Source organism: Sphaeramia orbicularis, chromosome 11 (genome assembly GCF_902148855.1).
Source record: "Sphaeramia orbicularis chromosome 11, fSphaOr1.1, whole genome shotgun sequence".
NCBI lineage: Eukaryota > Metazoa > Chordata > Actinopteri > Kurtiformes > Apogonidae > Sphaeramia > Sphaeramia orbicularis.
The window spans coordinates 44288117-44419484 of NC_043967.1; the positions used below are offsets into that span (position 1 = coordinate 44288117).

Below are 131368 nucleotides of genomic sequence, written 5' to 3' on the forward strand. Positions count from 1 at the left end.
GCAAATATGACTAAAAAGTACTTAATATTTACTTGAATTTCCTGCTCTTCTGCATTACTTGTAATCGTTAAATGATCTAAACTGCGCTGGTTCACAAGCAGAACGCATCTGGAATAAAGACGAGGAGCTTCAACACTCAAAAAGGAAAAAAAAAAAAAGTACAAAGTGCTAGTTGGTGATGACTTCAGATAAAGTATCGAGTCAACATTTGAAATGCTATGAATTAATCAGAGAATGGGTGTTAAACAAAACGAATATTTATCTGAATTAAACGTTCTACTTCAGGACAGTCTGCACATGAGGGTCACTTTTCCCTTCTAGTGGAAGATTATACATGTGTTACTTCATGTTTATGTCGAAGCACTTTCATCTGGATAACTTTAGTCCACCAGCACCTCCACACAGTTTTATAATATAAGTTTTAGCAGATTTTTTATCAGATGAAGGTTATTTCCATTAAATGCAGACCGGTGCTGTAGGCAAGACAATATCAAACATTTAGACAATTATTAACTCTAATATTTTTACCTTTTTCGTGAACAAAATAACTAATAATCAGTAGTGAAGCCAAACAGATTTGTTGTATATTCCACACAGTGACTGGACTACAAACTAGAGTTATAATTGTAGTTTGTTTTTTTTATATAATTAGGACACAGCTCTAGTCTCTCAGATGGTCATTTGTCTGTTCTTACAGATCTTCTCCTGACCTCAGATACATTTCAGTTTCAGTGCCTGTGAACTAACTCCCCTTCGTCAGGTGAATATTTCCACATTCCCATGCCTCAGTCTGGTCAAAGCACCCAACCCGCTGTGTTCAAATTGATGAGCCTTTAAAAAAAACAAAACAAAAAAAAAAACAAAAAAGGAAAAAAACAACTAACAAGGTAGACAGTCACACATTACCGAGGTGATGAAGACCAGAAATGAGGCACTAGGCTTACTCGCTGAACCAGAGAGCTCCCTCTGCAGGAAGGGAGGCCTAATTTAATAGAACTACTTCTTAAACACGACGTCTCGCTTCCGTCTTTAAAACCCTAGCAGCAAAATGTACAATCTATGCAATTTATGAAAAGGGGGACGGGGGACATTGTAAAAATTCACATTCATTCTTTCAACAAAATCTCAAGCCCCCTCTGTACAAGAATTATTGCATTCACTGTTCTATTTGCTGTCATACAAAACAAAAAAACAAACAAAAAAAATTAACAAAAAACAGAGAAACAATCACGTAATGAAACCCAGAGAAATTGAAAAAAAACAAACAAAAAAAAACTGCATATTTAAAAATCACCACAATAATCCAATATATTATTATCCTTTTAGACATTTTCTTTACATAACATATTTACATATCAGGCCAATTTTTTTTCCTAAAGAATTTGTCGAAAAGAAATAAAGACTGGGAGCCAGGCGGACGTAAAAGGAGATGATGATAAAAGGTTCATTTTACAGACAGTGGCGTTCCTCCATATCGTATACTGTTCTCTGTACACGGGTCAGGAACAAATCCTCAGCTTCTACTCCAGCGTTTCCCCTCCCTCTCATAATGAGTTCACATGTGCCGTGGAGCAAGGTCGATGGGTCTTTGGTGCAAATGTTCCTAGTCTTCTCCCCTTTTCCCTTCACCTCGTCGCGAACCAATCCCCGTACCGTTAAGTAGTTAATTAACAAAAATTAATCGATGCCAAACTGAGTAGAGCAGCCCTACGCCACACATTCAAGTACAAAAAAAAAAAAAAAACCCAAAAAAACAGGAGACAATTAAGCAAGACAAAGGTCCTCGGGATAAAACAGATAGCACTTCTGGAACTAGCCAGATATGACACTTCAACTTCCTCAACACATGGGGGCGCGCTAAAGAGAAGCGCTTCAGATCAAGTGCTGGGTAGCAGCCCCTGTGTTCTTCTTCATTGGTTGTTAGAGGTTTCTTCGCATGTGTTCGTTTGTTTTCCTAGAAGAGTTCATCATCATCGTCGTCATTATTTTTTTTGTAGCTTCTTGCCTTTCCTCAGGACGAGCTTGTTCTTGATGTGTCCTCGCTTCCTCTTGGCGGTCTGGGCATAAAAAACACAAAATAAACATGTTACTAAATGTCCTAACACCTGGAGACGCGAACATCAATAAGATCCATCGAGCAGAACAGTTTTTTTATAAAGTGCTGAGTTACATACAGGGTGGGGAAGCAAAATTTACAATGAACATTTAGTTGTTTTTTCTCAGCAGGCACGACGTCAATTGTTTTGAAACCAAACATATATTGATGTCATAATCATACCTAACACTATTATCCATACCTTTACAGAAACTTTTGCCCATATGAGTAATCAGGAAAGCAAACGTCAAAGAGTGTGTGATTTGCTGAATGCACTCGTCACACCAAAGGAGATTTCAAAAATAGTTGGAGTGTCCATAAAAACTGTTTATAATGTAAAGAAGAGAATGACTATGAGCAAAACTATTACGAGAAAGTCTGGAAGTGGAGGAAGCAACAAAAAACGTACCAAAGCTTTTATTAAAGCTCTCAAATCCAAAATCCTAAAGGATCCAACCAAATCCATGAGAAAAATGGCAATTGAACTTAAGGTAGACAACAAGACTGTTAGAAATGCAGTAAAATATGATTTGAAGTTAAAATCTTACACATGAACACCAAAACACTTGTTGACAACAGCAACAAATCCAACTTTAGCAATTTTTGGGAATCATGTTTATGGCCGCCTTCTAGCCCAGATCTAAACCCTCTGGATTCTGCCATTTGGGGCATTTTAGAACATGCTACCAATAGAACACCACACAACAATGTCGACTTTCTTAAAGATACTATTAAAGAAGAATGGGAGAAGTTGTCACCCGAATATTTGAGGAACACTTGCACAAGTTTCAGGAAGCGTGTGAAGGCAGTTATTGAGAAAGGAGGAGGACACATAGAATAAAAACATTTTCTATTATGTCAATTTTCTTGTGGCAAATAAATTCTCATGACTTTCAATAAACTAATTGGTCATACACTGTCTTTCAATCCCTGCCTCAAAATATTGTAAATTTTGCTTCCCCACCCTGTACATACAACATACAACTTTGAACTACAACTACATTATTTTCTCCATTAATTTTATTTGCTTAGGTTTTTTTTTTTTTTTTAATTATTTGGTCTTTAAAGTAGTAAAATATGTGGACCAGTGTTTCCAAATCATCACCAGCATGTCCTGAGACGTCACATTTGGTTCAGAAACCAAAGATATTCAGATTACTGCCTCAGAGGAGAGAAGACGGGGTGTCAAACATACACCCACGGACCAAAACCAACCCACCAAAAGGTCCAATCCCAACAAAAATTACACTGAGATATGAACCGTCATGATGTCACAGTTGTTTTAGTTCAGCGGTCACATACAGACCAATCTGAACTCAAGTGGGTCAGACCAGTAAAAAAATAATATAATAATAACAACTCCACACTTTTCTCTTTGTTTTAGTGTAAAAAAAAAAAAAAAAAATTAAATGAAAATGTTTATATTTAGAAACAAAAAAGTTGGAATAACCTGAACAATCATGAGCAAACTAAAATGTCTTAACGGAAGTAAGTGTAATTTTAACAATATTCTACCTGTGTTTTTATGTTGATCTGTAAGATGAGATGAACATATGTAAATGAGAAGCTGAGGCATAATATTACTAAATTTGCACTTATTTCAGGTTGTTCCTGTTATTTGCATGTTTTTAAAGGATAGTTTGTAAACGTGAACATTTCCACAATGTATGTTTTACTTTCTTTACTCTAAAACATAGATACCTGTTTGGCGTTGACATGAATGTCTATGAACCTTATGTAGTTTTACTATAACGGTTTCTCTAACTACCCGTCAAATCAAATCACTTTAAATCACTTGAAATGTGTAAATACTGTACATTGACTTTTAAAACATTTAAAATTTGACAGATTTTTAAATTAAAAGTGTTTTGTTTATAGTATTGTACAGCAAGTGTTTTTTTAAGAGTATATACTAACCTTAATGTTAATGTGGTTCCTAACCTGCCTGTTTTGTCTTATTGTTGTATGTAAACTGCTGAATATTTGAATTTTAATATTTTGAATTAATAAAGTATCTATCTATCTATCTATCTATCTATCTATCTATCTATCTATCTATCTATCTATCTATCTATCTATCTATCTATCTATCTATCTATCTATCTATCTATCTATCTATCTATCTATCTATCTATCTATCTATTTTTTTATTTATAAAGTTTATTTGATAGGGACAATGCAAATTACAGAGTATAACTTCTACCCGTTACAAACAAACTGTAGTAACTGATGATTCACATAAAAAGATTATAACTATTACTAGTTTCCATCTCCAGTCCCTGTCAGGCTTTTAGTAGTATAGGTGATAATGTTATTATGTGACTAGTCTGACCCACTAATTGGTCTGTCTGTGACCCCTGAACTAAAATGAGTTCCACACCCTGGTCTGAAGTGCGTCTTTACCCCCTGTACTGACGTAAACACCATCCACTGTATGAGTCTGAAACTGCAGCAGGAGCTGATCAGTGTGTGAATGTCCACTGTGGATGGAGGACAGCTCAGGGATAGAGAATCCCTTAGAGGGCACTTATGCAGAACCACATGAGGCTCTGAAGGGGATAGTTTGAGTTTTCCTGCTGTTTTACTACCTGAAAAAGGCTCAACTAAAAATCAATATCCATTTAAGTTTGGGTTATATTTAGAATATTTCTGCCGTCATATATTCCCATGGGAGACCGAAGCCCTGAAGCCTGTTAAGCTAACAGATTTTACAGACACAAAGAACAATTCAGCAGCCTGTGTTTTTATGTCAATGTGGTTTAAATACATGCTTTTCCAACACATAAGAGTGTGGCAGCTCAGAACAGAGGGACGCTTCAACCTGTTGGAGAAACAATGAGGTCTGACAGAATCTGACTGAAGGACAGAGGACATGAACACCTCTGATTACAGGCTTGGACGGCCATTTTTTCCCCCTTAAATACAAATTTCATGACGTAGAGCTGCCCCACATGTTCGACTCAGAGGTGGGAACACTGAAGAAGATTAGAACACTAGTGGAGGTGGACTGAGCTGTCCTCAACTGTGGGTTTTTACATGTTTGTTCATTTTTACATGTATTATCCAATTGTCTTCACAGCTCAAAGACACGTTTTAGTTTTAAATGTATTAATTTAATAGTTGACAACTCGTTGATGAAACTACTAATTATTGTGATTTACATTATTTATCTACGGTCAGATATTTGGTATCATATATAAACCTCATCACAGTACATGAGCTTATATTTGCATTTCCCACATTAGAGCTTCTGTCTACAGCAGGGGTTCCCAAAGTGGGGTAGGCATACCCCCAGTGGTACTTGGAAGAAGTCCAGGGGGTACTTGAAACTTTTGGGGCAAAATACATTAAATAAGTCATCATGTACTGAATACAAAATAAATGATGAGAATCAATGCTGAAATATAAAAACACAGTAGTTTTATTGTCAATCATCTTGTTCATTTCTATTTTATTATTTAAAATGAGTTTGAGTTGCTAAGTAATTATTTTTTGTTGATGAAAGGTTCATTTATCAGTTACTGACCAATATATTTATTTTTCTATCAATGAAATAGGGCACTTTACAGTTTATATTTTACACACAAAATTGACAAAAAAAGTGTTATTTTTTGTATATTAAAGTTAAATATATGTTGTTTGTTTACAATGTTTTAAAAATATAAACAGCCACCTTTGGCACTGGAACAAGTTTTGCCTAATTTTTTTTCCAATCAAAAATGTTGAACCAAGAGTTGTGGGTACTTGGATAAAAAAGTAAATTTCAGGGGGTACTCCACTGTAAAAAGTTTGAGAACCACTGGTCTATAGCATAAAACACCATGTACAAATTAAGTACAATACTGTTTGATTAGAAAAGTAGTAGCAGTAAAAATAGTAATAAATAACAGCAGTAGTAATAATAATAGTAGTAATAACAACAACATGAACACTAATACACAATTGTCAGTTTTATTAAAGGGCAGAGAAGAAGCAGACAGATTTTAAGCATTTATTCTACAAGAGGATGCTAAATGGCCTATTCTTGAGGAATTTATGTACTTTACCTTGAAATCTCAAAGAAATAATGAATGTGCCTGAAACCTGAAATGAAAATAAATCAGCTGAACTGTCTAGGTTCTGACTAGCCCCGTTCTGACAGTCCCTCAAGGTTCCCATTGAAAAGCCGAGTGCTGTGAGCTGCTCTTTAAAAGGATGTGACACAAAGCTGTCAGTCATCAGCTTTAAAGTCCTCTCATTCTCTCTGAAAACACGGGAGATTTCACGCATTAATCTCGTCTTTCGGCAGCTTATCCAACTTTGTTTTGCTAATGCACAAGTTGCTGTTAGAAGAGGAAAACATGTGGTCGCAAGCCAGAAAAGATTCGAAAGGATCATGTTTACACACACTTTAACAAGAGAAGAGACAGAGGTTAGTTTGGGAAATCTACTTTTCAGCCTCCGGACCATAACTAAGGTAAAACTAAGAGTGAAAAAAATTATATGAAAGTAAATATTTAAAAATCACCATGAACTAAATCAAACTGCAGGTAAATCATGTTTGATGACACTGATTTTTTTCTTCTTGTTTTCATCATAAAACCAGAATAATTCAAACTAACTTAAAGGAGCTGCGTAGCATTTCTAAAAGTGTCATTTGTTTCAAGTTTGAGTGTTTACAATTAAGGGTTTTGATGCTACATCAAAGACTGTGTTGTATTATAAAGACATGACCTGAATTTATTCATGTTCCTGTCTAAAATTGGAGCTAAGCTAACAGAGTTATAATGTAAACTATCAGCTGACAGCATGAGAAGATTAAGACACTTTTTTTGTCAAAATTACAGGTTGTGAGTTGTTTATTTTTATCATTTGAAAGGGAAAACTTCATAACACCATGGTACAAATCCGGGTTATTTAAAATAATGAGCTTCACACTTTACTCAGTGACTTTTACAGTCTGTGACGACTGGAGGGTTGGTTTGTTGTTGTTTAGGCCGACATGTCTGTGCATCTCATGTTCGCTTGCTTAAGTACCCTTTTCATTACAACAAAAGTAAGGCCATGTCCACATGAGACCGCATCTTTTCCTGTCCGATCTTTTTCTTTATTTTCAAAAAAGTGCTCCGTAAACACAGAGTAGTTTCAGGAAATATCTGCGTCCACACAAAACCACTGAAAATGCCTGAAAACGATGTAGTACTGACGCCAGGCCTGTATGTGTTGTTATGCTCTCGCAAAAAACAGAGAAGACGTGGAGCATGTGCCTAAAGCTTACTTGGTTCTACCAGGTCTGATCCAATATTCCCTCCTAGTTGCTCCTCTTCGCGGTAGATCCAAGAGCATGTCATGAATATTGTTAGCTATGGTTGTTTGTTGTTCATGATAATGAAAGAGCAGCCAAAAATTTGGATTCAATATTTGTAATAAGCATGAGCACTACTCTGTCGTCCCCCTTTGTTGTTGTTGTGAAGTGGCATCTTAGTTCTGGGGTGAAAGGTTAGAGAGGTGGGGCTATGACATCATCCTTTTAGAAACGTTGTAGTTTGGTCATACAGACGAAGACGCAAAACCAGCGTTGTCAAATCTGTCCACTCAGGGACCTGTATTCAAAAAGTTGTGGTTTCAGTGACTGAAAACGCTGGTTTGTGTGGACGAAAGGCCTATCTAATACAAAACTTTTGAGCATACGACCAAAACAGTCTTCGTACAGACAGGGCCTAAGATTGCATCTTTATCTTGATCTTTAGTGCATCTATTGACAACACAAACCGTGGAGGAAACAGAGTTAATTTGTGGTTTCACTGTGGCTGTTTTGCCGTCTAAAGAGATAAGCTAACAGAGGTAAGCTAACCTAAGAGTAAGAGTTATACCAGACTGAGTTTTTGTTTGTGGAAGATAAAAAAAGACAATACATAGCTTTACAAATTATTTATACGGTCTGTGGAGAAGTAGAGTTGATTTGTTGGCTTTGGTCGCCGTGGGTGCATTAAGGTCATGACTTATTCCTGCTGGTGATGGTTTGAAATATCAATACTACACAGAACCCTTTCAATGGAAAAAAAAAACTCAAACTACATATAAAACGATTTGAGCACACATACAACTACTTAACTGAAATCAAACACTAGACAGAATAGATCAAACCTAAAGGATGAAAGTGAATGAAAACTACTGGACCTTTTTGGACGTGTACTTCTGCTTGGACACTACGCTGCGCAGCTTGTGGTCCAGAGGCTCCCGGTTGTCCAGGTTCTTCACCTTATAAATCCTGACCAGCCAGTGTTCGGAAGTGAAGGCCTCCTCCAGGTGCTTGAACTTTATATCCTTGTTCCCGATCTCGGCGTTACGTGTCCTGTCGAAGCCGGGTGGCGTCCGGAAGTCCAGCTAAGACACCGAAGGACAAAACAAAGCCTTACACCCAAAGAAGCCCCTTGACATTTGACTAATTAGCTCACAGTTAGCTCTGCCCTTTAGGGAGAATACCGCCTACATGTCCTTTTTATTGATGAAAACTGAAAAACAAAGGGAGGAAACCTGTACACAGAGGACAAAAAAAAAGCCAAGATGCAACTTTATATCTAATTAAACTTAGCCCGCAGCAAATCAAATACACAATTATGATTAAAAAAAAAAAAAAAGTATATTAACATGCAAAGTGTGACTATTCTCAGATGGCACTTGGCTTATAGCATCTGCCCTTTGGCGAAAAGCATTCCACCCGCTACGAGCCTCCTCTGTACCTCTTATTCTGCTGTTCTGAGGCTTCTACTGTTACCGTGTCCTTCTCGCATGTGATTTGCCCTTGCCTCCTCCACTGTGCTGTACATTTACACTATACCTTCCCGCTAATGGAAGGTATCTATTCTCTTTCCATTCTGCACTTTTCATCTGGTTTATTTGCCATCTCCTCTATGCCCTCGCCTCTTCTCTTTATTATGCATGTTCAATATTATCCTTTTATCTCCTCTCTGTTCACAACCAACTGCCTTCTCAACCACGTCGCTGCGGCTCATCCAACTCTACTCGTCGTCTTTTTCCTAACGTCCTCTAAACCTCGGTTTCCCCTTGTCACATCCTGTTTCCGTAAACTTAATCTACTTCCCCTTCACTCTTTCTTTCTTCCTTCCTTTTCTTCCAGGGCTTACTACTCCTCCCGTCCTGTCTCCTTCTGTGTCTCTATTGCTTTTTACCAAAAACAGCTCAGTGAGATCCAGAGCTTTGGTTGTCTGTCCGTCCATCCGTTCGTCTGTGAACGGCAGCTTCACTGATGTGATTGATGGTTTCATTTTAACCGCGGTTGTCAGTCAATAACAAAAACATTTTCAAACTAATTAATTTGCTGTGATTTATTGCCCTCATTCCTTCTGCAGACCGACGCTCGTGAAATTTCCCAACAATTAGCATCTTTTCACCTTTAAACACAGATTCTCTCCTGTGAACAGATTTACAACAGAACCACCAGGACTGGCTGTGAGATTGAAGGGCACGCAAAGAAACGAAACAAGAAGCCTATATGATCCAATGCCATCTGAACTGAACTGCAAAGCATCAAAAGATATCAGATAGTAGCTTATAAAGCACAGACTGATGAGTATTTTAATCGAATAATTCACTGTATCCCTCCTATACATTTAGTTATTGAAAGCATCCTGTTTACATGTAATGAGCTGCATATGAGTTCACAACAACCTGATGTTAAATGTTTAGTGCTAGTTCAACTTAAAAGTGACTTGGAAAAAAAATGCAGAAATTACTTTTATAGTTTCTTTTTTGAAGACCTTAATTAAAATTCCTGGTTTTGATCAATTTGAGAGAAAATCTGGGGAATGACAACAAACATGCCAGTGTGGTGTGACTGTAAAAACCAAAACCCAAATATTTAAACCTGCACAAAAATGAAATTTTTCAATAAATACATACCATACACTATTACAATGCGTAACCATAGGTTGGGTAATATTGTTTTGCGTTAAGCTTTGAGCTGAGTTTTAAAAAAAAAAAAAAAAAAGTGCAAATACTAGACTTGCACCGATTAATAGGCCATGGTCGGAAATTGGCCAATGTACATGCACACCACCATCCGACCGTAGAGAGTGAAACTTAAGACACTTTACTAATTCCTCTAAGTCTCCCACTGTTGTGCACCTCATTTTCCTTTTCCATAACTTTGTAAACTTTCATTTGATGGGGCAGGACATTTGTTTAAGGGGGCATTACCCACTCTTTCCCCTGCGGGTAGCCTGTGGATCCACGCATTACTACAAAGCATGTAGAAGTTGTGAGTGTATAAATGGTGTTAATCTGGTCCATTCAGCGCATGGGTTCATCATCCTGTGTTCCACATATGTAGAGACACTTGCTTTTTTCCAAAGTTCTGTTATATTATTTAAAAGTAAAACTGGGTTGCAGTGTATAATCTGTACGGTGTATGATAATGTGTTACTAAAGCAGATGGTCTGAGCCACGTCAGAATAAAAATTGGGTGTGTATGATAATTTTCCTTCAAATATGATAATTTTCAGCTGCTGGTACAATACGGGACTCACTTAAACCAGGCGTTTCAATCAACGCACCTGTTTTCATACAAAAACCTGGCACCTGTTTGAACAGTTTTCATCTATTTCTAAAATAAATGTTCTAAAGGGAAAGTTACATTGCAATGACTTGTGTGTTGTACTTGGAAAAAATTACATCGGTATCGGCCATTCAAGCACCCTACAAATCAAAAATCGGGATCAGCCCAAAAAATTGTTATCGGTGCAAGTCTAGCAAATAGTTTTTCAATTGACATGAAACAAACAAACAGAAAATGTACATTTGAAGAAACTTGACCCATTATTTAAAAACTTTTTTTTTTTTTTAACTACTTCTGAACTGCTCATCTTGTATGTTCAGGTTTTGAGCCTCAGAAATATTCAAGAAAATATAGCTCACGTGGATGCTACTTGATTAATAAAAAGAGTTTTACTAATGAAAGGTTATTTGATTTGGAAACAGTGAGCCCATTTCCATACACATCAATACACCGATCACAATCCGATTTCTGGAGTTATATAGTATGATCTGATATGCTTTATTAGATAACAGTAGTAATCTGATTATGAGAAATCAGATTAGCACACATGCTTTTCTCCCCAATACTATGATGTCTTTGTGCATGGATACCTGTTAATCTGAATAATTTTGCTGTTACAGCGCATGTGTAAAAAATTTTTTAAAAGTAACTAAAGAAAACAGAAGTGATGTAGTCAAACATGAGCGGAAGATAATAATAGCGTCACTAACATACTAGAATAGAATCTTTATTTTGTCAGTAGTAGTTTTACACACGTAAACATGCACCACACACCGAAATTTGTTTTCTGCCTTTAACCCATCATTAGATCATGCATCACACATACATTGCATGCTAGGAGCAGTGGGGGGGTTAAGTGCCTTGCTCAAGGGCACATTAACTAATGTCACTACATACAGGTATGCACTCCAAAAGAAACCAGAATGCCATCCCATATCTGAAGTGCATGTAAACACATCAGATCTGACTATTCCAATTATCTGATTACTCCCAGTTATTGGATTTTCATAGTCAATGGGCTTATTGATGGTACCGAGAAACTTGTATCAACTACTTAAGACTACATCGTTCCAAACATCAACCACTTGTTAATTTTTGTGTGACATTTAAAATCAACCACATAAATAATGTGCTGACTTTAATTTAACCCTCACTGTTAATTCTGAAAGTGCCTTTTATAGTTATTAGCTGATATTTTACTAGAAAGCTGCAGAATGAAGGTGTATATTTTCAAATTTCTCCACAATTTTGGCTCGTGCAGCTTTAATTGTGTTTACTTTTGTCTGGTACTTTATCTTTCCAGCATCTACACAGGTTTGAGGCTCTAACTTGTGTAGTATAGCTCACTCTGTGCAGCGCATCGTGCCTCCACCTGGAATAAAATGTGCTATATAAATAAAGATTTGGTTGGTTGCTCCCTTGATTCTCCCATCTCCACCGAGCTGTTGGCCGAGCTGCATCGACAGCAGGGATGTAAGCACCTGGCAAGAAGGATCCCTCTCATCCCTCCTCTGCCTCGTCTCCTCCTCTACCTGCCAGAAGTAGCCATGGCACATTTCAAAGCCTCCGCCAATCCGTCATATTCCTCCTCCATCCTTGCATTCCCTCTGCGCCCCCCGTGTACCTCGGGAGATCCCCAAGGCATCTCCTTAAATCCTCTTCTGTCTGTCTGTCAACCAGCTTTGCTTTTAAGATACAGTAGCTGGAAGTTTTACACCTTTGGTGGCGGCAGCTGCTTGTTATTCTCAGGTAAAGCAGCATGCTGCATAAAATACAGTGGGAGTCTTCATCCCTTTGATGACAGCAGCTGCTTGTTACTTTCTGATCTCGACTTGACACGTAGCAGCACCTCATTATTTGTACCTTTAAATTGGATCATAACCCAGTGAAAAACATCTCTCTAAATACAGTGGAAACTTTTGTTCTCGCCCTGGGCTGACCAAGACATGGAAAGTGATCAAAGACATGCAAAGCTGGAGAGATATTTGTCATGTTTCACAGCCGGAGAGTGAAAACTTTCCTTCTTACCTGCATTTCTCCGAATCGATAATAGGACATCTTGTACATGAGGCAGTTGAGCAGAGTAGGTGAACCGGCCTTGTCCACCCTGAACTCTCCCTGAGGGGTGAAGTAGTCACTCTCCTAAAGGATGATAAGAGGGGAAATATGGGGAGAATGAGAAGATAATAATTGAAATGATAGCAGCAGGAGGTGATGGTACAGGTCGATGAGTCTTGGAAAACACGAGGCTCCTGAAGGCAACTGCCTGATTAAAAGTGAATGTGTACTTTGCTCACATAGGTCATGACATATAAAATTAATTTGGGAGTTAGTAGAGGTACTTATCCATACTCAGTGTCTTAACTACGGTGGAGGGAAGTCTGTATGCCTCCGGTTAGGTAAAGCAAAACTGCAGCTAGGGGTGTGCGATATGACAAAATTAGATTGTGAAGGATTAGAACGTATCATCGATCCGACAAAGCAGAGAGATCGTGGAATTGTCTATAATATGATGTAGTCAGAGCCATAGAGTATTCAACGGCTCTGGATGTAGTTATGCTGACACACAGGTGCATCACGTCGGTTCACGTTCACGTCACGTGGATTTCACATTGTGCAGCTGGAGTCATGGCTGACAGTGAAACGGATGAGTTGCTTCCTAAAAAGAACTCCACTTCCATTGTATGGAATTGGTTTGGCTTTTCCCCAAAGGACAAAGCGGAAACAACAGTTATTTGCCAAATTTGCACAGACATGGTTCACACGCTGGATGGCAACACTACGAACCTGTTCAACCACCTGAAGAGACTGTATCCAGAACAGTATAAGAGCCAAACTGCTAGAAGACCAGCCCCCACCGCAGCCAGAGGCAACAGATAGCATTAAATGAAAGCAAACGACTGTAACACAAGCATTTAGTAAAGGCACTCTATGAGAAGAGTAGCAAACAGTGGAAAGAGGTAACGGAAGCAGTGACTTTTTACCTGCAAAAGATATAATTCCCTTCAAAACAGTCGAAAACAAGACGTTCAAAAGACTGCTTAAAGTAGTTGACCTGCGGTACGAGCTGCCCAGCCCTAAATACTCCTCCAGCTCTCCTTTGTACCACTGACAGGGAAATTGTTTGGTTACACTGTTCAGAAACTGGCAAATTAGTCTCAAAGATCAATGTAAAAAATCCTGATAAAATCGAGATTGTGATTTTATCTTTAAAAAAATCGTGATATGATATTTTGGCCACATCGCCCAGCTCTAACTCCAACCAAACATGGGAGTTTCTGGTCTGACATTACCTCAATCAATTAGTTTGGACCCTACCTAACATGTTAAAACGCTTATGTTCTGTGAGGTAAAACGAGGTGGAGAAGATGGCGACATAACCACAGCTCCCACTGGAAACATCAGTTTAATTGCAATCTAACAAGGTAAACCAGCAAAATACTGTAAATATAGCACACACACACACACACACACACACACACACACACACACACACACACACACACACACACACTCCTGTTGGTTTTCGCTGTGTAGGACATTTTTGTGGCTAAAATATATTTTGCAGCTGCCCCTGTCCACACTGTTTTCCTCCAAACATGGAATGTGTCGACTGCCTTCAACTGCAGCAGCACATTGACTAAGACTAAGCACCTCATACACCTACACTTTAAGAAATTCACATTGTGCTTGTAGACTGTATGTGGAAAAGTTAGCATTCTAATAAAAAAAATAGTGAACAACATTTTTATTAATACTTCAGGTTGAACTGCTGAGCTGAAATATGTGAAATATCACTATGAAGCTTCAATGTAATTAAAAATGTACTATTAAAGAGCAAAAAATAGAGTGAAAAGGAACCACTGATTTCGCTCTATACACCAGGATTATATAGATATTAGCTGTCATGCTCACCCTGATGTCCTTGGGGTGCTCTCCTTCTGCTATCCTCACCATCCACAGGAACTTATTTATGTCATCTCCTGAATAGCCTATTACACCTCCGAAGATGATCAGGACGTAGTCAACATCCAGAGACCTCATGATTTTATAGGCTGCACTTTCATTGGAAGACATGGCTTTCCCCACCTGACAAGAAAACAAAACAATAACAAAAATCAAACAGAATTTATCTGTAAATCAGGTTTCTTGTTTCACAACATTTTTCAGTACAGAAAAAAAAAACAGAAAACAGGAATAGTCAAACAGAGATCCATCATGGATTCTCTGTAATTACATCTCTTGTGGACAGATGCTTATGAGAAAACAGGCATCAGGTAGGAAGTAAAATAAAGAAGAAAGCTGGAGGGCTTTAAGTGAAAGACAAAAACATTCCTCTCCATTTGGCAGCAGGAATAGAAAAAAAATAAATCAAACCCAAAGAGTCTGACAGCAATTAACTGAGATCCCTCCACAGCGGAAATTCAATGGGAAAAGTTTAAGTAAACAAGATTATCTGGCTTATTTGAGGTAGCAGCATTGAACAATGTAACAAGAACATGCTGTTATTCACTGAAGAGCATGCATCTAATGGCTGCAAAGGAAATTATCTGTTTGTATGTGTAGCCTTTCAAAGCATAAAACAGAACAAAAGAGACAAAAGGCTCACCAGCGCTATATGACTGTTGTTCCATGTGTTGTTATCTACCAGCGTGGTCCTATTAGCCATTCCTGCTATCTGGTAGCCGTAGTCCCACCAGGACATAACTCGCGCATGCTCGTCTGTATTCTGCCTTAGCCAGTAGTAGGCCTCCCTGAAGTCATCCAGGATGTTTCGTGTCCTAACAAGGAAAATAAGGTTGACAGGTAACAGCGTTGACAGGCATATGGCTGCTGAGGTTATTAATATTTCAGTTAAGACTTTGAATAAGAAGGGCAACAACAGCTGAAAATAGAGCATCCATGCATAAGAAACTGAGGGTTAAAAAAACACCTAATACTTGAGTGGATGAGTCCTAAATTTACCTCGAGGAGCAGAAACAGACGTAAAGCTGAGCAACCAATTACTTATAGGTATGCTAATCATATTATGACTGTGAGAATGCATTTGTGTGTGGGAGTATATGTGTGAAAAAACAGCAAGTGACAGCTATGCTGCTCCCAGTAGCATGGCTAAAGCATTGTCTGCGAGCTGCGGTAGAATTATTAAAATATGCATGAGAACTTGCATCTACCATTTAGTCTGGCCTTCAATATTTCCCGCTAATACTTAAAGAGAATAATTATGCCTGTAAAAAGTCTCAGAGAGAATAATATATCAGCTTTATGTGAATTCACAGACAGTCCAGAGATGCTTTCTGTGACCTAGAAACAGTTAGTAAAGAAATCACATTAAAGCTTTTAGGTGCACATATCAATATTTCCATAAACCTCTTATGAAATATACATGTGGTCTCCGTGCATTCCTGCATGCATGTGTGCACGTAAATACACCCACACTCCTTCTAATTTGCATACAAGGTGGAACAATCCCCCTCTGTTATAAACTGCTACACGCTTGAGTCTTTGCAGGTATTTACATCCATTAACACATTATAGCCAAGTGTGTGTGCAGAATTCATACCCGTCGTGGTTGTATGAGGCGAGCACCACGCTGGGGCTGGAGTAGGCGTTACTGGTGACCCAGGTGCAGTGGACGGCGAACATCATGAGCAGCATCAACATGAGCATGGTGACTATGGACTTGATGTTTGGGCCTAACCCCTCTTCTGCCTTCTCCTGCTCGGACACATGTTTACGCACCTTACCGGCCTGCAGGGGGAGACAAACTTTACTATGAAGGAACAACTAAGTCTGCTTTTCTACAGAGATGAATTATTTAAAAGGAATAAATTATTGAATGAACTAATTGAGCAGAGTATCTAAGAGCATCCTCGTGTTTCCTGTGCTGTCTGAAGACACATCAGCGAGGATTATGAAATGAACCCTGTAATGAGTTAATATTATTTTATACTGGCAGCAGAGAATTATTAAGGCAATGAAATCCCTAAAGAGGAGGAAATCTGCACATTAACATGACTCACCAGCCGCACCTGCAGTTACTTATTCTGACAACTAAACAGCTGGCTGAAAGTGAGCGGAGACAGATGAAGAGGAGATGGCATAACAGAAGAGAAACCTATGTCACTGTTCAGACTCGAAAACGCAACCATTAACTCACTTGATACACAAAAGATGTTGAACAGGCACTTAACCCTAAGCATCTTCATTAAGAAAAAACATAAACGAATAAAAGACAGCCAAGGTGAGTTTCTTTGAGTCACTAAAACATAATGATTGCATTAACCATGAAACAGAAAGTATAAAACACGCCTCATATGTGAGGTACCGTAAATGCAATGAATTCCAATTGTAATATGTAGATTTTTATTTGGAGCTGCTCTCATATAGTGTACTTCAATATTAACCTACAAGTTTGACTGTAACAACGCGACTACGAAACTGATATCTGGGTCTCACGATAAAGGATGTGAATACAATGTACAGTATGGGCCCAAAATGGCCAAATTACTCTGTATAAATTGAGCACGAGGCAGCTAAAAAATATGGCACTAGCATCAAACAGTTGCTGCTGATTCATAGATGAATCACAGTTTAGTTACACTGAAGGGCAGCGAGAAGAGAAGCTGACAGTTGTGTGAATGATTCATCAAAACATCACTGTGAAAGGACGGTAAAGGTGTAAAAAGTCAGAGAGGATTTTGGCAAAACATCTCAGGGACTATTTGCTCACTGACCTTTTGAGGCTTATTTACTGATATCATTATCTTAAACCAAGTCATCTTCAAAGCTAAATCCTGCAGCGGTAGTGTCATGGCCTATCACAGTGACTGGAAATTGATCAATGCAGTCAAACCCAGCTCTAACCAAAGATTCATGACAAGGTGAAAAGTTGCAGTGGTGTGAAATGACCCGTCGTGGCTCGACATGAAGCTGGCTGATAGTGGCGCTTTTGCAGATCAGCTTTTCAAATTACCAACGGTTGGTTGCGTGATATATTTCATATTTTTCAGTATTAACAGGATGCAGCTCACCTGTCAGTAAGAAGCACAGTGTCATCATCAGATGGTTCCCCTGCAGTCTCAGTGGTTTCCTTTTATTTGCTTGTTAGTGCTAAATCAGACACTATACTCTATATGACTGTTTTTTTCACCAGTTCATTGACACTAGAAATGAAACTGCAGCCAGTAACTCACCATCAGTATTCTTATTTATATGTCATGATTTTACGACATATATCCAGTTACAAAACCCCTGAAAAAGTGGTAGTGTGCAGGTCATTCCACCCAACAGCCATCTATATTATAAAAGCCAAGTGGCCTCTGTGTGTGTGTATGTGTCCGGGGATTCACACAAAATCTGGAAAGAGCTGACTGCTGCAGTTTAGCATATTTATGTATTTTTGGTCAAGGAAGACAGTAGCAAAAACAGCAAGTTGATAGGACCAGTGTTTTGAGAGATATTAGTAATTTTGGAATACAATAGCTTTACAATCACATTGCTATGGCCAGAACGCTTTGGCAGTGACTGCTGGACAAATGTGGTACAACATGCACAAATATACAACAGCAACATGGGACAGCTGTGGCTCAGTTGGCAGAGCGGGTCGTCTAATGAGCAAAGGGTCATCGGTTTGAATCCTGCCTCTGACTGTCCACATGTCGAAGTGTCCTTGGGCAAGACACTGAACCCTAAACTGCTCCCAGTCAGACCTGGCAGCTCCTTGCATGGTGTGAGCAGCCTACTGGTGTATGAGTGTGTGTGTGTGTATGTGAATGGGTGAATGTGAGGCTTTATAAAGCGCTATGGGCACCATAAAAGTGTGGAAAAGTGCTATATAAGCACCAACCATTTACCATAAAAACTACCAGATCTAGAACCTTTGGATCCCTTCGGGTCAACATCAGACCATATAACAGTTCACAGTAACAGTCATATTACATAACAGTACTATTATACATATTTATATAAATTCCAAATTTCTTATTATTATTCTTATTTCTCTTTATATTTCATTTTTTTGTTTTTTTCTACCTGTCTTTTTTCTTTGCACTTGCCTGTTGTACATAGCTGCTGTAAAACTGAAATTTCCCCACGGTGAGATAAATAAACTCTTATCGTATCTTATTTTATTTTAAAAGCTCAGAGTGCCCATGCTACGAAAATGATGCTTCTTATTTTCAGAACTTTGCCCCATTGTGAATCTTCGGTCTGAACGGGGCTTAAGGTGCATTACATAAACTGGGGTAATCGTCTTGACCTTGTCGTAAAGATTGCCCGAGTTCCTCTTGTCATCCTCGTCGCTGCTGTCTTCAGCGGGAGGCTTCTCCCTCTTTGTGTCGTCTCCCATGTAGTGCTCGAAGACACTTGAGAACGCCACCGCTGACAGCATGCACACCACCGGAGTCAGTGTCAGCATCAAGCGCACCATCACACCGGCGAAGTAGACTGCGCTGATGGCGTACAAAGCCACTGGAAGGGAGAAGAAAAGAAGACGAGGGTGGTGAGAGGTGTGAAGCAGAGAGAGGAGTAGAGTTAGAGGAGGAAATGAAGATGTGAACAAGAGAAATTGAGCTGCTAAAGTAATACAACATAATCAGTCGACAAGGTAAAAAAAAAAAAAAAGCAGCTGGCTGCTTTTTGCCCTTGAAAAGTGCCGACCTGGCTCAACAGGTGCACGGCTAATCAATAGCTGTAATTGGCTGATTAAGTCTGAGAGAGAAACAGACTGCTTCACTAATGCTTAAAGGTTCCGTGCCCTTGATCTGAGCTGTCTTACTTTGTAAACACAAAAGTTTGGTTGGAGTTGTTTTTTCGGCTCAGTCTTCATTAATGCCTTCCTTTCAGACAGTTAAGGGTACTCCAGCTCCAAGTGCATCACACTCCCACAGACAGACAGTACAACAGAGGATATTTACACACATCCACACACTAAAGTGAAGTTATTGAGCTTCCGTTGGATGATATTCCACATTAAGTTTGTACCTAAAAGACTACCTATATTTAACCTACATATAATGTCTTAGTGTTTCTAAAATAAGGAAATAATTGGTGGTTTGAAGAGGGAAAAAAATCATTAAAACTTAAATGTGAAAAGCTGACAATGAGTCTCTAAGCACATTTTAGTAAAGGGTATACGCAACAACAAAGATTAAAACTGTGGCCAATCAGATGTAGTTTAGTTAATGACATAATTATCAGATTGCATAGAGAAGATCTGGAAAAATTCCAACTCTACAGAATATATACTAAATATTTCACAAACTTCATTTTACCAAGACACAAAATGAAAGGCATCGCACAAATACAACACATTTTTTAATGTACTGACTGTAATACCAAAATAAAACTTACCTACAGTTTTATTACCTACAGTATGTGGCTTTATTATATCACTAAACTTAGTGACAAACTCCTCCATAAAGATATATTTGGTCAGGATTTCGATGCTAAGAAAGCAGATTTTATATTCTGTGGGATTATTGAATCTTAAAGTCAATATTTGATACTGTAAATCTGTAGCGTGTCCATTATTGTAATGAAAAACTGGGATTTTCTGCATCTCTGCTACAGTTTCTAGGTATAATACTCTTAGGTATATAGAAAAAACAAAACGGAGCTCTATTAACAAGACACTGCTCAAATTAAAGGGCATTAAACTATTACTAATCTTTGAGACTATTGAAGGGAATATTAAATTTTCAGCGGGAACTAATGAGTTTTGACTTTGTTCCACATCTCATACCAAACACCCGTTCGTCATTGATGTTCTTGATGCAGAACCAGAGGCCTGCTGGAAAGGTGCAGACCAGGATGTGAAGGTCGAAGAAGAAAGACACCCACGTCGTCGGCTGGTGCTCCGACACCGACGCTATGATGGGGATGTGGATCTTAGCGTAGCTGGAGGGAGGGGGGAGGTGGGGTGGGCGACAGAGGGGGAAGAGACAGGCAGGATGTAATTCATGTTGGACTAAACGTGTTGGGAGTGTTGAGACAAATTATACAATAGATCCTCCTGATTAACTCTAGAATAATGAAGCAAAAAGATAATTTAGCTCCCGAGCATCTTCATGGGAAAATCTGAACAAATCAAGCTACAAATGAATTATAATTTCTCCTTTTGCTGCAGTTTCTGATCTGTGTGTTCCCTCTGTGCTCAGGATGAGCTTTTACAGCAGTTTCTATGCAGTTTTAAATATTTCCCTCTAAAGTGTTTTGTGATTACAGCTGGGAAAGAGAAAACACACAGCGCATTAAGGAATTAGTATCAGCCTCGAAAGGAAAAGCAAAAAAAAGGCATCCCATTCTGCTTCAGTCAGCAAACGGGGGGAGAGAGAATTGATTGGGTGTGCTGAAATATCAAACACGTTGCAGTGCATTTGGAGAACACAGGGTGCCTGGTACAATTTAGAAGTAAGACAATAGTTCAACACAGAGCCAATGCTCTACGGTTTCCCCCTTTGGGACCGTTCGAGGGGTTTTATAGCTGTCTTGGAAAACACACACACACTCAATTGAACAAGTGTTTCATCGATGGTGGGAGTGTGAAGGTCAGCAGAGCTTACCCGGTGTCCCAGAGCGAGTAGAAACGACCACTCCACGGAGCGATGTAACCTAAAAAAAGAAAATGCAATCAATAGCGATAGCATGCCTCTCAATGATCTGCATTCAAACCTTTGGATGCAATGAATCTGCAGCGGTTCACGAGCCTGGTGCGACTGTCTTAAAGAAAACAGACATAGTGACAGTGCATAAAAACTCTGCAATTGAGGATTATTTTTAACATTCAGCTGATTATTGTACAGTCTAATTGTTTAGCAAATAATGTCTGTTCCCAAACGGTTATGGAGGAAATAGCTTTTTTACAGCAATCCAAAACCCAATTCACCATCAAATACGAGGGGGGAAAAAAACATTTGCAAAATTACTGAAACAAAAATTGATGGATAAAATAGTTTGGAATGATGTTTCCCCTGGCAACGAATGGATTAGACTCTACAGCTAAATAATAAGACTATAATGTAAGTGTAAGCACATTTAAGTGTTTACTAATGTATTTGTTGACAGCTGTAACTCCCTCCTTTATGCACTTGGACTAGTATATAACCCATACAATAAATGATTCATCAAACACTTATATACTGATATACTGTTTTAAACAACAACTAGTGAAATAAAGTAAAAGAGGGAAAAATGCAGATATCGGCAGTTTTCTTGTTTCATAGCTTTTCATAGCACTTTAAGGTGATTAGACTTCCAGAAGGTATCTGCAGGTGTGAGGAAGACAAATGTATGCATTTTTAAGACATTTTTCAAGGCAACTTTCACCAAATTTAACACCATTTAACCTTTCTTCCATCCAGCTGACATTTTATTTCCATGTCTCCATGACTAATGTTACTGCTACTGACGTCAAAGCTGCTAAAGCTCATACCTAACCCCCCCGCCCCCATGAATGATGGTTGGTGGCTCCACTCATTCACATCTCCATTATGATAAAATTCCACAGTAATTGTAGTAATATCATTTATTGTGTCCTTGAGTTCAAGATTTACAGATTAACGACCAATTTAAAGGATAACCAAGGCTATAATTAAGACTTTTTAAAGGATCCACATGCATCCTGTTAGATAAACCAAAAAAACATAACATTACATATTGTATTTAGTCCATTTATTGTATTTTCTGGACTATAAGCCGCTACTTTTTTCTCACACTTTGAATCCTGCGGCTTATACAACGATGCAGCTCAAGTATAGATTTTTATGGGCTAATGGCCTCCAGGGGGCACTCTAGCAGGAAGCGCAAAAGCGAGACAGACAGGTAGAAGAGGTGATGCGAAGAGAAGTTTTAAGCTTAACTTTTAACAATCATTTTCCACAAACCCTCAATATGGAAAACACATGAAGAAATGCATATGATGCAGCTTTTAAGTTAAAAGCAATCGATCTGTCTGTCCAAGAAGGAAATAAAGCTGCTGCACGTAAGTGCCATTGAGAGCGACAACAGAAGAGAGACTGAGAAGGTGTGTGACGGAACCTTTCTGAGGCTGTTCAACTCCAACACTGAAGAAGACGACTTCAGGGGTTTCAGTGCATAGAAGGAAGATGAAGCTAGCGATCAGTGACTTTTCTGGGTTTTTTAACCAGTTACTGCCGTGTTACAGGCACTGTTTGGAAAAAAGCAGTTAAGGTATATAAATAAATATTTAAATAATCTTTCTGTTTACCATCTTTCTGTGTCAATATCTCATGTTACAATGTGGACACCTGCGGCTTATAGTCAGGTGCACTCTATAGTCCAGAAAATACGGTAGTTAATTATGCCAGTTTATTTTATAGCCCAGAATCAAAAATCTGAATGTAGACCCAACCATCACACATTGAAGATTCAGCAGACATAGTCTGATGTCTTAAAAACAAAACAAAACATAACATGTCTGTACTTAAAAACCCTCGGCCTTCAGTCCACACCAAAGTTTTTGCACTTAAGGACAGACAATGGACTGATGACAATCCCCTTCAGCGAGGACCGAGGGTAAAAACTAATATCTATGCCAAGGCAAAGCTAATGTAAAGAAGATCATTTTGACAACCAAGCCTCACCCCAAGAAAAAAAATAAAAATAAAAAAACTCATGTGTCATGGCTAAAACTGTCTCCTATTGACTGTTTTTAATTACTGGAATTGACTTGTTTATAAATGTAACTGAAACCATTTAAGCTGCAAATGAGACTGCACAGGGCATTTTATGTGTGCATACAAATGTCTTATTTTGGTTTAGCTTTGATGTGGAATACATTTCAGCTTTGAAATGTTGCCTGGGGGTTTGCGCAGACACAAACAGACACACACACACTCACCCACAGACACACACGTATGTTCTGACAACACAAACAAAAGCCTAGGCTTCACATTTTACATTTGGTATGTGTTTGCATCAGCCTGTGTAACGATCATTTGCCTTGTTGCTCTTTTAAACGGAATGCAACTAATTAGTTTAATAACATATGAAAAAAAAACAAAAAAAAAAAACACAACACTTAATAGAAAAAAAGCTCTGAAGCCGGCAACAAAAAAAAAACATGAAAAAGCGGCAGAAATACAACGAGGCAGCTGTTCCGTGAGGTGATCTAAAGGATGACACTGATTTAACCAATCAATACTTGGCTCACTGTTAAAAACCCACCCAGCCACTACGCTGTAGCAGCTTTATGAAATGAAAACATCTAACAGACCAAAGCAGGACACGCAAAGCTTCACTCCAAAACTGGCAGATTACCAAACAGCCACTGACTCCCACAGCTCAATTCAGATGGCTGACAGATCACAGCGTTTACCAGACGCCCAGTTGAAGCCAGCAGGCTCGCTGAACTTGATGTCAGCATCCACATGACTGACCAATCAGCTCCAAAAGCCACGCAACCAATACTGGGACACCAGTATGAGATGTAAGGTGTCAATGTTCTGCTGATGTACATAATCTGCACTGACAGTATGTCACATTGTTCTAAGTAAATAATTTCTTGGCTTAAGGGTCAGACCAAATAAACCACAGCCACATTACCGAGGCTGACACATTTATTAAAGCCCATTATCCACAGCAGGCAAGTTGTGCATAATTCTAGCTAAGTGAGCTCTTTGCCTACAAGTAAATATAATCCGCCTCCTTCAAAACAAAAGCAGCCAGTAAGCAAGTGAAATGCTGTTGACAGGTTTGTTAAATTATTAAACAATTGGTAGGCTAAGGGTGCAAGTTAAACCGGTTCATGATTCTGAAAATCTGAAGTACCATACTTAAGCAGAAGGCAAATAAAAATCAATAAAGCCCACGGAGGTAACATTTAAAAGGCTGAAACCTCCAGCCTTCCACTGTGGCCCTAAACTAAGGCTGTGCTAAGTAATTGGAAAAACATTAACAAGGGCAAAGTTCAAGCAGCTGGCTGTGTGCATCTGGGATCAACCAGGCCAGTCGAAATAAGAAACTCAAGTCAAACTTTTATGAATAAGAAAATTCAGCAGCTAACTGTCCTCCACTGCTGAGAGCTCAGTGACTTTTAAAGTTGTAGCTCTCATAATTCTTGCCTGCAAAAAGGTTGTCACAAGTAACTGGTTAAAAACCCTCTTCGACCACAGCAATGGCTGGATATTATAGAGGAAATATATACCATGTAAAAATTAATCTTAACATCTGAGGATTAAGGTGGGAACTTTAAATCAAAGATGGGAGAAATGGACCACATTTAAGGACACTAGTTCTTGTTACCAGATCTGATGTGGAAAAGCAGATGAACACATATGGACTGCCCCCCCCAACCTTGTTGTTTGTGCTCTGTTTATGTTGTCACTGTGCTGTAAAAGGGTTTTAAAAAGGTTAGAATAAAAGTAAAAAAAACAAAAAAACAGCTGTAGCTCTCATACATTTCATATTCAGATACAAAATGCCTACTAGGTTTCATTTTTGGACAAAATGGCGTGCTAACCAAATGCTGCTTAGTGCCCACTGGGATGGCCTGGAGGGCAGACTGTCGGGAATACTGTCTGAGTGCACTGGTACTTTAGATAAATCAAATTCTCCAATGGCTGAAATCCCAGATCTGGATCACCACCAGAATCTAGTCTACTGATCCTTTCACAAAAGGCCTATGTACCCACGAAATTTCTGCCAAATTCAATATTTGTTATTTTCTAGCACATTATGCTACTGAAGGGCCAAACAGATGGGGACTGAAAACATAAACATATTCTGTATAGTTTAAAGGTCATTGTGTGTAACAGTAAGTGAATTTGACATCAATACTCACAGGGCAGCAGAAGGAGAAATATGGCTGAAAATAGATGTTGTTTAAATAGTTTGCCTTTGCAGTAGCCCTGTTTAAATTCCATTACTAGAGGATGATCCCACACAGTGGTACTGGGCTCTTAACCTCACCATCTTGTGTACCTTAGAAATTAGCTATGTTGCTGCATCTGATTTGTATGAGCACCTGCATAAAACCCAGAAAGCTTTCTCAATATTGCCCTACATAAAATATTATGGCTGAAACTGGGCTGATAATGCTATAAATTATTTAGTTTTTGAAGCAGAACAGTCCTAACACAGAAAGGTAGTCCCCCTCAATCATCACTTCTGACCCATTAGAGCCGTATGTTATGTGTTTACCTGCAGAGACCTTGCCCTCTGCTTGTATTTTCCCATTTTGCTGTGTTCAGCATGTTTGTAGGCTACAACCTTTGATCAATGGGTGTGTAGCCCCCACCCAATAACAGCACAGAGGGTGTGAGGGCAGCAGTTTGGGTTCCAGACCATAAACAGCTATGAAAATGGTGGACACAGAACCCCAGAATGCAAATAGAGTGAGGCAAAATGCCAAGCAGACAAAGCTCATTCCAACCCAAGAGTGAATGTGGTGTTGGCTTTCACCCGTGGGCGAGCACTGAAGTGGGTGAACAGTGGTGCCAAGTTGGCCTGTTTTCTGCTGGAGAGGTAAGTGGTTCACTTCAGGGATGCACCAGTTGAGATTCTGGGTTAAAACCGATACCTATGTTTAAAGTAATTTATCTGACAGCTGAGGCAAATACGATGCTATTTTTTGTGTGCGTTTGTTGCCATTCCTTCCTCTTTTAGTGCCAGGGAGTAAAACCATGGAGCCTTTGACATGAATGTCAGAGGGTGATGAGAACCAATAAGAAACACCTTGAAGAGGCAAAGAAAATGAAAGTGATAAAACCTAGAAGCACTGTTGTTGTTTTCAACACTGGACATAGAAAAGAATGGACTTAGATGCTGAAATTTCAGTGTTTCTTCTACATGGGTGAATTTGATTATGAGGCTTATGAGGGTATATAGTTATTATGTGATGTTATCATCTTTGCTAAATTGCCATTTGTTGACCAACAATTCAGACTAGCAGATCTTTAGTGCAGCGATTGACAACACACATTGTACAGACAGTGGTGATCTGTGTTCTAAAACCAGAGCTAAGCTAACAGAACTATAATGTAAACTATCAGCTAATAATCCATGTGGAGATTACATGTTATTTTAATCGACTGTCAAAATTACTGGTTATGAGTTTATTATTTGAAAGAGAAAAATTCATAATACCATGGTATGGATCTATGTAGTGTAAAACAACGAGGTACACAGTCTGTGGAAATATAGTGTTGTTTCAATGTTCAGGTCTGTGTATCTCACATTAGCTTGTTTAAGTACTCTTCATTATAATAAAAGTAGCGTTGCGAAAATACCGTACAATGCAGATATGTGAAGTCGTACAACCAATGTATGCCAATAACTGCTAGTGTTGAAAAAGCACCCCTGGGGGGGGGGGCAAGTTTGACAACATATTTACAGACAGTAATGTGACAAGTCATGCTGATCAAACCTTCAATACAGCTGTAAACTCTGAGCATTTGTACTACGTGCACAACTGTGAAATCATGCATGTGCTGATACACACCTGTATATGTGAGATAGATCACTGTGAGGAAGACCACGCCTGCAGCAAGAGACACTCCAAGGAAGAAAAGTGTCTGAAACTCCTGTTTGGTCAGCCTGTCCTTCAAGTACTGCAGGAAGGCATAGGCTTGGAGAAGTGCAAACACACCTGAGAGAAGCCAGACAGAAACAAAACAATGAGTAATCATACGACAAAAACTTGCGTAGAATTTTGAAGAGGCCATGTTCTTGCAGCCTCCTGCAGGGTGCAAAGGAAGATTCATGGTTACGAAGCACCGCTGTCGATTTGGCAGAATTTTTGATAAGCAGTTCATGATTGTGCCTTTGGCTGTTCATGCAGATGCAAAGACAAATTACTGAGGGACGGCATATTTCAAATGCATGAGGCATGTTTGTGTAAATAAGCCCGTCTCTTTCCCTCGCCTTGTCTTTCATTTTCAGCTGCTTTGGTCACACTCCTCTTTCCTCTGCTCTTTTGCTCTGTCACTTCCTCTGCGCAGTTTTCTCTAGTGTCTGTGTTTGGCTGGTGAAATCGAATAAAAAATTGAAAAGAGGCCAGGTTTCATTCCCTTTCGTCACCTCCCATGCTTTGACAAACCTTGCATGAAATCACCCTGCTCCTCTGCTTGCCCACCACCACCCGCAGCAGGTTTCACCCATTTCCAAGGTTATGGCCCTGCCTGTCTTGGGGAAAGCCGGTATGGCGCTAACATGCTTGTCACTCTGTGCCACAGTTCGTGCCTGCCTTGGGGGCTAACATCTCAACGGTACCGACAGGTTCGTGGCTCTCTCACTCTCTTCCAAACTCCCACTGTGCTCCCTGAATGCTACCACCAGATGTTCAGAGCAGCTGCTACCCTGGCGACATAAAACCACACTCGTGCTTTGAGAGACAGAGGGAGTAGAAAACCGCCAACGGAGACAGGCAGAGATGATTTTAGTGGCACTATCGTTCAGAACCTTATGCAATGTTTGTGTTGTAGACATCCAGAAAACAGGGAAATTCTTTGCTCACCTGCTACGGTGCTAAGAGAAATCTCATAAAGGTGTGGCTAAGCCTTCTTAAATATGCCAACGACTCTAGTTCCAATCTGGATGTAAATGAACACGAGGATCAGACACATGAATGCGCACCCATCCGTGCTGTCAGGCAGCAGATGGGCCCAGTCTTGAGAGGCGAAACTGAACAAGGTTTGATAAACACAAGCCAAAAATGAAAAGTACTTAAAGTGCTAAAACCCATATAGCTGCTTACTTATTTCTATTTTGTAAATATTCTTAAAGGGCTTGTGTTCTTGTACAGACAGAGCATGACTAACACTGCCAGAGCAAGGGGATTCAAGCCCCGCTGCAGTCGACCAGTCTTTAAGTGTGTGTATCCAAACTGCTGTAAGGTGATTTAGATAACAAGCTAGTAGCTTATGTAAAGTCATACCTTTAATCCATAAACTGCAAAGGAGAGCCTGAACCTTCCCCCTGTGTTTTGAGGCATAAATTTGCTGGCTGTGCTTAAGTGATCTGAGCAGGTTGAGAACTGAAATAAAAGTCCTGACCTACAATCTCCACTTTCTATTTAAATGCATTTGTATACATGAAGAGACAGCCAGTTTATTTATGTTCCTTGAAGAAATTGTTGTATTTAATAGAGATAAATATCACTGCGATGCAATTTTGTCAGAATTCAAGATACACAACAAAAGTCTGTAATACTGGACTTCTTTTATTCTTGTTAGTAGCAAACGGGCAGTAAATGTAGCATTGGCCTCACATTGTCAGAACTCTCCATACTTTGATGCAGGAGAAAGGTCTGACTGAACCCTTCTTATTATGGGAAAAGAAAAACACTGATTGGTTCAAATAAATACAAACAACAAATCCTTTTCATGCTTCACTACAACTACTACTACAAGCCTTAGGTATTGTTTGGTGCCAATAAGGTAAAATATGGGAAGGCTGCAAGAATCTGGCTGAAAACATATTCCGTCTGCAGAAGAAGTTTGTCGGGCCAAAAATCACAGCAATCGGGAATAGACGCTAAAGCACTCAAGAAATCTGCAGCTGTATTTTTTGTGTAGCAGCAGGATTGACCTCTTTTTACATTACACAGACACAATCCTCACTAATGCTGGCTCTCTTCCAGCTCAAACTAACTTTAAGCTCCCAGCATTCAACGAGCTGTTTGGTTCACTTTTTGTTTACATTTAACATATGTTTTAGATGCAGACAAAATAAAATTGTATATTGGGTACAAACACACAATCAAAGACACTGAATCTGCCAACAGAGTTTTTATCCAAACATCACAGCTTTTTAAATGATGACAGGCTGCCCTTTACGACTCACTCAACAACTGTTTTTATTTATTTATTTTTTTTGAGGGGGGGGGGGGGTGAATTCAATATTACTGCCACATTTCTATGTAGACTATGGTAGACAAGTGTATATGCACTGGACACTTTAAAAGTTGTTTTATGTGTATGTTAGATGTCCTGCCTTGTTCAGTCATTGGCTAAACTGTCAAATGCTTAAAAAAGGGGATTTCAGTTTCTTGGTCCCACTGCTTGGACTCAATCACAAAATGTCCTAAATTACCACTTCCCTTGTCAGTGGTCAGAATGTTAAGGCTGATTGGTGTGTTAGCCACTGCCATCAGTGAAATTACATTTATATGCTCATATTGAATATTGACTGATGTGCAGATATTGCCTTGGGTGGAATATTGGTCCATCCCTAATTCAAAGTAATTTCATGAGACTTGGGAGACAGGTACATCTGACTGTAGATGTTTGGCATGATTTAATTCCATACTGATGACTCATGGCAAAACTTCTTGATTATATTTGATTTCTTATGGCTATGATCTAGTTTTAATGTTATGAAACTTGTATAATATTGCACATATGTACAGTATCCATGTATGCCTAACTATACAGGGTGGGGAAGCAAAATTTACAATGAACATTTAGTTGTTTTTTCTCAGCAGGCACTACGTCAATTGTTTTGAAACCAAACATATATTGATGTCATAATCATACCTAACACTATTATCCATACCTTTTCAGAAACTTTTGCCCATATGAGTAATCAGGAAAGCAAACGTCAAAGAGTGTGTGATTTGCTGAATGCACTTGTCACACCAAAGGAGATTTAAAAAATAGTTGGAGTGTCCATAAAGACTGTTTATAATGGAAAGAAGAGAATGACTATGAGCAAAACTATTACGAGAAAGTCTGGAAGATACTATTAAAGAAGAATGGGAGAAGTTGTCACCCCAATATTTCAGGAACACTTGCGCAAGTTTCAGGAAGCGTGTGAAGGCAGTTATTGAGAAAGGAGGACACATAGAATAAAAACATTTTCTGTTATGTAAATTTTCTTGTGTCAAATAAATTCTCATGACTTTCAATAAACTAATTGGTCATACACTGTCTTTCAATCCCTGCCTCAAAATATTGTAAATTTTGCTTCCCCACCCTGTAGCTCAGGGCTCCACAATTTTGGCCAAACATAAAATCCAGATTTCTTCCTCTAAAAACTCGATTTTGTGTGTGTGATGAAGTTTGAGGGGCTGAAATAAGTTGGTTGTGCTGCTGTCTGTGACTGATACTGCCTTCAGGCTGAGTTTGCAGCGAGAAATGTTTGGTCTTCATTGGAAACTTCGAAGCCGTACCAATTCCACACAACCGACTTGCTCTAGCTATTTTTAGCCACAAACTTCTCACTCTCCTTAGCAAACAGCATTTTTGTACTGGTGTGTGGAGACCAAAAACTGTGGAGACCACTCTCACAGTTAGGAGGAGGGGCCTACCGTAGCCTGGAGGAGGAGCCTACGGTAGCCCAGAGGTGCGCAGACCAGTGACACAAGAGATGAAATTCGATTTGACGATAACTCTTTTTTACACGTCGTCCTAATTAAATAATCCCATTTTGATTTAAAACTGATTAATCGTGCAGCCCTACTATACCTCTACTTGAAACCAAGTTGCTCTTCATCCGTCATTGATGAAGAGCAACAACAGGCTCAGATGAAGGCCTCAGGTACAGCAAATACAACTGTGTAACATCAAATTTCATATAAGACAAGGTTTGACTATGTTCCAACTTGGAAACGAGTGAGTCATAGAAATGGTCAATTCAATAACTAACTGAATTTCTTGAGGACATTTTAGAACAGTTTTTTTTTTTCTCCCAAGAAGAATGCAATGGGAAGGCAGAGCTAGTCTCTTACCGGCTGCAGCCATGTGCTCGCTGGTCCTGATTGGCTGGAAGCCGACGAAGGGGATCTGCATCGATAATACCAGGCCCACGATGTAGAAAGTACTGTAAGCTGTGAAGAGACAAGAGAACGAAGCAGAGAGAGATTAGACCAGATAAGAAATCAAACAATCCAGGTAAATTATTTTACGTCTATTGTGCAGCACCATGCCAGTTTGAGTCCCACTCAGGGAAATCAAGTTCAATAGAGGTATTTAAAGTCTATTGATTTTCACTGCTGCACCTCAGAGGAAGTAAATACAAAATACCTAATCTAATGTCATTTACTGAGAAAATGGGAGCTGGCTCGGCTCTGTGTGGTGGGGAGGCCTAGAGTGAGACGATGGTGCTGAGAACAGTACAACTCCCACCTTTGTAGCTGGGGGGGGAGCGATTCGCAGACGCACCAGCTTAATTAAGATTTCATACTCTTCCTGAAGAGTGTGCCTCATTTTTGAAGTAGTTGCGACTGCCCTCAGCAATCTCTTTCACACACATCTGCTATTGACTCAAGACAGAGGGAGATGAATTGCAAGGGAACACAGACTGCAAGGTATTTTATTAAACTACTTTCTTTTCCTTTGCATTTGTTCCCTCACAGTGACTGAGAGACACTGGGTTCAGGAAAGAAAAGCTGCAGGATTTTCAAAGTCGAATGAGTAGCTAATTTTTCCGGACTTCTATTTTTATTGGACTCGGAGGTGGGAGGTTATCCTTGCCAGTTTGTGGTTTTTATTTTCTATATGTAACTCCTCTATGTTGGATCTTCTCATATTTTCCCCTCTCTTCCATGCAGTACTACAAGAATGACAAAAAACGACACTTATCACTCCAGTGAGACCTGAACCCAGCACTTCTATGTAACCTTTGATGTTATAGCTCAGCACCAAAGTTGGAACACATCAGGGCTTCCCGAAGTTGAAGAAAAAAAATGTTTTATAGTAACTAGTCCACCGCTGAGCACAGTCAGTAGAGAAGTCAGCTACATTAGACAGGGCAAGGATGTCATTTAGAACAGAGGATGTGCAACAGGAGGATCCACTGAACAGCCATAACATTCCAATCACTGACAGGAGAATTGGTAATGATATTGACTCTTTAATTTCAATGGTATGTTTCACTAGGGTGGATATATTAGACAGCAAATGAACATTTAGTTCTCGAAGCTGATGTGTGGGAAGCAGCAGCACAAGCAAAGTAAGAAACTGACTTTGACCAGGTCCATATTGTAATGGTGGTGACTGGGTCCAAGCATCTAGACAACTGTAGGTCTTGCTGGGTGTTCCTGGTCTGCAGTGGTTATTACCAACCAAAAGTGGGCTAAGGAAGGACATTCCAATCTAAGACCAGCTGAGCATCTGTGGGAGGTGTTGGACTTATAAATCCAATCTATGGAGGTCCACCTCTCTACTTCCAAGAATTCAGGGATCTGCTACTAATGGTGCATTCCAAAGGGCTGGGAGGTGGGAAGTTTCTGACATCCAACTAGGGAAAATGCATTGCAATGCCCGTCAAAGCTGGAGGTCCAAGTTGCAAAGTGGGGTCAGATCAAACTATCCCGACCTCACCGTGAACTATGTGACGTCAACACAACAATGAAAAAAAAACTTCACAATGTATAATTAGCTTATCTGTTGTTTCACCTCGTCCATCTCATTTGTGTATATGAGAACACTGTACTGTTGACAGTCAAAATGCTTCTTCAGTAAGAAAGCAAATAGGAGCTTAGATCTGCGGTCCTCCATATTTGTTGCTTATGTTCAACATGGATTGTCTGGAACGCTTTGAGATGGGATGTAGTTAACTTCAGGTGGGATACATTCCACCTCCCAGCACTTTGGAGCGCACCATAATATCTTGGTCCAGATACCACAGCACACCTTCAGAGGTCTGATGGAGTCTAGGCCTCGGGTCAGAACTATTTTGTGGGAAAAGAGGAACCTACATAATACTGGACTCACATGGTAAAACGTTCTCCCACCTTCGCCCATAGGTAGCTGGGAAAGGCTCCAGCACCACCGCAACACTCTCAAGGACAAAGAGGATTAGAAGATGGATGAATAATAACGTTCTGCTTCCATAAATGCTCTAATGGTTGAGATCTTTAATTAGATTGGTTGTTGTTCTTTAGCTACTTTTGGTAGGTATGAACAACAAGATCTGGAGATGCTCTGACCCAGTGATTTCAAAATTTCTCTCCTGTCAAAGTTGCTCAGATCCCTACTCTTGCCAATGTTGCTGTTTCTGACACCTCAGCTTTGAGGTCTAAATGTTCACTTGCTGCCTAATACGGTATCTCCCACCCCCTGACAGGTCCCATTGTAACGACATAATCAAAATTAATACCACTTTGCCTGTCAGTGGTCATAATGTTATGGCTGATGGGTATATATGTATCATGTGGTTCATATCATGCTCTGTTGTACATCACTCTTTATGGCTATAGTGTTCATAATTTAGATCATGTTTTGTGTTCTTCCGTGCAGCACGTACTGTGTGAGGACAACGCACATAAGCATGAAAGAGAGAAAGTGACAGAATGAGGAAATTACAGATTCAGATTAGGATTCACCTGTCAGAAATTCAATGGCTCATATCCTCAGTTTTCTACATTACTGCTCACAGCAAAAATCTAAGCTAGTGGTTAAATGAGCTATTTATTATTCAGAAAATGTACAGAAAATGCAGTGTACCCTGGTATGTATAGTATGTGGATATGAAATCCTTTGCATTACGCTGCACTACATCTTGTCATCCTAGTCAATTTTTGTATTTTTCACCAATGATGTTAACCCTTAAGGCTGTTTTTGAGTACTTTTGATTTTGCCTTTATATACTACATAAAGAAAAGCTTATTATACCCATGTTTGGTATGTTTTTTTTCAGCACAGCTTCATCTATCTCATCTGCCTATTATTTTTTCACTTTAACCTACTATATCAACACAAAAGTCCAAAAAACACGCAAAAAATAGAAAATCAGATTTGAAAAATTTATATAATTCATTGCATAAATAACACAAAGATGCTTAACGAACCTTTTCAAAGACTTTAAAAGTGAATATTGGTTCCAAATATTAGGTATATAAAATCAAAATTGTAATAAATTAAAACTATACTCAAATATTTGACATAAAAGTATATCTTTACATTGGCGTTTTCTCACCTCCACCACCCCACCCCTGGTCCTCCCAGTTTTCACACCCAGTTAAAGTCGGGGTCACTCTCACCCTTACCTGCTATGCTAATGCAGACTGTGGATTAGAATCCGCACATTCGGCCAGTTTTTTCCAGACAAAAAATGACGAAGATATGGTCAGAAATATAACACTTGCTGTATATCACTATAATAACGCTATATCGCTTGTTTGCTCTGGTTTTAAAACTTTCATATCTCCGGTTGTATTTGCTCTATCAACATCAAATAAAAAGTGGGAGAGTGTTTCAAGTCCGCACTTTCGAATGCAAGTATCCCCAGTGGTCGATGTGACCGACTTCCGACGCTCCAATGTGTTGAAAATGTCATGTGATTCAGTCACGGAGCCGTGACCGTGGAACCCTAAGGGTTAATTAAAGACAAGAATCAGGTTACAGATGTGCAAGGTTCCTCATGTGGTGTTTCTCTAAGTATCATGACAGTGTTTTATAAAAACTTTAAAAATGTGATGTCGTTGTCAAAACCAGAGTTGACTCAGGCATGTCATGATTTCAACGATGATTCATATTACTGATGTTTACTGACAGTCCTACAAAAACACATATCTCTATCTTTCTATTAGAACCCCCAAGGTACATGAAGTTGCTGTGTGATGCACTGTTTGGAGACATCCTTGAGGGACAAAAAAACTTTCACTTCATCTAACAGCTGTTCCCTGTCAAGTAGAATTTCCCTGCTGAAGAACGGTTTGAGAGTGCTTTGACCTACCTCTGCTATCTCCACTGTGAAGAGGCCGTCATTTATTTTCAAAGCTCTCAAAAGACTGTGCTTTACAGTTACAGTGAGTGCAACATATAATCATGTGCAAATGATACTTGACATGGTATCATTTATCTTGACCACAACATGAGTGCCTGCTGCAAAGCCCATGACTAAGCTGACAGTAGGTGTGTATGGTGGAGGGTCTGAAGGATTGGGTTCTGACAGATAATGTGCTGAAGCTGCCATGTTTTCATGTGAAACTGGGATGTTATGTGAAATAATAAGACTATTCTCCTCACTAGCCCTCTGCCTCTGCTGTTCACAAAAAAAAAAAATTATAATAATAAAAAATAAATAAAAATAAATAAAGAAAGAAAGAAAGAAAGAAAGAAAGAGGATCAGGTAGCAGGTGGCTGCATTTACTGTTAAGTGGTGCGTGGGTGTGTGGTGGATGTCTGTACCACCGATGATGAAATGCATACGGTTGTGAGAGATGAGAACAGGCATTATTGGGCATTTGAGCTTGTTTAAGGTCAAACGCTAGGGCGACGATGTGGGGAGATACCTGGGAAGTAGAAGAGTTTTGTCTGTTGTTGCTGCTTTCGGCTAATGTTATTATTCTAATGAGAGGGAATTTGTGGAGGGAAAAAAAAAATTGTCAGTTTCCATTTCAGTTCTGTGGGGGTGTTTAAAAGTTACACTAAAAGTTGCTTGTGCTTTTGTGTGTGTGTGCGGCTTACCGATGTAGACTCTCCTGCTGTAGCGTTGCATCAGCAGCAGCACAAACACATGCAGCGGAATCAGGTTGATAATGAAAACATAGCCTCCCCATGCTGACACCTGGGAACACAGATAACACATAGACATGTCAGTCAAGCCTTATGGGGACAAACCTTCTTCTTCTTTTCCAAACAACTGAAACTGTTCAGCAGATTAGTCATCACTTAGTTTATCTGATTCCAAAAAAAAAAAAAAAAAAAAAAAAGCTGCGCTGCTGAGTTGAGGTTTTCCTGTTTAAGTGCTACAAATGAGCTGAGCAGGGAGGATGTCAGATTGGCATCTAATCTAGTTGTGATGCCGCTGTTTCATGGAAAATGCAACTGAACCTGCAGGATTTAAAGTCTGGCACAATGGTGCTTTCCTCTGCAAACATAACTTGGCTTGTGAATTAAGTGCCATAAATCCCCACTCCCACAGCGGTCAACCGCTGTGTTCCATTCTTCTGCACGGGCCACAGTGAATGTATTTTCTTAAATAAAGCTACAGTCCTTCTCATTTTGCCCATTTGACTTCAAAATTGAACCGCTTGTATTAAAAAATGGACTTATAAAAGATAATACAGATAAAGTAAAAACAAAAACACTTGCGCTATGGGTTTAACGATCGTAAAATCCATTGTCATTCATAGTTTGGACTGAACTGTGTGTGAACTGATCCACACATGAGCAGCTCTTTTCACATGCCTGCACTCTGCACTTAAATCCCCTTTCACACCTTGAACAAAATCCTGTTAGACTGATGTAAAACCATTTTAATGAATTAAATATAAGCTGCCATAAAAAAACTGTATATTAGAATCTATAAAAACTAGGCAATCATACTTTACGTGTTAGATGTAAAATAGGAGACGCACCAATAACTTTAAAGGCGCCACTAAAATTATACCTCAACCATTTAGAGGTCCTCTTTAGTACTGCAGTGGTACATGTAGGGGCTATTAAGTGACTCCACAAAAACATCACTGACACGTTTTCAATTGTGTGTACTTGACTACTGCAAAGGGCAAATGGAAACCATGAGAGCACTAGACCGAGAGGCAGCATGAGCAAAAGAATACAGGAAAAGCCCAAGTGTTCAGAGAGAGGCTGGAGAGGAAGAGAGAAAAGAGTTGTAAAACGTTCCAGAAATAGGCAGAGACAACACAGTGAATCAAACAGGAAAAGGGAATGCATAGCAGCAATCCTTTATTCACAACAGCTTGTCAGAGACACCTGCTAAGTACGTTGAAAAGAGCAGTCATTTCATTTGTGTAATCACAGGAAAGGGGGCACATCATGTATAACAGATAAAAACATGAATATGCTGCATTAAAGAGTGAAAGGAAAAACTAGCAATACAGAGAGCGCTGCGCTGAATAGTTAGGTGCAATTATCTTCTGGCAGTTTGCATCTGTTCTCTCACATGGTGACAGCCAATTAGTGGCATGTGAACCATGACTTGAATGACAACCAGAAACTTCAACTTCAAGTTTTTTTCAGTGTTGACACAAGGGCAGCTGATGAGCTCTGTGTTGCTGACGGTCTGGAAACAACAGGCAGTGACAAATTAAAGGAAAATCCAATATTAAGTGGCTAAGGTGCTGTCAGAGCAGCTTCAATGTGCCTTGGCATTGATTCAATAATTCTCTAGAGCTCTACAGGATGGATGGGACCAGGGCTCGGTACCAAAAACCAGTGCCAATTTTACATGAACGATATCTACAACACAGATTCTAGTGCCTCACTTTGTGCCACTTAAATAGGATGTACAACAAATGTCTAATTGAAAAGGACTGTGTGTATAGGGGAAACAACACATAGTACACTTCATAGCAGAAAGTCTGGGTTAAGGAACGACTTTGTGGTGCATTCAGGTGCACCTTTTTGACATAAAATTTGTTTGACCCCCTGACTCAGAATGAACCCACCAGACCCCTCAGGTCATCTGGATCCGGTCTGTTGTCAGATCCCAGAGTCAGAACCAGACATGGAGAAACTGCGTTCAGCTTCTATGCTCCACATGTCTGGAACAAACTTCCAGAAAGCCTCAGATCAGCTGAAACACTCACCTGTTCTCAGCTGCATTTGAATAGAATTTTTATTCTTTGAAGCTTTAAGTTTTTATTTGTTTTATCTGTTTATCTGTTTTATCTATTTATCTGATTTTGTTTTGTTTTTTTTGTTTGTTTTTCTCATGCTTATACGTTTTATTGCTTCTGCTGTAATGCTTTTAATTTTTTATATAAAGCACTTTGAATTGTCTTGTACATGAAATGTGCTATATAAATAAACCTGCCTTGCCTTGTAACAGGAAAGCTTATATTTTTTTCTTATTTTCCTAAAATCAAATACATAGGCTTCCACCAGTTATTTCTTTTTCCAATCACCAAGTTGTTTTTAATACTTAGATAATAACATCATAGCAGAATATCCTATTATCAGCAAACTCCATAATAGTGTATTCTTGCATATCTTGATCATTTTCAAGTTATTTTACTGCTATACTTTTTTTAACATCTCTTAATAGTTCCCTGGTTTGGTGGGTCAAAAGTGTTGGTTTAGGCGACATACTGGCACATGTACCATTTGAACAGAATAATTTCAGGAGCATTCGTACACAGAGAGAAAAAAAACCCACAATACCAACCCTTTAATGTAAAACCATTCTTACACACGATACGTCTTCATTTGGTGCTTTGATGATGGTGGTGATGGAGGGTTCTGACACGCGAGTCTACAGTCACCCAAAGGTGTTCAACTGGATTTAATTCAGGTGAGTGTAAAAGCCATATGTCTGTTTTTTTAATGATAACATCAGCCTGCCCAGAAACTACAGGTGGAAATTAGCACTAGTGCTATGACCTGGCACACTACATCTCTCCTTTTTAAGGTTAATATATATTGTGCAGTGTCCCTGTCTAAATAAAAAAATAAAATGAAAAAATAATTTTAAACTTAAACCATTCATTTTCTCATCATCATCCTGGAAGATCTCACCCGTCCAGGTTTGTCCATAAATTTGTCACTCATTTATATGTGACTCAACACAAAAAACAAGAAGAGAGCTTGATCAGATAAATTCAGCTTTTTTTGAGCCAGACTAACTTCTGACATTTTCACAAAAACAAATAATGTGTAAAATAACAGGAAGTCAAGGAAACGAGCACAGAGAGGGCATTTAATCTAAATTCCCTCAACTGCATTTGGCTAAAAGCTACTGCAATCTACGTAATAACACTTAAATGTACTAAATACACTGAATTTTCAACAAAGAAGAACTCAAACCAGCTCTTTAACACAGACACTGAGGAGGGAGCAGTGCAACAGCCTACAAAAAACATGTCAGGAAAGGTGGCAAAACCCATGTCAGTGCCAACAAGATGAGAAACCAAGCTATGTGTTAATTTACAGAATCCATGCCTGCCACAGCAGAGCTTCTTCAGGTAAACCTCATTTAAAAAGCCGTTCTAAATTATTGATCTCACCGAGATATCACTGAGGTGCATTATTGACTCAAAGTAAAAGTCAACATTCTCTTTAAGGTTTGTTTTTCGTTTCTAGTGAACAGCTAATGTGTGGGAGGTGAAATGCACAGCATGTTGGAAAAAAGATGGCGTTTGTGGCATTCAGTAATGCAAAATGCTTATTAGATCAAACACTGAATGAAATTATGTTTAATAACTGTAATGTCTGTAAAATAGGCTAAGTTTTCTATGGGGGAATAACGATTTAGTCTGAATGATCGTGTCATGTTTCTTTGCTTTTGCTACAAAACAAGGATCACACCTGTATTTTCCAGTTTGACAGGGCAAGACTGGATGCATGTGTGAGGAAATATCACATACGGTGACTTCTCTATGATGGGTTGAAAGGTGTTATCAAGGTATTTCTACCGTCCAACACATATTTACCTCCTGAGTCTTAGTATAGATGACCAGCAGAGACATCAAACAACGGGAGGAAAAAGGAGGGAGTGTGTGGGACAAACCAGAGTGTTGTGTGTTCAGATTTGTGTGTGGGTGTGTGTATGTGGACACAAACAAGCTCCATTTGAAATTATGGTTCTAACAGCTAACCTTATGACCGAGCCACAGGCTAACAGCTAAGGGCAGGAGGAAAATGTTTGGACCAAAGTCTTTTAGCCGTTATCACTTTCTGCATTTCATACTGAGCTTATCTGATGACCATGGGGCACTCTGAAGAGGATATAGAGAACACAGCATGGAACAGGGAGAACAGAATGTGGATGTGTGTACACATGTGTTCAACATTTATAGACTATGTTATATACAGCACAATTCCTCTATTTTTTTCCGTGTGCTTTGAAATTCTGCCCTAACACCAGTCAGTCATGAGATTCCAGTTCATTTAAACAGCATGCACTCAGTTTAAGCAGGTCCGTATGTTGGTTAATGTGAATACATGCTACTGACTATATTAAATAAACAAAAACAAACAATTTTTTAAGGACCAGAAGGGACCACAGTTGGAGGCCAAGATGAAAAAGGGGAAGAGCAAAGGGTTGAAACAAGCCAGCACTAATTTACTGAAAACCCTGACCACACTGCACCCAAGCAATTTCAGCTCCATACAAACACATAGTTATGTACAGAACAGTACATAACACAAATAACAACTACATCAGCTTTATATAATGTATATAAAAGGTGAATGCTGCAACGTTATGTCATGCTGTTGTGTAAAGATTAAGCCAAAATGTCAAGATTGTTGCTTGTATGATGTAATACGGACTCACAGTGACTCATTATTACAGCTGTCATTGCATATTTTCATATGATCAAATCACTTAATGAAAACAAATTGATTGTAAAAATCATAATTCGTTCATGCCCATTAACCAACATCAGAATGAAGGACATTGGTACAGTTCATTAGCCCTGGAATCTTATTAAGATAGAAATAAGTTACAAAAATGCCACCAGTGCACTTTTTAGAGGACTGAAAGAAAACGAGTGAGACATGGTGACTCCTTTTGTTTTTTTCTTTCTGAATGGGAGTCAACTGCAGGCGAGACTGCGCTTGTGTGACTGCCGGTTGCAGTTTCACACTGTTCACAATAAACCTGCCAAGTGACGCGTTCACCTGCAGTGCAGTGTTGAGCTTATAGCATTTAATCAATACTTCATTAGGGAAAAGGAGCTTCTTTTGACATGGCCCTATCATACAGGCTTTCCCACAGCGGGGTTAGGAGAGGCTTTAGGGAGAAGAGTGAGCCAGAGATTTGGGAATGAGTACGGAGGCGGTGCAGCTGATCCATGCATCTGCTTTGGCTGTCCTCCCCTCGCTCCACCCTCCCGGCTCTACCCTCGCCCCTGGGGTGATGAAAGGAGGACGTTGCACAGCTACTAGGCCCCTGTGGCTTATGTCCATCAGTGGGTCCTGCAGAGCTGATTCTGCTCCTAATCTTGCCCTTCTGTGTCCTCCCTCTCCTCTGATTATGCTGATATCCAGCCAGGGATCTCTCGCTTTTCTACTCCATATCTGCCTTACTAGTGTCACATTCGATTGAGCCTCATGGGGGGGGGGGTGGCTTTGGCTGTATCCTGATTAAAATGACAGCTAAACGTGATGAGGTGAAAAAAAAAAGTAAGGTGCTGGGTCAGCGCGTACAGCAGTGAGGAACAATACGAGTAGACCGTGGGGATGCTTGGCTTGTTGGTAGTGCTGATGGAGACGTACAAGGCTAGTTTGTTGCTCGCTGCTAGAAAACTCATCTGCAACAGTGGGTGGGCTGCAGATACAGTACAGAGGAAAATCACATCACTGAGGAGACAGAGTGTGAAAGAGAGAAGGAGGTAATAAGGACAAAGAAGGAAAGCAACTCAGTGTTCCCATTGCTCCTGCTGAAAACAGGAGTGTGGCAAGAGAGACCGACAGGAAGTTACACATCACAATATATTTTCTCACCTGTCGTATCATTCTCTATTTCTCCGTCTCCTTTTCTCTTTCTTATCTTACCCTCTCTCCACCCCTCTCTCCCTATTCCATTGTCTCTCCCCATCTTCTATTCTATTCATCCTTCCATCACTCCCCACTCTCCAATCCGCTCTGGCCCTGTGTGATCGATGAAGCAGGATTTCAGTAATCTGTTTCATTTGACATCTGTCTCCGTGCCGGCCACAGAGATTTAGCCTGGAATGAGCAAGAAGCTGGAGATTTTCAGAGTTGCTCATGCTCTCACACACATGCGAACAATCTGTCGCCGAGGCAGCTCGCCTGGATCATCTTTTTATCTTGTTTTTCTCATCAACCCCCTGATGAGTCATGTCCAAATACACAAATAATGCAGAAAATGCAGGCCACGCTGCCCCGCCCCTTTTTCCATGTCAGCGGTGAACAAATGACAGTGGCTCAATCAGTAACATCTCTGAAGAACAGCTGATCATTGAGAATCGATCCTGTTCTGGAATAGCTCCAAATACAAGTGCGCTTTTCAATTGCTGAAAACAAATCAGTCTAAGTCAGACTATGGTGAGTATGCACTGAGAGTGTTTGTGTAAATGTGATTTTTGCTTACCATGTAGAAATAGGAGAGACAACAGCCGATGGTCCAGAACACTGAACCCGTCTTCACTGACTTCACCTAAGAGAAAGGAGGAGAAACAAAAGAGCGCAGAATGATGCAAGAGTCACAGTGGTATTCTGGTGATACATACAAATGCGCTTACATTAAATAAGACATGCAGACCCCCAGGCAAGTTTCAGGTATGGCACAAACTACAGGACAAGCTGCAAAGGTTGTGTCTATGGTGCTCTAAAGCAATAACAGTAGAAGAGACCACCACCATCTTGAAAAAGCAAGTGTGCCCATTTTTAGACAGATTTCACCATTTTGTGACATTATTCACAGATCAGTGGTAAAAGATGGGGAAATAAGGGCAGAGTCCAAAAAAGGTCACCATGGACTGGACTTAAGCCAGTGACCGTCAGCACTCACAGGACCTTCCAAGTACACACATTTAACTCACACACACACACACACACACACACACAACTTTAAAACACACACAGATAATGCTGTTTGTAAATCCAACAGCTGAAAGACCTTGTTCATGCTAGCATTTAGACTAAGGCTGTCAAACTTATTATATAATCCCCTGATCCCAATTATTTGAGCAAATTGCAATTATTTTTGCATAATCATGATAATTGCTTCCATTCAGCTGTATTAAAAAAGAAATCTAACAAATGTCATATTTCCATCTCTATTCGCACATGATTCCACAGTTTGAGCTTTGACTGGGGCTCTTTTAATAACATCCCATGTGCCCCCTTCATCTGATACGGTTTAATGGCACCTGAGTGGTTTATCTCAAGGCTCATCTCGAGGCATTTAACCTCTAATATCCAACTGACCTTGTTTTGAGGAGCATCTACCGGCACCAGCATCGGCGGTGTCATGTAATAGGCAAAAAATGCTGTTTTTCTTCATAAATATTAAACGCTGATGGCTACTTGTTTAATAATTGTGTATGTGTGATGTTCTTTTTTCAATTATTGTACTTAATCTTCAATATTTGCAAAAAAAAAAAAAACAAGACAAATCATTCATCTCAATTACTTGCAAGACAATATGTGGTCATGACAGTCCAAGCAATAACAATTAGTCAATCACCTTACAGTCCATTAAGAGACAATTAATCTGCAACTATTCAGTTCATTACTTCGGTAAATTCCATGCAAAAAATGATTGGCAGCTTCTTAAACATCCATCTTTGATGCTATGGCTTGTCATATCTGATAGATGTCAGACTGATAGTTGATTTTAATATATAGCCAACTTTTATGTAACATTTGCAAAAGACAAAACAATTAATGAACTGAAATTAATTACAATTAGACAGAATAACAGACTAGGAAAATAATCATTTTTTAATTACTTCAATAATACAGCTCTTATAAATGATGAACTCCAATAACAATGCTTGGAGGTAGCCTCCACGGTCTTTTAATTTGGGATTTTATGGTTTCTAGTTAAAACTGACTGGACCGACCTGAATCAATAATTAGATTGAATTAGTGATCAAAGTGGTGATGCCTCATCCAGCACACACAATGACAAACACACACATACGCACACATCAAACACTAATCATTTAATCAGCTGAACATCAACATGTATTCATATACATATGCAAAACTATGTAAACCTTATTTGTCCTGTATGTGTTGAACCTAATCTCAATGTACTTTATTGGAAGATACATTTTTGGGCTTTATGAATCTGTTCAGACTAACCAGAATCAGTTGGACTGAAATATCTCACAATCTCAACTGATTTTAATTCATACACAAGGTCTATTTGTCAGGGGGATTGTCCAGTTCATGTCCTTAAAAATAATAAATTAAAGTGCTGTCAAAACTTTAAATGGCCTGTTGACCAGGGTAATTTTCACAGACAATATTGCACATATCCAGTGCATTCATCTAATACTTTAGGTGTAGTCTGCATTAACTTGCAGAGTTTGTGCAACGTGTTGTTTTGCTGCTGCTGAAGAATAATGATGAAGAATTACCATAAGTCCATCAGTTGCTAGTCTGGCTTCTGAACTCTGATGTGCAGTGAGTCTGATTTACACAAATACTTACAAGTTATGCTAGTGTGAAAATGTTTTTGAATTATTATAAAAAAAGACTGGCATGACAAATTAGGCTGCCACAATCTAAGCAATTAAAAGAAACTCAAGGATAAGGATCAGTATGGATATTTACAGGTAAAACATTTTTTTGACAGAGAGATTAAAAGTAACTTATCAGAGGGCAGTGAACTGATCAAGGTCTTTACAGGAGCTTACAAACACACACCCACTAAGACTGTGTCTAAATTATATCAGGGTCTACAAAAATGTAATGGTGTGAATTCATATTATGTTAAATCGAAATGGGAATCTGAACTGAATATTACCCTGTCTGAAAGTGAGTGGCATTCTATGTGCAAAACACAGCTAACATCCACCAGCTCTAAAGGTTGGCGAGAATTTGGCTGGAAAAACCTCATTCGCTTCTTTATTACACCAAATATTAAAAGCAAACAACTGGGAAAACAGCAGCAATGTTGGAGAGGATGTGGACACATGAATGCCAATCACTCGCATATCTTCTGGACATGTGTAAAAATGCAAATGTTTTGGAACCATGTTTTTCAGACAATAGAGAATATTTTAAATTATAAAATTCCAATGGACCCTCAGACTATCTACCTTGGTCTAATACCTGATGACATAATTAAAAGAGAAGACATTTACTTATATAAAATTTTAATTCTTGCCTGTAAAAAGGTAATCACAAGGAACTGGTTAAAAAGTGACCCTCTACGACTACAACAATGGCTGGACATTATAGAGGAAATATACTCCATGGAAAAATTAACATTTCAACTGAGGATTAAGATGGGAACTTTCAAGCGAAGATGGGAGAAATGGATCATATTCAAGGACAGAAATTCTTGATATCAGATTGAGTATGGAAAAACTGTCGAATGTATAAGGAACAACATCCCCCTTGTTTTATTGTGTGGGTCGTCCCCCCCCCCCCCTTTTTTTTTTTTTTTCTTTTTTTTTTTTTTTTTGTTATTAAGTGTTGTTATGCACTGTAAAAGTGTTTCAAAACATTAAAATAAAGAGTATTAAAAAAAAAAAAAAAAAGAAACTCTGCAGCTGTATGTGAAAAATTGTGAACTTTTGTCTACTTCAGCTATATATTGTCAAGACTGTAAATTAAGTTAGCGCAAAATGATGCAAATATGCAGTTTCTGGTCACATAATAACAAAAACATATTACCAGGATATCTGCAAGTTTGAGTAAGCCAAATATAGGACTTTAAAACAGTTTTTCAAGGAGTCTTTGGTCAAATTTAAGCCCTTACATTAACATAAATAACAGTGCAATAGGCCTCATAGTTATTGTCTAGAACCAGTCAAAACCAAGTTGCAATCCAGCTAACATTACTAACATTACTGCCATTTCTAAAACACTACTGTTTCTGCTACTGATGTTCAAGCTGATACCCGAGCCCTTCCACTCATGAATAATAGTTGGTGACTTCACTTATCTATATTATAAAAGCCAAGTGGCCTTTCTGCATGCGTGTGTCCACGGATTCACACAAAATCAGGAAAGAGCTGACTGCTGCAGTTTGGCACAATTATGTATTTGTGGTCTAGGAACAGACTAGGGATAACAGTTAGTTGATAGGACCAATATTTTGGGAGATATTGGTAATTTTGGAATACAACAGCTTTACAATCACACTGCTATTCCCAGAACACTTTGGCGGTGACTGATGGACAAATGCGGTACAGCATGCACAAATACACAACAGCATAAAAACTACCACATCTAGAACCCATGGATCCCCACGGGTCAACGCACTAGTTCCCAATAAAATGCCAAACATTAATCACACATTTGATCCAATTTTTTTTTTACACAGATTTCCAGAGCAAATACTGCAGTATCACCTACTGTCTGTGAAATTTTTAAGACCTTTGAGTGCCAGATTTAAAGATTAATTATCAATTTAAAGGAAAATTAAGGCCTTAATTTAGGACAATCAATTTTAAGACTAAGATTTTTTAAACATCTGATTACACACTGCATAAACCTCCAAGGGAACCAGGGGAAATGGTATAGTTTGGTTGTAACTTGCCTACATTTAATAAGGGATGGGAAAACTGTGATTCAGATCGTAGATCATGACTGGATCTACAAAGAAATGGTCATGTGATCTTTATGCCAAAACCCCCAGCTGTATAAATAAGTACTCTGAATTGCCAATTGTCTTCTGATCAATGGCTCCATGTTGAGCCTTTGTTCCCTTTATGTACACAGTAGTAGAAACAAACAAGTGACAGGACTTACACAAGTATACAAGTGGCTGTGTTTTCCTAAGACAGTTTTCCCTTTCAAGCTGGGCCAAAGCGAGCATGCAGCCTGGTGTTGCCCATTCACAGCCATGTATAAGCCATTTTCAACCAGCAGCCCGGTCCTGTCTTGTAGTCGCCACCCCTCAGCTGCCTATGCTTTTGTGACGATACAGAAGTCACACAGTGTGATACAAGGCCGGCTAATTAAATGTGAGCCGCGAAATGGAGTGGAATTACTTCTACAACAAAGCTAGCATGGTGCATGGGGTTAAAGCAAAACAGAGAGGGAGTGCAACTGTATGTGTGAGTGTATTCATGTTATGAGGCGCCAATGTGTTAAAAGGGCAGCTCTCCTGGGTGTGAGAGGATTCAATTATAGATTATGGGAGCATATGTGTGTGTGTTGGGGGGTAAACACAGATTAAGCGGGAAGAGCTGAATGGGTTATTAGTGGGTAAATTGAAGAAGTCGGATAATGAAGATTGGGCTGAGAATTGAGAGAAGGGCTCTGTGCTTTTTTGGCATGTGGGGGAGAGGACACAGATAGAGAGACAAAAGGAAAAATGGAGGGGAGAGAGTAGAAGAAAGGGATGAGCCACAACAAAATACAGGAAGAGAGAGCAAAGTGGGGAGAGCAAGAATGAAAAGGCAAAGAGCAGAACACAGCAAGAACAAAACAATAGAAGAGACAAAAGACGACAAAGACAATTAAAGGGAAAGGAGATGGAAGAAAGACAGGAGTTCAGAAAAAAAATGCTAAGACAAATGTGGGTAAATGAGACTGATAATGGAAAGCAGTGGTGCATGGCCTGGATGATTGTTTTTCAGGGCCCTTGCCAAATAGAATGGCAGACGTGAACGGTCGTACGCGAGTGGAGTGGGTTCTTTTTTTTCTTGATGGCACATCACCCTAAGAGGTGGTGATGACTGCCTGGAGGAACACCTGCCTCCCTTGGAAATATATTGTCCGTGCACACAGAATGACAAGAAACCATTAGAATAATGCAGGCACAAGCAGATGGCCCCAGTACACATTTCCTGGTTTGTCGGAAAAACGGTTGTGCAGTCCGTTCCCGGATTGAATCTTCGAAAGCTGAATGGTGACTGTTGGGTGATCTTCTAAAGACTAAAGACTCATTTGCAGTGCTGAACACATTCATGGTTAGACCAAACTGACGGCTTTTAGTCCGGGCCAGTGGATGTCGGTGTAATAAAAATAATAGAGTGTTTTATAATTATGCATAATGATTATGAATGGTGATTACAAGTAGTGATGGGCCTGATGTGAATACATATAAACACTGGATGAAGGCGAGTGCAGGGTGGTGGCTTTACACAGACCTTTAATACACCACTAATGCCCATATATCCACAGTTACTCATAGAAGTGAATCAGGCTTCAAATCTTTTCTTAAGTCAGATATCATTGAGCGTACTCTTACCATACTTTCTTACAGAAACAATTTTGGAACCCCTAATAATGTACTCTGGTGGGGCAGTAGTAATATATTTTTTCAAATAACAGGAAAACAAGCTAACAGTAAAACAGTGTGGTGTGCTGCAAGCGAGAGACTTATCATTTTCTAATTCAGCTCGTCCAAGTTTTATTTTAGAGCCACAGCTCAGCTGAAATTCACCTCATATTGAGTTCACCCAACTGCAACCCTCTGCTGAGATTGCCATGTTGAATGCAAGCCCAATAATCAGAGTGAATTTTATTTAGCATTGTTCATTAGTTGTGCACAACATCAGGTCTGTGTAAACTGGCAACAAATGAACAGTAAATCAATGCGTCATTTGAGATCAGTTCTGCGATTTATTGCCTTTTTGATGAACTTTTCCTCCAACTAGCAAGTGTAATGGCTTTGACAGATGCAGCTATCTCTTGTGGAAAACTCAAAGGTGAGAATTACAGTGTGTTATTATAGGATTTCAGCATCTCCAGTCTTGGGCTACCTGACATTTCTGCTTTCCCTTTTTTTTTTTTTTTCATTTGAAGGAATGACACTGTTTGATAGTAGAAAAAAAACATTATCTCTTTGATGTCCTTTCTGGCTGCAATACTTCAACTATAAACATAGTCTTATAACCAAGCATGTGTCATTTCTTTCTATAAATAATTGCATGTACAAAACCATACACATTTTCTGAATGTTTGTCTCTCAAATATGTACAGTATATCTGAGGCTACAATCTCCCAGTGTTAGTCTTGGGTGTTTGTTTTCACTCACACACTGCGTCGACTGCAACAGGACATAAACTGTAGACACAACAGGCGCACTCAGCCAGCCACCTGGACACTATACTGTAGGTCAGTGCCAGATCAGTGACAGTGAGCGGGTTCAGAAAAGGGCCACAGATTTGGCCACAAGCTCAATTGAGCCCAGTGACTCATACTACCGAAAAACCACATGTTGAGATCTGTCCATTCGTGATTTGACAAAGTGACATAAACTGGGATGACTGAGTCCTTGGACGGACAAAAGGTCTCCTCCAACCTGGCGGCTACTGTACTGCCAAGCTTGTTAATGCTGTGACAACCAGCAGTGAGGCATGGCATGACGAAATACCTGCATCACTACTTTTACCTGGATGAAAGCCTCCATGGTCTAGCAGCATGCCTCTGCACTTGAGCATAAAGGAAAATCAACACCTTAAAGGAAAAATAAAAATTGGACAAATAACCTACAAGCGACTATTACTGCTCAGCGAGTGCCTGTGGCATGCATAATGAAAGCTTTTCAGTTCACCTGCTGAAATACCCTTGGATGACACAACAGTAGTATTTTTCCTGCTCAGCAGCCCATCTAAAATGGGGCTCCAGTGTGGAGTGTCACCGTCTACAAATGACAGGCTATTTACAGCAAAGGTTGTGTGCTCAGAGCAAAATACAGCCCAAAATTAACACTGAACAGAAAAGTACAAATTTATCATTGTACAAATAAGGATAAAAAAAAAAGTTAATGCTGCTTTTGCCATGTTAAAATCACAATATGAAGGTTCAGGCATAATGGGATTTTCCATGACAAACACACCCAAATTCAGAACATTTCCCAGTTCATGTCATGGGTATTCTTGGAAAGAAAAAGTGGAAAATGTAAAAATGTCATTTCATAGGACCTTACAAAAAAACTGACTACTGCAAATACTTTCAGTTATGAATTTTTAAAGCTTGGCTCTTTCCATAATTTTTTGCAGCTCTCTGCGTGTGCACTCCAAGCCTTGATAACGGTTTTCTTTTTACTGGATTGAGTTGAAATTTTGTACTCAACATCCGAGAAACTCTGAGGATAATGTAAAACCTGAATTTCTTCTACATTGTTCTTTTTAAATGGTTCTTGCAATGAGCTAGATTTCGTTCAAAAGCAGATAATTGTGGTATAGCAGATAATTCCATTTTCATGTGAGCTAATTAAACACCAGTGGCATTCATCAAACATGCCTTTGTATTTGATTTCTGGACATGTTTAAGGTTAACCACAGCCTGAGTCTATAACTGTAGGGTGTTCAGTAATGGACTCGCCAAACTATTAGCAAAGACAGAACATTTGTCCTGGGTGTTGATGTATGACCTCATAACAGCCTCCTGTGGTGGGGGCACTTAACAGCTGCAGGCAGTAAGGGAAAAACATCAATGCATGATACATGTTTAAATACTGTTTGGACGTTTTGTACCTTTGAGACTTTGTAATAGAGAGGAGATAGTGGATGAGGGCAAAGAAAGGACCTGGAATAAAGGTCACTGAGACTGGGAATCAAACTGGGAGCACTGAGGCATGGTCCATGTCCTTAACTACACAACTACCAGACACCTCAATATGTTGGGTTAGAAAGTACAATATGTAATTCTTCTACCTTCAGATGGGGCTGCATTTTGCTTTTTTTTTTAACCTTTACTTGATAAAAGAGATCACAGTGGTCCTACACAAAATTGGTTTGTAAAGGGGTGCTCTGGATCCAAATGAATTTTTCCATGCTATCTCATACTTATCCTTTTCAAACAATACTAAATGTTCCAGAGAAATAATGTTTCTTTCCAAAGCAAAAGAGCAGCGGCAATGTTGAGACAGAGAGAGGAAACCAAATGAAAAGCAATTGATGTTTGTTATCTGGGTGCTTTTTTCCATTTCCGTTCTTATTGTTCGTGAAAGGCACCTTTTAAAGTTAAATGTACTGATACAGCATTGAAGCTGAGGCTGAATGCCGAGGGAATGCATTCAACCTTACCTTTGAATTCAGACGAAAAATGTTTAGTATAAAGACGCCACTTTACAATAGTCTTACTAGTACAGCTTTTGTCTGTGCCATACTTGTGAGATGAGCCCATACAGGAGGTGGGGGGGTGGGAGGGGTGCACCCATGCTCATGTGTAACATATGTATGAGGCGTACAGGCCCCACACAGAGCTGTATTAGTTTGGCACCTGCTCCATTTCAGGGTAAGTGGGAGTGCAGGTGTGAAATTCCTTCACAGTTATGATGGTAATTGGATAACTGAAACCTGTTTATATTCCAGGGCAACATGAGGCAATTTTTCTGAATAGAAAATTATTTCCGACTGAGCAAGATGATACAGTATTATGCAGTATAAAAAAAAGTAGGCCCACTGTGCCCAAATGACAGACAGTAATATTCATGCATTTAGAATATCTGCAGTTTTCTACCGGTAATCCTCTGGAGCCTTAGCAGCAGAAAAACGATCTGTTAACCATTATAATTTCACAAACTGCCCACACCTACTCATCTGCTGGATAATATGGCCCAAATTAATGTAATCTTGATTATATATTTATTCATTGGTTTGTTTGTTTTGTGGAGGGTTCGTGATTTTAATTTTTTTTTTTTTGTTTACATGAACTTAAAGCAGCATATGACTTTCATCACAAATTTTTTCCAAACGCAGTCACCAAGCGAAAGTGATTTCTCACAGATCCGGCAAGAAAACGAGCCAGATCACTACAACGTAATATTATACAGTCCACCAGGGTTGTTTTAAGGAATGAGTATAAGTATAAACGGTGGATGGAAGTAAAGGCCACATCTGGGTTCAGCATTCACAAAGAGACAGAGAAATTGCTGCTATGTGGAATTCCCACTCCCACAGAGCACAAAATTTCCGAAAATGCCCAAGTGATGTTTCGGTTTGTTATGTAAACAAGTACTTATGATGGCGTCATCTTTGAAGTCGTTCACCGTGAGGGAAGTGATTCAGGTGCAAAAGCATGGAAAGTCTAACTGATTAGTGATAATTAGGATATCACTCTGGTTTTACAAATTTGAAAAAAGAAAAAAAAAAAAATTGTGACGATGAAAGTCATAAACTGCTTTAAGAGAAAACAAGATTCAGAAATAGATTTAGTAAACCTGTATGTAAAAACTTCTGTAACATCAATAAACATTAATACGCAGCCCTTGCAAGAGTGTGAATATGCAGTATTTGTTTACCGTGTTCATTTATTTACATAAATTTAAAAAGATATGATAGACAACTAATGGAATATTTACAAAAAAATGTGTTCCAACAAATTATTTACATAAATTTAAACAGATATGATAGACAACTAATGAAATATTTACAAAAAAATGTGTTACAACAATCCAATGGGTTGGACTTTAAATTTTTATGAGAATAACTAATGGATTCTGCAATTAAGCATTTTTCACTTAATTACTGAAAAGATTTAATATATTACCTTACCCTTTTATACTATTTATGCTCTATTTTTCGATAACAAATGATCAATTAAGTGCAAACTATGAGTGTATACAGAAGGTTCTCATATTTTCACATTCAGTCATTATTTCTCTTATGTAGTACTTGTGTATTGTGCAAAATAGGTCTGGCCATGCTAACTTTACATTTAACTTCCTATTTAATCTATATATAATACAAAACATATGCAAATACTTTAATAATGTACCATTTGACCACTTAATGCCACTTTACTAGACATTCCCACACATATCTGAACACTGGTATGCTCATGGTTATAATGGTTCCAACTGCGTTCTGGTTCTGGAAAATCGATTATATCACGACACTCCCTTTTCCTGCATGATTTGACAGTTGGTTTTTCGCAGCAGTTTTATAAGTACTTTAGTGGTTGGGGGCGTCCTGATGGCTCACCTGGTGGAGCTCATCCCACACAGGCCAAGGCCTTATCACAGCAGCCCAGGTTTGAGGCTAACCTGAGGCCCTTTGCTGGGTGTCATTTCCCTGCTCTCTCCTCATTTCCTGTCTCTCTCTAGGTACTCGATCAAATAAAGACCAGTATTTTACTGGTTTGTATGGCACTAATGAGCATTAAGTCATATCGCTGTTGTGAAGGCTACCACAGCTAACTGGCTCAGCCGTAACTTATATTGTGCCTTGCAGATAATTTGGAATAAAGAATCGATGTGCAGTAACTGTGTGTGGGGCAGATGGTATATTTAAATGTGCATCATGTACGGGGGGGGCACCTTTTGTTTGCTTTTATTTGACAGACTAAGTGGAGAGAGACAGGAAACCAAGGGAAGAGAGAATAGGGGAATGACATGCAGCAAATGGCCTCAGGTCAGACTTGAACCTGGGCTACAGCGATAAGGCTTTGGCCTATGTGGAATGTGCTCTCCAGGTGAGAAACCAGGGCGTCCCCTGAAGGGCACTTTGTCAATGCAACTGAAACTTTACACATTCATTATTACTTTTCAGAGTAGTTTATATTTAATATATAGTTTTTAACTAGTGTCTTTCTTCTCATTTTATGGCTCAGCCCTAGTGCAAAATTCATGCCAACACTGTTTAATACAAATCCTATTTCTGCTTGTGCAATATTATTTGTTATTATTTATTTATACTATTTCTGCAGGGTAATTTTATCACACACACACACAGTAAAAACACAAAAGCATTATTCCTGATGAGAATTTAGCACAGAACAGAATTGAAAAATCATGAAATTATTGTCAAGGTCAAGTGCAACAACAAGAATGAGGAGAGAAAAGTGTGCAAATAAAATAGTTTGCAAAGGAGAACTCCTCAGTTACACACACATACACACACACACGCACACAAGAGATGCATTCATAGTAAGACAGCTGCAGCGCTGTAAGGCAGTGTCTGATGTAACTGAAAAGAGTGGACAGATGGGGGTAAAGTGAAAAGCCAGTTGCAGACATCTTTCAGTTGAAAAGGCTGCTTGCTTCCATCTACTGTGGTGGAGTCTTTCAAAGAATGTTCAAAGTAGCGCCTGCAAATATTCAAGGTGTATTCCCCCCAAAAAAACCTTTGCTTCTGATCTATGAACTATTTTGTTCCGTCAAGGACAGGTTTCTTTTTTACTACTGAAGGAAGAAATATTTTTGTGTTGAAGATTTTAAATCTCATAGGAATATATGGGAAATAAACATGTTTTGCAGTGACAGTAGGCAAACAAACCTATCAAGGTCAGCACACATTTCTGTGCTCATGTGTGATATTTCACAAGGAAAGGGATTTTAAGGTGAGATTTTTACACCTTCAACCTAGGATCCAATTCTACCCTTAAAGGTCATGTTGTTGTGGAGGCTTTGTGCAGTATGTGGTTTCCTAGGCTCCACATGGTCAACACACATACCCAGCATGTCTTTCAAGGCTTTGGATCAATAATTTAACATCTGAGACCAAGCAACGTTTGAAAATAGAACTACTTCTTTGAAACAAACAAAGACTGAGCACGCCATATTGAGGAAGAGCTGTGTATGAGACATTCAGCACAATCTGTCATCAACGTTGATAAAGAGTGACAACATGCTGATGTGCTTGTAATTTCTCACATCTTTACGCTGTTACTTCCTTATTACACCAATGAAGCACATTTTCAGAGGAGCCAATGGACAGGACATTTTCATTATATTTGCCGGCACTACATTATCATGTACAATATATATCTTCTTTATTGCCTCTTCATTAAGCTGCGGTTTACTTACCCAGAGGTAGTAGGTGAACTGCAGAGCGAAGATGGCAATACCCTCGTTGTCAAAGGAGCCGGCAACAGAACGGGAGATATATCCAGGAACAATGGCAATGAAGCAGGCCGCCAGCAGCCCCGCACCCTGGTTCCACAGCTCCCGAGTCAGCAGGAAGGTGGAGATAGCAGTCAGACCACTAAATACTGGTGCCAGGAAGACACACACATCGCGGATGTGGACTGTGATGTGGAGCAGGTTGAGCACATAGTGGATGAGGCCTGCAGTGACCATCAAACCCGGGTATACCTGAGGAAAGAGCAAAGAAAGACATGAAGAGAAGAACCAAAGGATAGAGCTGCGAAAGGAATGGGAGCGATGGGAAAAAAAAGTAGATAAAAGTAGATTCATAATTTAATCTAAAGGTTATTAAAGGGTTACAGCAGCAAAATGCAGATGTTGAGGTGTGTTCACTTCCAGCCTCCGGTAAAACCCTCGCTCCAGGCAGATTCCTGCTGAATCATGTATACAAATAGTCTGATGCAACTCAATAACGTCTTTTACATCTTCCAAGTTTCACAGCTACAGTTTATAAGTTTATACTTATAAATTTAACATCCTATATACTCAAGTTTTTTTTCTGAGATGTTTCACTTTAGGAAACTTTCGCCAAAACCACACATACAAACACTTCATCTGGTCAGTAAACTTCAGTTGTAAAAATTGTGAGCCTTATCATTAATGACTAATTGCGCACTTAAACAGATTTTACGAATAGTAAACTCAAACATGACTGCAGTGTGATGAAACAGATAAATGATGCAGTTCATACTACATTTTTTAAAACCACAGTTACAAAACATGTCCTTCAAGGGTTGCAAGAGGCTCAAACTATTTAACCTCTCCCGTTTTTAATCATCCAGAACCTCACAAGGCCAATGCTGGCAGAGTGAAATGGAACACATTTATATCATTACATTACCCTCTAATCACAAATGGACCTCCTGCATTCCTATTCATCAAATCCTGCATATCTGAGTTGGGTCCTTTTCTGATTGACCATATTCATTTTCAAACATACAATAATCTAGATTCATCATTCAGAGGAGTTTATACTACTTTATACAATCCCTCTACTCTGTATTTTTCAGTTTTGGGGCATTGGTTTGGACTTGCTCTTTTCATGGCTAAAGAGGCACCACTGAGACCAACCCAATCCCCTCTTGCACTTGCACTGCCTCGGCTCTGAGAGCTCCGGCTTCAGGCATTACTGGGGCTGGAGCCAACGGCTGAAAACGATATTGCAAGAGACCACCATGGTCCTCCACCACGCTAATGCCCGCTTCAGGGGATTCTGGAGGGGAAAGGTTCATCTCAAAAGATCCCTCTGTGGAACAGGTGCGTCTTTCCATTTTCCTGTACCCTGGGGATGTCACTGAACAACTTCTGATTCAAACATCCATGCCTCAGCTCCTTGACCACTTTTTGGCATTGATTTAAAGTTCTGCAGTTCCTTGACCACTCAGAGCTTATGTTAAAAGTAAAGGCATTACAAACAGAGAACATACACCAGATCAAAAGCTCTGAATCAATTTGTACACTCATGTTTTATTGAATTATATATATGTTTTATTTATACCAGCATATTCAAAGAGAGTTATGGCTCACATTGCAAATGATGGATAATATGCAGGTACAATTGTGCAACTCTTTTATGTTCCTTTGTTTATTTGTGCTATAAATTTATCAAAATTTTGACTATCAAAGGGTCAACACTTTGATTTTGTTGCTGTGCATGAAAAATACCTCAACTTTTAAAAACATTCACTTTTCCTTTGAGAATCACCTTTGAGAATGTGAAAACAGTCATGACTGCTTAATAAAGTCATTTTAATAAGATATCATGAGTTGCTGCTACATACATCTCTCATAGAACGTTGTTTTTAATTAAAGTATCCACTCACTCAAAGCTGGGACCCGTACACACAGGGACCTGTGGCCCTATCGAGACAACTCATGGAGGCAGATCCAATTAGGGCCCATTGAAGTACACTGGCTGTCTCTAGTGAAAGCAGGACTGTGTTTAACATGTGAGTGATGTCCCTGATGTGTGTTCACTGTAGCCGCAGTCCATGCACTTTACTTTACCGCTAATAAACTTAGGTCTTCGCGTTTCTAATTAGTTTGTGCCTATGAGACCTAATCTTCATCAACCAATCTACTTCAATGAAAATCAACCATGTCTTGCCTCTTGGCGCTGAGGATTCTGTCTAATGGAGCAGTAACCTGCCTTCTACAAATCTACCATTGTAATTATTAGCCATTTCGGAGTCTGCGGTCGAGCCCGGTTCCCCAAACATTACACAGTTGACCTTCACTGCTTGTCATGGCCGAGTACACTTTGCAGTGAGCTTTGTCATGATGGATTTAAAATTCCCGTGCTTGATTTACTAACACTTCCAACTAAGTTGGTACAAAAGAATCCATTACACTGTGTGTTCATTAGGGAAAAAATCACCAGTTAGAAGTGACAAAAGCTGTTACCAAAAATGCATTGTCATTGTCATTATGGCAACAAAGGGTGGTTTACTGGCGTGACAGCACTCTGTTGTTATGGACTGTCACATTAGAAAAGACCTCCTTCCTTATCTATAGCTCAGGAGAAAGAGCAACTGACAGTCGTCCTCTGGGGAGACGGGGGTGGGTGGAAGTGAAAGGGAAATAAAAAGGGAGAGGGCAGCTGCAGTGGTCTAGGCAGAAAGGCACTCAACTGTCACATTAACTGATATCGCCTTGTCTGTCTTCCAAACGGTGTGACCCAACCGAGTGCTTAGAGACGCAACACTATCATACACAATTAATGAGGACTGTCAGGATCATCTGTCTGATTCTGAATGAAAAAGGGGGTGACGGGGGAAAAGGATAAGGGCGAGAGCACAGAAAGGAGGCATGGTGGAGGTGAGACAAGAAAACGAGGCATTAGAGAAAGGCAAAGGCAGAGATGATAAAAGATAAAGAGTGAGAAAGGCCAGGGAGAGAGAAAGAAAGTAAAGTGACATTGAAGCTGAGAGGAGAGAGAGAGAGAGAGAGAGAGTGTTAAAGTGAGTGCAGGCAGATAGAGGGGTGAATGTAACGGACAGTCTCAGTCACTGCTCTCACAAAGAGCAAAGGTAGTTTTATGGATTTCACTTTGAGCCACAGGGGTCATAGACCACTACACCTGCATGAGACAGGAGACTGACATTGTTAAAATGTTGAGGAAAGACAGGTATTTGAAGAGGGTAGGACAAAACTTCACCAATTGTGAGCTTTTTCTGGTTCTCTAAACAAATGCAAAGACAGCTATGAAACGTACTGCGCCTATTTTGAGATAAACCCAACACTTGTCCACAGCGCTGCATGTTTTAAAAGCATAGGTTTGATGCAAATAAGAGCTCTCACACATTCATTTTCTGATTTTGAATGGAGTGTGGGAGTAAACTAAATGCCCATGCTCCCTGAAGCTCGTCTATCTTTCAGAAAATTATCTAACTCAGCCATGCAAATATGTGAGATTTGCCAATTAGCCTGCACAGGAAACCAGTGAATTCCAACTATTGTTTAGCGTTTAAAAGAACGGATGCATCAATGAGCTTGCACTTTACAGATGCTCTGTCAAATCTTCCCTGTAGATTTCTTTCTGGATCTCAGTCAATGTTGCATAGATTTGCATGTTATAGGGACATATTTGCATTTAGTATGGTCAACTGAATGACCCTCCCACCTGCTATTGAGCAAAATGCGCCTAGCCATCTGGCATAAAACTTCTACCAAAGCGGGTCAGGGAGGACCGACTGCAGCTTTTTATAAAATAATTTTCTCATCTGCTTCCATCCATCACGACAGATAGATGAATTTAATTTCATTACACAAAGCTGCATGAAAAGTATACCACTAGAAAGAAGAAGAAAGTGTAGCAGTTACACACAAACATTCATGATGGATGTTGATTTTGGGTTGTGTTTAAAGGCCTAACTGCTAGATGGCATGGTTGTAACCCATCTTCAGCAATTCGACTCTTCCAATCATGTGCTTTGTCAGTTTTGGGCAATGATTTAAAAAAAAAAAAAAAAAAAAAAAAAAAAAAAAAACACAAGTGGTGCCAGGCACAACAAACCCTGCCCCTCACACAAATTGTAGCTTATTTTGGTATCGATCCAGCTGATGTCATCATGTCTATGCATGAGATGATGTCAGCATATCAGCTACCTCTATATATGTGCCAAGTTTGAAGTAAATTGAAACTAAATTGATGTTTTCATAGACATTTGAAATTTCACCCATTATAAGTAAATGGGAGAAGAAAAAAAAGATTTAAAAAAAATTCCTAAAAAATTTGAACTCTGACTTACTTTTCCTAAAATGTAACCACATCTATTCTTGGCCACTGGCAATCTATGAACCCACTTTGGTATGAATTCAACCAACAGTTTTGCTGCTAGAGTGTTAACAACCAAACAAACCAATCAACCAAAAACAATACCCCTTGCCTCCCCTTCGGGGGACGGGGTGAAAAAAAAAAAAGAGAGAATTTACTGCCTCTCTCAGTATCCCATTAATACATTACTGCATCACTAGATTCTTGCTAATACACAGCCCTACAATCACTGACTGGCTCTAGTCTACTTCATGGGACATGATCATAAACACTCAGTGCACTTGGGAACTAAAATCAGGCATTTTTCCAGTAAAATGTCAAATTAAAAAAAGGTGTATAACGGCTTGTCTCAGTCGCACTGGTGTGGAAACAATCATCCACTGAGACTGTCGAAAATAACATATGATACAAGGACAACACAACCTCTGTAATTGCTCTGTAATTGTTAAGAGACAGCACCAGACATATCTTGGCCAGGAGAAACACAAGACAAATTGCACCCACAGAAATTTCTCCTTTAATACTCTTTGTAAACGCTCAATTCAACACACACAAGCAAGAGATGTCAGAACTGATATAGGCCATGCTTTGTACGTTTAACTCATTTTGAAAAGCTAATCATTATTGGATTTTTTTTAAACTCTAGACCTAATATTGCATTTTTTTTTCTTTCTTCCTGTGTAACAAAGCTGTTCAATGTGTAAGAAAAAGTTAAACTTTAATCTAAACTATAAGTTAAACTGCTGACTGATCAAGTCTTCTTTTTGCCCAATTATGAACATAAACAATAAACCCATCACAAAAGACTGTCTGGAATTTGATGAATAAGAAAATACATTTCATGGGTGTAATTCCATGTTTTAGTGTTTGACCAAAGGTTTTCCAGTCATCCTGAGTTCAGGGAGTTCCATCAGCTACTGTTGAATGATGGTTCTTGATGCGGTGCTGTAATAGATCAAGGATCAGGGTCTTCAGCTTAGGCTTGTTCCCACTCGTCTTTGACACAGTAAACAGTATCCAGATTCCTTAAATTATTTCTGTTCTCAACCATGAAGTGTGAAAGGGTGAAACATCCATATATCTCCTCTCCTCTTTATTTTTAAATTATTTTCTTGTACATTTGTTGACAAACTGATGACCTACAGGACTGGACCTTTCATAGGCGCTGCATGTGTTCCAAATAATGCTTACAATAATTTGTTCAAATAACCTGTTTCAAATCATGTTTTTATTTTCAGTTATTTCTAGTCTGTTTTCCCTCAAATGTACTGTAGCCTGAACATCATGAATGGATGTGTAGGATCTTAAAAGAGGACAGATTGACAGATCACTCCCATGTCATTATGTACAGTCCATTAAAAAACAAAAAACAAAAACTGATACATGGCAATTTATTACCAATTATAAATTTGAGCCACTGTGGAGAAAAACAATGACCCACAGGTACAATGTACGACATGCAAAGAAGTAGGTGTTAGCAATGTGTAGAAGCAAAAAAAACATAGGACCAGTTTAGCTAATATGACATGATCGCAGATTGAAGATGTTTTCCCCATACCCTGCATATTGATACCACAGTTCCTACCAGGGACTGCAACATGACACTGACAACCACTGCACCTATTGCCTTTCTAATTCCAACTAAGCCCCAGCTCTGATACAGTGTGAGCTCTTGCGTGTCCCCCATTTTCAGTCTGGTCTAGCCTCAGGCCAGAAAATGAAATGACTTTTAAGTGAAAAACTACATTTGACGAGCAGAGAGATCTGTACAATTTGCTGTGATCCTCAAATGAGCCATGCTTTAATTACTTTGCTTTTATGGTGTTTTTCACTCATACATTCACGAAATGCCAAAAAAAGTGAGCAGAGGAAGTATAAAAGACGTGTGTGCTTATTTGTGATCAGAGGACAAAGCATTATGCAGCCATGGGATCTTGTAAATGTCATAAAACAACTTAAAAAAAAAAAAAAAAAAGCTTTCCTGATTCCTAGTCTAATCATGAGTTTCAGTTTACACCCTGTGGGTAAAAGGCCTAACCTAAGTATCCATGCAGTGTTACAGAAGCAGCACATCCATTATAACAAGCATGCCTTGTCATATGCAATTACAAGTGGCTGAGATAATTGCCTATGACAGATGAATGCTGATGGATGCGGTCTGAATTCCAATCGCTTGTGTAGTTCTGAATATCAAATTTAAAAAAAACATCTAGTGTGTCTACAGCTCTTGCCGTGCACCATCTGCTTAGTTTAGTAATGTTAACAGCATCTGATAGCATTGCATGGCAGTAACATGCCTCGCTGTCGTAACTGTGCAGTGGAACTCTCCAGCCAGCCTACAGGACTGATCAAGCTCTATACAGAGGCAGGAAAAATATAGAGAAAAAAAAACAAGCACCAAAGACCAAACCTCTCAGTGGGATCCAATAATGAAATCATTTTGAGAGACATTTCCACGTTTATCTGGCACAGAGGACCTGAGTTATGTAGTACAGATGCATCATTAGCAAGTGCAATTACAGCACAGAGTGCAACCCTTCAACATAGAGAAAAAAGAAGGCAGGTGGGCTTTTTAAAGAGCAGAGGGAGATGGATAGGCCGGTGGTATTTTACTCACAGACCTCACAGGATACAGGGCTGGGAAGATGAAGGTGGGAGAAGAGATGTACAGAGGAGGGTGTGGGGGGGTGATAGGTGATAAATTGTGTCGAATGGGCATGTTATTTTTTTTTCCCCCACAAAAAAAGGTTTGATGTTTCACAGCAAGTGTTCCTCCTGTAAACAGGGAGGCCATTCCAGCCAGGGGGAATCTGTCAAGTGTACAGCTCACTATTGCTACTGGATTGTGACTCAGATCCATGATGCCTGGTGGAGGCTTATAGGGCTCTACAGTATCTCTGAAACGGACTGGCCTAACCCCAGATAACCCCGTGCTGCCCCGGCACACACACACACACAGCCGTGAAGTTAACCACAACACAAGACTTTTCGATGTGGATGTGCAATCTTTCAAGCATTTTCAGCAGCCGACCAGAATTTTCTCCCAATTTTGCTTGTTCAAAACAACTCCACAAAGTAAAGCGAGAGTTTCAACTTTTGCTTTTAAAGTCAAGTAGAAGATCTCAGGCTCTGTCTTACCCTCAGGTAAGAAAAAGATCTTAAGTTATTTACCATTTCACTCAAGCTAACACCTTGGTCCAAACCTAATGGGAGCAACCTGGCAGAGTACCATTTCCCTCAGTCTTGAGTTGCTGACTCTTATCCCAACCAGCTTTCTACAAATGAAAAACTAAGTAGTTCACACTGGAGGTCACCATCTAATTAAGGCCACAAATCTATCATCGGCAAGGCCATGGCTCAGGAGGTGGAGCGGGTCGTCCAATAACCGGGTTGGTGGTTCAAATCCCACTCTGTCCTAGTCATGTCAGGCTGTTGTGTCCTTGGGCAAGACACTTCACCCTCCTTGCCTCCAATGCTGCTACTCACACTGGTGTATGAATGTTCGGTGGTGGTCGGAGGGGCCATAGGCGCGAATTGACAGCCAGGCTTCCATCAGTCAGCCCCAGGGCAGCTGTGGATACAAATGTAGTTCAACACCACCAGAGTGTGAATGTGTGAGTGAATGAATAATGGAGCTACTGTACACGCTTTGAGTATGCGTTCACAGAAAAGCGCTATATAAATCTAATCCTTTATTATTATTATTATTACTATTATTAAACGAAGAAGCTGGGTAATCTTGAGAAACTATCTACATCCTGATGGATATTATGTTATGAATATAGCAGAATAAATGACACTTCACAACCTTATAAAAGCTACATATACGTGCAAAGATCAGAGCTACATTACAGCTATACACAGCTCTAATTCTCATAAAGAAAAAATTATTTGTATTTGTGGTCCTTGATGACCATGACAGCTATAGTTTCAAGAAAACATTGCCCATGATGTAATTCTACAGTTTAAACACTTTTGTACAAACTAATGTCAGTTTCTCCAACCCTTCATTATCCACCTTCTTTTGATGCAGGACATTGACACTACAGATGTATGCAGTAAATCACATCAAATGAGTCTGGACTGATATACGAGTTTTTAAAAACTTCAACCTATTTGAATAAATAAATTATAATATAAAATATCTCCTTGGCAGATATAAATGTACAGTAATGAAGATTTATGTGTATGGTGAAACAGTAATATTAAAATGTGCCAAATTTAGTTTTAAAAACCCTCAACTGCTCCAACAGCTGGTAGAGAAATACTGCAGAACTGAACACACTGCCCTCCTTTTCTAAAATACTAGGGATGGGTATCATTAAAATACTACTTATCTTACTGATACTACACTTTAAAAGGTATTCTTATCAAATCTAATTTTTAGGTTAGGGTTACAGTTCAAATTGTGAACAGGATTATTTATTTATATATTCTCATTTGCAGTGTAGGGCTATATAAATATTATATAATTAACATTCTTAAGACAAGTACGGCACTGTTTGGAAGTAATCATTATGATAGACTCTGATTTTGTTATGACAGTGTGAAACAAATATGACCAGTGCAAAAAAAGATAGTCTTCCATTCATCATATGAAGTGTAAAATTGACTGAAGGGACTATCAGGAGTTTGACGGCGTGGTCAATTTCCTGCAGCCTCCAGATCTTTAAATCCTCCTGCTCTAATCTCTGAGGCCATTTTCAGACTGAGTATCTGAGTCTGTTGGACCCCAAAGTCCACTTAATTTTATCAATGTGAATGCAAATGTTCCATGTGCGAGTACCATGCCCAAGTCCAGCTGAGATGGTAGTCCTGGGTACGGACTGAATGGATTCCAGTACGGATCGTTGCAGTGTCAAAGTAATCTGTACCCAAGACCAAAAGTGACCTAATCACCGTAACAGCCTTGGATCCTCACAGCACAGGCTCACTTCATCGACCGAACCACTTGGTGATATATCAGGGACAACAAAGGTCGCTCTTCTTCTCTTTGCCTCAAACAGGCTAACAGATAGAAAAGTATTGCCTGTCTTGCCACCATTGTAGACAAATGAACAGGACAGTCACTCGGTTGATGACGTAAAGGTTTGTCACTTCTACATTTGTTGGATAGCGACAGAATTCCTTTCACACCGCCACCTACTATTTCAGCCCTGTAACACCCACTCATTCTCAGGCACGGGCCACGGTGCGTGCTTGTGAATGCAACACCTGTGGGAAAAAGGTGTGACTGTATCCAGGTAAAGCACGGATCCAGATACCCAATCTGAAAACGCCCAGAAAATCGGAGTTTCTGGACAAGCGACTGGATGATGTTCTGACCATTTCAGATTAAATTTATGAAGCAGCCTGTATTAAAAAAATAACTAATTAAAAATCAGCAGCTACTGATCACTAGGGGTGTAAGAAAATATCGGTTCTGCAATATTTCATTTCATAATACTGTATCAATATTAAAAAGCACTGTATCAATATTTTTAGGTATTTATTCAAATGAAGATATTGTGGAGGTTCATTTGTTTTTCTTTTTTGTTTATATTTTATTTATTATTATTTAACACTTTTATTAAATAATTCTAGTTCCTTTGTTGGGATTGCACAAAAATAATGTTCTGATGTTAGTTCTGAACTAATAGAATATGAACATTTGAACAGGATCGTAAACTGTAATGTCTGTAAAACATAATTTAAGTTTAAGCCAACACAGGAAAATTTTGTGATATAGCATTAGATCCTGTTCTGATCAAATAAAAATGTGTTTAGTATTTGTGCATATTTCTGGCGTAATTCAATTTTTCAAGGAAATAATCATTTAGAAAAAAGAAACAAACACAAAATTGCTTTTTTAACAGTACCGTGATATATCATATCGTAATCCTAGTATTGTGATTTGTATCATATCGCCAGATTCTTGCCAATACACACCCCTACTGGTCACCTTCGATCATTAGCTCCTGTCCGTATTTCTGCTAGCATAGCAGTACATAACATAACCAGGACAGATAAACTAAAAAGGTAAACATGAAACTGTATTTCTCCACCTGTACTTGAGGGACTATTGCTGGGTTTTCTGACAAATCACTCATGTTTCCACACGTGTAAAAGACTTGTGTCCACTTTTCCGTTTAGTTCTCAGTCAACTCCAGCCATTGTCTCTAGGATGTCTTTGTATGTTTGAGCTGCAGTACGTAACAGAGAGCACCATTTTTTTTTACCTTAATTTGACTGGGATGGAAAACTAAATTTGTATCTGAGGAAAAGTCTTTGGAATTAAAGAAATAAAAGGAAAAAAACTTACTGTGCCACCGACAATTCTGCCCAAGGGATACCATGCCCTTTCATCAAACCAGTTGAGAAACTCATAGAAGCCATTTGAAGTGAGATGATGTGTTGATCTGTAGTTGAACCTGTAACCATACAAAAAGAAGAGACAAGGGTGAGTGTAAGGAAAACAACCACGCACACTTAGAGGAACCATTCCCATTTAGAGGCTATATTTTACCACAATGTTGTAGCTGCCGACGGACCAAAAGACAAAGAATAGGCCATTTTATTTTCAGATTTCCTGAAGGCGTAAGCTGCAGAGACTTCGCCTTGTTAGAATAGCAAAAATAAAGCCTCTATTCAGTGTGATCCTTTGTGCTCATGCCAACAGCTCTCAGGTCAGCCCTCGGTTACAAAAATGGAGAGATGAAGGACTGAAAAATTGTGGCATTTTTCTGAACAAAGCTTGGTTTGCCTTGTGCAGACAATTCTTAATGTATCCAGTGGCAAGTGCAGGGGTGACAAAGGCATAGACTGAGTTGCGTGGTACACCAGAAAAATAACGACTGAGAAAAAGGGGAAAAAGAAAAATCTGAGGGGAAAAAAAAAAAAATCAGAATATCACTGCAACCAGGCCCTGATTCACACTGTAGCTGTGGTAAGCCGAGGGGGTTGGAACACTGTCAAGCAGCAGAACGAAAGAGCTGACACTGTTGAGATGACTGCTGCCAAAGAGAACGAAGCAAGTGTTCAGTAAATTTTCAGAGGCACCTTTTTTCTCAGCACAGCTCATTAATGTGGGCTGCTTTATGGTATGCTTTATGGTATGTTAAAATGAAGGCCCGTATACCTTATTTAAGACACTTCATGCATAGGGAACCTATAGCACGGCAGGGCAGCACAATCCACTGTAACAAGCTCACTAAAGGACAATTACGTGTGCTGGCTAGCTAATAAAGATGCATATAAGATGGCACAGGAGATCTCATTTGTGTGACTAATCAGCTGTTTTACACACGGCAGAGACTCTCGGATTCATAGAAAATGACACCCTCCAGCCAAAACAAGGTTAGGTACACAGCTAGAAGCACAAGCCTGGATAATAGTCTGACTTCATTGTATTTTGGCGTTTCAGGTTTGCCCAGAAAAACCAGATGCTCCTCTAAAACCAAACATATGCAGCTGTTGATGAGCTGCAGTAATACAAGGCAAACTAGTGTCAACATGATGATAATGTCTGCATTTATGTACTGTATGTCGTGAGTCAATAATTAATTCGACTTCAGAGCATTGTTAGGGTGTTTGAAACAATCAAAGCACAATGTATACGAGTCAGTCAACATTCGCTGATCCAACCTTATGAACACACATATGCTGTAATTATACCGACCATGTGTGACAAGATATGACAGTAAATAGGCTGCTGTGTTTACTCCCATTTAGAGGAGCAATGTCTCCAAATGACACAGGTTTTTTTAAGAAGAAATAATTACATTTGTCATAAATATCCATTATCCTGAGTCCATTTTGGTTTAAAATAATGGTCATCATTTAAAACTAAAGGAAACTGCATCATAGTACTGAATGAGTCATCAGTACAATAAGAGATATCTGAAATCTTCTATTAATCATTCTCATACATTGTTCATTATAGCAATAATGATACAACATGTAAGTAAACTGATGTTGAAGCAGCCAGATGGGGCTTCATCTTACTGGCCAAGTGGTGTGAATAATAGATCAAATGTTCACATACTGAGTGTGCATACATGCTGCGTGTACACAAAATGCTTTTTCACATTCAATGCATTTCAGGCAGACTTTTGCTACATATGGATTGGTGCACGTTCACGTCATGATGATGAACATATAAAAGCACAGACACAATGATTAGATACGGTCTGTACATACACCCTGTTATCTGAGATGTGCATCATGCCTGGTTTGCCAGAATCCATCTGACGAGTTGAAATTAACCTTCTGAAAACACTGGACTCCCATTGTTAGAAAAGTCTTACAACAACAAAGGCTGCACATTTGTTTTTTTGGTCAGGTCACTTTTATCCCTATGGGAAAGGACTGCATGGTGGTAGAGTACTGATAAAAATATTGTAAATATAGTGTACACATAAATTGGTGTTTGTTTATTTAATTTCTTTCTTTTTTAGGCAGGCCAATTCAGATGCTACTGCAGCGCAAAAAGCCTCACTAACCATTTCATTTACCCTTATGTGGTTCTGCGTAGGCATTAGGGGTGCAATGGTACAGGTAGCCAACGGTACAGTCCATACTGCAGCTTTTGGGCCACGGTTTCATACATAAAGAGAACTGGGTTTTTTTTTCCCCAAAAAAATTTTATTTTTATTTTGCTCATCACCAAAAACAGAATTTAATAGGAAAAAATTATATCACTGTACCAAATGAAATAACACTGAGTGAGTGAGTGAGAGAGTGAGAAAGCGAGAGAGAGATTAACTTGTGGGGGTGGGCTTTCTCCTGCCTGGACAGACATACACACTCGGTGGCCTGTAAACAAACATGAATCGATAGTTGTTTGATATGGACCAACAATCCTACTAGAGATACTGTCATATAAAAAACAAAGCAGAATCATAAGTTTGTTAGTTAGTGCTTCTACTACAGGTATTCTTGCATAAAACGAAATGTCTGAAATGTTGGTTTTTGTCATCTCACAGAAACCTTCACTACAATCTAATCCATTTAATCTTCTGTCCAGGTGAAGACTTGCACCAAATTTGAAGAGATTCTCTCAAGCCGTCCCTGACATATTGTTCTCTAAACTATAATGGCGATCTACCAAATGACCAACCGTCCAATCGATCAAACCGCTTATAGCATGGATGCAACTCAAAAAGTAATCAGAATACAAGATCAGTGAAAAAGCACAAGTTGTACAGGTCTCTAAACAGGCCAAAAGCAGATAAACGGCAATTGCTTGTTTCCAGCCAGTACACAGCTTGAGATACAGCAGGTACTTACTCAGTTTGTGATTTTGTGACTGTGTGTGTGTGCAGAAATAAGACAGGAGTAGCAGGAGAGCAGTCACAGAGCTGCTGGAGTGTGTGCTGCTTACACTCATGATCGGGACGGTGTGTTTAAAATTGCTGGCAGGAGGAGCAACTCATTAATCATCACAAGGTGCTTGGTTTTCTGCCTCCTCCACATCACACCTAAAGCTGAAGTACTCCTCCTCCCTCATGTGGGGCCTCCCGTCTTGGCTTTCATTTCCAGAAAACACATTGTGGCCAGACATTAGTCACTTTAAATGCAATACAAAGGCCTGCTCTCTAGTATTTGTGGTGAACCCCATGTTTCATTTAAAGGGTCCCATTTTAACAGCTAATTTCCCTGTGAACACTTCCAATATTTTTATCTCCTGCTTTGTGCAATCACTTATGTTTGGAAAAAAAATTTAACTGCAGCACACACTGAGCCTGTTGGAATGGTGTTCAGAGTAGGCCGAGGAGTGGATACGAACATTTATCTGTATTGCTCCTTGGGCAATTAGATCATGTAACTCCAAAACCTGAGGACAGAATCTGGATACAAACAGAAAAAAATAAACCCTCCAGCTGAGACAAGTCAAAGAAAAGAAAATACACTGTAATCACAGTTACATCTCAGTGTTTGAGCTTGTAAAATTCAGTGTAAAACCATTTGAAATCGGCTTGGGCTGTTACAGCTTATTTCTCTGCACAGAATCTGCAGTCTTAAACCAAACCCACTTTTAAAATCAAAACAATGGTCCAGATAGAGATTTAGGCCTGTCTCTGAGTCTATTTCCTTACATACTGAAGTGTGAAAAGAACCACAGTGTTACAAAGTGGAGAATACAGAGGCATCCAGTTGTGAGAGTATGACCACAAAGGGACTTCTGATGTAGGTGGAACTGGCCGGCCACTTTTGCCTCATTGTTCGTCAGCTGTCAAATCAGCGAGGCAGAAAAGAAATGAATTCAAATAAAGCCTTCTAAGAGAAAACTTTAGCGAGCAGCCAGGCCATTTCCACAAAACCCATTTTCCAATGATCTCATAGATAGCGCAGTGGAGTGCTTTATTCCTGCCCTTGTCACTTTGATGGGGCGGATAATGTAGCTCTGCCTGGCACATTAGCAATTTAATGCATAGCTGTCAATATGGTCTCAGGCCAGAGCACTCGATGACTGGTGATGCAACTTCAGCGGCAACACCAAGTGAAAACCAGCACATTTGGAGTGAATCTTTACGCAGTAAAAAAAATTTAATTATATTAAAATAACAGTTACGGACTGGTGAATGGAAAGATAAAAAAGAAAACAGAGCCTCTATGTTAAATCTAATATCGCGAAACACAAAGAAAACCGAATTTGGATGTTCTCCCAGTGTCTGCGTGGGTTCTCTCTGGGTACTCCGGCTTCTTCCCACCATCCAAACACATGCACTGATAGGTTAATTGGTTAATCTAAATTACTCATAGGAGTGAATTTGAGAGTGATTGGTTGTTTGTCTCTATATGTCAGCCCTGCCATGAACTGGCAACTCATCCAGGGTGTACCCGCCTTCGCCCATAAGTAGCTGGGATAGGCTAGTGAGGATAAAGCAGCTTCAAATTAGAGCTGCACAATATATTGGTTGAGCATCGTCATCGCAATGCACATGTGCACTACAGTCTCATCGCAGGTCCTGCAGTGTAGGAGGCAAATGAACTCAACATGTTCTCATCTGATTTCAACCTGGGTACCTGACACACACTGCGCACAGCAATCCACCAATAACAATCGTTCTTAATCAGTTTGCCAAAGCAGACCCCGCCCCTGCACATGGAGTGAGTCACTGGTAACAACATTGAAAAATGAGCAACGAACAAGAGAAAATCACCGAAAACGAAGACTTGGTACCAAAAAGAAAACAACGTTAGTTATCTGGAATTATTTCAGTTACGAGAAGGATGATATTGAAACACGTGTTCTGTGTCGACAGTGTCTTGCACCACGAGGAAACACAACTAATTTGTTTGAGCATTTATGTCAGCACCACACAGCTATTATATCCTCCTGAGTATTTTTTCATATTGCAATATATATATCGCAGGGTTAAAAAAATCGCAATGACAGTTTTTTCCAATATCGTGCAGCCCTAGTTCAAATGATGAATGAACGAATGAATAAAGAAAACTTTTAACTGCTTTATTGGGCCGTTTAGTTCATGAAGTCCCCCTTGCAAGAACCATCATTCATTTTAATGGAGATTTGTTTTGCTGATTATAAGTCTCCTGTTGATTCATCATCATCAGTTTGACCTGGTGGACACTAGTAATGTTTACACATCCATATTGCCTCAGCGGTATTGACTCCATAATCAGATGCATCATTGCTTTCCCCCCACTGGTTCTCTATTTGGTGAATGTCAAAAGACTTCACCACCAGATAAACAAGAGACTGTTTGGAGAAGGCAAATGAGCACAGCTTCATCACATAACATAAGCTATACAGAGGTATCAGATACCCATCAGACAACAGATCTGAGCAGTGTCAGGACATGGTGTTATTGGGCTTTCTAAAGAGGCACTGGGCTACAAAGTGTGCACTGAAAGAAGCTGAGCATATGAGACATCATTAAAGGCTTTGGATGAACCATGGATGAAAGGGTCTTTGGTCGATGAAGGTGCAGCATGATGTGGGTCTGAACAGCATGTTAATATCACCATTAGAGCTTCAATGTTAAGTCAAGGAATTGATTCAAAACTAATCTATCTTGATCATCTGAGCAGTTATTCCAACCAAAAAATGCAAATGTTCCCTGGTTTATAAATGTAATGACTGCCTGACGTTCGCGGTTTTGCATTTTTGTAAATTGGTTGTTTTGGTGATTGACGGTTTTTGATCATGATTTTTGATTTCTGAGCAGTAACATTCAGTAACCTTCAAAAGTAAATGGAAGAATTACCGATGACACGCCATCAATATAGACAGAAATTGGCTCTGACAGTGTCCAATAAAATAGTGACTTCAAAGGGAAAAAAATGCATCCTTCCATTTTGTGCCATTTAGCTACTTTCAGGCGTTTTACCTAAATATTTTAATATTTTAGAATAGATTGAATAATCAGTCCCAGATTTATTGTTTAATCACTTTGAGTTTGATGTGAAATGATGACCATGCCAAACAATGTCAACCTTTTTGTAAGTAGTGTGTGTTATGACCCATAGGTGGGTCTGTGTGTCACTCTTTGGGTGTGTCCTTTTTTTCTGTGCGTGAGTGGCTAGTGTGTTACAGGTGTGGAGCCAGATCCCGCACCCGGATTGGACCAGCTGCTGGAGGCGGACCAATAAAGACCGCGGAGCTGGGCCGGACCAGGGTCGCCGTTTCCTCCACTCCCAACCCCACCTTCATTCTGTCAGTGTTTGTGATTTCAGCAGTAGGGGTGGGCTGCCCTTTTCTTTTGTCTGTTTTCTCCTGTTTTTGGTAAGGAAGGTTAGCCTCTGTATTTTGGTTTCTTTTCTTTGCAGGTCAGCTTCATTTCTTGGTTTAGTAAAGTTTTGTTTATTTTGGCCAGAGCCCACCCTGAAGTTTCAGCTGTTCTTTTTGTTCGGTTTTCATTATCTGTGTTGTGCACTTTGTAATAAATCACCTTTTTTTGATAACATGCACAACCCACGTCTGGGGTTTTCTCTCTGTGGCTTGGGAGTGAGGAAAGGCGTCCGCTAATTTCATGTTATGTCCCAGGGTCCCCTAGCCAGGGTGTAACAGTGTGAGAGTATCCGATTTATCAGCCTTTAAAATCTAATCAGCCGACCTCCAGTTAATCGCAGTCATTCACATAGTAAGACTGGATGGCTAGCAGATAGTAAAAAAGTAAAACTGTATTCTATCTTGTTTATGGTCACTTTGCCTAGACAGATGCTAACAGAGGCAACACGTGGCTCAAAAATCAGCGCCTTTACCTGGCAGACACACTAGCAACCGTAAATGTAAATTGCACTCTGATTAAAGCTTCCAGACAAGCCCCTTACTGTTTCACAACCACTTGACGAATGGGATTACAACTATCTGCAGCCTTTCAAAAGGATTTTCTGGTTGGATTACCTTAAAATTGCATGATAGCTAGTTTCCAGTCACCACTGCACACTCTTCCTCCTGCCCCAGTGAATAGCTCTGCGCTAAAGGAAAGGGTCAGACTAACTGGTTCATTGGAAAGCTGCCAAGGCTGTAATAATGCCGAGTGTCCACTGCCCCTGCCATCACCTGCCAAAATGAGCCATCCCAACACATCATCTGGGGACTGAGTGACTTAATTTGAGAGGTGGAATATGTATGTGTATGTGTGTGTTCTACCATTTTCTCAATGAAGCAGTAAGGTAATTGTGATGTGTAATGGCAATATAGTGCAAATGGTACAAGACAAGACAGTAAATCTAAAATTAAACATTGGCTATAATTACTGTCCTGCCAGCGTAGGGAGTAGGTTCAATGAGCCACTGTCTCTTGTGATGTAGGGCTGTTTACACAAACTGGAACAGCAAAAAAATGTATGAATAAAATCATTAAATGATAAATACCAAATATGGGGCTAATTATTCTGCTACACCAACCATTTTCCGAAAAAATCCTAAATAGGGGAAAGGAAAAAAAAAAAGTAATTATCATAATTTCAATGAGTGGAGATGTGGTTATTGCTGACGCAGCAGAGAGCATGTCTCCAAATGAATTTAGGGCAGAGCTCATCTTTTAAAATAAAGAAGTCCAGGAAGGCCTGTTTAATCCTGGTGCTGCTGCAAATTCAACACCAACCAATAGATGTTGGAGCATTAAACCCTAAGCTGCTTGAATTTTTTTTTTTTGCTCAGGTCTAAACTGCCAGAAAGGAGAATTTGTATCAAGCCGCTTTATTTTCACTTTAAGAACAAACCAATCACAGCAAAGAAACCAAACCACACTGTTTCAGTATGCAGAGAGCTGCAAACACTGCCTGTTTAAACTAATGAACGTAAGTGGAAAAATGGCTGTACATCATGAGGTAAAGAGACGTAAAGGAATAAATATTGACTTTCCTAGGAGAATAACTTCAATAACCATTACCGCGCTCCTTCTCTAACTGGGTCTAGTCATTAGACATAAGCTTGTTTTGCTTATTTGCTCCAGTACGTCTACATTTTGACAGCGCACACGAAGAGTAATACATAAAGCAGCTTGGGGAGTGGAGTAACTCAATTCTGAAATGGAGTCAGTCTGATAAAGATAAAGGCTGTGCCTAGGTGCTATGTTGTGTCATTGTTTGTCTCCTACACTAACAGCATTAGGAAGCTTGTGAATTGAGAATTGTTCCATCTTGGAACGTGCTGTTATTGTGTAAAATACTCTAGAGTTATTTGAAGGCAATTAGCCAATAAACTCTACATTTTCCTGACGTCAGATTTATAGGGAGCAGAGCACTTGCTATTGACATCCTAATTATCTTTTCACAGAGGCACAGGCCCTTATTCACACCTGTGTGAATACGCTTGGCATTACCTACAACAATGACACAGAATTATAATGCCTTGTGGGTCTAATAGAACAATCGATCTTGAATTAGGCTATTTTCTTAGCTGTGGTAGACAAGATGCTTACACAAGCTATACGCAGACAAGGGGAGGCAGTGAATAATAAATGACTAAGGTAGGGTTAAGACTGAGAGGGGATTTAAAAAAAAAACACATGTTGTAGCAGAATGAGTCAGAACCAAGATTGGACCCGTTATCAGTCTGCTTCTAAATGTTTTGGGATGTTGGACAAAAACAGCATGTCTTCAACAATAGATTTTTATAAAGCTGTTTATTGCTGTTTGTCATTGAAGACAGGATTACTGATTATCTATTTAGAAAATAGATTTAGCTGGAAATCCAAAACACAAACACTGTACATTACCCATCAATAACAGTGAGAATGATATGTTTAATCATTACAATTTATTGAAAAGAGACAGAAATATAATTATACCCTTGTGTTACATGAATTAAAGAGTCAAATTCATGATGGTTTATGTGTTTAGATATGCCCACAAGATGGTAATTAAGTAGTATTCAGAATAATGCTTCCAAAACTGCTGCTATTCTTCATCCAGTGTTTCTACTGGTAAGGTTTTGACGTGGTGCACTGCTGCAGCAAAATCCTTGCCACCACATCATACATTTGATACAAAAAATCATCACTGTCGCATTAGACTTATTATACATATGTAGAATATATAACAGGCCTGCTATTTTCAATAAGAAGCCACACATGTTCAGTGCCACTGTACAATTTTTACCCCTGTATTTTTTTTACCCCCCAAGAATTATGTGTTTGCTCAAAACTGTCAGGCATGCACAACTGCATTCTTTTCGATGTAAACATCCAATAGTGAAACCTGTCGAACTGAATTTACCCCATTTATTTAACATTTACTATAGTTAATCTCACTTTGTTTGGATATTCAAAACTACAGTTAATGGGGGTAAAAAATAATACGGGTGTAAAACCAGCATGCTGCGTGCTGTATCAAATTTACCCACGTAGTGTGCATGTGTGGAAACACTGGAAGTACAAAAATAATGTGGGGTAAAAAATGTACGGGACGCCACACATTTTTGAGGTAAGTAAAAGATCAGCATGTGAAGGGATTTTATTTCTACACTGAGCAGCTGCAACAATGAAAGGTGAGTGTTTCAAATAAAATGATCAAAGCATTAATCTCTGGATTGGACCATAATAGGTGGGCCAACACCAGTAGAGTTTCCGTACAGGAGAGTTCTAGAGCTCTTTGTAAGAAACCAAGAAGAATTAAGTGCATGGACAAAATGTCTTTGAGTGTATCATGACTCAATAATTAATACTATTTTCATTATGACACCCGTATGACACACTGCCACACCAAGAGATCAATTCCACAAGAAACAGTTTTATCTGTTTACCATCTTTAAGTAGTTTATTTCAAAATGTGTATTCTTTTCTGGTTTACAATGTGTTGGATCCTTTCATAGCTGTTATATGCAGATTCTGAAGTACTGTCTCCACCACTGGGATGTGACTGCAGCATTCACCACTGTATTCCTTTTCAATCTTCTGAGAAGTAGTAGTAGTAGTTGTAATAGTAGTAGTAGTAGCAAACTGATATCCTTCTCCCAGTATTTTTTTCTTTTTATAATCCACATAGTGATCCGTCTCTCAAAAACAATAATCCATCTGATACTTGAGCCCTCTGATCCATTGCTCCAATGGTGTTACTATATGTTTAATGTTATTGCATGAAGCGGGGGTCCTGATGCAATTAGAAGACATACGGCTACGAATGGACATTCCAAAACTTTTACCCTTGAAGTCCTCGATTGCCGCCAATGACCATAAGTGTTATATAACTTCTGAACCATAAATCCTATCAATAGATTTAAATAATTCTTGTAAAAAACATTTTTTCAGGTTTTCAACAGCATTAGATGTGTCTTTTTTGGATGTTCAGAGGCGCTGTAGGGAACAAGAAATAACTTATCTACTAAAACATTGATCCATGTGGTATGACAAATGACAGTGGTTGGAGATGCTTCTTTTATGTTCAGTTAAGGATATATTTGGCCAAAAAAGCCACTTTTCTTCATGTTTTATTATTTCAATACAATAACCTTTGTATTAACCCTGAACTTTTATGAACATCCACATGATTAATAAATTAAATATTGGAAAACACAGGATTTTAAGTGAAAATCACCAAGTGCAGAGGGTAATTATGACAATAAATGCTGATAACTCATGTAGCAAAAGATAAATATAGAAAAAAAAATTATTTGGAAGTTGCCACAAAATAGTTCCAAGTCTTAATGGGTTAAAGATCAGTCACATATACTGATAAAAAAAGGATGATGGACCAACGCAATGCAGCATAGGCCTGGGAATCTCAGGGTACCTCACGATACGACACAATATGATACATGGCTCACAATCACAATAATATCTCAATATGGTGATACTGCGATTAACGATATACTGCTCTTAATAACCTATGATATATCCGTGTCATTAAAAGGGTGAAACAAACATATCAATATTTGCAGCAAGTACAAGGTTTTGTCCTTAATGTGTAAAAACTGGGTATGAATTAATAAAAATCACTATTTTACTGTGCGGGGTGCATCATTGTCTGTGGCAGCAATGCTGTCTCCAAGTGTTCAACCACAAAAACATTGATAATCAGCACCGGCATGTGGGATGTTTTTTCTGGCTATTCTGACTGAGCATGTGGTTGAGTATGAAGAGCTTTGTTTCAAACACACTCTTAAAAATAGACTGAAAAAACAAAGGGACCAAACCAGGAGGGTCAGCCATTGTAGACCAGGTCGAGTTTATCCGTGTAAGCCCCTGTGTGGTGAATCCATCAATGACAGTACCATGAGGCACCTGTGCTTTGCAGGTTCAATAACACTGCACAGAGCACAGCTGGCTCATCACCGACCACAAAACAACAGCTACATTCACAGCTATACAAATGGACCTGGTTAAATCAAACATAATTAATAAATCCATCCCAGATCACACCTTTAATTAGAAAGAACAGAATAAGAACACACTATAGTTCAGATAGTGAGTTGACATTCAAGAGTTCAATTATGAATGCAGTTAAAAATTGTAATTAATTAATAGTAATTAAAAATGCATCGGGAGCATCTCAATTATTCACAACCTACTGACCAAGTTTCACAACAAGTGGAGATAGCAGGGAAAATGTATTTTAATTGGAAATGTGACAGACTGAAAGAAAAATCTTCTTTGAGAGAATGGACATATCTAAAAAGTATAAAATGCACCTTACTTCTACCTGTATATATCCTATTCGCTGTACATATCTGTCATCTGTAGTATAGAGTTAGCTTTTGTATATTCTTTCTGCATACTTTGTTTCTAGCACTACTTTAGTAGTACATGTGTATTGGCCTAATATCTTATTCTGAAGCTCTTGCACAGTTCACTTTTCTTAACACTGTAATATTAGTATTTTATTTCATTGTTCTTATACAGTCCCCTTTTGCACTAAGTGTTTTGCTGCTAAACTGAACTGAGCTGCTAAACTGATTTTCATTGTTCCTGTGGCAGTGACAATAAACATCTATTCTATTCTATTCTATTCTATTCTATTCTATTCTATTCTATTCTATAAACACATAAAACCTGATAAGATCCCCCTGCCACCTCCCTCTGTTACGGCCAGATTTCATTCACTGTCGTGTTCATTTACCAGTGTTGTATGTCAGACATCGCCAACTAATACAGAGGTGGCCATCCTGCATACATTTAACTGATACGACTTACATTGGTATTGATTAATAATTAGAACTGAAAGAATTGGTTTATCACTACAGCAATTAAGGTGTGGAAAGAACATCGAGGTAAGACTGAGTTGATGAGGCAGACTAATAACTGCCAATTAGCCCTGTTAAGCAGAAGAGTGTGCAAAGTGAAAACTACAACCCAGCACAAAGACCAGATTGAATATGAGCTCCACGGGGTCACTGACTTAATATTCCACTGCACGAGTGTGGAAGTGCAGCTACATACTTCAGAGTTCAAAGCAAACTGGTTGTGTTTTAAAAGATTAAGCTCTTCTTAGTGTTGGCTATATCGCTATGAATTCCTAACAGAGCCCAACACTCTTGAATGAACATGAGGAAGACATATTTTTGGAGTAAAGCTGGGTACATAATCAAAGCATTCACACATGCATTCCCTTGCAGACGGCCAAAAATAAAACTACAAACATACCTACAGCTGAGAATTCTGCTAATTTACTAAACGTATTTGGGTCATAACTGAATCCCCTTTGCAAAAAGAAATGTTTCAGAACAAAGATACCGTCTGCACAATTTGCAAAAACCAACTGTAAGCTCACTCCATGACAAATAATAATACAAAGACTGCTGCTTTTCTGGTCAGCTTCAATACACAGAAAGTCAACCGTTTATCATTATTCATAAACTGGAATGTAGAGAAACAAATACCAGGATTTTCTTTGTTAATACCATTTTCTGCAGTCTGACCAGCTGATTCAGAATTTTCTTTCTGAACTATAACTGACCACAGACTTGTCTTACATTATTCAAAGGAAAATTCAATTGTGTGTTCATAATACCACAGTGACTTAACTTTGACATATTCTACCAAACTGCACCATGTTACAGGATTTGATTCCAGTCATGCATACTGATCGATGCATCACTCCTAATGTAAATTTGCAAAGACACAGCAGGCACAGACCTCTCACATATTCAGGTTAGAAAATAAAAAGAAGCCCTACCTGATGAAAGGAGTTGAACTGACAACTGAGCAGACGGCCTCATTTGCAGCAGATGTTTTTTGCGACGGTAATGCTGCGTTTCCACTACGTAGAACCGACTCGACTCGACTCGGATACCCGATACTCTTCCTGGGGACCCTTTCCATTACAGGATACTACCGACTTTAGAGTACCTGGACGTCATAGTGACACGGCGCATAACTTCCATGACATCTACTCAGAGGGTTGCTGATAAACTCGCTTGTTGCGTGTTGCCCCGTCAAGCTCACGCTGAATTTTATCGTAAGCCACCAAGGACTGAAATGTCTTAACTTCCTCGACCGACCACGGTGCAATTTTGTGAGCTGCCATCATGTGGATTAGCCTGCCGGTATATTTACTGTAAACTTCAGAATTTGTTTTTTTTTTTAAATGGCGGCTCGCACATTGATGACGCAATGATGCAGAGACAACTCTCTGACCAATCAGTGGTCTGCAGTGTTTACACATCACATTTTAGTATCTCTTCCCCCATTTTGAAACCTCAGAGGAGCAGATACCAAAAACCTAGTACCAGGTACCAGATACCAGGTTCTTTTACGTAATGGAAAGGCAAAAAAAAAAAATCAGAGCCAAGTTGAGCCAGTACCATGTAGTAGAAACGTGGCATAACTGTACACTACATAGGTGCCAGATGGGAAATTAAAAGCATAGTTCTTAACATTGGATATTAAGAGCATGTATGAAGATGAGTGCCACTAAATACAGTGCGGACAAAGTAGGTGGAGGCAAAATTATAATGTCTTAAGTATTACTGCCACATTTCTCCACATGCACTGCCATTTAAATGCCACTCTGTCCAAAGAGTGCTACTTATCACATTCACTGGACAAAAACATACCTTAAATACACAGCGCTTTGTTTTATTAGCTGTACCCCTGAGGGACCAAACAGCAGCAATTTAGCGTTAAACCTGTGAAAATAATTTAAAGATTGCTGCACGCATAAGGGAGAACACTCATTAATGAAAGGCGTCTCAAACTGAGTGAGCCCAGGAGTGAACAACTGTGTACGAGGCAGGAAACACCGTGCTTACCAGCTTTCATTAATGAATATTTACAGTACCATAAACCAGCTGAGGGACTTGAATTTCAGTGTTTAGTTTCCACTTTCTGAACATGAGCAGGTTCTGACCTTTCAGTCATTCTGAAGTACCCGTTATCAGAGACCCATCACAAGATGCAGATGTGGGACATGTTTTGACTAAATTAGCCTAACTAAACTGATGACCCTGAGGCTAAACAAGAAAAAAATGGTGGGAATTTGTTTTGCTGCTATGGGAGGTTTGATGGCATTGTAGCAAGGCTTTTATGCTTCACTGTGACCCTTTAACCCAGTTTTTGTGCCGAACTCACAGAGGAAGGTTAAGCGTAGCTGTCTAAGTGTAATACAAGTCACTGTATGCCAGTTCCAACTAAATCATTTAGGTCACAAAGTCTCCTCTATGAATGAAAATGTGTCGAGTCCAATAAGCCAAGCTACACAAAGCGATGGATTTAAAATGATGGTTTCACTCTTTGAAACAAAAGCCATTCAGAGACAACTAAAGACCTAAACTCTAAGTCCATTTAAAAGGTAAGTAGGAGGGAAAAAAAAAAAAAAAGTGACGTTCCCAAAAGCACAAAGTCACTGAATTTAAAAGTGCAGCATGTGAATCAAAGAAAGTGGATGAAAGGCACGCCAATTCCGCATTTAGCCAAAGAGTCCACTGGGGAACAGGCCTCTCTTTTATCAAAAATCCACTGTTACCGTCACCCAAAAATAGGAGAGGCACTGGGAGAGCCTGGCAGAAACAGCAGGCAGCAGTGAATCCCAGAGATAGGGAGTAATTACTGGCACACAAAGAGCTTTGCTGTCATAACGGGCGGCTAATCAATTGGATATCACAAACACAAACACCGAATACAAACAGTAGCAATAATTACAGGCCTAATCATCACAGACTGAGATCTCTATTGAAGGCATTCGCAAAACAACTCGCATCTGAGTCTTGATGGTTTTGAAAAAGAACCACACAGCTTTCCTTTAAAGTTTGTAGTCTAGAAAGCAATTAAAATACGCTTACAACTCCAGATAATGTATGGGTGTGGCGCTCAATTTGTCAATAGAGAGAACAAGACAATGTAAAGACACACACACACACTCACACACACACGCACACACACTCCTACCCGTCCACCCGTTGTAAGACTGAAGGCTGAAACCCTGCAGTGAGAGTAAAGTGAGGGCAGATGGCCACAGTCATTCTTAGCCTAAAAATCATCGCTTCATCTAAATGTCAACCTGCAGCAAGAACACAGGCAAAAAAAAAACAACAACAACAAAAAAAACATTCCTATTAAATCACCACAATGGCCAAAAATGAGCCCATAAAGCCGGATGTTAAAAAACACAGCTGTGGACAATTAGACTGTCTACGTAAAATTGATTTCTCTGGACAAAAAGTTGTTATTGCTCTGCCTTTGAGCATAATGGCTTCGCTATGAGCTGTAGAGCCACTAAGACAGTAGAGAAAGCCGCTAAGACATTTACGCCTCATTGGCTAAAACATAAGTGCAAGGCGCTCAATAACACTCCAGTCAAGAAGATACTGAACACTTTTACACAACCCCTCTCTACAAACTCGACAATCATTAAGACAGTGTGCCTACATCATAACACAAGTTATTGCTGCCCCAAAGCTGCCATATCTGCATGAACGGGCTTGCCACTGTGGTTCCAAAATCCTTAGGGGTCAAAAATTTACTGCTAGGGCTGAGTAATTATACAGTGTCTTCTATACCGCTGCGGTTCCTTCATCATTATTTCCTAACACATGGTTGCCTCTGCTGTTCCACATTCTATGGCTATGTGATAATGAAAGAGAACAGAAAAGACTGCTCACTTTCTTGCACCATTTTCCCCTTCCCTCTTTTCTTTAAGCATCAAAATATTGTTCCTGTTTCCCTACAAGGGACACTTGGAGCATTTCTAAATTCCTCAGACGTCTCACTCCTCTTTAATCTTAGTAGAGCTGGAAGTGAATAGTCTGACTGGCCCACAGACTGCATAAATAGATGGACATCGTGACGCTGCCATTCCCTCCTGTTGTGCAAAAATTATGCTGAAAGTGCACAATCATTAAGAGTGTGACAATTATGACATAAACAGCATGTCATGTGCCATAATGGATGGTGATGGTGATCATTTTATGTAATGGAGCTACTCACCATTTACTGACCAACTGCATTAACATTTTATCATTACTGTCATACAGTTTACTATCATTTGACTGATGTTTTTTAATGACAATTAGGGCTGGGCGATATGGAAAAAAAAAAACATATCACAATATTTTTTTTCATATCAGATGATAGATATGTATCACAATATACAGTAATCAAATCACTACTTTTGTCAAGCTTAAATTTTCTATTACTCATAAGTTAGATATGAAGACATCAGAAGGTCATTTTTGGTTTAAATATGATTTATTTTCTGTCAGAGGCTGAACATGACAGATGTGCTGAAGAGGATCATGCAACTGTTTTAGATAAAACAGGTACATATATTTAAAATTAATTAAATAATTTGTTGGTCAACTCCAAATAAATAAAATCTTCATTCCAAAAAGGTTCATATGGAAAGGTGAGTGTTTGCGTTCTTCGGTATACCTTTGTATTGTATTGAAGGCCCTGAAACGAAACTGTTAGGTGCAAACAAGTGCACCGTCACACCCCTACTTATCAGTAACCTGGTCGCCCAAGCTCTCGGTCAAATGTTCTCCTGAGGGAACGCTCATTATCTCTCGCTGCAGCCCAAACATTACCCATTGTGTGCTGCAGCTGCTCTTACTCCTGTGCTGTGCGCATCAACCTAACTTGCTGTGACTCGAGCATGATTGGTTCAGTGCAGCGCTACTTAATTATGATTGGCTGTTCTTATGTCGGTCAAAACATGGACAAATTAATTCTATTGAAATTGTATCGAGCATGTCTCATATTTCCATCGACAAAAAGTTATTTTGAGATATGTATCATTATCATTTTATCACCCAGCCCTAATTCCACTATATCACTATGTTGATTTTGTACCCTAGTCCCATATTGCAGTAATGGGCTTTATTTTTGTATAAGTTATGCTATATTTGCTATGCTCAATTTTTATTCAAAAAATGCAAACAAAAATATACTTATTTTTATACATTTCCATATTCTATGCTGACAAGTGTTTCTTCCTAAGGTGTCCATTAAAGTAGGATTAGACAGACTAGACAATAATATCATTATGCATAACATTAATTTCATGGGAGCCGTTATATTGTTTGTACTGTTTGTTGTCTGATAGATTGTGGAGCCCAAGACTGCCTATTCTCCAGGTTAAAACACACTACTCTGAAATGTAATGAGAATCTCTGTTTTCAGCAGACTTGGATGCATGCTGCTGATTTACATGACCAAGCACTGACCTACTGTGCCATCAACAAATACTTGAAAACTCCTTTGCACTCTATGGAAATTTCACAGAGTTTTTGTTGTTCAAGATTTTTCACCACGCATTCTTCACACAGGCTTTTTGCACAACTTCTAAGCAAAACTGTTTCAGCTTGGAAAACGACCAAAACTTCATTCCAGCAACAGCTGCCTACAGTAGAAATTCAATAGAGTTACAGAGTTAAAGAGCTATAATTTAGTTTCATCAGAGACCTTTCAGTGGGACTAAAGATGGTTTAGAATAGACAGATGTTAGATGTGCAGCTCTTTTATCAGCACAGTGCAGGTTAAATACAAAGACATTATGTATAAATGCACTGTAAAATTATCTTGAGAGCGGAGGTGTTTACCTTGACAGACTGTCATAATAGTCTCATTTTTTGTTCATTACAATGTTCACATCCATTTCCATTTCAATTTTATTTAAGTTGAATTAGCTATTGTAACAGACAATGTTATACAAGGCTGGAGTAACAGAGAATTTAAATACATTTTTGCTCATCTATTTTAACCTAATGTTGAAAAGTTACAGGCGGTTATGCATTTTGTACATTAAAAACAGACTGTCTAATCCTTTCACTCTACTTTTAATTTTTATTTTATCTATTTGTACATCACAAACAGCAATAAAAAAACTGTAAAAAAAAAAAAAAAAATTTCATGCAAGTAACACAATTGTGCAGGACAGGATAGAAGCCAAAAGGCTTATATAAATACCTCCCTGGAAATAAACAATACACAGGAAAAAAAAGAACAAAACCACAATATAACTGAAATAATAATCTAAAGTAAAAAAAAAAAAAAAAAAAAAAAGCAAATCGAATGATATAAAGCCTTAAATTTTTTCGGAAATTAGAGTCCTTTTCAGATGCTACGTCACATCAACAACACATTTATTCCCTCTCTTCCAATTAAAAAAACAAAAATAAAAGAGAACTGCTTCTATAACACCTCTGCAAACGCTGTTCACTGGGGTCAAGTTCCCTTTATAGAAGCTACAAAAGGACATCGCTCATAAGACAGCAAAAGTTTGGTCCATGCAAACGAAATGAGAGCTTGTTTGATGTAGCAGCCTTTAATGATCCACACAATCTAATGAGCTTCCCAACTTTGTAAAACATAGAAAATGCTACTCTGTCATAACTGTGACTCTGTGGGGGGAAAATTACAGTAGTAAACTCCAGTAGATGAAAGACAACAAGTCTTTAGTTATTCCTCCAATTAAATGTTACCTCAGACACGGTTAAGCTTCCATGCTGTGGGTGAAGGGAATACTGTCACTGTACACAGTATATGAGGCCATAAGGCAAGTATCCAAACTGACTCACTGTAGTCTCACTTAAAACGATTTCATGTATGTCATTGTTCTCCCCAAAGTAGATGTGTAACCTTCTCCAAGACTGGCATGAAATTGCTAATAATATGAGGAATTTGTTAAGGACCCTCCTATAAAATTAATCTGCAGTCGGGGTGGGCGATATGGCAAAAATATCATATGACAATTTATAAAAAATAAAATCATGATCTCGAATTTATCACGATTCTTTACATTCATCTTTGAGACTAATTTGCAAGTTTCTGAACAATGCAACCAAACAATTTCCCCATGTAAATCATAGTCCTAAAAGAAAATAATAAAACAGACAATTTAGCCCAAAGAACCATCCAGAACATTTTTAATTTAACTAGTTTGTGCAATTTTGCCAACATGTGCCAAAAACGTCAACATACTAAAATGAACAACAACAACATTCCGATGAAGTGCACTCTTGCAACATAAAAAAATAAACTGCTCTTGGTTTTTGAGGTAGCTTCCAATAAACATGAAAAGTAAAACAAACAAAAAAAGATACAGAACAGAATATCAATGAGGAAATGTCCGTTTCAAATAATCCTCCAGACTTACAGAACAGGTGGCCAGTAGCTCTGGTTTTTCAACTGGTAATGAGTGTATTGGGTGGTCTTGGATGGAGAAGGAAGTCCAAAATGAGAAGAAGAAGAAGGTTCTGCTGCCTGTCACTACCTGATCAACTGCCCATTTGCACGTGTGTGACAGTAACTCTACTTGGATAAACTGCCTGAAATGCATTGGCAGAGACATTCAGACTCATTCTGCACTGCAGATGACTGTCATTGAGTGTATCATGACTCAATAATTTATACTATTTTCATTAATAAATGTTATTATTAAATTATTAAATGCTGTTGCAATGTAGTTATTTTCTTTCCTTAAAAATACAGGACAAAAACCGACCAACCCGCTATCAATTCCACAAGAAACACTGAGATACTAAAGAAAAGAGATCACAGACAAACTTAGAAAGATTAACATAAGTGAAAAGTGTGAGTATCTGAGTCAGAGGACAGGCTGTGGTAAAGTGAATTTCCACATCTCATCTATAAGACTTTGTTAAGGAGGACCTAAACGTATTTATAGAAGTTCACAAACATGGATCAGTATCGTCTGGTTAGCTTGTTTGCAGGTTGTTAATTCAAGCAGTGCAGAGTACACCAGAGAAAAGCTCTTTATTTGCATGTTTTCTTTCTGTATTTAATAACATTTTAAAACAGTATTGTTGGCTTCATTTTCGCTCAATATATTTCCAAGTAGGCCTTGGAAGGTTTTAGGCTATAACTGAATATAATGCATATAGTCATTCTGCTAAAACATGTTATTTTTGTCCATATCACCCAAAGATATGAGACAGACACTGGCTGCAGTTTGTTTTTACAAAGAAGCATGATGTTGCCTGCTGTCCATAAAAACATTTTGCAGAACACTGTCATCACAGTGACGATGACCCTTGACCTGTTGGCTATTACAATGTCTCAATTACATCTTATTTAACATTTCGGTGACATTTTGTCATACTTAAGTATGTCCCAGTAGTTCTTGGGTTATAGTAAAAACATGTTTTATGAGACCAAGTTCTAAATCGGTTCATTGCGTCAGACAGTTTTGCAAAATTTGGAGACATTCCCTCAAAGCATTCCTGCGATATGGCAGTCATGATAATGGGACAGACAGATGGACAACCTGAAAACATAATGACTCCAGTGTGGAAGCATAAAAACTGAATGCTCGATTCCACTGCAAATACACACAGTTGCCCTAATCTGACTTTGAAACTTCAGCAATGATAAAAATCAAGCAGCACAAGCACTCACAGATAATGTATCTGTGTGAAATGCACAGTGATAGCATCTTAGTAGAAAACGGGGCTCCGGGCAAAGAGAATACATAAAAGGCTACAATGAGCTCATCCTGGATGAAAACTTCACACTCTCTCCCCCACACCCGATAGATTTGAAGTGGTGAATGAGAGCAAAGGCTTCCTCTCGCTTTCTTGTCTGGGTAGCAAATCTCCAAATCCCAGCCAGAGGGGGAAACAGATCCGGCACCCTATTACAGGGAGTCTGAGAGATGGGACTGCAGTTCATTCACATCCAAATTCAGCTTTTGTCTAGCAGGAGCCATCAAATTGGGCCCTACCTTCACTGGGACTGTCATAATGACATTATGCCAGCTCTAGCTGCAGCAGATGCAGCAGGATTGTGTACGTGTGTGTGCACACGCCTGTGCATGAGAGTCAGATGAGGAGAAGACAGAGGGTGATAGAGAAGGAGACAGATGACTCTCAGCCCAGGACTCCTGATTGAACTGCCGCCCAGAAATGCAGAAGGGGGAATCGTTCCTCTGATTTTCTTCTGCAAGTGAATGATGCCAATGCCGACAGTAAGACTAATGTCACCAGGTCTACAGCCAGCACCTCGCTTTATGCCAATTCCAGAACACGGTATATTAAGTCACGAAGAACACCATCTTACCATCTTTGTTTAATCTTTAAACTACTATTAGTACTATCTAGGATTTGTAGAAGGGTTGGGCACTAGGACAGTGTATCACATGCAACAGTACAAATGTGTCTGTTGTAGAAATGTTACAGTGGCCTTTCAACCTCAGGACTCATCTGTTTTGGTAAATATTCACACCGGGATATGTAGGAAACCGAGGCTGGATTCTTGTGAGACCATATGAGATCTTGAGAATCCAGCTGCCTCTCAGGAATGACTGGGTAATCTGGCAATCTTAGATCATGGATGGTCTTAATTCATATCCATTTCAGAGAGATCATACAGATAATGTCATTATATAACAGCGCTGTCTAATATACAGTTAGTGTTATGTGATGCTTTACTACTGCTAAATAAATACATGAAATAAAGTCTGATGAAATAATGACTTCTGACAGTGAAGAATAATAGTAGTTCTGTGAGGTGCTGGTCTGGCGTCTGAACTCTGACATGGTGTGATTTGTCCATGCAACAGTGCAAAAGGACAGTGTTAAAATTTAAAAACACTATAAACTTCAGTGGAACAAATTAACTGACAGGAAACTGTTGAACACTAAAATAATACTAGATGAAACTACTGCAGAATTTAAAGTCAAATAACCCCAACAAAAGGCCAAGACAGTGAAATTAAAGCCCCAAGAAATCAGAGGAAAACTGATTTTGTATGAAGTCAGAAAAATTGTGGTTCAGATTGTGAATTGTCATATTACTCCAAGATTATACACTCAAGGCAATGTGATTTGGGCAGAAAGAATGGGTAGTTAGTGGTGATAAACATCAAAACTAGATTCCCAACTGTTGCAGAAGAGTGTGATGACAACAAAAAGGAGCGACATTGTAGATAAAGAGCCGAAAAGACAAATGTGATCATGTATAGTATGGTTATTTTAAACCACTTAACTGAATCTGCAGAACTATTGTAATATATACGGACATAAAACGACATGTGCAATGGCCATCTCACCCATCCTTAAAGTGTAGACATGGCAGCAACGTGGCAAAGCATATGGCATCCCACAGTTACCAAACAGCAGCCAACAGATCTCATGATAAGGCTCATTTACTGAATGAAATGAACTTATTAACATGGAGCTGGACTGGAGCAGCTGGTTACGTCCCAGCCTGAATTAAATGTTAATCAGGTTGAACCAACCATCCCTAAACATTCCCTCAGAGAAATCCACTCAATGGTAGAACATCTGGCTAATGGCCACCTACTGGCCTAAACTACGACCTCACTATAGTACTCAGGAGTACACTTGTGTCAAAATTTTGTTTTGTAATGCAGTGTAAAAAATGCTACTGATAAAAGTCAGCACATTTACACAAAACTATATTGGGTTCTACTTATTCCTTAGATAAATACAATCAGTGCAATATAAACACACTGTGAAAGCTAGAAAACCTCCATTAACTGCAACATGCTTTGTTTCACAAACACTATGTAATTTCCTACCAACTACAAAGTTTTGCTCCAAGAATGGATAGCAGAGATCCAATTTTGGGGCAAATAAAACTTACCACACATCATATTGTTGTTTAAATATCAAAAAGTGTGACAGAAGACACTACTTCAGAGGAAACATTGGGCGTAGGCACTAGTGCTGCAATAATGAATTGATTAAATTGAATCTTAAAAAAGAGTTGGCAACGAATTCGGTAGTCGATTCGTTGGGTGTTGAGCACGTTAGTATTGACGCATGCCTGCACCCCGAGTAGTGTAACAGGAAAACAGAGCAGCATGGCGGAGGCTTTGGATGCTATCACAGATTTTTAAAGCTAGGTTTATATTATGTTCCCGGCGGCCACGGAAGCCCTGTTTGACTGAAACGTAGAGCACCGTTTATGTAACAAACCTTCAATATGGAGAAAAAAATGGCCAAAATCCCACAGTGCACTACATTTTGGGCAAACAGGGCTGCAATGGCCAATGGGAACGTAACGTAAACCTAGCTTAAGATACCCTACGTGTCGTGATTACTTTATCCCGCTGGCTAGTTAGACACTATCATCGTAATTATAATGTTTTCTTCCATCTCCGTTTATCTGGCCACCAGACAAATGTTACCTATTGCTGACTAGAACTAATACATACAACGCTAGTTTGACAGCCTATAACCGCAGCTGGTTGAAGACTATAGCTTGCTAGTCTCTAGTCATAACAAGTCTAGGTAGTGGGCTAGTGCTTGCTAACTATACCCGTAGCCATTGCGGGAATGTAATCATTAATGACTTGTCTGCAGCCTATATTGCTTTGGGTTAAATACTGATCTTTGAGAATTTAGTCTTCTGTGTTTATCCGATGAATCGATTAGTTATTAAAATAATCTACAGATTAATCAATTATTAAAATTACCGTTAGTTGCAACCCTAAATAGTGGAGATCCAATTTTGGGGCAAATAAACCGATCACACATCACACTGTTGTTTCAATATCAAAAAGTACAAGACTCTACTTCAGAGGAAACATTAAGCGTAGGCACAAAAAAATAACATCTCAACCTTAAATATAAAAGCTGTTGATAAAAGAGGTGAGAAGATGTTGAGATTGTGGCGAACCTTGGGCTAACTCACAGCCCTGTCAGATCATTAAACGGACGAAACAGTTTCACGCATAGTTGGGGCCAATTAACACTGTACATGAAATAAGCTGGTATTTAGTGAATTTTCACATAATATGGCACAAAATGTATTATGACAATAAGATAGTGCTGTATCTCTACTTGAGGACAACTGCTCACCAAGTTGTAAATCCAAAAACAGACATAATCATAAAGGATAAAGGCAAATAAGAAAAGAGAATGACGAACACCTCAGTCAGTTTGCCACGAGGACTGAAGAAGTACGTTTCAAGGTCAAGATAAGCAGTCACGGCAAATGAAAATCTAATGACTGTGGTAATTGCTAAATTGCTGTAGCTATATTGAAAGGGAAATGTCAAAGTCTGCGGTCACTTATCTCTCCTGAGTGAAATCACATCAAGTGCCTAATGATCTCCTTCATATATTCCAATGAAGCTTTGGGAGCACTTTTAATGGAGAGGTGCCATCATCAGAGCTGGATCTATTTCTTAAGTGTCAGAAATATCATCCTTGATCTCACTAACTAGGCAGCATTCACTTAAAAGGGAGAAGGCTTTGAAGGTTATAGGTTGAGATAAAACAACTGCAAGAGAAGAGGAACCCACCACAGCACCACATAAAACCTACAGTCTTTGATTTCAGCGTAAAATGCAAAGGGAGGTACTATCTGTCAAACAAAACAGCAACAGGAGAATAGTGCCACAAATAATTATCTCTGCAAATGTCTATATGCAAAACATTTACATACATGAAACAGAATTTACGATAAAGAGACATTTGAGCTCAAATAAAAACTGAACTGCTGCAGATAATTAAATACAGTTTTATTTTAATAGACTGAGGAATTTCAACAGCTACCGTTTCACCAACATCAGTCTATTATCTCTGCAATTTCTTATGCAGCAGAAAAGTAAACCTGCACTTCAAAGTTTCTTTTATTTGAAATGAAATCTTTTTTAGGGTTTTCCACCGAATTAACCTCAAAGACAGTTTGACAAGCTTTCAGTTCACATATCAAATTGTTCTTCAAAGAAGACAACCACATTTGTACTCAGGGGGAAATACTCAATCCTTGTGGTCAAATATGACCCAGATAGCTGACTTGAGTAGTGTCTGGAGCTTCTTTTAGGGAAAAAGCATTATTACCATGTCATTTCTGAGCTGAACAGAGAATAGTAGGACTGGGTTAGCATCTCTGTGATATCCACATGGCAGATGATTCAGAGGAAATTACTTAGTTGCCAAAGTGCTGCTGGTTTCTGGGATTTCAGTAAAGGACAAAGACAGAGCCTGCCAATCCACTGGGTCAGTCCATCTTGTGGTTTGGAAATATAGAAGGACCAGAACAGACAAGAGGGATGATGACACTCGGGACAATCATTAGCATTTGGAAGGAAAAAAGGAAAAGGCTTTGCTACTCCTGTCATGCTACATGTCTCAAGGACACTTTAAATTGAACAGCTAGCCAGGGGGAAAAATCATTTTATTTATTAATTTCAGCAAATCTGTTCTGAAGACTTGGCTAGATCGTCAGGAAGCATCATGAAAGGCATAGTTAAAGTTTAGTGGTGTCTCTGTAGACTGCATAGATGGAACATGAGTCTGCAAGAGGAGTGAAAGATATAATGACCTCATCTACTGAAAGCAAGCTGAACTGGAGAATACACAGTAATATACAGTATCAAAATAACATCATTTTCACTCACTTCATCTGTGCCACATAAAGGATTGCTTAGTGAAATAATGTGTCTAGAATTTTTCTTTTCTGAATAAACGAAGAAACCTTCAGATGTCAAATTACAATATCCAAGGATAACAGTCTGTATGAGACTCAGAATGTTGTCAGCTCAATCAGATTTGGCTCATCAATAAGAAAGAATGCCAGTTCATTCTCTTCTCTCCTTTTTTCCCATATAGAATATCTGGCAATCAGAAAATCCATTGGCATGCATGTCAATGATGACTTAGACCACATAAAATGCAACACATTCATGGGAACCTCATTTACAAATCAATAAAGTGTATAAAACGAGCTATCCCCAGGCTAATTACCCAACAGTTATTTAAGATCTGTGCTGATCTGATATTGTCACATCCAGGTTCTGAGAGCTGTTCAGCACCACCAGACAATTCTGTCAGCCCTCAGCCTGCCTTAGGACACCTGCATTACTGTTTGACAAGCATAAAACCAGGCCAGGTGCTTGACACTAGGAAGTGAGAGCATGTACAGGGCTCAACTCCCTGCCTCATGAATAAAATAAAAAAAGGCATTTGTTCAAAGATCATCTTCTGTTATTAGGATTTTACATTATGCATCAGCTTTCCATTCATATAATCTTTCATATTATTTAAGTCTTTTTACACAGATTTCATGAGAATTCTTTCTGATTTACAGTTGTTTTTCATTAGTTATTTGACATTATAAAAATGGGTGATTGACAGCTGCAATGACCAGTCATGGTTCTGAATCTGTCGGACACGTGGTCAAAAAATAATCAGGCAGTTTGTTGGCAGCAAGACATTAAATCTTTGACAACACTTCACATAAGCAACATGGCCGCCCCTGTGACTGCAGAATTATGGCTTCATTTGCTTCCTGTAGATGCATAATTTGCATTGTAGTTCACTGGTTGCATGCTGGTTTCAATTCAAGTTTTGTTAAAATGTGATTAAAAAATAAAATTTCCCCAAAAGTTTTCAACCTACAATGAAGTTCATGTACGTTTATAAAATAAAGTTAAACAATCAATCAATCATGATGTGCCAAATCATATTGAAGATATTTACAACTTTCAAAAGGCCTAAAAATTGATTATTGGATTTTAGACATTTTCAGTACCAACAGAAACCCTTTAATCAAGTATATGTGGTCAGTTTTATAACAGATTCTTTTAGTGCACTGCCAAAAGGAAGGAATTTAAATAATCTCTTTGTAAATTATAGCCTTACTTTTTTCTTGTTTTCCTCTATTGATTTTTATAGAAAACTGTTCCAATATTTATCTGAGAAATAGGGTTAAAAGGCAGTCTGTGATAAGCCTATAAATTTCCACTTGAATTTGAAAGACATGCTTTTTAAAATTGCAGATGTCTTAAGGCCAACGCAGACTGTTTATCTAATGGTCTGCAAGTGTGCTGATGCCTGCGGTGGGTTGCCTAGAGCCACAATGAGTCATGCAAATCTCCAAGCACCCCTTCGACTTCTTTTTTTTTTTTTTTTTTTTTTTTTTTTAACAGCAGCAGGTTAGCTCCATGCCAACAATGCCCACAGTTTCAATGAGATGAACCTGCTTTCAGCTAGCACTAGTGGTACATTCTTCCTTCTGTCATTCTGACTGACATAAGGATGATACCAGGAGGCAGCTGCTTAAATAGTGACACTGACCTAAAAGTTTTTGCCTGAAATAAAAACATCCACAACATGTGCACAACTTCCGAGTCCCTCCTTCGGACAATTTAAGAAAAAGTTAAATTTAATATTTCCTACAAACCATGGAAGAGCCTCTGCTGACTGTTTCTTTGTAGAGGAGTCTTGTAATCCATTACAACAGCTTGAGTAAACATAGCTTAAGGTCAGTCCCTGCAGGGTTTGCAACCTCTCACACTGGATATTAAACCTCTATAATGGATTTTCTAGGGGCTTTTAACTTTCTTGATTAATTTGCTGCAGGTGATTAATTTCAATCTCGCTTTTCCTCCCATTCACTGTTCAGCAGAAATTTCTCCTTTGCTATGCAGAGATCCAGAACAGCCATTCTTTTAGATGTCAGCAGAAAAGGGCTAGCAAAGAAGGGACTTTATAAAGTGAGTAGTACAGTTAACATCTGTACACACTGTTAAATCAAACATTTTAAATGACCTGTCACTGAATGCAGTGACAGGCAGCTCAATGGATGTAACTTTCTGAGCAGCTACATGCCATAAAAAGAGATATGTGACACTAAAAGACAAAAGAAGTTGTCTTTATTCGTCTCCATTTACAATATGATCACGCAAAACCTAAACCAAACATCAGGTCCAGTTCAGCCTCACACAGGGTCTTTGCTCCACCTTACATTAGAACTGGTGTCTAGCCCAGACCTCCTTCCAGCTGCTCGACTTGATAACCACAATTATATGACAGGAGCCTGACAGCCACGTCTTTCTTGGCCAGTCACAGACTGACAACCTATTCCAGCTGTCATTCTGTCCTGCTTGACACTACTCCATTCGTCCATCTGTCATTTCTCATCCTCCACCCTGAGCCCTCTTCTGCCATTTTTCCCCCTCTCAACTATTCCTCCATTCGGCTTTGCCATGCAACAACAGAGAGCACCCAGAGCAGTTTGCCTGGCTGTCAGCTGGTTTGGCGACCTAAAACAAAGCCATGGCCTCAGACCATAATACTGCGTAATGTCATACCAGGTGGGCCTGCCAGTGGCTACGCTCTGACAATAAAGTCATCTCAAAGGGGTGATGTGAATGAATCCAAGCTCAACAGCAGAACAATGGTCACATCTGCACCACAGAAAGGAGGATGCTGCCAAAGTGGAAAGATGCCCATTGGCCAATATACAATAGGCAGTTGAATATTATACTTAAAGCTTATTTTCATAGTACAATAAAAAAAATTCAGCAACAAGAGAAATAGTCATTTTTGTCTGATTTTGAACAAGATTTACAAAACAAAAAACACTTTACAACTCTGCCTGTGCACAATTTGAAAAATACTTTTACCATTTGAAGTTTCACACTTCAAGAGATCGGAGAACAGAGCTGCAATTCTCATGTCAGTTCTTACTTGTATTTTACAAGGACACAAATACCTCCTTGCTACACAATGGAACCCTTCTTGTAAAAAAATAAAAAATAAAAAAAAAAAGGGGAAAGCTCTTTTTTTCAACAGATTTACTACTCCCAACTCAAATTAGCAGCAAATTCATAACTTTTGTAAATTTACTTTATTGTCATGCCAACATTTTAGGCCACATCATTCATGGATGTATAATTTTTTGTATCTATAATGATTAGAAACTATGTTAACTTGCAACAATGCTGAACAGTAACAAACAAAGGACAATACATCATTAACATCCAAAATGTCAGTGGATTACACAGATAATACCTTGAAACACGTCAGTGAAGACATAACAGAATCAAAGGCCCTGTCAATACAAAAACAGTTTCAGTCGTATCCGTAAAAGGTTTTTTTTTTTTTTTTTTTTTTTTAAATCAGATAGGTGTTTCATCCACATGAAACTGGAGTTTTCAGTCTCTGAAACCACATCCCAGAGTGGATACATTTGAAAACACCAGTTTTGTGTCTTCGTCTGTACGACCAAACCGCAACTTTTCTAAAAGTATGATGTCATAGCCCCACCTCTCTAACCTTTTACCTTGGGAGCAAGACACCACTTCAGAACAACAACAACAGCGGACGACAGAGTAGTGTTTGTGTTACAACAGCTATTGAGTTTATTGGAAATATTGAATCCAAATTTTTGCCTACTCTTTCATTACAATCAGCAACAAACAACCATAGGTAACAATATTTACTACATGCTCTTGGATCTACCATGAAGAGGGGCAACCAGAAGGAAATACTGGATCACACCTGGTAGAACCAAGTAAGTTTTATGCACATGCTCCATGTCTTCTCCGTTTTTTGCAAGAGCATTACAACACCACATACAGGCCTGACATTTGTACTACATCATATTTAGGCATTTTCAGTGGTTTCATGTGGACACAAGATATTTCCTGAAATAACTCCGTGTTTATGGAGCACATTTTTGAAAACGACAAAGAAAAAGATCGGATAGGAAAAGATGTGGTTTCGTGTGGACCCTGCCTAACTGACAACTGATAAATTCCAAACAAATGTTCAGCCAATCATCATAAAAGGAATGCAGCCAGTGGGCAAATAAACAGTCACACAATTAAGCAGCAATCTCAAGGTGCACCATGTAGTGCTAACTGAATATATCAACCAGCACAATAAGTTCAGGAAAATAACTACATTTTTTTTCCACCAAACACTGCTGTGGTTGACCTTCACAAGACTCTTTACTTGGGGATTTAATTTGATTAAGCCAGCTCTTAGCAATCTACCTTGGTTTGCTGCTGATGCTAAACAGTGAATTTCTAGGGAGTTTCTGTAAAATGTTGGAGGGATTAAATTGAAAGGAAAAAAATTACTCAAGAATAAGCTGAGTTGAGCTATTTGAACTATTCAGTAATGCTTTAGAGATGCCTTAAGCAGCTGATCTTATTAAATGGGCTCTGCTGTAAGTAGTCTATCAACTACAGAAGACATTCAATTTAACCTGAGGCAGAGGCCGACAAAATAAATGAACCCGATCTTCCTTGCATGAAAACAAAGTATAGACTTTCAATCGCATGTACATGTACACACAGAAAAACTGATAAAGCAGTTTTTGGAACAATGAAATTTCTTGGCCGCACCACCGAAACCTCCCTCAGATTCAATGCCTGGCAGGCATTAATTTCTTCTCTCCCTCCCTGCCTCCTACTATCCTACCACTGTTTCTCTCACTCCTCTTTTCTTCTCCTCTCTGTATGCAGGTGCGCTCGCCCACAGAGCTGCATGCTGACTCCTGTCAGTAAGAGGACAGGGATGTATGATAAGCACAGATCTGCTCTGTTCCCTCCGGCCCATATTCACCTCACAGCATTCACAGGGCAGCAAAACTGATGTGAAGGAGAATGGAAACAAAGAAGTCATGTGGGGCCAATACTGAACAACTATATGACTGACAGGAATTAACAGTAACTACACACAAAATCAAGTAATGAAGGGAGAACCTTGTAGAGAAAGGCCCAAAAACAACAGCCAAGACCGAGAGGGAAAAAATAAAATAAAATAAAATTACACACACACACACACACACACACACACATACGAAAGACAAGATCTAGAGACAGAAAGATTTTCTTATACAAGTGCACCTCAATGAACTTCCCCCTGGGAATAGTCCTACTTTAGGGTTTGCACTACATGTACTTCTGCCTGTTTACACAGGGGTTCTACACAGGGGGTTAGCAGTCACTCTTAGTACAGTTAAGTCATATGGACAAAAAAGTTATACCGCAAAATAGTTTGCCAATATTTTTTTATGAATTTACAAAATCACACATCACCAAACAGATTTTAAATCACTATCAAAATGAAAGCTAAATAAAACAAAAGTACATGATAAATTAATATGTCCAATAGGATATACACTATAAGTCCTACAACATTTGAGAGACTTTTGAGGAGGTTTCAACAATTAGGCTACATGTTAAAAACATTATGCAAATTAAATGTCTAAATATAGATGAAAATGATGAACTGTTCTGAAAACATTATGAAAGTAAAAGGAATGTTGACATAAAATGTTATGAAATAATAAAATAAACAAATGATGACCTGTCTCTGACATGATCTGCACCCTTTGTAACAAGTTTCTTGCGAACAACACAGTATAAGCTGTTTGTGATGATCTGCAGGGTTAAGAGAGGCAAGGTGTTAACCAAAAAAAACACAAAAGAACCCCTGACAAGTACATGTTGCATTTCCTTCAAATATTGCACACAACAGTGCAAAGTCACTGCATTACTGCAGCCAGTCAACTCACTGGGATTGTTCCCCCTGTGTTTTGACTCCATCATGTTAGGATGTGCTGTGTTGTTTCTGCTGTAAAGACGTCACAAGGGGATTTGAATTCCCTTTCCATTGTCATTCCCTTACACTGGTACCAAAAAAAGTTGTCCAAATGTCTACAGGTTAAACGTACCAACATAGCAGCATACATGTTACATCCCAATGTTTCCTGTAAAATATATCAGCTGAATGTGTGTGTAAGAGAACATCAACACTGTACAAAAGTCATGAAAAGCAAAACTCTGATACCTGTGGCTTAAACAAGTGCATTATACAGACCTGATCAAAATCTTAAGACCAGTTGAAAAATAGCTAGAATTTACCTTTTGCACATTTGGATCTTAATGAGGTTTTAAGTAGAGCTACAATATACAGAAGCAAGAAGGGGGAGTGAGACAAAAAGCACTTTGAAAAAGTAATTTATTGAAAACAACAAGAAAACTGAAATAGGCTGTTTATCAGCTGATCAAAAGTTTAAGACCGCAGGCTATAAAAGCCAAAATCCGCTCAAAATCCTCATTTTCTGTCGGGCATTCACACGGTCATGCCCTCCTGATGGCTAAAGCTAAGAAGCTTTCTCTTCTTGAACGTGGTCGGATCGTTGAGCTGCATAAGCAAGGCCTCTCGCAGTGTGCCATTGCTGCTGAGGTTGGACGCAGTAAGACAGTCATTCTAAATTTTTTGACAGATCCTGAGCATTATGGAACAAAAAAGTCAAGTAGTAGACCCAAAAAAATTACACCTGCGCTGAGCCGAAGGATCCGATTGACTGTCCGTCAAGACACAGGGCGGTCCTCGACCCAAATTAAGGCCCTTACTGGTGCCAACCGCAGCGCAATAACCATCAGACGGCATCTGCGGGAAAAGGGTTTCAAAAACAAAAAACGAATTCAAAGACCTCGTCTCCTACAACGCCACAAAACTACCCATCTAGACTTTGCCAGGGAGCATCAAACATGGGACATTGAAAGGTGGAAAAAAGTTTTATTCTCTGATGAGAAAAAATTTAACCTTGGCGGTCCAGATGGCTTCCAACGTTACTGGCATGACAAGGAGATCCCACCTGAGATGTTTTCTACTCGGCACAGTGGAGGGGGGTCCATCATGATCTGGGGTGCTTTTTCATTCAGTGGAACACTGGAGCTTCAGGTGGTGCAGGGTCGTCAGACGGTGGCTGGTTACGTGCAGATGTTGCAGCGGGCATCCCTCATGACTGAGGGCCCTCGTCTGTGTGGTAACAGCTGGGTTTAAAAACAGGACAACGCTGCAGTTCACAATGCTCGCTTGACGAAGGACTTCTTCAGGGAGAATAACATCACTCTTTTGGACCATCCCGCATGTTCCCCTGATTTAAATCCCATAGAGAACATTTGGGGATGGATGGCAAGGGAAGTTTATAAAAATGGCCATCAGTTCCAGACAGTTGATGCCCTTCGTGAAGCCATCTTCACCACTTGGAGCAATGTTCCCACCAGCCTCCTGGAAACACTCGCATGAAGCATGCCCAAACGAATTTTTGAAGTGATTAACAAGAACGGTGGAGCTACTCATTACTGAGTCCTACTGAGAAAATTTTTTGTTCTGGTTTGGAGAGTTTTTTGTAATTTTTTGAGCGATGGTCTTAAACTTTTGATCAGCTGATAAACAGCCTATTTCAGTTTACTTGTTTTCAATAAATTACTTTTTCAAAGTGCTTTTTGTCTCACTCCCCCTTCTTGCTTTTGTATATTGTAGCTCTACTTTAAACCTCATTAAGATCCAAATGTGAAAAAAGGTAAATTCTAGCTATTTTTCAGCTGGTCTTAAGATTTTGATCAGGTCTGTATTTTTTACTCAATAATGGTAATGTTATTTAGTACATCCCACACAGAACTATATAGTACTGATTTTGCCGCTAGTAGTATATATGACTTTTACTCCTTGGCCTCTAAGACTTGGTTGTTAAGGAGTGTTTTCTTAGTAAAAACTATATCCATATGGCAACGGCATAAATGTAAGTTAAAGCATCAAGGCAGTCAACTGACCGGGCATACAAGTGAGCTCTAATGCACAGAAGAGAACCACAAGAGTATGCATTCAGAAGAAGCAGCGTCAATTACAGCCTTAAATTTGTTAAACAGACACGTCGTCCCTTCTGTTTTTCAGCACTCCAGTGGGTTCTGCAGGCTGAGTGGTCATGGAACAACAATCACATCAAAGCATCCATGACAACTCACAACGAACAGCTTGACAAAAGCTGCATCAATCAGACATCTGCAGTCTGACTGACACATACTGATTTGTAAGTGTGTGTGTGTGTGTGTGTGTGTGTGTGTTATTCTAGTTTTCTGTAACTACATGAAAACACTAGAGATAAATTTAGATCTGCTTCCAGTTTGTCTCTGGGCTCATTTCAGGATAACATTTAGTAACAGATACATTAGAAGACAAAACTCTATTAAATTCACATCTGCACATGGAGTATGACTTTACAAACCCCATGTGCCTTTTCCTAAAAATAAAGACATCAGACCAGTCCTGTTCTATCAGCAGCTGTGAGGACACTACCCACGCTCCACCATTTCTATAAATATTAGGATGCATGAACCAAGTTTAACCCTGTAGGACCTAGAACTACTTCTTGTGGTGGTTTCCAAATAGTTTATTTACGTTTAACCTTTCCTGAGTGATTTATTACTGTTTATTATATTATCCTCAGCATTGGTCCACAAAAATCAGTTATTTTCATTATGTATATATGTCATTTACTGATCATGGAGATGTTCATAAAAGTTCAGCGTCACTTCAAAACTAATTGTATCAAACTAGAGAAAAGAAGAAAAGTGAGTTTTTCTGCAAAACATAACACTAATATAGAAACAAATGTGTACAACCACTACATGGGTTTTATTGGTATATCAATGTTACAGAAGATGACAGTGTTTCCATACTCACTATGGAGCCTCTCAACATCCAAATGGGATGTGATGCCACTGAAAAGCTGAAACACTGCATTTTACCTGAATTATTGAAATGTATCATGATCGCATGCTTCACAAATGACTCAATATTTTGGATCAGTAGATACTTTTGGTCACCAGCTGTTTAGGTATTTGAGGGTTAAGCAACAGCAGCTGCCTGTACTTCCCTGCATTATTGCCATGTCTGAAAGTTATAGGAGTACAAGATGACAACCTTTAGTGTTCACTTAAGAGTGAAGAGTTGGACCGTGGTGGTTAAAAGCTGTCAGAGGACAATGCACTTAAAATGTCATTAGCAGTCTATGCCAAAGTGAGGGAGAGGACAGTAGTTTGGAAAGGTGGGGTAGAGGACCAGTTCAAAGTAATTTGTACTGATTAAGAGCCAATGCTGTGCTGCAACACAGTGCCCTATAACTTAGGCAACCAGCCGACTACACAGAACCGCTCCTAACACCATGTAATTAAACGCAAAATAAACAAACAGTAAACCAACTCTAAACACCCTGTGAAGCTTATAATGTGCGGGTGAACACACAAACACAAATATTGCTCTAAATGCTCAGCAGTGGCAATTCATCACGCTAACAAATTGGGCTAGCTCTCAGTGCCATTATCCTCCATCAAGGCATCTGTGACTCGTGTGGCCTCCAGGCTGCTGACAAGTGCGTCTTGTTAGGTGGCAATCTTGCCAACACTTTCAGAATGTCCGCACCAAATTGGCTGACAAGCAAATTGCGGGCTAAAAACTAGGGCATCAGCTTCCTCAATTCAATGCGACAGAACGGACAAGCACTTTTCACCTTTATACTGTATATTGTCCTTTGTTATCGTCCTGAACAGCATGCTGGAATAAATTGCAAAAAGCTGAATGCACGTTATCCAAAGCCCAGAGTCAAACCTCAGCATAGAAGTTCTGAAACCAGAAGAGGAAAGTTCAGCTGCACTGACACAGTCATGTCACAGTGTAAAACTTTCCACAGTTGGCCCACCTTGAGCATAAACTGCTTTAAACTATAAACACAAACAGCAGCTTTGGTAGAACAAACTAAAGGCAAACAAGTCAATTCCATGAGTTATTTGTACGCCTTTCATTGTGGTAGCTTTTGGCTTTCCCTTGCATGATGCCAGAAGCCAGAGGCAGCTCATCTACACTTGCCCCAGGTGCCCTAGAGCAGATCTGTAGGCCCATGTCACAAACGCAGCACACCCCACTTTCAGAGTCTCCTGCTATGCCTGACACCGGTCCGCTGGGAGGCCTGGCCTGGCCTGGGTAATGCCACTTAATCATCAGGGGCTTGACATCAAGTTCCCTGACTGAGGAAAAGGAGTGGAAAAAAATAACTTCTGCAAAGGTGAGCAAAAGCAGAGTTAGCTTCCCTTCCTGTAAGCGTTGTGAAATGACCTGAGCGCAAAGAGGCCTGACCTGCAAGATTTTGACAGAATGTTTCAGAGCAGGTATGAAGACATCGCTAATAACTTATGGCGGTAACTCCAATCTCTTAGACAATAACTGAGCTAATATGAGTACTCAGTAGTGGAATTGAGCCAATAATGATCGATGATGGGCAGACACTAAAACTTTCTTCTGCAGGTAACTGGACACTGTCACTTCACTGAATATTTAATAAGCTGTTGGACAGTCTGCCAGAGGTTTATGTAGAGATCACAGTTCCAGCCAAGTGTCTGGTGGGAAGATCAATCACAACTTATTCTCTATTTTCCCACACTACTGCAGCAGCAAATGTGGTGCTGTGCCAGCAGCAGCTCCAGGGATGTCCTAATCTACTTTGAGAAAGACGTCAGTATTTATGTGCATGAAAACACAAAAGTTAAAAAAAAAAAAAAAAAAAAAAAAAAAAGTGTATGAGAGAGAAAAAAATTGGAAAAACTGCAACCTGGACACATTTTTCTGGCTTTCACAAAAGCTGATTTCACTGTCAGAGTTCACAACTTTGTGCAGAACATACTATTGTTCAAGGTGTTTGAAACCGTGTTCTCTGAGGTACAAATTGACATCACTGGGGTTTGTGGAGGATAATAGACAGAATCTGACAAGTTACTGGTGATTCAGGTGCTAAATTACACCTTTGCAGTTTGTAATGAATAGCAGGTGAACACCCATGAACTTATATCATTGCCTAGAACGGTCTGGGGGATTCTTTTTATATTTCATTTGTCGCTTACAGTTCTGCAGTTTCCCACTCAGATGAGATACTGTGAAGGAAAGTCTGTGGTTTTATAGAAAAAAAAAAAAAACACCAACCACAAATAATGGGAGGTCACTCAGGCTTTTTTTTGGTTAATGATGCTGCCAATCAGAGTTGCTGTAGTAGTTTTCTCAATAAAAATTGGACTCTGCTGCAGCCAAATGTTGCAAAGCGCTGTGAGACAGGAGGGGTGAAAGCAAGACAAGCCGAGGAGAAGCAGAAACAAAGACGATGTATTCTAATAGTTTCAGAGTGTGTTAGGCGTTTGTCCAGTGGCCCTTGGGTTGAAATCTTCTTTTAACCTGGTAATGCTGCTGTAGTGAGATATAGTAAAGACGGTACACACATACGTACACTTCTACTACAACAGATGGCAAACACACTCACTTCAAATCCAATACTTTGTGTTTCTGAATTGGGAATTCCATAGCATTGTTCATCATCACAGCTGAAGATGAACTCGTTAGACTGGTTGTACTGGTGCACCTAACTTTTGGGCCAGATCAAGCGAGAGTAAACATCAGTGTCAAAAATTAAAGCTTCACCTATCATTTCTCAAACAGGCTCATTTTTTAGCTTAAGAACTCTATTTTATGGAACTGTTCCCAAAATTTCTGTATCGCTTGTAGAAAAAAATATATAATCAATATAAAATGAAACCTGAAAGGACTAAAATACGTAAATGCGCTATTAACTTTAATAATATTTTTTCTTGCTTGTACAAGTGATTTTTTTAAGTCTGTGAATCTGTGGGAACTAATTATTCAACAGTACAAGAATATAGAAAGGTTTTGTACAATCCAATTATTTGTCAAATATGCTCTGTTATTAGCTGTTTATTTCATTTCAGTTGTAATGTGTTTGTTAAATAAAAGTTTATTAGCATATCTGTAGTGCTTTAGTTCCAGCAAAGTCTTTTATTATGACTAGTGAATAAAGTGACAAACTGCTGTCCACGTGTCACAACATATTTGTGGTCGTAAAAGCTTATCATTTAAACATTTTTATCCAATATTAATCACAACTCCAGGCTAACATCAGAGCTAAAGCCTTATGTTTCATGTAGTATCAATTTCTTATGAGAACAGCATGTTTTGTACATTTGCATAAAGTGAAAAAAAAAAGTTCATTTTGAGTCCCTGTGTCACACAGTAGTAATTTAAGTATTTTTACCATGTGTCATGTGAAAGTACTTACTGAGACCTATTCATACATGTATTAAACATGGAGATGAGTTATTTAGTTTTCAACACAGAGCTTATTGAACATGAAATGTGTCCCTGTGTCACTGCTTGATCTGGCCCTTTTGCAATTCGTTGCCAAATTCTACTAGTGTCATGCAAGATAAACAGCAGCTATGAAATACATCTACATTATTAATTAACTGCTATCTGTGCAAACATCTACATGATTATCAGGATACAGTGAATACATGTATAAAGAGGCACTCCATGTGCATGCAACAGTCTTCCATTTAGATGAATCTGTACAGTACTATACTACAGTGCTGCTACCTAGTGCTTGGGGATGCTCTGCGGCCTCACACCTGTCATAGCACAGGATGCATTTCTTGCAGGGGTATATTTCAGTGTTTCATTGCAGAACATCAATACTCAATAGAAAAACCACTGTACCCAGCCATGCTTTGGTTCCACTCTGCCGCAACTCTGCAATGCATAATATGTTGGCTGATTCAGATATCTCACCCATGGAAATTGGACAAGTCAGTTTTCGTGAAGGGCAGATATTTTGGCTTTTACTATGTGGTAGGCTGTGGTTCTGGCTCAGTCTCAGATGAAGAATCTTTCAATCTCCAAACTGAATACAAGAAGAGGGGGAAATAGGTGGCGGAGCAGATGCCTCTACTGATAATGTTAGGTCTGGGCTGGTCGATTCTGGGTCAGAGGCAGGTTTAACAGGCCACACAGCTTTTTGCTTGATGGAAAAAAAATAAAAAATAAATCAGTAGTTCATACACAGCGCATAAACGCATCCTAAATTTCTTTTTCTTCCCACCGACTTTCTGTGAAGAAAAAAATCAGTGTCAGAGCCAATCAGAGGTAGAGTAATGGCAGGTCTTCACAGAAAACAGAACAGGTGGGGAGAAAAAAAAAAAACACTACACACAGACAGACCTGTTAAATGTCAAATCCAACAATGCAACCAATGAGCCACTTGACAGATTTCTGGCTAAGGCAGCATGGAGTAAGCAAAAGCTTGGAAAAGAAAATTAAATAAATATCAAAATACCATATTTTACCCAATACTTGAGCTGAAAAAATTATTAGTAAAACTACTTATCGATTCATCACCTACCCATTTACTACTACATGCATGGGCTCTTAATGAGTCCGCCGGTGCGACACTTGTGTAGCGTCCATCTAGACCTTCAACAAAGCTCCAGTCATGTGCAGCGCCAGTTCTGAAGCAGACAGGTCGAAGAGAGAGGAAGAGTGTAACAGTTTGTGAGAGGGAGTGTGTGCTCGCTGTACCCGAGTATCCAGCTCATTATTTGTCTGACAGAGACGCTTCTTCTCCCCTCACTCTACTGTCAAAACGGACTCTCGCTGCTGACACAACCGAGGTGGAAGAAACTTGACTGCTTCCAAGGAAAGCTCGACTCCAATACACACACACTTGTACCACTTCCAGTCTAGCCTCTCTTTAGACTAACTCAATAAACTGTGCAGAGAACTCGTATCAACATCCATTTTTTTACTACTACAAGAAGTATTGGAAATACCACTGCTTTAACAAAAGGGATATATTTAGGCCAAGAGAGAAAGAATTACAACATCCTACAGTTAACTCTAGTAGGGATTCACAGTGTGTGCATATCTATTTTTTTTTTAAACAATCAACCAACTCAGTGCCCTAAGAAAACCAAGTTTGGAGTCTGCAAAGAAAATTGCACTGCAGTTAAAGTCAGGACAAAACTTTAAAATCAAATAAAACCAACAGTCAAGCCTGATAAATAATTATTTCCACAAGTCTTTCATGAATGGCAAAGAATAAAGCTCATCTGAATTCCAACTAAAGCTCATCTGGTCTTGAAATAATCATCAAGTATAGAAATACAAAATCAATATAGACAGATAACAGTGAGAAGCATTTTACAGACATCAGCATAGCCTGGGGTATTTGCATATCTCAGAATATGCCTTGACTTTGGTGTTATAAATCGAATCTGGAGTTCTCACATTCCCATCTTGTTTGAAGCACAATAATTGGCTGTTACAGATAACTGTAATGCTACACAAAGAAAAAAAAAAAAAAAATCAATAAAATCATGCAAGCATTTAACCAAAGGCACTCATCATTGTTTCTGTAAGTGATGGCCACAATCAGCAGCACATTGTGTTCACAGTAAAACACAATTAGTTTTTCATTTAAAAAAAGAAAGGTCACAAAGTTATAACAGAGGACACCAGATAATCTTGAAAATCTACTTCTCACGCGCCGATCCAATTTCCTCAAGCAACAGAAATAGCTCCATTAAAATTGCATATTAGTATGACGTTTAATTTAGTATTCTTTGCAAACAGTACTCACAAGGGTCACTTTAATGTGTTAATGTATTCAAGCTCAAGTCCTGACTGTGACTACACCTTAAGAATACTCCAAGGTAACAACTATTGTAGAAATGTAGGGCAGATTCCAGGCCAGATGATTAGGATTACATGGGGTTGAGAAGTGACTCCGAGGGTGTGGTGTTATAAAGGTCAACTGCTGCAATTATTATTCTGGTATATCTCTATTATACAATTGTACTCATAGATATTTTCCTATTAAAATTCTGACTAAAACTGCTCAAATGCAATTTGTGACCCTCCATTGTCTTCAAAATGTAATATGGAAATCACTTTGAGTCATACCCTTTTGCACATTTAATCCTGCGCCATAATTTTGGAGCACTGCTTTGTTTTTTCGGGTCAGAGAAAAAGATTTGGTGGAAAACAGATGTGAACAACACATGGCTGCAAAGGGGCTTTAAACTTTTCAATATCACAGAGTGTCGCTGCCTTCTTTTCTGTGACGTAGTGGTAAAGAATTGTGCAGGTTTGGCTCTGTAACTGTGGAAACTGATGCCTCTTTATAGCTTTGCTGAGGGAAAACTGCTCCTACTCCCTCTGTGCTGTTGTAAATTACCATAGGGAATATTACCGACCGTGTGACCACCCCAGACTTAAATGGGATGCATTAAGGCTGGAAAGAAAGAAAGAAAGAATGCAGCTTTTAAGAAGTATGCAACACTTGGGCTCAATCCCAATTCACCCCTTAGCAATTCCCATTCCCCTTACCCCTACCCTACACTTGGCACTACCCCTTGAAACAGAGCTGCAAGGGTTAGGGGTTGAAATATTCCCCTATAAAATGGGACAACCTTTCACGATCAGTTCCGTCATCCGCAATCATCGATGCCGCTATTAACAGATGTGACAACTTTGTTTCCGAAAGTATTCACCATGCCATCAGTAGTTGTAACCGTCTCCGTTGCATGGGCTTTGGGCATCTTTTTGCAGCTATCAACTAGCTATAAAATGCAAACATGTGATTTATAACACATTGAAATGATATTCAAACCAAATGATTGCATTGTTTATGAAGAAAATACGTACATTTGTGCGTTTCATTCATCACACTGCTGCCCTTTTTGGTTGTGTTAACCTCCATTTTGCCAATGATTCGAACACAATTATGCGAGATTTTTCCTACCCCTCCGTTCGTAGTGTAGTCCTGAACAGCCTTAGCCCTTCTCCTCAGTCTCATCAAGAATCAGGACAACACTACCCCTCCATGTGTACGTGCAAAACGGAGGAGTAGGGGTAAGGGGTAGGACCAAGGGGTGGACTAAGATTGGGGCTTGAACTTGTCTTTAACAGTGCTAGTCTGTCTTTTGATGCATAATCCAGTCTTGTAGGATCCAGTTCATGTGATCCATGTGGAAATGGTGAACCTTTTATAACCCTGAGGCTTGGCCTTTTGCTATAAAACATAATCAGGTTATCAACATAACTGCTCAGGGGGAGTCACCCTTAACAAGATGGAGCACCTGTCCTTGAAAATTAATACATGAATGCATCAGTCGAGCTGTCTGGTTGAATGCCACCCAGAATGAGGAGGAGGAGAAGGAGAATGACAGGGCAGTGCAATCAGGCGGACACTTGTGAGCCCATGTGACACAGCAGCACCAAGAAATAATCCTGCATTGTGATGACAGACACACCATACCGGATCAATTGGCTTCCGGGTTATAAACCTCCCAGCTTTGGTGATGCGGTTGAAATTTACCCCATAACCCCATTTAACACTGTCTCCTATGAAATCACCTCGTATAATAACGCAAAACATACAACATACTGTTTAAAAATAACTATAACCGGATCCATTACAGTGTTGAAAGTTGCTCCACATTAAATCACTGCATCTGTTTGCAAGAGACATTTTAACTTCACCGGCTCCAAGTGAATCTCCTATAAATAAATCAACTCTACAACACGTGCAAAGTCACAGAGAAAGTGGGCAATTCTGCACAAAGTTTACACAAAGTTGTACCTGCTGTGGAGAACTCCTAAAAGAGCTGAATGCATGTTGGACAGTCCCAGTCAGTTGGATGCTAACCAAATCAACATTCAACCAGACTAGATAGATAGGTACACACCTCCTGGATTTGAACACGAACGTCCATTTAAGTCCACATTAGACCACTGACCCCCATACTTAAACTGGACCAAGGACACAAACAGAAAGAATAGTGTCACTCACTGTGTGTAAATATGACAAGCCCCAGAGCTAACAAACGTCAACACAAGGTCTAACTTGGTTCAAATAGTTCCTGTATATCAAAATACCGTCAAATTAACAGAACGTTTTCATCAATATTTAACTACTAGGGGACTCATATTCCAACCGACACTAATATTAAACCAGGGAATGAGTGTGACTTATTGTTAGCTAGCTTACCATGGATCAAACTCGTGGATGATGCTCTCGAACCGGATCACCGCGAAAAGTCTGGAGCTGAATCCCGCCAGGCAGGCCAGAAAAAGAATGCTAAAGGAGAGTAAAGACTGCCACCCCGCTGGCTGTGTCAGTCCGCCAGACAGGCCTCCTTTGCCCCCTCCTCCACCCGCGGCGCCGGGTCGGTTGTTCCCGTGTACCGAGCTCCCGGCGTTGGCGGACGCTTTGTGCTTGCCGTCGCCCGCTGCGTGGTGCTCCGCCATTTCTGCGTGCGGTGTCGGTTGGATTTGCTCGAGCGTCCCTCCAGCCACGCTCTCGTGTCTCCCTCCGCACCGTTCTGTCGTAAAACTCCTTTACAAGGTACCCGCTCTCCTTCGGTATCCTATCCTCCGAGTCCCTTGGGTGTATGTATATATTTTATTCAGTATCGCTCCTCCGTCAGACGGCCGTTACATCCCGAAACGCATGCTCATGCGCCACATACGGAGCCGCAACAGTCAATCCGCTGCACGACTGAATGCCGGTGGAAAGGGGCGGGACGGACAGAGAAGGCGGGGCTTTAGCAGGCTCCGGCAACCTGTCACAAACCGACAGGTACGAGGGGGCGGGATTTTGTGCGTTTGAACCAATAAGAGGACGTAAATAGTCTAATCGACGGATGAGATCGCCAATGGAGACACTCTAATTTATGGTTAAAACCGATTGAAATAAGGATTATCCCCCGGTTATATATGAAATTGAGTCATCACGGTGCTCTCTATAAATAAAATCCTCATTACTCGGCTTAAATGTGCCTATATAGAATTGAATTAGTCATATTTCATAGAGAATAATAAAAAGAAGTTGACATAGTCCAAACTCTGTTAAGAGGAAACTCTTTGCTCGCACTCAAAAGCTGTAGGCAGGTATGTGAAGATAAATGTTCTCTGTGAGTGCAATATTTCTGTTGCCCTTGGATGTTCTGGACCGGCTGGTAATATAGATTGATGTGTCTCATCATTATTATGTCCCCCAGCAAAGACACCAACGCAGCATTCATCATTCTCTTAAACTCAGGATGTACTTTTACAGTTTCCCCAAAGCATTAGGAACGTGAATAAAGACACGTTTTTGATTATTCCAAATAAATGTTGAAGTTTTGATTGATTGCATAGGTTGTATTCGTTTTGTGCTTGGACTGTTGCAACCAAGAGACAGAGTTATTGATTTATCTGAGATGCGATTTAGTCCCCGAGGGGATGAGCAATAGTCAGTCCTTCTCACTGTAAGACAGAAAAAAATGACACAACAACATGGACTAATGTTTTTCCCATCCTTACTACCATTGGTCACATGAATGTTTCTTCATCCTTTGCTATGAGTGCTATGATTTACTCTACTTTGGAGAAATGAATTGTGCCATCAAAAGGGATTATTTCCAAGCAAGCACTGATATTTTTCTGGTGAATGACCTCCAAAACAATATTAGACTTTCAGACGGTGAAATTACAAATAAAACACTTTTATGAAATACACTTGCTTTGAATATGAACTGCTTAGATGAAAACAATTGAATATAAACTGTAGAAACATGAAGAGGAGGCATGCTTTACTTTATTTAATACAAAATATTGCAAGTTGTTCAGTATAAATCCGTGTATTCTTTTCATATTCAATAATTATAATGAATTTCAAATAATGAAAAACAACTTGTTTTTTTGATTTTTGGTTTTTGATTTGTACATGAATAATGAAATAAGGAGTCATTTTTTCGTTTTCCGATTGTGGATTCTCAGTTAAGTATGAAAAGAACAAATGATACACGGATTAGTATATCTGCTTTTCCCCAATTTGTAGTTTTGCAACCCCATCCAAACTTTGCATCTGCAATGTTTACAAAAAGCCTGTCATTCACAAGACCAAATAAAAAAAAAAATGCAAATGAAATATTCATGTTTGAGAATTGGACTGAAGTTTGAGCTGGATTAACAGAGCTATGGATCAGGGCTTTCTTTTATGGAGACGAGGGGCAGATAAGAGGGAGATGAGAATACAGCGTTGGGGAGACGGGGAGATGGAGGCCAGATAATAAAGGAGAGTAAAAGGATGATTATGAAAATTGATGGGGGTCATCATGGAGAGTAGACGAGGCAGCAGAGGGGATAGAAGTTTCGAGTTCACGATGAGATCACAGAGTCCAAAGCTTCGTATCACAGACAGTATTGCAGCTTCATGTGTGCAGCTCAAAGTCAATGGCAAACACAGTTCACACACACACATACATGCACACCCATGAGTTAAAATGAACATAGAAAATATGTTATGTACTGTATTTATACACTGGAGCACATGCATACTGATGAAAACATGTTTATGTATATGCTGGCAAATGCAGCTTTGTGTTCACATACACACACACACACACACACACACACACACACACACACACACACACACACACTGGGCTTCAGTCATTCATCAAGACCTGCTTATGCCACAATGAACACTTTACCCTTCACCCCTTCCCTCCTACCTCCAAATTCTGAATAGGTGACCTTTGAGACAAATAATGTCTGTGAAGATTGCTTCATTCGCATCTATTGTCAAAAGGCCAAGCCTAGATGAAAGCCAGCCAAAATGAATGCTGTTGCCAGGCAGGGCAGCTTTGCTTTCCTTCGTCTCCAGAGGCAGACTTGAATGTTTGTGTTTCCTTTGTCTTTCTTTTCTGTTTTCTCTCCCCAGAACATTACAAAATTGCCGAGTTTGTGCTTGGCATTCTACAGTGTCTATATTTTCGTACTTTACTAAAGGCCAGTCTTGGAAAATGCTTCAGTTTTGGCAATAAAGACTTTTTGCACCTTTCTCTCATTTTCTCTGCTTTGAGTATTTATGTGTGAGAGAAAGCGAGAGGTGTCATGATTAGTGGAGAAATTTTCAATTGTGATTCCCATTTTTACACTTTCTGCCCAAGCTAATGTTACTGGACATGGTATAATGTGTGAATGCTGACAGCTGCAGACAACTACAGATGCAGCACTGACTGGCTAAAACAATTTGTCTGAAGATACAAAATAATTCCAAATCTCTCAATCAATTCCACGGTGTTACATAAGCACCTGAAAAAAAAATTAAAAAAATCAACAAATCCTCTGTAAATCAGATGTCTGTGATGAAAGCGAGGATGATATACTTTAAAAGGAAGCCTCAGATACTGCAGATGGTACGTGAATTGCACTGTGGGAAGTAATCTTGATGTTATAATTTGTTTTTTTAGGGAAGAGACTGCTGCCAGAAGGTTGTCAGGGGAAAAAGGTACAACATGTTCCAAGTTCTTGAAAATCCTTGCAGAACATGGATGCAATGCAATGCAAACTGTAAAAACGTACCATTAACACTGTTGGATTTGTGTATTTTCAACTGCATGAACCCACTTGTATCTGCTGTGGGTCATTTATAAGGAACTGGAGCTTTTTCCAATTGGCTCTTAATGCAAGGAAGAAAAACACATTTGATTGATTCATCACGGTGACGAGACAGCCGCATTTTTGCAGCTAAGCAGCATCTTCCATTTAACCGAGCAGCTTACTCATGGAAAATACCTGAAACTTGAACCCAGGATGGTTTTATTTATTTATTTATTTATTTTCCGATGACTGACTTAGCTTCAGGCAGTGTTTTTATTTACATTTAATTAACTTTGTGTTGTTCTCCTGTAATTGCCTTGTGTATCATCTACATGTACAAGCCAACAGGGGACAAATTGATTATGTGTATTCTATTTAAAAGCTTGGCACAACTGGATATTTGCTCATTGTGGGCAGAGAAATCTTTAAAGACGCCATAAAGTCTGCATGCGTGATCCGGTGTAACGGGATGATTAGGCAGCGCCTGGGGAACGCCATGGCACACACAGATCTTCACTGCGATCATTAACAGAAATGAGAGCACTTAAAGAAAACCATTTAGCATCCCAATGAGGTGGAGCATCCGACTGTATGAAGTATTTATTTACCTGTGGCCAGCAGAGACTCAGATACTTAGTCTGCTTTACAACTCTCTAAAAAGCTGTTCGGCATCATAATAACAGGCTCAAGGTCTAGTTTTATGAGTCATAAAAAAAGGCTGATTTAATTTCCAAATCATGATGATGTCTGTCTTCATCATAATAAAAAAAAAATCACTACATCATGAGTAATTCTGGCCTGGGTTAACTTGTATTTTCACTATGCACATGGTTGCACTGCAAAAAAGGAATATCTGACTCAGACAAACTGACTTCAATTTCAAATATTTATCTTGAAAGATCATATTTTACATTTATTTACGTATTGAGACTTAATCTTGTTAAGATTGTTTGACTCATTCCAATCATTTTCATCTTGAGCAACCCTACTTAGATATTATGACTCATTTTAAGCAATATTTAAAACAAACCAAGCTCCATTGTTGCATGACAAAAGTGAAAAAAGCCTTATTTCTGGAACATTTGTCTTCTTTTTCATGTAAAAAGAAAAAACCTTGCAGAGACATTTTTACAGTAGAAAAATATTGTTATTTAAAAAAACAAAAAAAAATCTAACTTTGTCTTATTAAGATTTTCCAGCTGATATCAAGCTGGACTTTACTAGTAACAAAGTATGGCAATATTTTGCAAATTATCTCAGCAAAGGATGATGATTGTTTTTCTTATTCTAAGACTGAGACCACTTGTACAACTGCTCAATTTAAGAATCTTAAGAAATGATAGTAAGAATTTTTGTCCTACCTTTTCCTCTTATTTTAAGACTTAAATTCTTATAGCCAGTTCTGTCAGACTAAAACTCCTTATTTAATGTAGTTATTTCTTAAATGAGTGTGATTTTATTTCTTGCACTAATCACTGTTTGCTAAAATTCTAGCATTTTTGTCTCGTTTTAAGGCACATCATGTTTTTTTTAATTAATAGATTTTTTTTTTTTTTTTTGCTTGTTTTAAGAATTCTAGCTAAGAATTTTTTTCTTACCCCACTGGCAGATTTTTCTACTCAATATAAGACAATTTAACCAGATTTAGGAATATTAGGCTTATTTCTAGCATTTCTAGGGCATTTTTACAGTGTGGGGGATGCGTATGGTGGACACAGGAACCGTTTGCCCTCAAGAAATTTTTATTTATTTATTTATTTATTTATTTATACTTTATTTTACCAGGTAAAATCAATTTTGAACAGCTTCTCATTTACAATGATGACCTGGCAAGAGGCCCCAACAGACAAAAACAAGACAAAGCCAAAACAAAACAAAAGAAAAACAGATAAAAGGAAACAGTACAGATGAATCCAAGACTACTTGTTTAATGCAGTTTTGCCGATACATATCTACGGAGTCATAACATCTTCATACGACTGTATACATACATATATATACATACATATACTGTATATACCATAGATTAAAAAAAAATCTTACTATGAAGACTTGAAACAAGCATATTCTGCTTAAAATAAGAATTTTATTATCCAATAATGCTTAGATAATTTATTCTGATTTTAAGAAAACTTGATAAGTGCAACATTCTTACCACACTGACAGATAAATTAACTTGAAATAAGACATTTTAGCCCAATAATGAGTTTCATTTTCTTATTTTTGTACAGGCTTTTTTGCAGAGTGCATGTGTGGTCTCATCAGTGACATGTGATTTCACACTGATCATGCTTCATTTCTCTGACATTCAATGGGGCACAAAGAGGCAGTTAAATCTACTGGATGTGAACACGACCCCAGCACATTCAGATGATATTCTATAATAGCACAACATCTTAATCTTGACTTTGATGTAGGGTGTACAGACATAGGGATGGTCATGGGTTTCACCTTGTATGATAGGACTGTTAATCTTGATAATGTCAGGAGTGTTCCACTGTGATTACCTCCAGTACAGCCGTGCATTATTAAGATGTTTATATGCACCATGCACATTGAAGCCCTGACTCCTATTTTAAAGGAAATTGGATGTTGTGATAAAATACCAGATAGTGGGTTAAGCCTCCTAACATTTTTTTGTAACAGAATATGGTGTGATCTATCATACGTGAGATCAGAGAGCATTGCTCAATATATGAATCTGCATCTGCCTCCGGATGCTTTGCCTTCATTGTACTCATCTGTCATTTTCTAAGGCGTATAAAAAATAATTTCTCTCTAAGAGGCTCCGAGCTGTGAGACAATGACAGTTTTGAGTGAGTATTATTTAATTTTTTTGTACTTGATTAAAAAAATGCTTTCATCTCACCCATCACCATGCAAGAATGGAACACTGAAAGGAATAAAATAATCAACAAAATCTGATTTTCTGACAGCTAAAATTAAAATTAAAAAAAGTAAGGTCTCGGCATCAACAATACTTTTAAATCGGCTTTAATCAGGTTTATTATTATCCCATTAAATTTTAAGAATCATGAATATGTAACAGACATGCCAGGCTTAGTGTTTTGTAAAAAATATGGAAAGAGAATTGATTAACTTTTAATAGATTTTACATAAGAGCACTCAAAAATGCATCAAAACAGTGGATGGCTTGTAAACATTAACACTTCACCACATTCATCAAGATTGATTCTAACCTGTCGACACAGTAAAGTGCCTGCAGTGATGCTTCAAATCCTATTGGCATTCTACATGAAAAGTTTATGAGAAACTTTCAATTGGTAGAAGAAAAAACAAGAGAGTGAGAGGCAGAGAGAGTGATGTGGAAAAATCAGAAAGTGTGAGCGACTAACCTGAGCTCAATACAGATATCAACTGTCTGCAGGCAGAATGTCAACCTCCGAAAACTTGGCTCATATTTGCGCCTCTCTAGAATAACCATACCTTATCAACATTTGCCTGGCTTTGGAGTGATTCAAACAGCTTCTTCTCTTTTAAGAGCGATTGCCATTCAGATCTGAACAGCTGAACTTGGTCTGACAGTATCCCTGAGGGAGTGAAAATATGACTCACGTGTTGAAAATTGAAGTATGCTTCCCAATTTCCCAGCTGCCTCCGTTTGACAAATGACCCTTCTTTCACTTTCCTGAGTGGCCAACATGGGCTGTCTCAATTCAGAAGACAACAGATTTATGTGATAGTGCTTCAATGACAGCCCTGAAACCTCTGTAGTGAAATTACAGCTGCTGAATTTAAAACAAGAGGCGCACACTTCAAAGCTGCTGCGCTATTATTCAGCTGCACTCACAAAGCATGTCTGTGCACCAGTGTTCCATACTGTAATAGATTACATTACTTGTTACTGTTATTTAACCCTTTCATGCATACTGGTTACTACAGTGGACAGGTATTCTACGGCTATTCTATTGTTTATTCATGGGTTTTGTTGTTTTAGTTCCATATCAGGACTCTTATGCATCATCCAAAACACTGCAATACATACAATTACTGAAACTTTGCTGTTCTTCATAAACCTGATCTGCAGTAACATGTTTTAGTGTAAATCAATTGCTAATTCTTATTAGACTGTAATTAACAAACTTTTTTTTTTTTTTTTTTTTTTGCATATCCTCCTGAGACCCAGCAATACTTTTTGTCCTCGGTAGGGGACAAAAGTTTGACAGTTTTACAATAAAAATGCTGTCCATTGCAAAGGACATTCCATTAAAAAAATCACTCAATAAATAAAAAAAGTTTTTAAAATGTATCTGAAAAAAATGTTGCATAATGCAGTTTCCAATCAAGACAATTTTTTAATGTAAAAAAGCTAAAACTGTCCATTTCTTGGGTCGCAGGAGGATAATATCTCCATGAAATTAGTAATAACTAATATTAGAGTAGGATAAAATGTGAGAAAACAGTAGCAATTTAGCAATTAGCAGCATTAAAAATGTTTTTATTTCATAGTTTTCACACAGTATATCACTTTCTGATGATGATTTTTAAATAAATGTTTCTTTGCTTCAAAACTTAAATGCATGGTGTCCAGCTGAGTGGACATTTTTGTAACTCCATGAAAAATACGTTCATATAAAAAAATTAAAAATAAAAAAAATAAAAATCAATTGCATTGTTTTTTTCATGCCTAAAGCGGAACAAAAACACTCAAGAAAAAAGTATTGACTAAGGTTCTCATAATTCGTACATGAAAGGGTTAAAAGTAATTCCTTACCTTAAAATAGTATCGTCTCTGAATTGTATTGTGTTCTATGACTCCTGTATTACTTTCGAGTTACATACAGATTCTCCTCATATGCAGTATATGTGCATATGCAGTAGAACACCCCCCTAAGACCAAGAGAGTGGACCACATCACTCCAGTTCTGAGGTCTCTACACTGGCTCCCTGTCTCTCAGAGAACAGACTTTAAAATTCTCTTGCTAGCATATAAAGCACTGAATGGTTTAGGCCCAAAATCCATCAGAGACCTTCTAGTCCAGTATGAACCATCCAGACCACTCAGGTCGTCTGGTGCAGGTCTACTCTGGGTTCCAAAAGTCAGAACTAAACATGGAGAATCAGGGTTCAGTTTCTATGCTCCGTACATCTGGAACAAACTACCAGAAAATATCAGGTCTGCTGAGAGTCTGAGTTCTTTTAAGTCAAGGTTAACCTGTTTAACCCTGACCATATTTTCAGGGGAAAAACGTCTAAACAGACATACCCAAAGTAAATGAAGAATTACTTCACAATAATAAGGTTCATATGGATGTTCTTGGTGTCTGTGGACATTTAGAGACCTCACAGAATCTATTCCCATTGTCTAAAATATTGTATCTATTACTATGCCTGAGTAAACTCTAACAAACTAAAAGAGAAATTAGAATTTTTTATCCTCGGCTGTTTTTTTCCAGCTGGACTGACGATGATATGCATAAATTAATTGTTCGTGTCGGAGATTTTTAATAGCATATATTTCACCCCACAAAGATTAAAAATCATGTTTGAACATTAAAGTTTGCACTAAAATACACTTTTGGTGTACTTTTATTAACATAAGGGTCTAAACTTTGAGCAAAAGTTGAAAAAAACATCCATTGTCCTGATTTATTATATTTTTATAGTAGATGAATATTAATATAATTTTTTAGGCCCGTGGGTGGGCCGATAGGGCTAAAGACCCACCTGTTCACAACTGCCTTTGACTAAAAGGCTTTTTACTTTTTAAATTTTATATTCTCTTTCAAAACTCTGCACTGCAGCTCTTACTTTAATATGTGTGCGTTTTTATATTTTTGGGCTTTGTGTGTTGTTTTCTTACTTGCTGTTTTTAATCACCTTTTACATATTTCTTTTATAATGTTTTAAATGTGTTTCTTTTTCCCTTGTCGTTGTATTTCAATGTCCTGTGTGAAGCACCTTGAATTGCCTTGTTGCTGAAATGTGCTATACAAATAAACTTGCCTTGCCTTGACCCAATACAACAGATAGGAGAGCCTTGGGACGCATAAATTTGTGCCCCGAAGTACATGTGGATGGGTAGCTCAGTAAGTACCATTATAGTCTATTGCCACATTTCCACTACGTAGAACCAGCTGGACTCGACTCGGCTTGACTCGACTCGGGTACCAGGTAATATTCCTGGAGACCGTTTCCATTACAAGATACTACCGACTTTAGAGTACCTGGACGTCATAGCAACACGGCACGTAACTTCTGTAACGTCTGCTCTGATTTGCTGATAAACTCTCTCATTGCGTGTTGTCCCGTCAAGTTCACGCTGAATTTTTTCATCAGCCACCAAGGACAGAAATGTCTGAACCTCCTCGACCAACCACGGTGTGTTTTCGCAGGCTGCCATCATGTGGATTACCCTACTGGTAAATTTACTGTACACTTCAGAGTCTGTTTTTATAAAATGGCGGGTCAAGACAACTTTTGGACCAATCAGTGGTCTGCAGGGTTTACACATCACATTTTAGTATCAATTTCCCCACTTTGGAACCAAGGTTAAAATAGTTTTGGATTTTTCATTATAGTTTAGTTTTATTTAGTTTTGACTTTTTTTGCTCTAATTCAGTTAGTTTTAATTCGTTTTTAGAGCAGGTTTGCTAGTTTTTATTAGTTTTAATTTTTTTCTAAATGCTTGGTTTTAGTTTAGTTTTAGTATTAATTTTAGTTTTGTCGTATCTTTTATCTTCTTCGCTGTCGTATTCACATAAATCCCATACAGGACTCTGCTTTCTCCCAACTTTAGTCTCCATGTTGGCGGTAGAGTGGGAACAAGAAGACAACTCTAAACAACAAGAGACAAGAAGTGACGGACCGTGAAGTTCTGTACGGTGCTGCTACTTAAGTTGCTAGAGTGAAATAAATTGCTTTCGTATCAATCCGACATTGACAAAGACAAAAATGAAGGGAATTTTTTCCATAATTTTTATACGTTTTAGCTAGTTTTGTAAGCACACAATACAGTTCCAGTTTGTTATCATTTTTTTCTTTTAATTACAGTTTTTATTTATTTCAGTTAACGAAAATGTTTTTTCAATTCTAGTTTTCGTCATTTCGTTAGTTTTCGTTAACGATAATAACCTTGTTTGGAACCTCGGCAGAGAAGATACCAAAACACTAGTACTGGGTACCAGATTTCAGGTCCTTTTACGTAATGGAAAGGCAAAAAGGCCGAGTCGAGTCGAATCGACTCGAGTCGAGTCAGTACCACATAGTGGAAATGTGGCATTAGATGTTCGAATCCCAGCAGGAACGCTTGTATTTTTTTCAACATTTTACATGTTCAAACAGGGAGTGTGGTGCTTAGGATGCCAGGAGATAAATCTGCAATTAATAAAGAATTCTACCAAGTCTAAAATGTTCAGTCGCTACCAGAGTAATTACTCTGTCATAGAAAAGGAAGCCCTAGCCTTAATTTGGTCTTTGCAACATGTTGAAGTTTCTGTGGGTGGTGCAGTGCCCATTGTGATTTATTCAGACCAAAGCAGAGGTTGGTTCGGTGGTCTCTCTTCTTACAGGGCTACGATTTAGATATCCGCCACATTAGCTTAGTTTGTCATTGCTGATCACAGGGATCATGCTAACGAGCTTCTGTAAAGCAGGGTTAGGGTTAATAATGAGCATACGTCCATGTGGCCAGTGGACTGTCTTCTGCCGTCTTCACTCATTGGCTGAACACCAACAGGAAATAGAACTTTTCTGCTGCATTTTTGATTCTTCTGTTTTTTTGTTGTTGTTGTTTTCATTTGAGCGATTAAATTATGGGTGAAAAGTGTGTTGTAACGCAAGCGCTATTGAACATGTACCGAGTAAAATATTCCTGAAAATTAATTAGTAATGCCTTACACTACTGCATTACTGAGAAAAGTAATCATTGCTGTAATGAATTACTTTTGTAATGCATTACTCCCAACACTGCTCTCCACACAGACGCAAAACAAATCAAAAGGCACACAACTACCATATCTGAACACCTATGACGTTCCTTTGTAATGAGTATTTACCCTAGTTCTACCACCCACTGTTTAACATCTCACTACACTACTTTCCAACCAAAGAACATTTGCTAAAGGCGGTTCAATAGAAAGTGACTCTGTGCTGGAGACTGGGCATCTGTGTGCTCAGTCCTTGTCCAATCGATTCTACTCCTGGTTGCCCTTCACTGGCCATCTGCAAGAACACCATTCATGACTCCCAAATAAAGTTAACTTGGCCAACCTCACAAATGAATATGGAAGATGTGGGATGGGGTGGAGGATAGGGAAGTGAGAGACCAGAGGACAGACACAGGAAGAGGAGAGACAGCTGGTCCTGTGTGGGCTGCATTAGAGCTGCTGATGTCATCGTTGACCATGACACGAGTGATGGTGCAAGTACAGCATATGAACTGAAAAGGAGTTAACAGTGGTTAACAGAGGGAAAACGGCACAACATTTAAAAAGATGGACAGAAACCTTTTTTTGCAGAGATATACTAACAATGAACGCAAGTACAACAGTAATAGCTATTGATGGTATGTAATCATTTGTTCTTTTCTGTAATTGAATGACTGACCTATTCTGTGTTATGGTCTGAACACATTAGCGGATTGGTCAAATCATGTAAAATTGGAGTCGGACAATATAGGTTCAGCTTCTTCCTACTCCTTTTTAGACATTAAGGATTGTTAAAGAGCCACAGTGAAATTGTTAAACATTTGTGTGATTTTTACCTCCGATACTGGCACAAGGAACAAATGATTAAATTTTGTGGTGATGGGGGGGGGGTCTGCCTTGGAGTACTTTTTAGTTACCTCTGCCAAAGAACGGTGGAGGTTATGTTTTTATCAGGGTTTGTTTGTCTGTTTGTTTGTTTGTCTGTTAGCAAGATAACTCAAAAATTTACGGATAGATTTGGAAGAAATTTTCATTAAATGTTGATACTGGCACAAGGAGCAAATGATTACATTTTGGAGGTGATCAGGGGTACTCTCCCAGTGCTTTTCTAGTTATTTTCTTTTTTTATTGATTTATTTCCATATATTGGTGTGTCTTTTTAAAGGGGTCATATTTTGCTAAACCCACTTTTATAAGTCTTTGGTTCATTTATTCGTGTATTTGGACCTTAATAGTTCATAAAGTTTGAATTTGAACCCTCCAGGTGCTGCAAAGCTATCTTTATATTTGTTTGGGCAAATTTGATTTTGGATTTCCATTTTATTTCCTGCTTATTTTGTTACGTCTATAACTAGTTATGTCACAACATTTGCACAAATAAGGTCAAGACTTCTGACGAGCATTTCTCCGAGTACGACATAATTGTTTGTTGGCAGCAGCGGTTGTAGAAAAACTGCAAATATGTCCAGACTTTGAGCTGTTTACCTAAAATGTTCAGTTGTTGGTTGAACGGGACAGAGCAGCACAGCCAACAACCTGGAGAGGGCGGGGCCTGAAGTGGCTCATTTGCATTTAAAGGGCCAGTGCTCAAAACGACCTTTCTGGTGTCATTACTCAGAAATAGGGTTTCTGTATATTTCTGGACATATCTGGTATATAACCACATAGCATTGTTTATTGTTTACTTATTATTTATGTTTATGTTTCCTTGCTCTTGAGTTGCTTGAGTTGTACTTGTGTTTATCTCATTAAATATTTTCAGTGATTAGCTGCATATTAGTTTATACATTGGCATTGAAGGGTTGCAGTTTTAACCCATAAAGACCTGAACAGTCACCAGCAACCAAAAGCACCAACTGATCTAAGCTGTTTAATAACTTCTGATCCACTAATCCTATCAATACAGGGTGGGGAAGCAAAATTTACAATATTTTGTGGTAGGGATTGAAAGACAGTGTATGACCAATTAGTTTATTGAAAGTCATGAGAATTTATTTGCCACAAGAAAATTGACATAATAGAAAATGTTTTTATTCTATGTGTCCTCCTTCTTTCTCAATAACTGCCTTCACACGCTTCCTGAAACTTGTGCAAGTGTTCCTCAAATATTCCGGTGACAACTTCTCCCATTCTTCTTTAATAGTATCTTCCAGACTTTCTCGTAATAGTTTTGCTCATAGTCATTCTCTTCTTTACATTATAAACAGTCTTTATGGACACTCCAACTATTTCTGAAATCTCCTTTGGTGTGACGAGTGCATTCAGCAAATCACACACTCTTTGACGTTTACTTTCCTGATTACTCATATGGGCAAAAGTTTCTGAAAAGGTATGGATAATAGTGTTAGGAATGATTATGACATCAATGTATGTTTGGTTTCAAAACAATTGACGTAGTGCCAGCTGAGAAAAAACAACTAAATGTTCATTGTAAATTTTGCTTCCCCACCCTCTACAGGTAAATAATTGGTGTAAAATACAGTTTGTCATCTTTTCATGGTCTTCAGATATGACCCATTTGGATGTTCAGAGGCTCCGTAGTTACCGTGGAAACACCGTCATCTTCTACAACATTGATTCACCAGTAAAACCCATGGAGTTGGATCAGTGACAGTGGATGGACACAGTGGGTTTATGTTCAGTTAATGATAGATTTTACAGAAAAAGTCACTTTTTCTCCAGTTTTCTCTGTTTCTGATATAATAACCCTCAACTTTAATCTGAGCTTTTTTGAACATCTACATGATCAGTGAATTACATTTAGGAAAATACATGATTTTCATAGAAAAAGAGCAAAATACAGAGGATAATATATAATAAATGGTGATAAATCACTTAAAGAAAGGTTGAATAGAGAGGAAAAATCTTTTGGGAAGTGCCAAAAAAATAACACTGGGTTATGGGTTAAAGTAATATAACAACAAAAGAAATTATATTATTTTCATTCCAGTGATATTAACCCTAAGATAATTACATTTATCATTTCATTGTCTTGTGTCATCTCATCTTTGGACAAGTGAGGATGGCTTTGTCTCTTTTAATAATGAACTGATTATGAAGTGCATATAGGTTTTAATAACGCCGCAGCAGAGATCGCTGGAGATTAATTTTCACTGATGTCTCTCATGGAACATTAATTGGAGTAATCAGTGAAATATTCCTAAATAGACAAATTAACACAGAGCGCAGATAAAGGATATACAGAGCCAAATTGGTCCCAAATCCTCCTCAATACCATACATGCAGCTACAGTACAGTGATGTAGGGAATGAAAGGAACTGAACTCCAACATGCTGGCAGACGTGGGACAGTCATTCCAGATTTTCTTGGAGGGAAAATTGTAACAAAACTGCCAAGCCCTACTCTTGTTAAATGTAAGCAAACCCAAGACAAACACCCTCAGATCAAACATACTGTGATTTGTGACTCACTTGTGCTTGTCCTTGATAGGCGGATCTTTCTATTACATGCTCTGACTGCTTCACTTGCAAAGACACAGTAGTTCATTGGAGCATAAGGAAATTAAAGTAACATCGGAACTATCAAGTCCACCGCCATCAGACAAAAATGTCTGAGGGGACAGCGGGGGTAATGGCTCCTAATACACCAGTTGTCTTGTCTCTCTATCTCTGGGCTTGGGCTGCCTGCTGCTCTTATCTTAACAGGCCCATCATCCCCTGGACAATTGCTGCATGCAATTGTGGTTTCAGGCCTTGCAGTTTTCTTCAAAAATGTGACTCCTGCTGCTGGGACTATTGCTGCCAATACCAAAACTGCATACCCCAGGAGCCTCTTTGTAAAATGTCAGGCAAACATCTAAATCATATGGGTCCTCAGAATAAAAAGGGAGATCTCTAAATAATAACTTGGGCTGTTGGAGGAAACGTCCTCCCATGGACCCGAGGGACCCGTGAGAAGAGGTGACGTTGGAGCAATTTGTCTTGATTGTCATCTTCTTACTGGAGCTTAAAAATATTGTTTATAGCTCTCACCAGCCAACGCATTCTTACAACAGCTTTGATTGATGTATGAGCCGTCGCCATGGTAACCTGCATGTGGGTATCATAACTGACTTTGGCAGGAGAGTATCTCCTTCTGGATTATTAAGACCACCTAAGGGCTGTGAGGGCTGTGTGAGTGTTTGCCTCTTTGCACACACACGTGGAAGCAAGTGACGAGTTGTTCTTGGCTAAATGTTACGCCGACTGTTGCCACCCACTTGAAGGGTTAATCGAGTTAGAAAGTATCATGATTGAGCAGCTGACACGAATACATACTGTGCCGCAGGTGTGGAGTTAAACCAGTACCAGCAGAGGATTGCGTGCTGGTGGGTTGAGCTTATACGTTTTGATCCACTTTGACAGGAGAATGATGGAAAGTGCTGTGAGAAATGGAGAGAGAGAGAGAGAGAGAGAGAGAGAGAGAGAGAGAGAGAGAGAGTCGACGGAGTGAGTGAATCAGACAGAGAAAAATTTGTCAAGTTATGCTTGCCAACAGCAGCTGTTTAAATGCAATTAGGTCCCACCAGGAAACAGAGCGACTCCAGTGTTTGGTGACTGGTTAGTGCCACAGACTGGATGTAATGGAAAGACCTGTCACATGCAGAACTCAGCCCCTTCATTTACTCAGTGCACTGCTTTCATTTTTAGCCTTAAAGCAGAAATATTAGCTCAGTGGATCCTACACTTCAGTTCTTAAACCCTGTTGGTTCCAGAAGGCATAAATGATGTCTTTGTATGCAGTATCCAGTAGAACCACTACACCCTCTACTGGTCCCAAGTCAAAATGCAGGCATCAACTGTTAATATAGCGGACTGTGATGCTGACAATAAAGTTAATCACTGTTGACAAGCATTTTGTCTCAATGACAACAAATTCTGGGTCACTAACACAGTTAATTAATGCTTAACAAGAGTAAAAAAAAAAACAGCGCTTTTGAAAACATATGCCACACTTACTGTTGTATCATTGTAATAATTGTACCCTCAACACTGCAAATTATTTGGTCCTTAGAAGAGTTAGATCATTTATCTTGTTTTAAGAGTTAATTTCTTATTTTAAGTCAGGGTGTCAAACTCATTTTCTTTCAGGGGCCGCATTCAGCCCAATTTGATCTCCAGTGAGCCGGACCAGTAAAATACTGGCATAATAGCCTATAAATAATGACAACTTCAATTTTTTAACGCAAAAAATAACATTAAATTATGAAAAACATTTACATTTTACAAACTATTCAAACAAAAAGGATGTGAATAACCTGAAAAAACTGACATTTCTGAAAAAAATAAGAAGAAATGATAATAACAAAAATTTGATCAATATTATGCCTCAAATGATTCATACATGTGCGTTACAGATCAGATCTGCCAAGACACAAAACAGGCAGAATATTGTTAATTTTACTTTATTATTTATAATTATTTATTTACTATTGACGTTTTGTTATTAAAGGATATCAGAATTTAATGTTCTTTGTAATAAATCAAAGAGAAAAAAATGGTGTTGCCATTTTTTATAGGCATTATATCATATTATTTTTTTCACATTAAACCAAGAAGAAAATTTTCAGTCATTATTTCTGTGTTATCATGCTATTATTTTTGACTTCGACGCCCTTGACTATTAATATCTTCTGCACTTTGCAAATTCATCCTGCGGGCTGGATCAGAACCTCTGGCGGACTGGTTTTGGACCCCGGGCCACATGTTTGACACCTGTGTTTTAAGTGTTTGTACATCATCATATATATATATATATATATATATATATATATATATATATATATATATATATATATATATATATATATATATATATATATATATATATATATGTTTATGTTTACGCATTTGGCAGACGCTTTTTTCCAAAGCGACTTACAGGGGAAAACCAATTAAATCACTCAATCAATCAAATTTTATTTATATAGCGCCAGATCACAAAAAAGTTATCTCTTGACATTTTATATATAGAGTTGGTCAAAACCAGACTCTAAGTCAATTCTACAGAAACCCAACAGAATCCTCCTGGAGCAAACACTTGTGACTGGTGACAGTGGCGAGGAAAAACTTCCCTTTAACAGGCAGAAACCTCGAGCAGACCCAGACTCCTGGAGGATGGCCGTCTGCCTTGACCAGTTGGGGTTAAAGAGAGAGAGTAGAGAAGGGGAAAAAGAGAGAGCGATAGAGATAGGGACTGGGGGAGAGGGGGAGAAGGGGGGAGTAGGGGGAGACACATGGAGGCGGTTGAGGATAAGTGAGTGGTGATGATGAGGGCAGGGAAGAGGCCGGACCACCGCAGCAGGTCCAGAGATAATCGTGAAAGAATCTGTGGTTGTCCTGGGAAAAACCTTATTAGAATATTTAAAATGGAATGTTTGAAAGTGCTAGGACAGGAGGTGCTCTCGGAAGAGCTGGGTCTTCAGGAGCTTCTTGAAGATAGGCAGGGATGACTCTGTTCTTGTAGCACTTGGTAGAGCGTTCCACCAACGTGGAACGACCCATGAAAAGAGCCTGGATTGTCTTGTACAAGGTCTGGGGACCACCAGACTACGTTCCCCAGACGAGCGGAGTGGTCGTGGGGCGACATAAGCTTTTATTAGTGCACCTAAGTAGACAGGAGCAGACCCACGGAGAATTTTGTAGGCTAGGATTAAAGATTTGAATTTTATGCGGGCAGCTATGGGTAGCCAGTGTAACTCAATGAGTAAGGGGGTGACATGTGCCCTTTTAGGCTGATTGAAGACCAGACGCGCTGCTGCATTCTGGACCATCTGTAGTGGTTTGACAACACAAGCTGGGAGGCCCGTTAGAAGAGCATTGCAGTAGTCAAGACGGGAGATAACCATAGTCTGCACCAGGAGCTGGGTGGCCTGTTCGGTTAGGTATGGCCTGATCTTTCTTAGGTTGAACAGAGTGAAACGGCATGATCGGGTGACAGAGGCAACGTGATCTGTGAAGGTCAACTGATTATCAATCATGACTCCCAAGTTACGTACTACACTGGTAGGAGCCAGAGGTATGGAGTCAAAAGTGATGGAGATGTCCTGCTGTATGGTTGGCTTAGCTGGGAAGACCAGCAGTTCAGTTTTGGACAGGTTCAGCTGAAGGTGATGGGCTTTCATCCATGCAGATATGTCAGAGAGACAATCTGAGATCCGCACTGAGACTGTGGAGTCATCAGGTGGGAATGACAGATAGAGCTGGGTATCATCAGCATAGCAATGATATGAGAAGCCGTGTGAGTGGATGATCTGACCGAGTGAGGTGGTGTATATGGCAAAAAGGAGGGGGCCCAACACAGAGCCTTGGGGGACCCCCGTGGTGAGGCGGTGAACTGCTGATGTGTGCCCTAGCCAGGACACACTGAAGGACCGACCAGTAAGGTAAGCTTGAAACCAGGAGTGTGCGTGGCCTGTGATGCCCATGTTCCAGAGTATGGATAACAGGATATCATGATTGACAGTGTCAAATGCTGCTGATAAGTCCAGTAGAATGAGTACTGAAGACTTGGCTGCTGCTCTAGCCTCTTTCAAGGCTTCTGTCACAGACAACAGAGCCGTTTCAGTGGAGTGGCCGATTTTGAAGCCAGATTGGTTGATGTCAAGGAGGTTATTTTGGGAGAGGAATTCTGTGACCTGTTTGAAGACCGCCCTTTCGATGATCTTAGAAAGGTATGGGAGGAGTGAGACTGGTCGATAATTCTCCACTTGAGTGGGGGTGAGGGAAGGTTTTTTGAGTAGTGGTGTTACCTGCGCTTGTTTAAATACTGTAGGAAATGTTCCTGAAGCCAGTGAAGCATTAATCACATGTGTGATTGGTGCTGTGATAGTAGGGGCAACAGACTGTAAGAGGTTGGATGGAATAGGGTCCAACAGGCATGTTGTAGGACGGCTAGAGGAAAGGAGTTTAGACACCTCGTTCTCTGTGAGGGGAGTAAATGAGGGGAATGACGCAGTTGGGCTTTTATCAGTTGAGTTAGTAGTAGCCATAGTCTGGGGAGAGGAAGCAGTGTGTGATGATGATGATGTTGAAGAAGGAGGCGTGCAGTCTATGGGTGGATCAGTGAACTGACTGCTGATAGTAGACACTTTATTTGTGAAAAATGAAGCAAAATTGTCTGCTGTCAGATTAGTAGTGGGCGGTGGAGGTGGAGGGTTGAGTAGTGTTTTAAAGGTTGAGAATAGTTTCTTGGTGTCGGTGGCAGAATGAATTTTGTTATTATAGTAAGCCTTCTTCGCAGCAGTGACACTGGATGAGAAGGATACCAATAGTGACTGGAATGTGATCAGGTCAGAAGAGCTTTTTGTTTGTGCCATTTTCTCTCTGCGGCTCTGAGGTTGGTACGCAGCGACCGGAGGTTATCATTGAGCCATGGGTGGGACTGGGAGGATCGAGCGGGTCTAGTAGATAGAGGGCACAGATTATCCAGACAGGAGCTAAGTGTAGAGCACAGAGACTCAGTGGCATCATTAACCTCTAAGGAGGAAAAAGTGCTGGGGGGAGGGAGAGCGGAGGCTACGACAGTGATATATATATATATATATACACACACACACATATATATACATATATATATATATACATACATATATATATATATATATATATATATATATATATATATATATATATATATATATATATATATATATATATATATATATTTATATTTATATTTATATTTATATTTATATACATTCTGTACATATATATTCTGTATATACTGTAATCATCCTATTTGCACTACTGTACATAATAGACATTCAGGTAGACATATACTATATAGCATTCATACCACACTCCCTGTATACACTGTATAATGTGTAAAATACAGTATCACATGTTATTTTAATTTGTAACATATAATATTTAATCAGTGCTTTAAGCACTTCTGGTTTGATGCAAACTGCATTTTTTTTGCTTTCTACTTGTGACATGTGCAGTGACAATAAAGCTGAATCAAATCAAATCAATCTGTAGACATGCTTATTTCTAGATTTAACAATCTTAATTCAAGTGAAATGATCTTGCTGCATGGACAGATATTTCACTAGTTTTGAGTACTTTTGTCCTCAGATTTAGTGTTTTTACCTTGTTTTTAGACACCTCTTTTTTTCAGTGTACACGCACATCTTTTGTCCATAAGAACAAACAAACAAACAAACAAACAAACAAACAAACAAACAAACAAACAAACAAACAAACAAACAAACAAACAAACAAACAAACATTTTCATTACATGGTGGTCTGCTGAGGTTGATTTTTACATTCAGTCAGTGATATATTTTGTTGAAAAAGTCACTTTTGCTTCAGTTTTCTCTGTTCTGATATAATAACCTTTGAATTTACTCTGCGCTTTTATGAACATGAAAATATTTTCTTGCTGATTTTCACTGAAAAAATACAAAATGCAGAGGCTAACATGATCATAAATGGTAATGATTCATGTAGGAAAGGTTAAATGAGGGGAATAATCATTTAGAAGAAATAGTTCTAAGTCTATGAGAATGAACTGTCCTGGATATACATACATATACAGTGGTGGAAAAAATTATTAGACCATCAAAAGTCATCAAAAACAATGGCTATGCAATCAGGTCCTAACTCCTGTGTGTATCATGTGACCAAAACAGACAGAAAAGAAAACATAGAATGTCTAAAAGCACTGTTTTTGTCAGTACAATGCCATAGATACTGATGTAAGAACTGAAGTGATTTTGGTTATTATCAAAAAAACATGGAAAATGTCTAGATATCAGCTCTGAAATTAAACTCTTATGAGCTACTGTTTTGTTGTTATCATTATATTTGTCCAAACAAATGTACCTTTAGTAGTACCAGGCATTAAAATGAACAAGAAATTGAAGAAAACTAGGGGTGGTCTAATAATTTTTTCCGTTACTGTACATGCAGTATATTGAAATAAACAGACTCTGACTTCTACTGCACCTTTGTGTCACTTTCATCCTTTTCCACAGCAGAGAAACAGTCACTGGGACTAACCTGGGCTTCAGTGTCCCCCTCAGGGATGCGTCAACATGTTGACAGTGGTCAGGGATTGACCACCCCCCCTCTGGCTTGTGCTTGTGGATGACCTGTTCTACCAACTGAGCCTTGGCCGCCCCGTTACCACCTACAAATAACACATATCAAGTAGTTTTATTGACTTTATTATGCATGCTACATCTAAAACAAAACTGACTGAATTCATTTTGCGAGGTATAGCCAAATAAATGGCATAAGAGGATTAAATATAACAGGATTATTGCTGACTCTTCAAGAGGCTGTTTTCTTGTTTGGATTTTCGCCGCCTCCTGTTTGTCAATCAAGTCAGTGTGCATTACTCTGAGCAGCTATGGTCCGCCATGCCTGAAAGAAAGCAGCAAACACAACAAAGCAGGTGGCCATGACAGTGGGCAGTACACAGTGACATTTCTGTATAGTACTGGTAGTAAAAGTTTTTGGTTGCTTTGCTTTAAAGTCAAATCAAAACAGAATCAAATGTAATAGGATACATTACTTACAGATGAGGTCACCAAAACATATTACTCATTATATTCTTAACTGTGTAAGTCAGGGGTGGGCAATTAATTTTCCTGTGGGGCCACATGAGAAACTTTGACAGTTATTAAGGGCCGGATCAATTCACTTGCAGCTCTGCTCAATATATATCTCCATAAAAACAGTAAATGAAACAGTACAATGATACAATGAATATGTGGAGCACAGAATACAACTATCTAATGAATATTCACAAAAACATTTTCAAAAATGTGCAAAACCAGCTCCATGTTAACTTTACATGAAAAACCTTAAATGTAGCTTTGTTTGTTTGCATATCTCAGTTCCTTTTCTGACTTTGGTGAAGAAATACTTAGAAGTCCATGTCTTGTTAAAATCTCTGCATTCTTAATCGATCTTTCTTTCTTTTTTTGGCATTAGCTGACATCTTAATGGGCTGAAACTGACCAACAAACCAATAAGCTTTATTATAACCATAAGCTTCATGCTGAGAATGGAAAGTATGTGCGAAAACACGCTAATTTAGCAGATCCTACTAAATAAAAGCTGTGCCGTTGCATTGGTCGCATCTATTACCCTGATAAATATTTGCATTGACTTTTAATTTGCCAGTGACCCCATGCGGGCCGGTCAGGGTCAGCCATCGGGCCGCATGTGGCCCGCGGGCCTTACTTTGCCCAGGTCTGGTGTAAGTAATAATGTTTAACTTAACCCATAAAGACCCAAACATCCACCGGCAACTAAAAGCATCTACACTGCAAAAATCTAAATCTTGCCAAGTGTATTTTTCTCATTTCAAGTCAAAATATCTCATCATACTTAAAATAAGACATAATCACCTAAAGAGTAACTTTTCAGTGAGATACAAGAACTTATTTTTAGACAACAGATCTTAAGATTTTAGTTGAAGAAATCTTACCAAGATAATTTTCACTTGTTCCACTGGCAGATTTTTTTTTTGCTTAATTCAAGATTTTTTTTTGCTTAATTCAAGCAAAAAAATCTACCAATGG

The 131368-nt window shown here is 39.0% G+C and overlaps 1 protein-coding gene across 2 annotated transcripts; it reads right to left on the minus strand.

The window, feature by feature from the left end:
- Positions 1-594: 594 nt before the first annotated feature.
- On the minus strand, positions 595-109074 carry stt3b (STT3 oligosaccharyltransferase complex catalytic subunit B). Of its 2 annotated transcripts, none has more exons than XM_030148244.1 (16): positions 108563-109074; positions 65576-65684; positions 54879-55166; positions 42582-42647; positions 36026-36125; positions 31342-31440; positions 27115-27261; positions 21218-21266; positions 20398-20552; positions 18913-19124; positions 16216-16403; positions 15262-15433; positions 14568-14741; positions 12681-12794; positions 8255-8461; positions 595-2057 (listed from the first exon to the last, which is right to left on the minus strand). In XM_030148244.1, exons 1-16 carry the CDS (start codon positions 108820-108822, stop codon positions 1983-1985), a joined length of 2415 nt encoding a protein of 804 aa, XP_030004104.1. In that variant the 5' UTR covers positions 108823-109074; the 3' UTR covers positions 595-1982. The 2 variants fall into 2 exon arrangements, with proteins under 2 accessions (XP_030004104.1, XP_030004105.1); XM_030148245.1 differs by lacking the exon at positions 108563-109074 and adding an exon at positions 71175-71179.
- Positions 109075-131368: the final 22294 nt, after the last annotated feature.

Excerpts from the sequence above, each read along its gene's own strand:
- stt3b (XM_030148244.1), bottom strand. The coding sequence starts at position 108,822 with ATGGCGGAGCACCACGCAGCGGGCGACGGCAAGCACAAAGCGTCCGCC. Across the intron at positions 21,267-27,114 it reads GATCTATCTCACATATACAG|GTTACATCGCTCCGTGGAGT; the intron begins GTGTGTATCAGC and ends TTCTTTTTTTAG. Across the intron at positions 20,553-21,217 it reads TACTCGCTCTGGGACACCGG|CTACGCTAAGATCCACATCC; the intron begins GTAAGCTCTGCT and ends CCCTCCCTCCAG.